This window comes from Manihot esculenta, chromosome 11 (genome assembly GCF_001659605.2).
Source record: "Manihot esculenta cultivar AM560-2 chromosome 11, M.esculenta_v8, whole genome shotgun sequence".
Lineage (NCBI taxonomy): Eukaryota > Viridiplantae > Streptophyta > Magnoliopsida > Malpighiales > Euphorbiaceae > Manihot > Manihot esculenta.
In genome coordinates this window covers 8,895,071-9,012,638 of record NC_035171.2, presented here as the reverse complement: position 1 = coordinate 9,012,638, position 117,568 = coordinate 8,895,071, and the positions used below count along the sequence as shown (strand labels likewise).

At 29.6% G+C, this 117,568-nt stretch overlaps 12 protein-coding genes and 1 long non-coding RNA gene across 27 annotated transcripts; 6 read left to right on the top strand and 7 right to left on the bottom strand.

Moving 5' to 3' along the window:
* Positions 1 to 1,965: 1,965 nt before the first annotated feature.
* Positions 1,966 to 16,093, bottom strand: LOC110625571 (nuclear pore complex protein NUP93A). Of its 3 annotated transcripts, none has more exons than XM_043961783.1 (16): positions 15,887 to 16,093; positions 15,054 to 15,145; positions 14,720 to 14,786; positions 14,245 to 14,304; positions 13,033 to 13,122; positions 12,365 to 12,634; positions 10,798 to 10,893; positions 10,536 to 10,670; positions 10,274 to 10,327; positions 10,059 to 10,142; positions 6,590 to 6,676; positions 5,616 to 6,515; positions 4,945 to 5,126; positions 4,141 to 4,432; positions 2,484 to 2,562; positions 1,966 to 2,339 (listed from the first exon to the last, which is right to left on the bottom strand). In XM_043961783.1, the coding sequence occupies exons 1-15, from the start codon at positions 15,986 to 15,988 to the stop codon at positions 2,485 to 2,487; spliced, it is 2,589 nt and encodes an 862-aa protein (XP_043817718.1). In that variant the 5' UTR covers positions 15,989 to 16,093; the 3' UTR covers positions 1,966 to 2,339; position 2,484. The 3 variants fall into 3 exon arrangements, with proteins under 3 accessions (XP_043817718.1, XP_043817720.1, XP_043817721.1); XM_043961785.1 differs by having other exon boundaries at positions 1,966 to 2,232; XM_043961786.1 differs by having other exon boundaries at positions 1,966 to 2,211.
* Positions 16,094 to 17,450: 1,357 nt separating this feature from the next.
* LOC110625788 (60S ribosomal protein L7-1) lies at positions 17,451 to 20,194 on the bottom strand. The gene is made up of 6 exons (XM_021771437.2): positions 20,038 to 20,194; positions 19,586 to 19,792; positions 18,799 to 18,896; positions 18,568 to 18,705; positions 18,025 to 18,127; positions 17,451 to 17,941 (listed from the first exon to the last, which is right to left on the bottom strand). Exons 2-6 carry the CDS (start codon positions 19,772 to 19,774, stop codon positions 17,726 to 17,728), a joined length of 744 nt encoding a protein of 247 aa, XP_021627129.1. The 5' UTR covers positions 19,775 to 19,792; positions 20,038 to 20,194; the 3' UTR covers positions 17,451 to 17,725.
* A 3,933-nt stretch (positions 20,195 to 24,127) lies between these two features.
* On the top strand, positions 24,128 to 29,399 carry LOC110625752 (Golgi SNAP receptor complex member 1-1). Its single transcript, XM_021771375.2, has 5 exons — positions 24,128 to 24,454; positions 25,587 to 25,826; positions 26,913 to 27,080; positions 28,521 to 28,634; positions 28,938 to 29,399. The coding sequence occupies exons 1-5, from the start codon at positions 24,416 to 24,418 to the stop codon at positions 29,049 to 29,051; spliced, it is 675 nt and encodes a 224-aa protein (XP_021627067.1). The 5' UTR covers positions 24,128 to 24,415; the 3' UTR covers positions 29,052 to 29,399.
* Positions 29,400 to 48,677: 19,278 nt separating this feature from the next.
* Positions 48,678 to 49,832, top strand: LOC110626130 (zinc finger protein 1). The gene has a single exon (XM_021771888.2). It carries the CDS (start codon positions 48,735 to 48,737, stop codon positions 49,572 to 49,574), a length of 840 nt encoding a protein of 279 aa, XP_021627580.1. The 5' UTR covers positions 48,678 to 48,734; the 3' UTR covers positions 49,575 to 49,832.
* A 2,586-nt stretch (positions 49,833 to 52,418) lies between these two features.
* LOC110626046 (uncharacterized protein At2g39795, mitochondrial) lies at positions 52,419 to 55,052 on the bottom strand. Its single transcript, XM_021771780.2, has 3 exons — positions 54,678 to 55,052; positions 53,527 to 53,849; positions 52,419 to 53,215 (listed from the first exon to the last, which is right to left on the bottom strand). The coding sequence occupies exons 1-3, from the start codon at positions 54,915 to 54,917 to the stop codon at positions 53,053 to 53,055; spliced, it is 726 nt and encodes a 241-aa protein (XP_021627472.1). The 5' UTR covers positions 54,918 to 55,052; the 3' UTR covers positions 52,419 to 53,052.
* Positions 55,053 to 56,969: 1,917 nt separating this feature from the next.
* On the bottom strand, positions 56,970 to 61,053 carry LOC110625906. Its single transcript, XM_021771597.2, has 4 exons — positions 60,715 to 61,053; positions 58,559 to 58,608; positions 58,407 to 58,459; positions 56,970 to 57,476 (listed from the first exon to the last, which is right to left on the bottom strand). The coding sequence occupies exons 1-4, from the start codon at positions 60,945 to 60,947 to the stop codon at positions 57,048 to 57,050; spliced, it is 765 nt and encodes a 254-aa protein (XP_021627289.1). The 5' UTR covers positions 60,948 to 61,053; the 3' UTR covers positions 56,970 to 57,047.
* A 6,917-nt stretch (positions 61,054 to 67,970) lies between these two features.
* On the top strand, positions 67,971 to 69,835 carry LOC110625907 (deSI-like protein At4g17486). 2 transcript variants are annotated; one of them, XM_021771600.2, is made up of 3 exons: positions 67,971 to 68,402; positions 68,760 to 69,005; positions 69,129 to 69,835. In XM_021771600.2, exons 1-3 carry the CDS (start codon positions 68,264 to 68,266, stop codon positions 69,356 to 69,358), a joined length of 615 nt encoding a protein of 204 aa, XP_021627292.1. In that variant the 5' UTR covers positions 67,971 to 68,263; the 3' UTR covers positions 69,359 to 69,835. The 2 variants fall into 2 exon arrangements, with proteins under 2 accessions (XP_021627292.1, XP_021627290.1); XM_021771598.2 differs by having other exon boundaries at positions 67,988 to 68,402; positions 68,760 to 69,047.
* A 3,148-nt stretch (positions 69,836 to 72,983) lies between these two features.
* On the bottom strand, positions 72,984 to 79,584 carry LOC110625867 (DCN1-like protein 4). 3 transcript variants are annotated; one of them, XM_021771549.2, is made up of 11 exons: positions 79,437 to 79,562; positions 79,219 to 79,284; positions 78,249 to 78,377; positions 77,799 to 77,883; positions 75,229 to 75,303; positions 75,105 to 75,141; positions 74,475 to 74,558; positions 74,300 to 74,360; positions 74,042 to 74,148; positions 73,526 to 73,591; positions 72,984 to 73,314 (listed from the first exon to the last, which is right to left on the bottom strand). In XM_021771549.2, exons 4-11 carry the CDS (start codon positions 77,855 to 77,857, stop codon positions 73,219 to 73,221), a joined length of 585 nt encoding a protein of 194 aa, XP_021627241.1. In that variant the 5' UTR covers positions 77,858 to 77,883; positions 78,249 to 78,377; positions 79,219 to 79,284; positions 79,437 to 79,562; the 3' UTR covers positions 72,984 to 73,218. The 3 variants fall into 3 exon arrangements, with proteins under 3 accessions (XP_021627241.1, XP_021627239.1, XP_021627240.1); XM_021771547.2 differs by lacking the exon at positions 78,249 to 78,377 and having other exon boundaries at positions 79,219 to 79,300; positions 79,437 to 79,584; XM_021771548.2 differs by lacking the exon at positions 78,249 to 78,377 and having other exon boundaries at positions 79,437 to 79,561.
* Positions 79,585 to 81,557: 1,973 nt separating this feature from the next.
* On the top strand, positions 81,558 to 92,798 carry LOC110626496. 8 transcript variants are annotated; one of them, XR_006352483.1, is made up of 5 exons: positions 81,558 to 81,679; positions 81,762 to 81,825; positions 82,487 to 82,825; positions 83,755 to 84,305; positions 85,386 to 92,798. It is a non-coding gene; the product is annotated as an uncharacterized LOC110626496 (long non-coding RNA). The 8 variants fall into 8 exon arrangements; XR_006352484.1 differs by having other exon boundaries at positions 83,755 to 85,385; positions 92,288 to 92,798; XR_006352485.1 differs by having other exon boundaries at positions 83,755 to 85,474; positions 92,388 to 92,798.
* A 3,502-nt stretch (positions 92,799 to 96,300) lies between these two features.
* On the top strand, positions 96,301 to 97,519 carry LOC110626234 (ethylene-responsive transcription factor ERF003). The gene is made up of 2 exons (XM_021772022.2): positions 96,301 to 96,392; positions 96,651 to 97,519. Exons 1-2 carry the CDS (start codon positions 96,310 to 96,312, stop codon positions 97,102 to 97,104), a joined length of 537 nt encoding a protein of 178 aa, XP_021627714.1. The 5' UTR covers positions 96,301 to 96,309; the 3' UTR covers positions 97,105 to 97,519.
* A 3,496-nt stretch (positions 97,520 to 101,015) lies between these two features.
* On the top strand, positions 101,016 to 102,221 carry LOC110627045 (ethylene-responsive transcription factor ERF003). Its single transcript, XM_021773267.2, has 2 exons — positions 101,016 to 101,248; positions 101,474 to 102,221. Exons 1-2 carry the CDS (start codon positions 101,166 to 101,168, stop codon positions 101,925 to 101,927), a joined length of 537 nt encoding a protein of 178 aa, XP_021628959.1. The 5' UTR covers positions 101,016 to 101,165; the 3' UTR covers positions 101,928 to 102,221.
* Positions 102,222 to 106,692: 4,471 nt separating this feature from the next.
* On the bottom strand, positions 106,693 to 110,587 carry LOC110626060 (endoribonuclease Dicer homolog 4). Of its 3 annotated transcripts, none has more exons than XM_021771797.2 (4): positions 110,320 to 110,587; positions 109,928 to 110,243; positions 107,338 to 107,452; positions 106,693 to 107,001 (listed from the first exon to the last, which is right to left on the bottom strand). In XM_021771797.2, exons 1-4 carry the CDS (start codon positions 110,416 to 110,418, stop codon positions 106,809 to 106,811), a joined length of 723 nt encoding a protein of 240 aa, XP_021627489.1. In that variant the 5' UTR covers positions 110,419 to 110,587; the 3' UTR covers positions 106,693 to 106,808. The 3 variants fall into 3 exon arrangements, with proteins under 3 accessions (XP_021627489.1, XP_021627490.1, XP_021627491.1); XM_021771798.2 differs by having other exon boundaries at positions 106,693 to 107,006; positions 110,320 to 110,583; XM_021771799.2 differs by having other exon boundaries at positions 106,693 to 107,011; positions 110,320 to 110,581.
* Positions 110,588 to 112,760: 2,173 nt separating this feature from the next.
* On the bottom strand, positions 112,761 to 116,763 carry LOC110626006 (probable receptor-like protein kinase At1g80640). The gene is made up of 10 exons (XM_021771730.2): positions 116,241 to 116,763; positions 115,462 to 115,641; positions 115,091 to 115,341; positions 114,867 to 114,999; positions 114,718 to 114,781; positions 114,495 to 114,591; positions 114,290 to 114,389; positions 113,446 to 113,564; positions 113,256 to 113,345; positions 112,761 to 113,166 (listed from the first exon to the last, which is right to left on the bottom strand). Exons 1-10 carry the CDS (start codon positions 116,410 to 116,412, stop codon positions 113,008 to 113,010), a joined length of 1,365 nt encoding a protein of 454 aa, XP_021627422.1. The 5' UTR covers positions 116,413 to 116,763; the 3' UTR covers positions 112,761 to 113,007.
* Positions 116,764 to 117,568: the final 805 nt, after the last annotated feature.

The window sequence follows — 117,568 nt, the reverse complement described above, 5'->3', positions numbered from 1 at the left end:
ATATAGAAAGAAAGAATATGATAAAATTCAGCTTCATTGAAACTAGTGAGAATGGTGTCACCGAACGCATTAACACAATCCCGAGATATCGATATTGAAATCAATAAACCCTCTTTTAAGCAGAAATTAAAACATTTCAAAAACTCTTAAACCGCTGAAAATATAACAATAAATATAAATAAAAAATTTAAAATAAAATAAAATTATACATGACTAAACAGAATAAAGATATGAAAGCCGAAGTTTTCTTACCTCGTCGACTAAACAACTGTCGAGCTTCTTGCTTTCTCTGATCAATCCGATCCTTATAATTAAAATAAAGTGATACTATAACTTTTATAACTAAACTTAAATATACATAAATAAAACTAAACTTAAATACACATAAATAAAATTAAACGTAAATTTTTGATAAATAATTAATTCAAATATTTATTTATAATAATAAAAATTGATTATATTATAATAAAATAAATAAAAAATACACAAAAGCTTCAAGAGGGAATAAGTTTCTAAACATATTCTATAATAATTTATTTTCATATAAAAAATAAAAATAATCTGATTTTTTGAAATAAAAATGATTCCTTTTATTGTCAGATGAATAAGTTCTTTTTCTATATGAAAATAAAGTTTTTACGGAAAATAGAAAATAGAGTATTTTTTTTTATACATAAATATGTCCTAAACTTTTCAAGTATAATAACATTTATTATTTCATGGATCTTACATAGCTATTTTACTATAAGAGTAGGATATTACTGGTGTTACTGTTAGGGAAAATTATTCCTTTAAAAAATATTAATTTAGAATGTTATTGAACTTCACATATGTTTAGAACCTCTAAACAAATTAAATTTTTAGGCTATATTTTATATTATTTAAAAAAAAAATACATTGTAGTCTTCTAACCTCCCGTGCTAATTTAATAAATGAAATTATTAAAAAGCTAAGCATTAATTTATTCAAAAAATAGTTTTTTTTTCTAATTTAATTCAACAACAATAATAATAAAAAGGCATATAACTCACTTAACAAATTCATATTTCCATATTCTCAATTCAATACTCAAAAGAAAAAAAAATGTTCAAATTAAAGTAATAAATGATTTATTTACAAACACAAAGCAAACTTTATAAAAATTTTATATTTTGCTTTTAAATTTTTGTAATCTTTTTTAACAAATTTATCATATTATAGAAAACATATGATAATAAAGAAAAATAATAATATTTTAAAACAATACATAAACAATAATTATTGTAAATTTTTTTAAAAAATAAAATTTGTTACTCCAAATGCATAGCAATCTTAGAAGTTCTAAGGCACCCGTTGATCAGTAAAGTAATTTTTGTATAATTATTGGAAGTGTGTTAGTATCAATGGAGTTGTAATTTGCAAAGCAACAAATGTTGAAGCCTAAAATTAATCCTTAAACTAGATCAATTTCATAGTAAGGTTTATAAAAATGGATTGATTAAAGCTGGCAGTGAATTGTTTAGATCTGTTAGCAAAAAATTATTGATTTAAGGTCAAAAGCCTAAAACCGATTTTTCCCAAAATCATTGGAATACAACCAATCAGCTGCACAAGTAGCCTTCTTCTTTCTCACTGAAACTCAGAATTTTCTCACCATAATATAAATATCTTAGTAATTGATGAAATTCAAACTCGAGATGAACTCAACTCGAAATCACTCAAACTTGAAATCTCAAATATCTTAGTAATTGATGAACTCGAAATCTCACACAGTATTTCGTACACCTCAAAGATGTTCAGGGTACCTCCAAATTGACAAAAAACACATCATTTTAGATATTTAAGAAAGCAGTTTCATTATTTTTATATTATTGTGACTAAATCGTATAAAAGTAATTTTAAATTAAATTTTTACACTTTTAATTAATATATTTAAAAGTGTTTTTCTCTAAATCTTAACTCATAATAATGACAAACAGACCGATAAGGGAGGAGGAACAGAAAATAATTTACGGGGTTAGGGTTATTTCTTTTTGCATATTACACAAGTTCTTGGAAAAAGAATGACAACAGGGGGAGAAACTATAAGATTACAAAGCTGTCATCAGACAAATTATGATTGCCATTGTATAACCAACGACCTTGAGCTCCTCAGCATCTTGAAGGAACTGAGCACTTGAACCATAAACCTCTCAGTCCCAATAATCAACACCCTGGATAGCCACCGCAGCACTGTGAAAATAAGCATTGCAGCTGCCATTTCAGAAAAGGGAGGAGGAGGGAAGCTTTACTATTGACAGGACTTTGAAAGTTGGAGGAACAAGCTAGAAAATATTCATTCCAAACCCAAGAGTTTTTTGCTGAACAAGAAATCAGTCGTCATGTTTCAGTTGAATATTTTGGATTCCCTTTACATAGTTAGAGGTATGATAATCTCAACTAAGACGTCTATAAAATTTGCTCCGCCACCAGAGAGGGATCTCAAACCCCCATAGCGTATTTACCTCACAAACTTCGAGCAACCTTTTCATACAAATCGCGAGGCCAATTTCTACTCATGTTGTTGGCGAGGAACTGTGCAATCTGCAAAAAGATTGAAAGAACAAATATCAAGAATCTAGACCCAACAGTAAATCACTAAAATAAACTCTATCAGTTCAATAAGAAATTATTTATAGCCACGACTACAGAAAGCCCATCGATGAAAAAGAAATGTGGACTATAGCCATCAAGTAAAAATATCCTATAAGAGGTAAAAAGCTGTAAATTTCATGTTAACCTTGTACATAAGTTTTGAGTAATGCAACGATGCATGAATGTATAAGTGATGGAATATATCAAAATGTTGGGAGTTCAATTAATACCTGGTATATAAATTGAGGAAAAAACAAAATTGTGAGGGGATTCTATCACCCTCACAAAAAAAAAACTTCATGATCAGCCAACAAAATATTAAGAAAAAAAAAAGATAAATACACCCCAATCCAAAGTGTAGAGGGTGACCATTACTATGCTAGAGAAGACAAGCTTCTCCTACCCAAAATAGACTGAGGAAACCCGATAGAGGCACTAAAAAATTCAAAGAAATACAAGACTAAATGATAAAAACATGGAGAAAAATCTCTCACTAAAAGCTAGAGAGAGACTAATTGATAATTAGTACTTGAAATCAATTTGTTTATCATTGCATCTAAATATAGATATATAGTCACAACCGCATTAATAAATTTCTTTTTTGATAGACCGTTTAAATAAAAAAAAAAAAATTCATTATTAGAATTAAAAATTTACCACACAATTGTTATATATACAAATATTTTTATTATAGCTATTATAATCGTGACGAGTTTTATATCAACCCATCATGATTAGTACTTAAACATAAGTATTATACATATAATAATTATATTTAATTTTTTTTTTTTCAAATTCAAGATATCTTATACATGAGAACATATTATAATATTACAAGAAAAGTAAAAAATAATAATAAAATTTATTGATTAAATTATAAATAAAATAATTATTAAAATAAATTATCAACGGTTTATCAATCATATAAAATACCAATCATTAAATTATTTATCTATAAAATTTTTTAATTATTTTTTTAATTTCTCGTAGTGTAATTAGGATATAATTAACTCTTACTATTTTTAGAGTAGTACTTCTTATACTTTAACAAGGGATTAATTGACAATGGAAGTCCTAAAACACATCATCTTCCAAACCTATGATGTATAGATAGGTTTATCCCTTTACCAGGTATCTATATCTAGGATGCATGAAACAATGGTGCAACCCAAGGTCATTATAGAGATAGCAGCAATCCGTCCATTATCATTGATAGTCATAAAATTCCAACTTTTTATGTTTCCTAACTACTTGGGGTCCCTCTTATCATTGAAGGATCCTTTTACGTCAGTTTTTTGACCTGATGCTTTGGTCAACTCTCTCTCTCCTTCTTATTGAGAGGAAAATTTGCAGAGTTTGTGTTTGGATATATGCAGGGGCGTTCATCTATCCTTACTAAGTCATGGAATGATGGACATGAAATAACTTTCAACTTTTGAGCAGCACTGTTAAAGGGTGAGCATTTGCAAAGGAGAAATAATATCAAACAGCAGAAACATGAAACTATAGGCAATACTTCTGACATACCTTTGCTCTCATGGCACGAAGTGATCCATCAGAATCTGTCACATTGTCGAGACAAGTGAGAGCAACCTTCAGAAGGTCTGGCACACAAACTTGAACATGAGGTGACAAATTCTGAAATGCGTCCACTGTGACATCTGGCACTCGAGGATCTAATGGAAGAAAGGGAAGTTTAGCCACCTCCCTTAGAGCATCAAGATAATGACCAAGTCTTGCCAGTTTGTGAACAGACAAAATTGCTTCAAGTTGTCTTAACACAGTTTCTTGCTCTAAAACATGCTCTCTCTCTTGAAGACTGGACATCATAGCAACATGTCATTTCAAGGTCAGAAAAATGTATACTTATTTTCAAAAGTACACATGCACACACACATGCAGACATAAATATGATAATAAGTTGTTTAAGATATGAAAGAAATTAGTTGATAATTTAAAAGAACAATGGTTTGGTTCATTAAGTTATCCCTAATATTGCTTCAGTTAGGTCTAGAATCTTAAGTCATACGGTTTTTTGCTTTCAAATTTGGTTTGGTCAGTTTGGAACAAAACCTGAATGCTCTCCCCTAGCCCAAAGGAGGAAAAATAATTGTAAACAGGCTTCTCCTTGAAATAGGCTTGGATCACAATTAGGACTCAGGCTTCAGATATGGGCAACAGGCAAAAATATGTAGATTATTCATTTCTTCATTAAGTTTTCTCCTTTAAGCATCACTTGGAAGCCAGTAAAAAATACATGAACAGAAAAATAGCCCAAACTTTCTTAAAATTATCAAGCTACAGAATACAAGGCCTTTGGGAATGAACTACCTGACTTCAGGATAGTACTTGTATGTCTCCAAAATCTCATTGCCAGAATGAATGAGACCAGAAGTCCGACTCTCACCATCCAATTTACCACGTGACAGGGCAGAGATTGCTTCAGACAGGCACTTATTAATTGTATCTAGAGCCATAGAGAATGCTCCAACCCTCTTCTGAATTTCTATAGACTGAAGGCAAAACAAAAGCAATATATATATATAACATAGTAAAATTAGTATAACAGAAAACAAAATAAAAGTAGAAGCAACATATCTGCAAAAAGAAAGATGAACATCTCAAGCCAGAAAATAAACATAACTATTTGGAGTGAGTGAGTGTCCATGTGTATATCGAGAGCAAAAACAAGAAAAGTATTGACATAGTAGTCCAAAAGTTTCCTCAAGCAATAAGTAATGCCACCACGTCTCCACCCCCCCCCCCCCCCCAAAATATATATATATATATACAATAACAATAATAATAATGTCATCTTTCGCAGCATGAACATTATATTAATCATCTACAAAGTGAAGAATTTGAAGAGAACAGATAACTATGGCAGATGGCTTTGAACAAGGGTAGATAACATGTGTGGTGGAACAGGAAACAAATATAAAAGGCTCCCACCAAAACCAAGAATTCACAAACAGAGTCAAAGCGAAGGAAAGAAAATTTACTTTGTCATATAGTCCAGTTTCCTGACACTGGCGAGCAGCTTCAAGCAGAAATTGCTGCCTTGCTTTGAAATCATTCAAAAACCGTACCAATTCACCTTCTTCTCCAGCACCACGTGGACCAAGTAAAAGGTAAATACCACCATCTCGTAACAATAGCTCAGTAAGGAGTTGCTTCAGCATTAAACTTCTCTGTCTCCTCTGATCCATGTTGCCTCTCCCAGTCCATGACAACTCCCCACCCCCTACTGCAGCAGCAGCTTGCGCATAGTATTCCAATGTCACAGGGAGATTGCCATGGCGTAGGTATGCAGAACCATACTGCCTAATAATACTAGAGATTTCAGCATAAGCATCCATGACCCCTAATTTTTGTCCAGCCCCAGCATCAGAAAGAACCCCATGGTCTGCTAGCACAATTGACATGTGGACAGCATCAATATCATATCCTTCATTTGCAACTTCCTTAGACAAATGTAAGACAGCTTTTAGTAACTGGATGCTTAAAAGCAACACATACGGGTAAACCAGAGGGTCCTTCCCATTTTTGGTATAATATGATGGCTCAAATTTATTAAGATAAGCCTGTAAATCTTCCAAACTATATGGTATTGAACCTTCATTCAGGACCACAGATGATGTTTCGCCATGGAAATCTCGTACAGCTGATAACTTGAACCACAAAAAATCTTCTATGGTATTGAAAAGTGTTGGTAGATCTCTCAGTAGGCGGTCAATTTGCCTCCTAGAACCAGATACTATAGCATAGAGTAACAACTTTTTCTTGTCATAGGTAGCTCGACCCACCCGATCAACCATTCTTAACATTTTTTCACATTCTTCTGAAGCAACAGCTGCAATTTCCATAGGCACCATTCCTCCAGTGTTGATCCACTCTGTAAGCTGTTAAAGGAAAAGGTTAATGACTAGGGTTATTATAAAAGTGATATGTATCTCAAGCAGAGAAATAGCACTACCAAAGGAGCAAATTGCTGTGAAGCACGGGATGTGAGGGCCACATTTCTTGCTTCATCATAGTATCCAGTTCTCAAGCAAAAGTAGATCTGGCAGTTGCAGAAAATAGGCTTTGTTATGAAACGCATTTATAAAAAGCATATGATAAGATTGACATAATGAAATAAATATTTAATGTTATCTAGAACAGCCAATAAACACACACAAGATCGAGATAATTTGCGGTCCATACTCCATAGTCTTCCTTAAATAATGCTGCTCTGATGCATAATTTTACAAGCAATTAGAGTATGCAAATATATTAAAGCTCCAGGTAACCAAGCTACATAGTACTCAAGTCGAGATTCAAATCGAAATCTTCATTATGTGATTGAAGATTAAGAATCCAAACAAATAGTAAGATTTGAATTAGTCCTTCCATCCCATAATTTTTGTTCACTTTGTTTTTTTACACATATTAAAAAAGAAATTTTTTTTATTAATTCTTCAATTATACCCATCTTAAAAACATTAAATTTTACTAAATGGTAAGAGATGTTTTGGGAGGTTTTTTAAGAATAAGATAAAATTAAATAAGGTTATAATAGTCAATTTATATATTATTATAATGTAAAAAAGGGAAATGGACAATAATTTTGGAACAACCAAAAAAGAAAAATGGACAAAAATTACGGGACAGAGAAAGTATTATTTAGCTATGAGAATGATGCTTTATAATAAAAGAAAAATGCATTCTTATTAACATCATGTGGTTTTATGTTATTAATTATGAATTTTTAAACTGTGGACAAATGAATATCATTGTGTACGTACTGAAAATCCCGATTTAAATTTAATTAAATAATAAAAAGGATAGTGACTTAAATTAGAATTTCAAAATATATCAAAATATAAAATGTTACGATTTCACAACTACAATTAGAAAAGTAAATTGAGAAAACCAAGGGGGAAAAGAAAAAGAAAAAAGTGGGAGAGAAAAAAAGAATGGCTAGTAAAAAAAGGCTAAGTGAAGATTTTATCTGCACTTTTCAGATAATTCATATTGAATTGCAAGATTTAGTCACAATTCAAGTGCATTGCCTTAAAATATATTTTCATATTAACTCATAAGAATTCAACAAAACTAAGATTCTTACTAGGAATTTACTTTTTCTATCTAATACATCAAACAGTATTATAGTTTTATTAATTTTATAGTATAATTATTATAAATTAAAGGCTATATTAATTTTTCTTTTACATGTTTTCTTATTAATTTAATTTTATATTTTTAAAAAATAGAATTTAATACAATAAATCAGGATAAACAATTCGCTAGCATATTTCAAAAATATTTTTTGCATGTATAGAATTAAAATTTTGTTGTATTATACAGTAATTCACTTAAAATTCAGCAGCAAAGCACAACAATATTAGAGTTCTATTAGTATTATAATATAATTATTAAAAATTAAAGGTCACTTTTTTTTCTTTTTACGTATTTTATATAACATGTTGACTTGATCTTCCAGTAAAGAAAATTAGAATGTTTTATTTTGAAACAAAATTAGAATTTAATCTAAAAAAATGATAACATTTTCTAGGAACCTTTTTTCCTTGTATAAAAATTAAGAGATTTATTTTATTGGTCAACAATTAACTTAAAACTTACCAACTATTTTGTTTCAAGCATGTTATTTATATTATAAAGAAAAATATAATAGCATTAGAATTTTATCAGTATTAACTAAAAAAAAAAGCAATTTAAGTTTTTTTCATACTATTTTTTGTCGAGTTAATTTAATATTTTAGTGTAAAATTAAGAATTTAATATAATAAAAAAAATCAATTAAACTTATCTTAAGAATATATTCTACATGTATAAAAACTAAAAAATTCATTTATTGTACTATACATCAACTGGTGTAAAATTAATTAACTTTATATATTGAATGTCTTGATAATATTATGAAGCAAGAGTTCTATAACTAGAAGATTTTAGTTTTTCAAATATACCAAATAGTTTATGAAATTTATTAGTATTAGAACATTACTAAAATCATTTTAAGTTAAATGCAACATATTTTAATAATAAACTTTTAAGTTAAATACCAAATAGACTTATTTGAAATCCTATTTAAATAGAAACTTTTAAAGTATTTTTATATTATTAGGTATGTAAGAATAAAATTACATAAAGAGAAGCCTCAATTTTTCTCCTTTCATTTCAAATATAATTAATAATATATAGTTTTCAGTTAACCATTTTCTTATGGTAGTAAAATTTTCAATATTAAATCTAACCAATAATTTTTTTAAAAAAAAAATTAAATAGAACCCCTACATTATTTTTTTAGATAATCAAATAGAAGGCAATATGTCATTACTAAATTTAGCCATGCCCATTTTTTCTTCCCCTTCCCCTAAACTACAATTTATATTAAGTGAAACCTACACATTAATTCTCTATTTTTAAAAGCCAGCTATTTAGTCTTATGATTTTAAAAACCAATAAATTAGTCTTCATTGTGAAAAAAATACACCTAGAATTTCTTTATTTCATTCACACTTTAGTCCCTAAAATTTCATTCATTTTAACAACTGAGTCCTTGTAGTTTAAATATATACAGCAAGAAAGCACTTAAATAAGCAATACAATAGTAGTGAAGTAAGTGTATTTTCATAGCAGTGACTAATTTATTAGTTTTGTAAAGATACAATAAAAGTACTTTTAGAAATAAAAAGTTTCATGATAAACTATTTCCAAACACTACTCGTTAATTCAATGTCTAAAGTTTTGTAGTAATTAATAATAATAGATAAATATTTTTTAATGAATTAATAATGCTTATATAGAGTTGTCAAAAGTTTAAATTAGGAAGTATAAGAAAAATTTCAATATAAACATATTATTATATTTTAATTTTAAAGTAATTATAATAAAAATTGAATTTATTTACAAATCAGTTTTTGTATAAGCTCTTGTTGCTAAAACTTAGTTTTACTAGCAACCAATTACTTGTAGCTATACATTGTTAGTGACGAATTACCAATGGATTAAAATTTATTAGTGATCAATTAGTATGGATTAGTGATAAATAGTTATATTATCGATTACAAATTCGTATGTTTGTCACTAAAGATATTGTTCCTGTTCTTTTTAGCTTAGACAATAATTCTAATAGAATACAATTTAAATGGAAGACCAATTTAAACCATCAAACTAAAAATTATTAAATCATAATAAATTTCTTTAACTTATTAGCAATTTGGATTAAAATAGAAAATCAATCTAACCAGTAACCAGTTAAACTAAAGATTCTTTGAATAATAATAAATTTCAAAACTAATTTTTAGCCAATCAAAATAAAGGGCAATTTATAATTGTCATATTTAATCATGGATGTTTTCGTTAATCCCATTATTTCCTCCTCCCTCTTCCTGCTTTTATATAATTATTATATTATAGATATGTATGAAATTATCCATGACCTGTTGCCAAGTGGTATCAACCGGCGGCTGCCTGCGTGCATCTCCTGAATCAAAATCTAGAACTCCATAATCCCTTAAGCGTATCTGTGCAGAAGAATGAAAAGTATAAGTGCATCTCAAAATCCAATAATTATGAAACAAGTCACAGCTTGCTATTTTTTTTTTTTTTTTTCAGAGGCTTGCTAGTTAATTCAAATGGCATTAGTCAGACAAACCCGAAGAAATGCACGAACTCTTTGTAAATTCCCAACAGCTCCACCAAGGGCAGCCTAAAATGAGATGGAAAAAAAAATTAAATTAAGAAAACTTCATACCTCGCTTTCATGTAATAAAAGATGGAGCAACCATTAAGCATGAGAAAGAAAAGTAGCAACAGCAACCAAACAAAAAGGTTAGATGAATATGGTAATGTATTCAGCTCGGAAAAAAAATTTCTTTTACCATAAGATGCATTTGCTACTCAAAAGATTACTTTACCTGTGCTGGATGACTTTGTATTGTATCCATAATATACTTTTCATGTCCCCATTCTAGATGGCGCCTTGCACCAATGACTAATGACATTTTCCTTGAAAGATTCTGATGAATGGTTGAATTCTCACCCATCAACGTCTGTAAAATTATTGAACTTGTCAGTATCAACAGTTGTTCAAATGACAGAAAGAAGCATAAGAAATGCAATCAAAGTTTTAAAGAAGACTATTTTAATTCAAACTAGGCAAGCAATTAAGAACTGCACCTGAACAAGATGCCATATCTTCTGCATGTTAACTGATCTTCCACCGGAAGCTTCAATACCCAAACTCTCATAAGCACTCCTGAAGGCTGTTGCCGGCTACAAAATAATAATGATAATAATGATGTAGACATGAAAACCTTTTAAAATGAATGAAAGCATAGTGGTCATTTGCGACTTCCTTTGATTGGATGTGGGATTCAGATGACAGCTTAAAGAAACTATTAATTAACTATTAGGCAAACGGCTGCTTACACAGTAGTCTTTTTGGTTGTTCATAAATTTACCATCAAGAAACTTATTTGAGTATGAGGTGTGTGCCCGTGAGCTTTCTGTGATCTAGGTGCTTGCAAGTCACCATCTTCAATAACTTGGCTATGAAAAACTTCATTTCATTGAAAGTAATGAACTTAAAAGAGCCAATAAGTAGAGGGTATCATGTTTATTCTAAAGAGAGGAATTGGAGGGAAGAAAATGTGGTCAGATTCATGTCCATCAAAATTCAAATGTGATATACATAATACAGCTCCTGTAAGGCAAAACACCTAAGCGTACTAGTGTTTTTATTCTTACCAAGCCTAAGAATACAGGATGCCGGTTTACTTGCTATCCTTTGCAAGCCATTTTCTTCTGTTTATTCTCATGTTTGAGATAGCTATCTTAGAAATACAACACCCTACTCTTATCCTCCCACTCCTAAATTAACTGTTCAGCTACCTATCTCATCTGCTTCTTAAGTTTGGACAAACCAAAATCTACAGCAACAATTTGGGCCAGTATTATGCCATCTCAGATCAGAACTTCAGAAGAATGCATTACTGCAGAACAAGATGCAACTATTTTAAAAGGGTGATGGAAAAAATATCATTCAGCACCAGCATGCACCTCTGGTCCAACACATAGCTGTGCTGCCAGCTTGAGACTTGAGCATTTCAAGATGACAGCAAAGATGTCTTTCAAACAGAACTAGTTAGTGAAAAATTGTGGTAATTTATACTATCCATCCCTCAACTTTGGATGTTGTTATGCTTCACGGCCTTATCTTTAATTTGTTATCGTAAAATACCTCATCTCTGAAAACGATAAAAAAAATCCGCAAGTTATTTATTGTTCATTTGTCCAGCAGAACTGATAGGTGGAAGTGCCATGTAAAGAATAAAAGAATAAAACAAAATGTCACATAAGATATTCACAGCATCGTATCACCTTACACACCGAGAGAGAGAGAGAGAGAGATAGTGTGTGAGCAGAATATTAGTAATATTTAAGTGAAACTTCTGATTTTTAAATTATTACCTTTTACCCTGTGGCATTATCACACATTAGTTCTATTGAATAAATGCATGGAAAATGGCATGAGAGATTTCTATGAACATTTTTAAAGATGAGAGATTTTGTGGTAACAAATTAAGATGAGATATTGAAGTGTAACAACCTAAAAATTCAAGGGATGACGAGTACAAATTACCTGTGAAAATTGGTAAACATTTACAAGACTGCTCATAGGAGTAAAGTGTCCCATCAACATTATAGAGAAAAATGATTTTACAAGAAAGCAACAATACCATACTTTAAATTGCAAGCCACGTTCTCTTGCATTGTTCAGATTTTTCACAACTTCGGCATAGGCTGAAGCTTTTCTCTCCAGAATCGACTTGTTAGCTAAAGGCACAAGCTCCACGCCAGATGGGCCAGAAGAAACCTGAGGGCTGGAAACAATAGATGCTTTTTGACCTGAAAGAATGGTTCCAGTACTTGTATCAACTGCATTAGTCCTGGGTAATGTTGAAATACGGCTCAAGCTCTGAAGAAAGTCACGTTTCTCTTTTTGCCAGTCTTCCTGAAATATATTAAGTTTTATCAACCAAATAAATAAATCCTACACGCATCTATAAAAGACAAGAAACAAATAAACATGACAAAAAATATACTTAACATAAATGTGCGCGCACACACACACAACACATGCATGTGTAATGTAAAGAACACACTAGAATAAAAGGAAAGGAAGACATTGAACATGATTCATTATCAACTATCAGGGACCATTGAACTCAGTAGATCTTGCCTAGGCAATGCACAGGCTATTACAAGATTTAACTACAAAATTTCTTGCAAAATGTAGAGAAAGAAAATCTCAAAAGTAGAGTGCTGAAATAGGATTACTAAACTGTTTATATTCAAGAAGTATCTTTATAAAAAAAACTAAATTCCATGTACATTCTGTATTTCTCTAACCTCCAAAACTTTCATCATGTAATCATTAAAGCTTCTTAGGTTATCCTTCTGTGCTTCCTGTATGGCCGACACCATTGCCATTTCATGAACCTAAACCAAAAAATTGCAGGACCGTAAAAAAATCAGATAAAGACAATAATACCTTGTGAAGGAGAAAAAAAAATAAAAAAGAGAGCATCTTACTCATTAGAAACACCCTAATTAAAACATAGCAGTGTCGCACAATCAACTAAGAAATTGAGCACAAAATCTACATGCAGCATTTGAACAGAACAACACAAGCTATTGCATAAATAGTCACCATCCATCTATGCATTTACATGAGCAACTCAAGAAAGAACGTAAAACATTACTAATGTTATTGAAGTTTCATGAGAACTGTGAGAAAGTGAAAAAACTAGATACTAAAAACAAAACCAAGCATTGTCAGAAATTCAGAATTTCACATGAGATTGAGTAGGTAAATACAGATATTAAAGTTGAGAGAAGTGCCAAATTGAGATCATTGAAGTTCTGCAATTTTTCCACATAAAAGAAACCAAACACAAGTTTGGTTGCAGGAGTATGTTTTTTCTGACATATCACTTATCCTGGTTTTGTTACCATAAAAACCATATAACAATTCTTTCTCCTGGTTTTGATTCATGCTTCACTCTGCTCTCCCTTTTTTACTTTTGTTTATCTCATTCATGCTCTCTCTTTCTCTCTCTCCTCTCACACCCTCGCTATTCAATCAATACCTTTCTCAATTCTCATGCTACTTTCCCTCAGTCTCAACCTCAATTTTTCTTCTTGGGTTTTATGACTAGCAAATTTCACTATATTTCTTCACACAATTCACAGTGCTAAAATTTCAAATAGATTTGATCAAACTTGATTTCAAAACCAATAATTTCTTTTGACATGTTCCTTCACCTAAAGTTACATGATCCTTTTAATTTCAACGTAGAGCATTCTGTCTCTCAAGCAATGAACATCCTAACAATCTTAAACCTTGTAATTTTTGTAGGTACTAGTTCTGTTGTAAAAAAAAATGAAAAGGATAACAATGTGGAAATATTCTCTGAAATGATGAAAAGTAATCCAAGATTTAAATAATTAAAAAACTAGAGAAATAATTAGAAATGTTTGTTTCTTTTTTTTTGTAGTAGTAGTAGTAGTGATTATGATATACTGAATCCATAGTTTAGTTCACAACATAAGGCACGCTACCTGTTGCAAATATTCTTCAACGCTTGTAGCCTCAGCAGGGAACACATCTTCAAATGTTGTCTTCAAAAGAAATGGAAAAAAAAAAGTGAATAATAGCAATAGACAGTATCAATGTTTAACATTCAAACATAAAAATGAAGAAAAGAAACAGAAAGAAACATCAAAACAAAAGAAGTGGGGCCTGAATGCAACAAATTAATCTGTTACCCAAGACATGTGAATCAAAATGGTAATCACAGAACATTAAACAAGAGTGCAGAGAGAGTGTATGGCATAATTAATAGACAATAAACTTTCTTCATTCAACAAAATAAAAGAGACTAAGAAAATATGTACCTTTTGATTTCACATTTCCACTATCTATCATGGTAAGTTAAGATTAAGTGAAGCACATTAAAGGGGAACAGAGTCATGAATGTTTAGTACAGCTTACAAGCTGAAGCTAATGGAAGGTCATATGCAAAAGCAGTTTTACCTTCAATTCAAAAGATTTAAGATCTCGTGCAAGCTGCTCAGCATTTATTCCTTCTCGTGCAAGAAGCCTATGAGTGCACCAAGACAAATGACAAGTTGAGAGTTAAACACTATAATTTTGTTTATGACAAGTTAGTAAACAAGATAAGAAATATATAAAATGAAAATTTAAATATTCTAAATAGCTACCTAGACATCATAATTACCATAAGGATCCAATTTTTTTTTACTAATTTTGCTTCAATTCCTCGGCAAATGAGCAGCAAAATGAAGTTGACCTTAAATTAAGCAGTCATAAGTCAACAAAAGAATTAGAAACAAAATCACTAAGGCACCTTGTTGCAGCAATAGATTGAGAAGGGGCTTCAGTTCTTAAGGATTTTGCCTTGAGCTTCTTTGATAATGCTTCTAACTGATCTAAGTTCCTCTGAAACATTCACAGTATAAACTCAACCAAAAGAATAGCCAATTTGATCATTGGTAAAGAGAATTAGCCATCAGCATTAAATAAGACATATAAATCCTAGAAAATGCTATTGTTTCTTCACTTTCTCATAATTTTCAGAAAGTCATGGTTAAACAAGCATCACTAAGAAAATGTATTCCCCAATCCCAGTTCCCAAGCAAGAAGACATAACATATTAACTTCCATATTTTGCTGTTGACTTCTCTCGGCAACTTAAAGAGCATATGTTAAAGCAAACCCAAAGTGAAGCTACTTGTCATTTTTTTCTCCTTACATAATGAAAAATATAGCAGTTAGCCTTTTAAAATTTCTTTTACATTTCCAAATTTGCCAGATTAAAATGCTAGTTAATTAAAAAAAAAAAAAAACCTAGTATCGAAAGTTTTAGTACAATTCTTCTGCTTATCCTCAACCTTTTCCTTCCCATATGAGCATAAACTTTGAGGAAATTTTGCACTAAATTTGTGTGACACAGAGAAAAGCATAATATCGGATCTCTCCTACTGAAAATCTAAAGACAAACAGACTTCAATTCCTTTAAACTCCTTTACATTGAGTCTCAACGTAACAGAGCTAAGCAGAAGTGAGAAAATGTTTTATCTATGGAACTGGTCATGCTTAAAACCTTAATTCTACTTCATTGTCCCTGACATTTTCTCGGAAAACAAACGGATGAGAAAGAAAAGGAGGACAGAGGTGGACCTGTAGAGGAGGGAACTGAGCAGAAGGAGCAGCTTGTTCGAGAAGCTTGGAGGAGGAGTGGAGGAGATCGGTCCAGCTACCCATGTCTTGGTCATTAGCCATTAGTGTTTGCTCTAAACTGCGAAATGACTCTGCAATCTCTCTTTCTCTGGTTGTTTTCCGCTGTGTGAGAGGGAAAGGTTTTAGGGTTTTACACTCCGTTTGGCTCCTATTGGAGGGAGAAAAGAAAATAAAAAATAATAAAAAAATTATTATTTTTCCTTCAGATAAGAAAAAAATATATAATTGCGAGGTTAAATTTAATTTAATATATCATAATTTATACATAATTAATTATATTTATATTATATAAAAAAATAAATCCACAAACTTAAAATACTATTTTTAACTTCTCATTTTTTTTTGGTATAAATGGTTTAATTGAAATTTGAATTCAAATCTTAAAAACAACTTTGGTAAGCTATAACCTATTAGTAGTTTCTCATATATATTCTATACAATTTCAGAATAAAATTTTTATATTAATGTAATTGAAAACTTTCCCTTGCTTTTTATAAATATTACCAATTAAATGTATTAATAGAATAATTAACTTGTATTAATAACTATATAAATTATTTCTGTTTATTTTTATTTTCAAATATAATTTATAACTGTCGGATTTATTTGGGATGAGACCGAATTTAAAAGAAAAATGCTGGTTCAAAACCCATCAAGTCCTTTTTGGGTAGACTGATCCAGTGTCTCGAATCCTGATTTAGACACACGGAACAGGTTAGGCCTATCGTAGACTAGGGTCCAACAAAAAATAATTTAGTTGAATGATATGACGTGAAAAAGAAAAGTTGGTCCAGTCATTTCGCAATCTTATCTACACACGTATCGAAAAAATTAAAAGTCTAAACAAACTTTATTTTCTATATTTTAGAACATGGTAATTAACATAGTTAAAATAATAAATTACATTATAAATGTATAATAAAAATTTAAAAAAACATATTATTAAACTATTTTTAAAATTAATAAAAAATATTTTTAATAAAAATTAAATATGGAACTATTAATAACTAATGAATAAATTATCATCTAAAAAATTAAAGTGGTTTTTAACATGAAACAAATTAAGCAAATAAAAAAGTCCAACGACATAGAAATCCTTTAAGATTTATTTTTGATATATATCTTAAAAAATACTAGCAAATTTTTAATTAATAATGCCTTCTACATTGAGATTAAAAAATAATTTTCTTAAAGAATCATTTTAATTAAAAAAAAAATAGGTGTTTACTAGTTCTAAATTTCAACCGAGAAACGTATGAGGTTGAGCTCCAAAATCATTTTATTAATCACTAATCAAAATCATAAAGCCGAACAAACCCTTATTCAAGAAAGAAATTCCACAGTTTATCCGTCCAATATGATTAATCAAATATGCGAATATAACCAACAATCTATCATCAACATGGCCTCTTCAACAACTGATTCAAATTCCCAAGACAGAAAAATGAGAAAAAGTGAAAAACATTCAAGGGAAAAAAAACAAAAAAGATGAAGAAGACAGATGTGATGGGAATGAAGGATAAATCTCTCTCTCTATGTATAATTTTTCTGTTCTTCTGAGACTTACTGTGCTCATGCAGCACATTTAGATGAGAATCATCAAGGGCCACCTTAGCAAAATCGGAAGATATTATCCAGAGAATTGAACTAAACGAAATGAACTACAATAACAGTACTTCTAGCTACAAAATCCAACTCAAAGTAACTTTAAACTGTGATACATGCTTCTAGATAATCTTAGGTGAAGTACAATTTGTATCAAGACCAATTTTCTTCATCTCAATTCATTTTCTCAATTAAATCATTTATTTCATCTTCTCGATTTCCAGTGTCTCCTCCATCTTTGTAAGGTGCTTTCTTCCCCTGCAATCCTCCCTTTGGCTTGCTGAGTGCAAATGGCCCCAAAAATGTAGTTATCTCTTTAAAATGTGGACCAACTTTAGTAATTTCATGTACGATATCTTCTAAACAAAGGATACCATACTTCCCTAATGCCTGCCAAGCAAACAAATGGAATAAATCTAATAACCATTATAAAACCATATGCAGCACGGAGTTTAGAAGGATGTATTAAGTACCTGTTCAATTATAGTGTTATCAATCAGAGGAACTCTCTGCTTGTTTAGTTTTCCATAACCCTTCTTGTAAATTAGCTCAGTCACGTTCTTTGGATTTGGATATCTAGAGAAAACAACAAAAATCACAAGGACAATGAATTAGTTAACAATTACAACGATAACCAGACAAACAAGTGGATCTCATGCTGAATGATGGGACGATGATGAACTTCAAATATCAAATGGGATCATGCTGAAAGAGACACCCAATTTCAATATAATAAATCCATGCCCTGTAAAGCTGTTAATATCATCATGTTGAGCTACATCTTAACCTTCTAAAGCACTTTTGCATCAGTGGACAGGTGGTACTTGATAAATGTCAGTCTCAAAACAAAAGAAAGATTATCCAAGCCAACTTGAGTTCGAGCAACAAAGAATACATATACTAGAGAAGATCATGAACTTGTATAAAAAATTCCAGCTCAATTTCCATATCATCACCAACTAACATGGATACTATATTTGACAAATAGTATAAGAATACGGGTTTGAGCATCCTACCCAAATGTAACATAAGGCTCCACCGTTTGTAGCATTTCCAATACGCCAGCAGTTGCCTTCATGAAAACACCATGAAATATTCTCCTTAGTTTCAGTTTGTATAAAGTCTTCCTTGTTCTTGGGTGCATATCATTTTTGCTGATTGATGGACAAAGAATTCATAACTGTAAGAACAGCCACAAGATGAAATTGAAGGGGATTATTGCAATAAAAAGAAAAAGAAAATTCTACCCTTGTATGCGAATGACAAACAGAAGATTTGACTTTGGAGTTAGTGATGTTGATTTGGGCCTCTTTGCTCTCTGTTTCATCCGGATTAGGTCCAGTTCCTATTTATTACAAAATAAAAAGACTAATCAATTTTTGCACAGATAAGAGAATATTATATGAAGAGCAGACCAGAAAAGTGCGACATCTCGTGAAATATTAAGCAATACAAGTTCAAATTTTATTATTTAAGTAATGAAATTCACTGAGATTATATAAGTTCCAAAGGGCTTTTAATCATTCAACTCCAGGATAGAATGGGTCTAACTGACTTTAATCATTCAACCCCAAAATAGCTGTGTTGACAAGGGGGGATAATGCGTGCCCCAAACAACCAACCCTAAATTCCCCTGATCATCACGAGTATGGTTTCCAACTCCATAAACAAAAAGAATATGTACTTAGAAAATTTATTATCATCTATACTTGCAAACACATACACAAACACATATTAAAGTCAATAGAGATGTGAGAAGAATCCTACATATGAGCAAAATTTCCTTTCAAATGTAATAGAATAACCAATGAATGATCTAAATGGGAAGATATATCAATTTTATTTCTGCTCTCCATCTGTATTGTTTCTGAAAAATAAGTAAATTGCTGAAATGTGAGAGTATTTCAATCTTCACTTTCAATAGGCATTAAACAAAGAATTCCAAGAAAAACACAGGGAATGAGCACAAAATTCCATCAAAGGAACACTATACTCAATTGAAATCAAGCTAAACCAAACCATTTGAGAACTTACCTTGTCTCTGAATTCCTTGATAAAATGCTCAGGCCTTTTGATATCCTCTACCTTCTTCTTTTTCCCTCCATATTTGCCAAACTCCAACTGGGTTTTCCTTGTAAGTGCTAACGATTCTTCCTTGTGTTTTCTTTTCTTCAAAATAACCTCCGGAATATAAGACAACGCCTTTGTCTCCCCTTCCGCCATTATTATTCTCTTCCCTCCCTGTCCATCCAGAATGAAAATAAGCATTTCAGCTTTCCTCAAAGAAAAATTGCAACCCACATAACATAGCTCTAGTTTCATTCACTAATTTATTAAATTAAGCTCCGTTTGGCCAAGGAAGAGGCAAACAAGTAAATGTGGTGGAAAACTTCTTTTAGCTGTGATTTAAAGGGCAAGCAGACAAACAACAAACATCAAACATCCAACATCAAACATCTGAAAAAGCATAGCAGTTATATTTTTACCTGAAGGATGAAGGAGAGGTAAGATCGAGGAAGAAGCTGAGTTGCGGCGAGTCGCGAGATGTGCAGGAAGAAGGGTTTTGGTTAGTCTTTGTAAAATTGCTTGGGGCAAAACCCTCCCATATTATGCGAGGTGGCAACCGGCTACCGCAAAAAAACAGTGAACGAAACCTCATGACCATCATTTCAAAACGACATCATTTTATCCAAGAATACCGTTCTAGCACAAATATCTTTGGGCCTTCAAACTTTTTTCTTTTATTGATGGGCTTTTATGACTAGAACTCAAACTAAATTAAAAAAGAAAATTAATAAATTTTGTGTTGGAACAAATAATTTATATTTAAAAATACTTTTTGTAAAAAATATATATATTTTTTATTTTTTATATAAAATATTTTTAATAAAAATAATTTATTTTTTGTTATTTAATTTTAATTTAAAAAATAAATTTTATTAATAAATTTATATATAAAAGTCTGAAAATTATTTTTTTTTATTAAGAAAGAGCTATTTTTTAAAAAATAATTTAAGTTATATTTATTTGTGGAAAATAAATTATATTTAAAAAATATTTTATGTAAATGAGATAATTTATTTTTTTATTTAATTTTATTTTAAAAAATAAAATTTATTAATAAATTTATATATAAATGTTAATAAAAATATTCTTTTCAAAAAATAAGTCATTTTTATTAAATAATTTATTTTTTTATTTGTATATGAAAATATTTTTTATTAACTATTTTTTTTTAGTATTTCAAACATCGATAAATATAGAAAATATTTTTTATAAAATAAATGGAGTTTTATTTTTTTAATAAAAAAATATTTTTTATTAATTAAAATTTTTTTATTTATTCAATTTAACTCGATTTTAAATCAAATCAAATATTACTTTTATCTAGAGCGGTATTTATGTGTAAGCAACGATTGGTTTTATTAGATAATTTTTATATAAATAATAATAATATAAAATGGAATGAAAAATAAAAAAATATTTGTTTATAAATTCAAATATTAATTTATTTATTAGCTTTATATATATTTTTATTTAACATGCAATGAAAAAATATAATTTATTAGTTTCAATATTAATTATGTGGTATAATATAAAATTTATTACTTTTAATTATAATAATTTTTTAAATAATATTAATTAACTAATTTTTTTAAAACATGTTGACTTACCCACAATTGTCTATAAGATAGCTAAGTTGCCCATAGTCCTAGTTGGATTGTTTGATTTTTCTATTATATTTAACTGATAAGGGTTGTTAATCGCAGGTAATGAATTACAGCTAATAATTATATATTAGATATTTGATAAATTATATATAATTATTAATATCCACATGATTATTAAAAATATATATTATTTTTTTAGCAAATATATATGTAATATTATTAATTTATTATATATGATAATTAAAATATAATTTTGAAGATGTATGTAAGAATATAAATGTTATTTATCCTATTAGATGAATGTTATGATTAATTTAATTATTGTTTATAATATTTTTGTATTTATCTAGTATATTTTAAATAAGTTTTTAATGAAAAATTTTAATTAAAAAATATTTATAATTAATAAAAAAATTTAAAAAATAATATAATATAAATAAATCAAATCAAATGATAAGGAAGAGTGCTAAAGAATGCTAATTATGAAGCAGATAATTCTATTAGTTTGTATTATTCTAAAGATTTATCAAATACTTAATTCGAATTCTTTGTATATTTATCAACTAACAGTATCCAACATTAGGGGTTAGCATTCAGTCGGTTCGGTTCAAAATTGAACCGAACTAAATAAACCGAAAATCGAAATTTTAATATTTATGAAAATCGAATCAAATCGATTTTGGTCAGAAATTGAATCGAACCGACCCAGTCTGATTCAGTTCGGTTTGATCAATTTCGATTTTTAATAATTTTTTATTTTTTACACTTTATTTTTAATATTTTAAAATTTAATTAAAATATTTTAATTTTAATATAATTTAATTTCTCTATATTATTAAGAATAATATATTATTATCACTAATCGATTTGATTCGATTTTTTTGATTTTTTCTGATCAAAACTAAATTGAACTGAAATAACTGAAATTTTTAAAATTAAAAATCAAATCAAACCGAAGCGAATTAAATAAAAAACCAAACTAAATTTTAAAATTAATTCGGTTCCATCGATTTTTTCGATTTGAACCGAATACTGGTCAGCCCTATCCAACATATCAATCAAATACCAGTAAATCCTTGAATTAAATCTCCCTTCATTTCTTACTTGGAAGTTAAACTCCTAGGGATATTTTATAAACAAAATTAAAACTAAAATTCAACTATATGAAACTTTAAAAATTAAATACTTAAACGGCTAATTCTCAAAAAAACTCACATACTTTACAGTTTTTTATTTTTTATTTTATTATGTACTTTAAAATAATTAATTTAAATCTGTATTTTTATATTTTTAAAAATTACATTTAACCATTACTTTTTCTATTAATTCACTAATAAAAATATCACATAATTATTATATTATTATGTCATCATAATATAAAATAAAATAATTATTAAAAAATCATAAATTTTATAATTATTTACAATTATACTATATATTTTAAAAATAACCAATTTAATCATATACATTTAAAACTTTCATAATCACACCAAAATTATTAAAATAATCATTAATTTACTAATATAGATACGCATCTTTTTATTCAAAAATAATACGACGATAAAATATTATCATATTATCGTCATATCATTATAATATAATATAAAATATTTATAGATATAGTGTTTATGTTTATAAAATAATTATTAAAATTGATAAATATCTAATCGGTAATTTTATATGGTAAAGAAGTCAAATTTACCTCTAAAATTTATAACAGATTAAAAATATTAAATTTTATTTTTCAGTTCAAATAAATAATAATTTTATTTGATATTTTAATAATAATTTAAAAATAAATTTATACTGAATGATGAAATTTAATATTTTAATTTTGTTATATAATTTGAGGATATTTTTTATATTTTAGCCAATTTTATAGTATATGATTACATGATATTTTTATTAAAATATAATAGAAAATTAGTGATTTTTTAAGAGTTTGATATTATTAATGAAAATTTTAAAAATATAAAATTAAATTAGATATTTTTATAATATAGAATATAATTATTTGATAATCGTATAGTATAAGATTTTTTTTATAATTATTTTATATTATATTGTGATGATGTGGTATAACTTAGTGATGATGTGGCTGCAATGTGGCGATGACACGATAATAATAATAATATAATATTTTTTTAATGGGTTAACCATAATTTTAACGTTTAAATATATTTTTTTTAAAAATAAAAATTTAAATTTAAATAAGTTATTTTTAAAGTTCAGGTAAAATTATAATAAAAATATAAAATATATATATATTTTTATAATTAGCTCGATACTTAATAATAAGAATTTTAAATTTATGATAATAAAAATTACTATTTAATTTATCTAATTTTTCCTATATTTTAGAAACACGTTAAATTTTTAAGTTATTTTAAACGGTTAACAATTTAGTCTATTCTATAAATTGTGTAAGCTAAATAGTTATGATTTTGAAATAGTAAAAATTGAATAATTATAATTTCAAAATTAGAAAAACTCATTAATTATATTTTAAAATTATAAAAAATTAATAAAAAATAAAAATATTTTCATAATTTTTATTTTCTTTATTTTTTGTATATATTAAAAAGTTAATTTTTTAATTAAATTTTCAATTATATCCATCTTAAATATATTAAATTTTATTAAATATTAAAAAATATTTTAAATATACTAAAAAATAATAATTAAATGAGGGATTATTTTGAAAAAAATTAAATATATTATAATAATTAATTTACATGCAAAAAAGTTAATAATAATTTTAGAATATAAAAAAAAAGGAAAAATGAACAAATTTTACGGAAGAGTAGAGAGGTCAATTAGTAATTTCATTAAACTACAAGACTAAAGAGTAATTATGTAAAAAAGTCAAACAAAAGGTGAAGGCTAGAGCAATGGAGGATAAGTGATAAATAAGAACGGCAGCACATGAAATCGGTCTCCACTTGAATTTGCCATTACGCAATCCTCCGCCCCACAATTGCCGTTGAGGGAGCGGATCATCTGTCTCCGTCCGCAAACAAACCACCCTCTCTTCCTCTCTTCTTCTTTTCATCCATCAGATCTCAGATACCAATACCTCCATTTACACACGAAAAGGTTCATTTTAAAATTTCTTTTCGAGAATTTCACATTTCTTTTCTTTATTTTTTCATTCTTTGAAGAGGAAGAGGGAGAAGAAGAGGACGGATTCCAAATGGATGTGCCAAGCTCATGGGACGCTTTACGCAAACAGGTTCGAATATATTCTTCCTTTTTCTTTTGCGTTCAATTGAATTGAATTGAAATTTCAATCGGTTTCTGTTTGGCTTCTGGGCTTGCGAGGGGTTTCAGATCACAATTTATAATTTTTAGAATATTTTTTCTGTTGCCTCGTAGTTGGTAGATTTGTCAATTTCTATTATTCAAGGATGGTATATCTTTGGGAGGATAGGTTCTTTATTGATTAACTCGACTGGAAGTGAAATTCTAGGCACGAAAGCTTTTGTTAATTATGGAGTTTGGTTTCCTGAAGCAAGTGTAGAAGCATGGTGGTTTATTGCAAATGCAATTCGGAAAGAGTAGCTGAGCAGTGATTCCGACTAGGGTTTAAAAAATCTGAGGGTGGAGTTATTGAATTGGGCTTGCAATTGAACGTTGGATGGATTTAAACTAGCAGTACGTAATGCATTGCTTGGATGTTGTTACTTGGACTAAACTTGCTCCTCAATCGCTTGATCCTCGCTTAAACTTATCTGCTTGAATGGTTGAAGTACCATGATTACATTGATACCTACAGTACAGAATGCATCTACCTAGAACTTCTAGAATCCCAGGGATGTCTATGAATGATGCCTGGGGTTGGTCGTCTTAAGTTTCTGGAACCTAGAAGATCCATCTGTTGGGAAAGTTTAACCTCTTCTTAAAGATTGATTTACGTGCAAGATGATTTAATAAGGATTGTGAACACTACTGGGTTGGACTAGTTCTACTGCTTTAAAAAAAGAGGGGAAAGAATGTATTGCTGAAGGGAAACTACTTTGTTAAGCAATTTAAAAGTTCTGTTTTTGAAAATATTATTCCCAATTGATTTCCTATTTCTTGATAAATCTCTGTTCATCTCAAATATGTGAATTGCACATACATATTTTCTCATGTGGCAAAACCAATTCTCTTATTCAATCTCTGTATTGTTACTAATTGATATCTTTCCATGTCTTGAAGCATGGAATTGTCAAGGTAGGTTTTCAGATTGTTTCTAGATGATCTGTTTGTTTAAGATAATTAGAAGTCTCGCTCCTAGAAGACCGCCTTTCCATCCTTTGTTTTTTAATATAATTTTTTGTTAAAACCAGCTTCTAGCAATTAATTCTAAGCTATGCTTCCAGGCAAGAAAACTCGAAGCTCAGCTGGATGAGCAGATGAATTCATACCGTAAGCTGGTTTCGGCAAAGGCTTCTGCAAAATTTGATGCTGTTGATAATGATCTTGAAGCTGGTATAGATAGACTATTGAAGCAACTCCAACATGTGAATTCACAGATGCAAGCTTGGGTGTCATCTGGAGGATCAGAAATGGTTTCTCATACCCTGACTCGGCATCAAGAAATTCTTCAAGATCTTACTCAGGTATTATGGTGTTATCTAATATTTTGGAGCATACTTTACCCTTTATTGCATACATGACCTTACACGTAAAACATTTTATGTGTAGTCTTCAAAGATACTTTGGGTTGGTGAAGAGGTGTGAATGTGTGACTTATGCATCTAATGAAGTGACACATGTGGTATTTTTTTTATGGCTATTATTCTTTAAAACCTTGTCTACTAAGAAGACACCATACTGACAGATTTCTTTTTGTTTCTTCTGCCCTCATATCTAGCCAGTTCTTTTTTTTTTCCTTAATAAAATATATTTTCCTTATTTTTTTCTGAAGTTATTGGATTTTTTTTTATTTAGCGAAGAATAAAAGGCTGGCTTTACATCTCATCTTTTGGGGACAAAAATTACCTGTAGAAATAGGATTTATAACCCCTATCCTAAACATTGAAAAGTGAAAATCTGGTAGTTATTTATTAGTTGTGTTGGCCTTATCATGCCATGTTAATACACCGACACTTTTGACACAGGTCATATGCATTTAGTCAGTTATGCTGGATTTGTTATTGTCTCGCTAGTTCACTTTTCCCTTTCCTCTTTCATTTTGCTCATACATTAGTTCACATAAGCATGTAAAATTATTAATTTTCACATTTATGCATTATTTACTTTATAATTGATTTTACTTTTTTGACATGTCACTGGATTTTTCTTTGTCTTTACTTTTTACCGCCTCAGGCCTGAGCCTCTCCTGTGGCCCAAAATGACAAAGAGAGAAGATTGACTTTATTTTTGTGGTGAATTTCGTGGGATCATACATTAGTTTACAGAAGCATGTAAAATTATTAATTTTTCACATTTATGCATTATCTACTTTATACGCAATTTTACTTTTTTGACATGTCACTGGATTTTCTTTCTTTACTTTTACCTTTGAGGCCTGAGCCCCTTATGTGCCCCAAAACAACAAAGAGAGAGGAGTGACTTTATTTTTGCTGTGAATTTTGTGGGATTGGTTTCATGATATTGACTTGATAAAGTGTTCATTAGCAATGCAATAAATCATATCACCCTAAAGATCTCTAATTTTGGTGTTCCCCACAATTGAAGTGCAGGAGTTTCATCGTCTCCGTTCCAGCCTCAGAGCTAAGCAAGAACATGCTTCACTCCTTGAGGATTTTAGGGAGTTTGATCGAACTAGATTAGATTTGGAAGATGGTGTAGGTTCTACAGAGCAAGCTCTTCTGAGAGAGCATGCATCCATTAGCCGAAGTACAGGACAGGTATGCCGTATAGAATGAGTGGTAAATTTTTTTTCTATGTTTCAACAACATGTGCGCATGTCAGTTCGCATCCATATCTTATTCTGTTAGATTGGATCTCTTTCCCTCACTCTCTCATTCTCTCTTTCTATCTCATCCATTCCATCAATTAATATTATAAATCCCAAATTGCGAAATGTAAAATTATCATATGCATATCAAGAATTCAAGTTTGATAGCACTGTGGGTTCCTTGAACCTGAGACTTTTTGGACGTCTAAATTCAAACGTCTGATCTTGCCTCTTAGTCATCCTTCCATGCTTGAGTTACTGGTATACTTTGATGTCAATGTTGCAGATAATTCTATCACATCCTTGGTTCTAATAGTATTCCTCTTCTGCTGAATGTGTTTTAGCTTTAATTTTTTGGTGATCACAAATGGTCGGTTAAAACTAACTTGTAGCCCTATGATTTAGTTTTGGTAATTTCTCATCTATTTTCTCCATGTGAATATTCATATGCATGTGCTATGGATAGAGGAATTATGAAAGAGAAATGGAGGGATGTATTGACAATTTTCTCACAGAATATAGATCTAGGAAAACTACAAGTCTGCATAGGGTGCGTCTGTTGTTAGACCTATATAGGCTGTTGGAGATAATGGTAATATGAGAAAATTTGATTCATCTTTAATATTTTACTAGCAGTCCCTTTGAAAATTGAAAATAGTGCTATGATTTAGGAGGGTGAAACAATTGCATTCCCATGCATGTAAAGTTCCTTAGTTTGGTTGTTTTTTTGACATTGACTTTTTTTCATTATATGCTGTGCAACATGGTCTCCATTTGTTAACTCTCTAGTCTCTAGGGAAAAAAAAATTCCTTGGTGGGTTCCTTAGTGTTAATAATAGTGTGCTGTGCATCTATGCATCACATTTTTGTCCTGGGAATGTTTTTGATGTAGACAAATATGGTAATGGAACTGTATTATCCTTTTATTGCATGCAATAATTATGTAACAATCTGGCACAAACTGATCCAAATAACTTTTTGGATCCTATTTTTCAGGGGCCTAAAATGCTTAGTCCAAGTTATTTAGTAGTTTTGAGCCGGCTATTATATATTACCTTTAATTTCCCTTAAACAATCAATGTGGGATGCTACAAATTATTCTGTGCCATGCATGTGTGATGTGCTTCCTTTTAACTGGCTATTAAATATCTCATTTCTTTTGACAATTCCCTGTGAAACTTGTTTGCATTGATGCCACATGATGCTCCTTCTTTCTAATCCAAGTTATAATGATGCACATTCACTGTTATGTCTGTTACACATGGTAAATCATTATAAATTCGGTTGATAAAATAACTTCTAGAAAAAATTAAGCAAATAATTAAGAATTGCCATGAATCTGTACATGCACTTTTTATTGATGTTCTTTGCTTGTGTTCTGGTGCTGCAGATGGATAATGTGATTTCACAGGCTCAATCAACTCTTGGTGCGCTTGTTCTTCAACGTTCAACTTTTGGAGGAATCAATTCAAAGCTCAGCAATGTGACCAGCCGCCTTCCAACGGTATAGAAATCTGGCTTATATAGTTGGTGATGTTTTTAAATTTTCTCCATTACTGGTCCTTGTCCTAGATATGATCCATCAAGAAGGAATAGTTTGTTTCTGTCATTTCTAGTTCATGAACTATTAAAATGCATTTAAATGCTTGATGATCAATGATGACGCCATAGATTATAGTGAATGGCTAGTAAGTAAATAGGAACATTGACTTGGACAGTAATGGCGAGGGATTTGATTTGCAATGCCATAACAAATAAAATGGTTGTTACGCTCTTATTGATGTACTACTTTGATATAATGTTGCAGGTAAATCACATTCTCACTGCCATAAAGAGGAAAAAGTCTATGGATACCATAATACTTTCCCTGGTTGCATCAGTGTGCACTTTTCTTATCTTTATTTATTGGTTGACCAAGTAAGAATATCATGTTGTGCACCTAGAGGATGCTGGTGGTGAACCAACCCCATCCTTGACCTTTGATGCTCTCTTTGAATAAGGAGGGCTGTGGTTTTTTGAGGTCTTTGGAGATATATTGTTGGTGGATAATTCGTTGTATTTTCATCTTTGTAAGAGTAATGATACGTCTTGTAAATGTCGATACAAAATTTGTTTAGACAAGATGGTTAATCGGGGGCTGGAACTGAGACGTCCAAGGGGTTACTCTTGAACTGTCTGTGGCCTTGGAATAACCAGGGTATATCAAATAAGCTGCAATTTGTGATGCATTGTTATTCATGAAATGTGCTATGATTCAAATTCATTCCAACATTTGGATTTTGGACACGGATGGTAATTGCATTTGATAATTCCAGAAAAATAAAAGGAAATAGAGCAGTGTCTGGATGATATGAGGTGCTTTATCTAATGTCTCAAATTCCTCGGGAATATTATAGACCAGGAATGCCTCCGAAATGTTAGATTCTAATTTGTTGGAGGATATAGAAGAGAGAAGGAAAGTACACAATATGACCTAACTATGCAGTTCATCTTATATCTAAGTACATATAAGTCAATTAAGTTTGTACTTTTGAAATTTTTGTTGATAGAAAATAAGCAATTTAATCTGGTGTCTTCCAATGCATCATACACTCTACAGCTTTCATGGGCTGGGTGAATTTGCGCAAACCTAGCCCTCAAGCAGCTCTGTGCCCCTTTCCAAACAAAAATTGCCCCCAATTTCATATTTATTCAAATTATGGAAAAATTTAACCATTGTAACTAGAGTGTGATGTTTACTTGCTTTCACATGAATTAAATTAGTCTATAATTAAAAGTAAAAAGGTGGTATGATAAACAACTCAAAAATTGAAGGTGTGAACAGAATAAAAATAAAAATTGAGAAGTAAAATGATGTTTTTGAAAAGAAGACGAGGCAAATTATGCATCGTGACCTACATATTCAGAGCCATATTCATGACGCATGATAAGCAAATGTTGTTTAGTCAACTGATGATTGTAGAATTTTTAACACAGGAAGTGATGCAAGCATGGAATAAATCAGTCTCAAATGATTCCTATTGATATTTACTGGCAATTAAGAAAGGAGGTGAGTTTGTGGCCATAGAGTGTCTTCTTCCTTAGTAGATGCTCTAGAAGAAGATGGACATATGACCTTTCTTGTGGTTTTTCTTGCAACAACCTGCTTACTAGAAGCACAATTTATTATATTTTTCAAACTTTCATGACTTAATAGTTTTGAAATGGAAAAAGATTCAGAGATAAATATTCAATTAGCGCAAAGAGCAAATTGTTTGGAGTTGATAATACATCCCTAACAATGTTTTTTTTTTTTAAAGTCATACTTTTCATTTGGTATGATTTCTTGCAAAATTATATAATTTTTATTTTTAAAAATTAAAATTTTTTAAATTAAAAAATATTGAACTTTTTTATTTTAAATATGTAAATTATTTAAAAAATAATTATAATTAAATTTTTCAAAAATTATTGATTCGAAATAGAAAGATATTGGTTTTACCGTCAGAAATAGGAGAGAGAGAGAATGGGAATGAGAGGGACATGTAAAAGTGGGGAGAAGTTGTGATCTTCAAGTAGGAATCGATAAGGTTAGATATATGAATGTGGGTTAGAAAGTGATGAAAAAGTTGATGACTTTGTATTCAGACTGCTTCCAAAGTAGCATTGATACATTACAAGATAATGAGACAGAGAAATCTTAATTCAGATTTATGGGTCCAATTTGATTAGACCAAGCAACCCAAACCCTACAACACACTTATCATATTTTTTGTTTTTCTTATCCCATACCAAATTCAAAAAGCAACTGCACTCATACCCAATTGCTATCCCCTTCTTTTCGCCAAATTTATAATTTTCTTAATATTTATATAAAAAAAGTCAATTACTATTCTTACATTTTTCTTTTCAAATCAAATTTGATCGTATCCAATTGCCTTTTTTTTATTACCAAATTTATAATTTGATATTAATATTTATGTAAGAAAAATCAATTAACACTATAATATTTTTTATTTCAAAATTAAATTTGAAAGTAGTCAAATATATAATGGATAGAGTACTTAAGAGGGTAAAATTTACGCAAAGAAACTAGTTTTGAATTGTACGGTATATTTGAACCGAATCTAATTTTTATTATTTACGTTCGATGGAGACCGATGATAGTTTTTAAAAATGAGAATTTCGAGACTTATAATTTTTAAAAGTATGACGAAAATCGTAGACTTATTATAAAATTTGAAACGAAAATTTTTTCGTTCAGAAAATAATTTTATATTTTAATTATTTTTAAATATTTTTATAATTTTATGTATTAATTTTTTTTCTATTATAAATACTATTTCTTATTTATTTGGAACTCCCTTTCTAATTTTTGAAAAATTTCTGTATTCCCACCTATTTATATAAAAAATAGAGATCAAATTATATTATTTTCCACTCTATTACACCCATCCATCAATTTCTTTTGTCTTTTTGATAAAAAAATGTCAAAGATGGAGATTATCAAAACAAGAAGTCATCATTTTACACTTAATATAATAATTAAAAAAATAAAAAATTTATATATATGTACAGTGTGGTTACAGGACAGCACTTTGGGTTGATGTAGGTGTCGGCCACTGGTGGTGAAGAGTCCCCATGGATTTCACAGCCAACAAAAGAAACCACAAAGCTTAAGCCTGCATCTCTTGCTTGCTTACTTACATGTGGGATTGTCCCACTGCCTTTGCTCTTTGCGTAGACCTTTTACCCATTTCCTGCAAATGATATGGGACTATGCTCAGTCCCCACGGTTCGATTCTGATCTGGTTTTCAATTTTGAATGTAACGCCCCGGAAATCCGGACCGCTACCGGCGCTAGGATCCAGATCGGCATAAGGCCGCCGGGACCCGTAGCAAGCCTAACATGTACCTGTAAACCTGTTTAATCCCATACATAATCAACATCATACATAAAAATTAAAACTTCTTCTTGCATACATGCTATCAATCACCAACTCAACCTGTGCATACTCTGAACATTTACATAAATAAAGTCCCTCTGTGGGATCTCAACAAGCCTCAAAGGGCTATACAACATATGGTGAGTTGGTTTACATAAACATAGAGATCATGTAAAGATACAAATGGGATTAACAACATACTATGGTCAAGCACAACTCTAACCTCAATAACATTAATACATAAAGGGACTATTCAAAAATACATCATTTTACAAATTTGTCATGTCCACAACTCTAACTATCTATTACATCAACCTGACTTTATTCTTCCTGCCTTCTCTATCTATCCCGTACCTGCAAACCTGGGGGTTAGGGGAGAGGGGTGAGCTAGATGCCCAGTGAGTAGAACTATAAAAAGAATATTTAAAACATGCTATCATGAAATGCGTCACTGCACAAACAAATCACACCACGGATGGACTGATTCAAAAATCCCTCAACTCCATGCCCGGCCCTATTATGGGCACCACAGGACTTCGTATTGCCCGGCCCTATTATGGGCACCACAGGACTTCGTACAAAGGGCTAGTGAGTCGTGCAATGTCCATCCCCCATCAACAACAAATAATAATGCAATGCAACATAGTTCGTGATTCTAATGCAAACAACCTATAATATAATCATGATGCATGAAGCATGATAAAAGCATTTAATTTCTTAATTTAAAAGGTTAAGTATAGTTCCACTCACCTCTGGCTGACTCTGACAACTCTGTAGCAGCTGGCTCACTGCTGGGGTCCTTGGTTCCTCGGGTCCGAACCTACACAGGTGGACTCCAATGAGGGACCAAACATATATAAACATGACTCTAATATATACCCCAAAACCCCCCTAAAACATCATTAAAACATCACAGAAAATATGCATGAAATGGCTGAACAGGGCACTTTCGGCGGCACCTTCGGCGGCCGAAAGTGCCAGACAGAGACGAAACTCAGCTAGGTTCGGCGGCACCTTCGGCGGCCGAAAGTGCCAGACAGAGACGAAAGTCTCTTTTCGGGGGCAACTTCGGCAGCCGAAAGGCCTGCCTCCCCAGCCATGTTCGGCGGCCGAAAGTGCCTTCGGCTGCCGAACCTGGTTTCTGCCAAAGGGCAGAAACTTGGCTCCCTTTTGCCCATTTCGCCTCCAAACTTACCAATCATGCATATTTTTCAACCAAAGCATGCATACAAGTTCCTAGGGGCCTCAAACAAGCATATACCCCATCTACAACACTCCACAATCACACAAACAAGCTACATTGTTCATCAAACATCAAAAACCTAACATTTTCTCAAATATACATATATCCCTAAACATGGCATTCTACCCCTTTAAAACTTTGTAAAACTTGTTTAAAACACATAATAAGGGTGGATCCGAGCTTACCTCTTGAAGACACGAGAGGAAACGACCTTAGCTCGGAGATGGGGGAGATTTGAGTTCTTGAACTTCAAACCTCCAAAACTTGCTTTAAACTTGTGAGTCTTCAAAATAGAAGTTATAAACTTGTTAAAACCATGAAAAATCTAAGGAAAACACTCAAGATTGAGGGAGGAGCGGCGGAGACTCACCTTGGCCGACGAAGGGGGAAAAAGCTCGCCCGTGCGGACCAAGGGGACCCTTTTATAGTGGCTGGCCAGGCCACGTTCGGGGGCCGAATGTGCCTCCGCATCCATGCAATGTTCGGCGGCCGAACATGAGGTTCGGCGGCCGAACCTGCACTTCCCTCACTCATGCTTTCGGGGGCCTAACGTGCCTCCAAAACGCATGCATGTTCGGCGGCCGAACCTGACTTTCGGCGGCCGAACCTGGGTTTTCCTCCAATGCTATTTTCTTGTAAAACTCATGTAAAACCATACTTAAAATCATTAAAAACATGAAAACATTTTATAAAAACATGCTTTTACCCTTCTAGAGGTTTCCGACATCCAAATTCCACCGGACGGTAGGAATTCCGATACCGGAGTCTAGCCGGGTATTACATTGAAATTGTTGCTTCGTTTCAATTTTGGTTTTATTTTCAATTTATCATCCAATTATAGAGTGAATACAAAAAATACACATCTTTATTTAAAATTATCTCAAAATTATTATTAAAAAATTAAATATGTTGAATCCAATATTGATGGCGAAAATGGTAATGTGACCTTATATGGGTTATAAACACTCCTCTCTTGAGTTAATTTTTAAGGTGAGTTAGATCTCACCCAAATTTAACATGGTATCAGAGCACATGTGATTTATGACTCCAATATCAAGAATCCAGGTAACATCAGTATTTAATTGAGCATAACAATTTTCAGAGGTATTAAACTTACCAGCGAAATCCATGAAATGAGATTCAGATTCAATTAAGGTGTTTGGAGTTGCAACTGTTTTCCCTTTCACCAGATGATTAACTTCTTCCTTTAATGAACTCAACATTGATGTCAGTTCATTAATTCTAGTTGAGATGTCAAAGTGATCTAGGGGGTTGTTCTCTACAGGCTTAGTTTCCCTAACTGTGGCCACCAATCTGGTGCCTTTAGAACCCCTAACTAGATGAGTGCTCCAATTTGGGTACCCAATCAATTTGAAACATCATTCTCGAGTGTGCCCATCCATATTGCAGTGGGTGCAGTGAGCCTTCTTAGTGTCTAATTTTCATTTTATTTAAAAGCACTAAGGATTTTGAGTTATCATTTATGTCCAGAACGTCCCTTTGTGATTCAAATTTAACAACCATGGAATATGCTTTATTTATAATTGGCAAAGGGTCCATTCCCAGGATTTGACCTCATTCAGGCCCATTAAAAATTACGATTAGTTATCAGCTCTGGACATCCCATATGTACAAGTAGAGAGAGTTTCCATCGAGCCAAGCTCGTCCTAGAGCCTCTTTAGCTTAGTAAAGTAGACCGAGACAGAAGTTCTCTTGAGCTATAAGAGATATTTTTCTATGCAACTCATATACCATAGGTCCGTTGCATTCTCCAAACCTCTCACAAATCTTTAGCTAGAAATCTCTGGCTACGACAGTGTATATAAATCCATTCACCAATTCTTTGGAGATGGAATTCAAGATCCAATATGTGACCATGAAATCACATCTCTTCCACTGTTCATAATTCTCAGATTCCTTACTAGGTATTGAAACTGTTCCTTCAACAAACCCTAACTTCATCTTGGCACTCAGGACTATTCTAATAGTCCTATTCCAAGATCGGAAGTTAGATTCTACCAGAGGTGTAGAGACTAAGGTCATACTTGGATGATCGGATGATTGAAGGTGTAACAGCCCGCTTACCGGACCATCACCGGCACTAGGATCCAGATCGACTTAAGGCCGCCGGGACCCGTAGTAAGCCTACTGTCAACTCTAAGTACCTGATTACAGAAGGCTCAAAGGATTTCCCATTCCCTGGCTTTGTCCATTTTCCAACGTTGTACTCTACTTTTGCTCTTTGCCACTGTTTTTTCGTTTCGTCATCACTAGATCTATCGAGGACACTCAGTATAATTTTCATGTAAGATACAATGCGTTGCTGTGAGCTAACCCTAGCTTTGATATTGAGGTTGAAGGTTAGAAAAATACTTTTAAGAAAAAGCACTATCTTAGATATAGTTGAGAAAAAGCATATTGAGAAAAACTATTTTGACATTTTAATGTTTTTATAATTAAATTATATCAAAAATAATATTAAGTTATTTTTTAAATATTTTTTAAATAATATTTAAAAAAAAGTGTTTTTCTCCGCATGATAATACCAAACAGACCCAAGTAAAATGCAATTTACCTTCTAAATTCTGAATAAATAATAGCTTTTATTTGAATTTTTAATAATAATTTGAAGCAAATTTGAATCAAAAGATAAGTTTAGTATTTTTAGACTCTCTGTATAGTTTAGAGACAAATTAAATCTTTTAGCCTTTTTAATTTTTGATTGAAAGTTTTGATTTCAATTTAGAAATTAAGCCAAATTAATTATCAAATTGATATTTTAATTTTAATCTAACTTATAATTAAATAAAACGAGGCCGGCATATCTTGAACTTTCACTAACCGATTAAATTTACACAAAAATTTTTTCTTTCGCTCATATTTTTATTAAAATGTCATAATATTTTATGATATAAGTTTTACGTTAGTATAAAATTTAAAAAATATCGTTGTTTGTAAATAATTTTGGAAAATTATTTAGATATAAAATTAAACTATATATCTTAAATTAAATTATATACACTGAAATAAATAACTGATAAAGGTATAAGATTTTTTATATGTTAAAAAAAATTATAAGATTTTTTTATATTTTTTATTAATATAACAGTTATAAATTCCATGATTATATTTATATTTATATTTATAGAATTTATATATAATTAAAGGATATAATAAGATTGTTACGAAAAAATGGAAAAAAGAAATGAATTGTGGTTGGTTAATTAGCCTACCATTGTTTTCCATGTTTCTTTTATTTTAGTTTTTAAATGAAGATATGATTAGGAAGGAAAATCCAATCAAATATGTTTACATCGAAGTTTGGAATTTTTAAGATAAATTAATATTTATTTTATATTAAAATTAGATATTTAATTAATAAATTAAAAGAGAATTACTATCATATTTTTAAAATTTTAAAAATTTATTAATTTATTCGTATTTTATAATATTCAATTAAAATATTTTTATATTTAATAAAAATCAACTCTATAGTTTTTAAATAAAAAATTATTAGTTAATTTATTTTTATATTAATTAAATAGACTAAATAATATAAATATTCAAAATTACAACAACTACATAATAAATATAATTAAAATCATAAGAATTAACCAATATAATTATTTAAAGCAATTAATTTTTTTAATAAAAATTTTATAAAATATAAAAATATTTTAATTTAATAATTTTAAAGGAAGTGCAAATTTTAATTAATTTTTTAAAAACTCAGACATTTTCCATTAATTTATCCTTAAATTAATAATCAAAAGAGAATATTTTAACTTTTTTATGTTGAATTTCAGTATTAAAAAAATAATAAAGCATAGGATAACAAATTATATAATATTGATCATTATTAATATATGAATCTCACATAAAATATTATTATATAATATTAATTCATATGCTTCAAATCATATTGTATAACATTTAAATATTAAAAACATATTAGACCGCGACACTTAAAAATAAATTATGATTCGTCGCTATATAATGAAGCCTTATAATAATATTTTGATAAATAGATAACACAATCCTATTTGAGAAAAAAAAAATTCAAACACCTTAACATCTGTCGGTTCATCATCAAGATTTACTCTCTCCTGAATAAGATGAATTTAAATTATCGTTAGCAAACATAATTTAGTGAGCTCCGTTACGTCTATAATCACAAAATCTCTAACCAGTAATTCGGCGGAATCTCTTATTAGATTAGCTAACCATATCATTTTAAATAAACTTGAAATGTTGTATTTAATTTTATTTTTTTACGGTATAAAAGGAAAATGATCTTAGAGATAAATGTATACAATTCTTATACAATACACTTGAATTTTAAGGGATTCTTTATACTCGTTTTATTATTCGGTTTACTGATTTGAGCGTTAAATTAGGTATTGTAGACACCCACTATCTCACATTCAAATTTAACTAATCACAATACAGATCAACCTTAAGCTACATCAACAAAATATATATTTAATTATTAACTAAGAAAACCTTAATTTCTTTTTCCAAGTTTAACTAATCACAATACATCAACCTTCAGCTACATCAATAAAATATATATTTAATTATTAACTAAGAAAACCTTAATTTCTTTTTCCCATATTTGATGACAAAAGTAATTAAATCATGGTTTAATTAATTCTCCCAATTGTAATTTATCCTGTCATTTAATTTCTTCTAATACAAGATATGAGTTCTCCTTCTCAATGAAATTTGTATAATGTATATTTAATAAAAATTATTTATTTTCATTATTGAAATTATTTTTTTTATCATTTTATGGGCAATGTGAAGCATTAAAATTATTTATTTTTCATTATATTAATTATATTTTATAACATTTGAAACCCTTAAGTCTATTGTATTATTTTTTTTTTGATATACAATATTAGTATATATATTAATTATATTTTATTAAAATTTTTGGGGTTTAGAAAAAAAAAACACATTGAACATTTAAATTGCATAATTTATTGAACTCCTAGAACTATAATGAGGAAATAATTGATTTAACATTTAAATTAAAAATCATAATTTATTGAATTTCTTAAAAATTTACAAAAGTATAATGATTTAGGCATAAATTACTCATAATATAGATGATTTATTAAAATAATTGAAAATGGTTCCACTTATTACTTTATTATAAAATAAAATTTATTTATTGTATTTTTAATTTTATAAAATGATAAAGCTACTTTAATTTCATAAAAATTTAAGATATGATATTAGTTAAATTTAAAATACACTGTATTTATTTTTAATTATAATAATTTTATAAATCTAAGTCTTCAATAATTTTTTATTAAGGTAATTAATTTTTTTTTATATTTTTGATTTTATTACAATTATATTGTATTTTTTTTTGCCAATTAAAACATAATCTTTTAAAATTATTTCAATTGTACCTATAGTTGCTTATGTCGTTAAAAATTAATGAACTTGCCGCATCTTCAATCTACGTTAATAAATTTTAGAAAAAAATTGATAATAATTTAAAAGTTTAGAATAAAATTACAATAAACTAAAAATATAGAATTTTTTCAACAAATTATTTATTTTATTATTATTTTTTTAAATTTATTCTAAATATTAATATAATTTAAAAAAATTATAAATTAGTATTATATTTGAGAATTAAAAGAATAATTAAAAAAATATCCTAAAAAATTATTTTATTATTTTTAATATTTTTAAACTGAATCATATTAAATATTATTTTAAATTATTTTTTAATACTTCATAACTAATGTATTTAATAAGATTATTTTCTTAACTATAATTTTAAAAGTAATGCTAAATAGTAAGTATATTAGACATATTTAAGAAAAATCGATTGATAATAATTTTAATCAAAATAATATACAGATAAATTATTATTGTTATAAAATTATTGATAAAAATTAAAAAAAAATTGAATAATAATAATAGTAATTTTTAAATATACTTAATAGTGAAAAAGAGTAACATAAGCATCCGACTATATAAGTGGTAGGATGTATTTGGTCATATATTAAAATAATAGAATTTAATTGTAAAAAATATAAATATAAATTGAAATTGCAATAAAAATAAACGATAAATTTTACTGATGTAGCGCAGTGATATGATATTCACGTCGAAAGTTTAATTTTTTAACAATACAAATAATGGTATGATACAATTGAATCAATTTTAAAAAATTAAATTTTAATTAAAAAAAATATAAGTATATTTAGCGGTTAACTATTTTTATCCGTTGAGATATTGAATGAATTAAATTCAAAAATTACGAATGTTTAAAAATATTTTTAATGTTAAAATATTTTCTAATTCCGTCTAATCTAGTATTGAAAAAATTATTAATCATTTCTTATAATATTAAAAAATTTACTAATTAAATTTTTAATTTTAAAAAATACATTAAAATATCAGTATAGTCATTTCCTATAATATGAAAAAAAATTTTAATTAATTTTTTAATTTTAAAAAATATATTAAAACGTTAGCGTGGTATTTTAAGAAGTTTGTTAATTCAACCTTTTATTATTTAGCTTTTATAATTTTAAAAAATTTATTAGTTAATTTTTTAAATTTTTAAAAAAGTTTATAAATTAGTCTTTTCGTATATTATGTGGAATTTAATCTTTTTTATAATATTTAACGGTTAAAACTAATGAACCGACTAATTAATAAATTTTTTAAAATTTTAGAGATGTTTTAATATTTTTTTAAAATTAAAAATCAAATAATAATTTTCTTCGTACTATAAAAATTAAATAATAATTTCTCTATCGAAAAATTATTCAAATATTGTAGACTCAAAAAAAAAAGGAAAATGATGGAAAGCGGAGTGATTATATTAGCAACTTTTGATGTAATAATAATAATAATAATATGTTATAATGAGTATGTATTAAATGTAATTAATGTTGCTTAATATTCACATCAAATATTTGAAGATTATTGATGCCAACTACATACGCAATTATTCTAACTCATCATCAACTTAATATTCGGTGTTTTATACATTATAAATATATAATATAATGTTTTTTTATATATAGTAATTAATTTTTAATGAAGTAATAAAAAATTTATAAAACAAGACCAAAATAAATTGACTAATTATTTTTTTGATAAAAAATTTATAAAATATATTTACGTCTCCCTAAATTATTTACAACTTGAGAGTGATTTTGAAGTTAAACAAGTTTGTTTTTTTATTAAGAAAAAAAAATAAAATTTGTAATATATAAAGATTTAAAAAAATTAATTTTAGAATTTAAAAGAAAAAAAAAAATAAAGAACCTAGGACACCATAAAGTGCAAAACAGCATGCTGCTCTTAGTCTTGATCATTAGTATTCAGTATATCAATAACTCTTCAATCTTGTCTTCTTCTGCTTATGGAATAATTTTGAATCGATCTGAATTAAATAAATCAAAAATTGAAAATTTTACTATTTATAAAAATCAAATCAAATTGATTTTGATTAAAATCGAATCAATTTGATTCAGTTCGACTCTATTTGATTTTTTTTAATTTTTAATAAATTTTTTATTTTTTATATTTTATTTTTAATATTTTAAAATTTAATTAAAATATTTTAATTTTAATATAATCTAATTTCTCTATATTATTGAAAATAACATATTATTATCACTAATCGATCCGGTTTGATTTTTTTTTTCTGATTAAAACTCAACCGAACTGAAATAAATAAAAAATCAAACTGAATTTTTAAATTAATTTAATTCGATCAATTTTTAAATTTTAACCGAATATTACTCACTCAATATCATCTCATCCTCAAACAAAAAATATTTTGAACAATATATATATATATATATATATATATATTTTATGTATTACTCAAATTTATATAAAAAATAAAGGATATTTTGAGAAAATGATATTTTTAATTAAAATAAATAATTATTTCTATTTAATTAAGCTGGATTTGAACTTAAATCAAGTACTTATTGAGTGGTAATTCCTTTGGATATATGATGAGATACCCATATTGATGAAACATGAAATATGAAATGTGTCAGTAAAGTGAAGTGGCCATAATCATTATCATCATAATTCAATGGGAAAATTTTTTCATAATGTTGCTGCTCATACTAAAACTTCCCAATTTCAATTTTATCTCTCTATATATAAATGATTCTATAAATTATTGACTCTATATTTTCATTTATTTCATAAAAAATATTTTTTATATTTTCTAATATTTGAAATATTTAAAAATTTTAATTAATAACAAATAATTTTAAATTAAAAAATAAATCATTCTCTTTTAAAAATAAAAAATTTTATCTGAAATAAAAAGAATCTACATATTAATTAAAAAATTTAATGATTTTTTTCCTCTATCATAGATTTTGGCACTACATATAAGTTTCCAAACAAAAGCTTCTCAATGCATAATTATTAATAGGATATTTACGGTATAGTCCATCAAATTTAGTAAAATTTTCAATTTAATTTTTACTTATTTAATAATAAATAATTTAGTCTGTAAATTTTTATTTTATTAATAAAATAATCTTTTTGTTAAATTTACTGTTCATGAATAATTAAATAAAAAATCAACTCAAATTAAAAGAATTAAATTAACATAAATATTAAAACTATAAAAATTAAATTATTATAAATTATTAAATTCAACTATTAAAAAAATAAAATTTGAATAATTAGATCATTATAATTTAACAGTAAATTTTAATACAAGATTTATTTTATTACCATAATAAAATCTTTAGAATTAAATTATTTATTATTATAATAGAGACTAAATTATAAAATATTTTAAATTTCAGAATTATATTATAAATTACCTTTATTAATATTATCTTAAAGAGTTATAGCCTAGAATAAAGCAAACTTCAATTAATAGGTTTTGTCTGTTTTAAGTGATTCGATGTGTTTCTTTGTATGTCTTCTAATTTCAATTAATCAAGTAATGAATATGGATCGAGTAAACATTTTGTCGGTTTATATTATAATTAAAAATTAAAATTTTATTATTTATAAAAATTAAATCGAATTAATTTTGAATAAAAAATAATGTGAAATGAATTAATTTTTAATTAAATTTTGATTATAATTTAATTTTTTTATATTATCAAAAATAATATATTATTATTATTAATTAATTTAGCTCAATTTTACCGATTTTTTTTTTATCAAACTTTGGTAGTGCTGTGTGTTTTTTCATGGATATTTTTTTGTCAACATGGATATTTGGTAATGCAAACTTATTGACACGTGATAATTGTGTCTCATTTCATAAAATGTGAACCGATAATTATTTCTTGTTTGAGTTTGCATTTCAGCCCACAATTTTCGTTAATGCAGTATGAATCCAGATATGTTTTCTCATTCATCCATGTTGATACAAATTCTTTTGAAGCTAAAAAGGAGAAAACTTGAAAGACAATATGTCAGAATTTTTTTTTTTCTTCCTAATTGAAAATGAAGCCTCTATTATTTGAAATTTTATTTTTTCTTTTATTAATTATCTATTTCATCTTTTATGTACTTATTTTACGTTATTTATAAATAAAAATATTAATATTCACTTAATAAATTAGTTTCGTTATATAATAATTCTGCATTTTAAAATTTATGATGAACTGAACGGATAAAAAAATTTAAAATAATGGAATCAGTAATTAAAGTTGTAGGTAGATGTAATTAGGGATGAATATTTAGTCAGTTAGGTTTAAAATCAAACCGAATCGAATAAATTAAAAATTGAAATTATGGTATTTATGAAAATCGAACCGAATTAATTATAGTCATAAACTAAATCGAACTGAATTGATATAATTCGATTTGATTCAGTTTAGTTTGATCAGTTTAAATTTTTAATAAATTTTTTATCTTTTACACTTTATTTTCAGTATTTTAAAATTTAATTATAATATTTTAACTTTAATATAGTCTAATCTCTCAATATTATTAAAAATAATATATTATTATTAATAAGTTCCGTTCAATTATTTTAATTTTTTCTAATTAAAATTGAATCGAATTAAAATAATTAAAATTTTTAAAATTAAAAATTGAATCAAATTAAAATTAATAAAAAATTAAACTAAAATTTTAAATTAATTGAGTTGAATTAATTTTTTCAATTTAAATCAAATAATTATGTATGGATTACACTTCACTTACCAATTTCCTTTCTCATCAACAAAGAATTTGTTTTTAGAAAAAAAAAAAGCACAAGCAAAAGAGATAGGAAGATAGTTCTCACGTACCCATCAAATGTCAAATAATTATTTTCTAGGGAAAATGAATGAATTAATTAATTAATGAAGCCTAAACAAAAATTAAAAACAGGGAGACATATTTGATATATCCCTAACTATCATTTCAGCTATTGTTTTTGCATGATTAGATAGGTAGATTTTACATGTTCAAAACTTAAAAGAAAAAAAACAAATTTTTAGTGTTAATTTTGATAAGTCTTCTTCATACGTGTATCAAATTTCTTAGATTAATTTTTCATTATTTCCCATTTCTATTTTATATTTAAAATAAATAATTATAGAATATTATTCAGAAAAATCAAACTTTTAAAAGGGTTTGTAAATTAAATTTGGAGAGATACCCTAATAAAATAAAAAATAAAATTTAATCTTTAATATATTAGATTAATTATATTAAATAGTTTAAATTTATTTTGATGTTAATATATTGTAAAATAAAAAAGATTTTTAAAGTGAATTGTACAGGAAAAAGTAAAATTGATTGTCCCCCAGTCTCTGCTTTTATTGAAAGTGTGGAAGGTGACCTAACATCTAAAATGACCTAATTTCAACTATATGTCACCCAAATCAAGTGATAACCATCTATAATACTATTAGCTAATAGTCTAATCTTGAAGACTATGTGTTATGGTTTTTTATTCTAGAATGATGGGAAATTGAAAATCTTACAAAATGTCACTGCCCTCATAATCTATATTTCACTGTAGAGCATTTCATTTTGTAATATGTGAAGTAATCGGAAAATAAAATTATACAGTAATTGGTTAAATCTGAAAAAAATACGGTGGTTATGGATGTCATGTCCATAACGGCCATTAACGGCCATTCTGACACTCAAGTCAATATATTAAAAAATGGAGTGAATGTAATGAATTGTTTAAAATTTTAATAGTATGAGACTTTTATCTCTTTTTTTAATACATTAAAAAGGTAAAGATAAATAAAACATTTTCTGATAATCCGGCGATAATGTAGCCGTATGCTTAATATAAGATATCACCAACTAATAGTTTGGTGATCCCGTGATTATAAATATAATGAAAATATACTATTCTATGCTTGATAACTATAATTTTATACCAAGATTTATTCTACCTATGGGAGGATGAATTTTAATGATAAGTCAGGTGTTTGAGGTGTCCGAATTTTTTTTTTTTCAGGTGAGACTGCATTTTTCACTTGTCATTCTTGCCACATGATTATTTTGTATTGATAACTCATAATTTATTTTAAACGATTATTATATAGATCAATATGGATGATAAATTATTTAATTTCTTTGATTTTGATTATAAATCCATCAATTTTTCGATTTTTTCTATTTAAATCGATTTTGATTTTAAAAGTAAAATTCAAAATAATTATGGTATGATCTCTATCCAATTTGGACTCAAAATTTATTAAAATGACAAAAACTAAACACTCTATCCATCACAAGACATAAATTTATAAAAAAATAAATTTATAATATATTATTTACTTAGTTTCCCATTAAAAAAAATAAAAAAATTAAACTAATCACAACACTTTTTAAAAGAAAAAAAATACCGAATGAAATCAGTTCTGATTCAAAACTGACATATTAAACTAATCCATTGCAATCTAGTTTAATGGGAAGAATCCAAAATCGGCCTTCGATTAGGTTATTATGATACGATTTATGAATAAAACTATATTATCAATCTAATTCTAAATTCAACTTCGAATAAATTCAACTTTTAATAAATTATTATGATACGTTCAAAATTGATATTATTAAGAGATAGAGAAAATAAATTTTTTTTCATCTTGAAATAAAACTGAAAATATTCGAGTAATTTCCTGTATGTCTTGCCATCCCCAACTAATGAATGGGAATGGCAGGCATAATGAAATGGATTAAAAAAAGAAGAAATGAATTGATTATATTAGTATATTCTATACGTGGAAAGATTAATCACAGGTTTTGAAGTGCATTAAAAGAAACCCTAAAAAAGTACATGCTATGTTTACTCAACATTAAAAAAAAAATTTTTTATTTATTTCTTTGAAGCTAAAAGTTTTATTGGAGAAATCCCAAGAGTAAGAATTAAGGCAAAAAGAAAAATATAGTTATTAATTAATAAATTACTATATATTATTAATATTCGTTAGGAGGATTGTTCATTTTGAAAGCATACACTATATGTAAGTAAACTTGTTAAGAGTTATCATGTCAATTTCAGTTAGTATAGTTTGATGTTTTTCCGAGACTTAGCCTGGTGGAAAGTGCATTCTTGTAGCATTGAGAGGTCTAAGGTTCGACTCCCACAACCCCTATTTCAAAAAAAAAAAAAATAGAAATATTAAAAAGTTATTTAAAAAAATATTATTTAATTTTTATAATATTAAAAAATTTACTAATTCATCTTTTAATTTTGAAAAATTATCAAAATATAAATTATTAAATTAATTTTTAATTTTATAAATTATTTTAAATTTTACGCTAATATTATGACTTACAAATAGATTTTAGGTTTACTAAATTCAAATAAATTTTACAAATCAAATCAAACTTTACCACCGTTATTGATAGATTCATTCAAATATCATGACTGGATAAAAAACATTTAATACATTGGATTTATAATAAAATCTTTTTCTTTTGGGTCTATTTATAGAAATTCTTTAATGTATATTAGGTCGATAATTATTATATATACAATAATTATATTTTGATGGTTGATAATTATAAAATTAATTAAAATATTTATAATAATATTTAATCTGAAACTGATTTTAAATTTTATGGTAAATTTAAATTAAATCTAATTTTTATTGTCGACATTTAATGAAGACTCATGATAACTTTTCGGTAAAAAAATTTCGAGACGCACAACTTTTAAAAGTGTGATTAGAGCTGCAGACCTATCACAAAGTTGGAGGTGAAAATTCCAACGGTTAGAGGCTAATTTTACATTTTAATTATTTTTTTAGATATTTTTATAATTTTATATATTAGAATTTTTTAGATATTTTTTTAATTTTACGTATTAAAATTTTTTTATTATAAATAGCTTTTTCTTAATTATTTAAAACTCACTTTTAATTTTTTAAAATTTTTTTCTTTTATATTGTTTGAATCAAACGATATTAGTTAAAATTTTTGATGAAATTTCTTTATTAATTAATTGGTCCTTAATAAATATTATGTAAAATTAATTATGCACCATAAAAAATTAGTATTTATATTAATATTCACATATTTAAATACAATGAATGCAATTCTAAATTTAGAAATTTAATTTTGTTTTCTTTTCCCTTTCCTTAACAAAAAAGGCAAAAAAAAAAGAAGTAAATAGTAATAGGTAATAATTCATCTAGAAAATTTATAAATTAAGATAAGAGATTTTGTGTGAGATTATTGAAATCTAATAATGAAAATAATGCATGAATGTATTGCTCAATAACTTGACTATGTAAAGATCCTTTGATTTCCAATCCACAAGTCAACATAATTCATGATTATAACCATTAATAAGATTGTCAACAACTTCCCTTCATCACCATTTTCCAAATGCTCCCTATATTACAACTTTTTTAAATTCAAAGGACAGAGGTAAACTCCATTGATGTTTTCTAACTTATTGATGTAGGATACTTGACACCCTGCCAAATGACTAGGGATGAGTATTCGGTCGGTTCAGTTAAGCATTTGGTCAATTTGGTTCAAAATCGAACTGAACCGAATAAATTGAAAATTGAAATTTTAGTATTTATGAAAATCGAATCGAATTGATTTTGATCAGAAATCAAATCGAACTGAATCGATCTGATTCAATTCGATTTGATTCGGTTTGATCGATTTAAATTTTTAATAATTTTTTTTTACACTATATTTTTAATATTTTAAAATTTAATTAGAATATTTTAACTTTAATATAATCTAATTTTTTATATTATTGAAAATAATATACTATTATCACTAATCGGTTCGGTTTGATTTTTTTATCAAAATCGAACTGAACCAAAATAATTGAAATTTTTAAAATTAAAAATCAAATCGAACCGAAATGAATAAAAAATCAAACTAAAATTTCAAATTAATTCGATTCGGTTAATTTTTTCGGTTTGAACTGGGAACCCTACAAATAATCATAACATTTCACATCCTCTAAACAAGCTGTTTTTTTTTTTTCCCTAATAGATTACCTTTCAAATCGCTCTTCTTAATCATTTTATGCACATATGTACATACAATGAAATACAAATAGTGATCATTATACAAATAAATCATTACTTCTATTTTTTTTTTAAAAAATTAATCTTATTTGATAAATTTTCTCTCATACCCTTTAAAAAGCAAAAGAAACAAAAGAAAATGAAGTTAATGCCTCCCAATAAACATATACATAGAGAAGGCAATTCTAGGGAGCAAATTTGGACAAGCCATTGTTTGTATGATGGGTGTAAGATAGTATGCAAGACAATGACACAAGTATTTCCTTGAAGATTTAGCAAATCCTTCATATAGGGTTTAAAAACTCTAGGATGAGTCCATTCTACTTTTATATAATTCAGGAATCCAAAAGAGAAAAAGACTTAGTTTTTTTATCTAAGATTTTATATGTACATGTCACCAAGTCATAACCCATGAACTTATCCATCAAGAAAAGGTGTAAAACACAAAAACAAGCAATATAAAGAGACAAGAAAGTGAAGACAAAGAAAAGGTAGAAAGAAAGAAAAAACATCAAATGGGTATGTATGTAAGGAAACAGAAGGTACATGGTGTTCCTCATGAGATGTAATCAAAAGCTTCATGACACAGGAAATTGTGTGAAAAGTCTTAGTCCTCAATTGTCTTGTAACTGTAAAAAACTTGTATACATTCTTCCATAGACAAAGCTCAACATTTATTACCACATCAATTAACAGTTTATCTTCTTTTTACTATTAAAATTCATTTTTTCCGTCATTTAATTAGATTTTTTCACTTTTAAAGTGTACAAAGTGTTTGAGATTTTAAGTTCATGTTTCTCTAATTACTAAAATATTCACTTTCACCGTAAGAAAAGAGAAGACTACTAAGTTGTATTCGGTATTTATCCCTCCTTCGTATTAAAAAGAAAAAAGAAAAAAACCCACCTTCCTCCTTGCTTCATATATAAAGAGGGAATCCTCCCTTCATAATTCATCACATGGAGCCTCCAAGATCAGAGGTATGTCTTTCTGAAACTTCAAGCATCATCTCAGTTTCAAATGCTCCTTCAAACCCATCACTCAAATCCTCCATGGACTGTAAAAAAGAGGTGAAACAGTTAGCAGAAGGAGAAGAAGAATTGGAAGAAGAAGATGATGATGAACAAGACCAAGATCTTGTTTTGGATCTAAGTCTTACTAGCAAAGATTCAAAGCCAGAACTCAATCTCATCGATTCTTTTGATATGGAGTCTTCCCAGAAATCGTCCTTAGATACTCCTCAAGGTAATGAAACTGAGCCTCGAATATTCTCATGCAACTATTGTCAAAGAAAATTCTATAGCTCACAGGCACTTGGAGGTCACCAAAATGCACACAAGAGAGAAAGAACACTGGCTAAACGTGGACAAAGAATCAGTACTGGTGGCCCTTTTGGTCTTGGTCATCGCCATAACTCACACCTAAATCGATACTCTAGCATGGCTTCTCTTCCTTTGCATGGCTCTTTGAGTAGATCACTTGGAATCCAGGTGCACTCCATGATCCACAAGCCAACTTTAGTACCATCTTCCACTTTTGGTTCTTCAAATATTTATGGGCAAAATGGCTGGTCTAGAAAACCTATTGATCAGCAACCGGCAGTTGGGAGGCTAGCGCCGGAGAGCTTTTATATGGAAACTAATATGGGATCATCTAATGGGGTTGCAAGATTTGAATCTGCAAGAAAATTTTCTCCAGCTAGGGAAGGAATTGAGGGATATTGGTGGGATGCTGGTGTTAACCATTTGAAGAGTAAACGAGATGATTTGCAAAAACTTGACTTGTCACTCAAGCTCTGATATAAAAGTAGCGGCTCTTTATTTTTTACAGTTCAATTTCCTTCTTCTCTTCTTCTTCTTTGACTTTCATTATGTTCTTGGCTACTGTAGAATTTTTCATCTGTCTTCTTTAGCTGGACTTTTTGTAAATCTTTTCTTGGCTACAGAATAGTGTATGCTCCATGAAAGATTAGTTTCTTTCAGTTCTTGAATTAGAAGATTACCAAATTCTGTATGTTTGGTGTTGAGACATTGAATATTGAAGGTGCTTTTGTGCTAGCCAATTCTAAATTTAGACATTCTTAGTTGAGAAGCAACTACTCTCCTGATGGGGATCTTTTCAATGCTTTAAAAAAAAAAAAAATTTAAAAAGCTTTCATATTGATGGAAATCAAGCACGGGTTTGCATGATTTCAGAATTAAAATTTGAATCACAACAGCAACATAACTAGGAATTAATATCTTAATTATATGTAGATTTATTACAGAGAAAGAGAAAGATGGTTTAGGATATTTTATAAATTCATATACCCAGAAATCAACCTTGGATCATTCATTGATGAGTTTTCTATCCGTTGAATTTTTGTGTAGGATGATTTGGACGGTAGTGATTGTCATTTCATTTTTTTGTAGTTATATTATGTACAAGATGGTCCACTACATGTATAAAAGTTGGGACTAAAGGTTTGCTAAATGTATACAAAATGGATGGCTGTGATTGTCTAAATTTCTCCCATCTTTGACCCACCAGCAGTTGAAAAAATTGACCACCTTCTTTATTGAGAAGGTATGGATCAAAATTTTTTTTTTCATTAGGGATTTCGAATTTCAATTTTGAATTTTATTTTTATTTTTTTGGTATAAATTTTAATTGATCTGAATCAGTTGATCGAATTTGAATATCGAAAGAATATATATATATATATATATATATATATATATATATATATATATTTAGCGCTAGCTAGCCATGTGAAAGTAAGGGCACATGATGGCCCCACAGCTATGCTATCCACATCATTGTTTCTTATTAAAAATACTGTGGTTAAGTAATCTTGATTCTTACCTAAGAGATCTAAGAAATAGGGTCCACTCAAATAGTGGGTCCAAATCAAGTTGATGTATTACAATAAGATCATGTTAATCATCACATTACAATCTTAATCTTTCCAAGAAGCAATACCAAAACCCTCATTGTTATGACAGTTAATCCCCACAGAAATCTAGCAATTAACAAAGAAAGTGATAGAGTAACAAAGAGTATCACACAAGTCTTCAACTGTGAGCATGGGACATTTGGTGGGTCTTTGACACGTGTCAAAATCAGGTGGGTTGTCTATTTCTTTAGTGTTAGACTGGCTTTATCTCTTCTATATAATTTTGGGAATTAAACAAATGGGCAACCTATAATTTTGCCTCTCACTTAAGAAACATTTTGAAGAAAGAAATGGAAAGGGAAACATGTTATGATTTTGTTGAGTTTAGGTGAAAAAAAAATTGAAGCAAGAATTAGTCTTCCCTCTTAAGATCTTATAATTATTAAAGAAGAAGAAGGGATTGCTTGTCCATATTTAGATTTAATTATTAAGATTTCAATCTTTTTAAGATCATAGTTAGACCACTTATTTGTCATATTTCATCAACAAAAATCCAAATAATAAACCAGAAATATGAAGCTATCATTCTATTGTGGATTTGGAGAAGATGGAAAATTAAAGCAAGAAATGGTCTTCACTCCTAAGATTTTATGATAATCAAGACCAGATTTATCATCTTTATTTTATTTGAAGAAATAATAAAGAATTAAAAAAATATCTCCTATTAATTTTGACTTGAAGGAGGAATAGATTTAACCTTTTATATATATATATATCCCTAATTTTAAACGAAAATTCATTGTATTTGTGGTTTTTTGAAATCTAGAAAAAAATAGAATTTCTGTGCGTGTAAGAAAAAAATTAGTTTCAATGGTTCATGTCTTTTTCTTTATTATTATTTTTTTATTGTCTTCTAGTGACACATAACTGTAGCCCTAACCCTACTATAGTGCCAACTGTTACTGTCACACAGTACCGTAGTACGGACGTACTTGCCTTCTCGTTATTGTCAAATAGTCATTTAATTTTTTTTCTCGTTATTGTCAGATGGTCATTTAATTTTCTTTCAACGCTTGTGTGCTGATAAGATCGCAGCATAGTTGGGCTTATTCTTCTACCTCCCGTCAAAGATTCGATCTCAGTCTGAATACCAATAATCCTGAATTCAATCTCTCTAAGTACCAGTGATTATAGATTCAATCTCAGTCTGAGCACCAGTGATTCTGAATTCGATTTCAGTCTAATTACTAGTGATCCTGTTTAGGATTCGATCTCAATCTAGGTTTTTGGCTATTAAAAAGTTCCTAAGTAATTTGGTACCAACCTTTTTTGTTTGGGGATAAGAGCATAGATTAATCATAATCTATAACTAAAATTAGAGAAATTATTATATATACTAATATATGTATTATAGGTATTGGATAAGAGCATTGATTAATCATAACCATAACTAAAATTAGAGAAATTATTATATATACTAATATATGTATTATAGCTATTGATTTTGACCATTTCATGAGAATTCTATTATTATTAATATTCAAAATCTATTCATTACACAAATAATGATTGTATCAAAACAATGGATATGTATCAAAAATTAAATAAAAAGGATGCATCATACGCTTTCCAAATTTACTACAAGGTTTGGTAGTATGTTTTCCAATTAAGATCAAATTATTTTATATAAACTCATAATGTCCATATAAAATTTTCATATTTTTACACTACAGATTTACCGTTTATGTAGATTCAATCTGGACAAAGATTACCCTTAGAACACAGCACAACCATCAATTACGCATTCTAGATTAATTAATTAATCCTTACTTTAGAAACAAGAAAAACCTATCTACAGCTGTATTTAAAGCAAATAAATCTTTTGCTTTAGAACGAAAGGTTATCAGTTCATTTGTAAGTCGCCTTAGCACTCTGCTTGGCACCTGTCTTCAACTACATTCATACCTACACGAAATAAATCTCAAAAAGGCCTATTTGCTTGCAGAAATGATTACCTGTGATTTGGACAATTGGCCCTGTCAACCCAAGAGTTGGATGTCTGCTTCCCACCCCATCAGTTTTAACTCCATACGAGGCAAAATAACAAGCTTCTGCTTCACTTGTAATACATACTTCATCAGGTTGAAGAATAGGTTACAATCCAACATTTAGTCATTGTTTCAGCCCAGATAAGTAGAGAATATAACTTCAGCGGCACAAAACTGGATGCTCCAAACAACTTTTAAACTCAGAAGCCCTTCAATTATTCTCACTGTGGAGATCCCCTATTCAACTGCTAGTCAAATTTGTATAAGTGGCCAAAATTGAAATCCTTGTTTAAAGTTCCATTAACTAATACACAGAAGTTAAATGGATGTATAATCACAGTAAGAAAACAATCTCTACTTCTTCTCAATGTAAGACTTGACAGTACCCATCCACTTAATGTACTCAGTTCTATCTTTGTTCTTCATGTATTCATGCAAGAAAGCTGCCAATTCATCATTTATACCCCTTGCCTCCAAGAATTCATACAGTGAATCTTGCAGCTCATCATCCAATTCCCTGAAAATAATTAACAATCAGAGAGGCAGGGAAAATTACACAAAAAGAAAAGAAGAACAAGAACAAGAACAAACAGAAACAGGAAAACATCGCATGTTATGAAAAAGAAAATCACATCACACAATAGAACAAAATTTTTTATCCAATTTGTTGAAATGAGAAAGTTATTGATGATCAACTGATCAACTCAGTCATGCCGCATTCATCTAGTATCTTTTCCTACGGGATTCATGCAGATAATATCACAATTTTCCTTCAGTTGTTCAGCAAATTAAATGGGGTGTGGAAAATAAATAAGTTAACTATCATACTTGAAATCAGGACCCACATAAGCTTGAGCCGGCATCTTGTCACTTGGGCGTATGAAAAGCTTTGTAATTTCAATGGTATCCGGCCAAGCTGAGCACATGACCTCCAAGGCATTTCCATCACCCTTGGAGATATTAACAACCAAAGTAATGTGAAGCTGCACGTTGTTATTGGTAATATCACCAGGTTTTCCAATGGGAACAGCTCCATCAAACATGGTTGCTTCTAACTTAATATCCTCATTTCTTGCAAATTTCCTTTTCAATGTAACCCATTGCTCCCCTGGCCTGTCATCAATTGTGAAGGAACCAAACTTGGTAACAGGCTGCAAATTAAATGTTTATTGCATTAAGCAAAAATTAGGAGAAAAAAAGGCTTGAAAGGAAAAGGAAAGAGGATACTAAAATTCAAAATTTGGCTCAAAGCAGGAATGCTATTCAATTGACACCTCTGACCTTCATTTCTATTTCATCCCCATTCCCAAGTCAAGAAAAACAAGAATCAAGAACTACTAATTCTTTCTCTAACTTGAGTTGTTTTTTTTTAAAATACATCTGGATATAGGAAATTCACTAAGAAAATAATAGTAAAAAATTAATGTAGTTTTCGTGTTTAATTTCTTGCGTCAACTAAGCCCATCAAGTCTTCATCAGAGAGCTCATTTTCTGCGATTTTCACTTTATACAGCTTTTAAATCAAGAATTTTATAGGAATTCAATTCAATTCAATTATTTTCTTGCAAAATTCTTGTTTGGAATAAAAACATTCAAACTTTTTTAACTTGAAAATTTTTCATTATGTATATTCATAAAATAATGAATAATTTTGCAAGAATTCATTTAAATTCTTTTCTTACAAAACCATTCATCCCAAATGAGAGGTTAAAGTTTCCTTCTGATTCCAACTAATATTATCATTCATAAGTTATATTACAAACCCCATAAGCCAATTTTAGAACTCAACAACAACAATAGCCATACCCATCCGCATCCCAGTTTTCAAAACCCAAAAAATTGAAATTCTCTAGGATTTTCAAATTTCAACCATTAATTTCATTTTTTTTCTTGTTATCATCAATCAAATAAAAAAAATAGAAAAATTCAACATAAGCAGAAATTGAAGATATTTAAATAAACACCGTATGAAATGTTACCTGCTTGGGAGGGGCACGTTCTAACTCATACTGGATCTCGTTACGAAGGAGCCTGAGGACATTATCTTGAAAGGCGGATTTGCGCATTTCTGATATGTAATTTCTGGCAATAGTTGTTTGCACTAATCCCAATTTGTCACGGATTGAAATGGGGTTTTGGTGGGATTGTTTTAGCTGAGGAAATAGAGTTTTAGGATGCTGGAGAAGGGTTCTTCTTAGAGGACGGATTAAGCGTGCCATTTTTTTACAGGTGAAGAAGAAGAAAGGAAGTGTTTTTTGAACACCGAAAGGGTTCAGGTGATTTCAGTAGGGTTTTAGGATGTCGGGTTGTGGCGCCCGGGTTGATATCCACGGGCTTGTTGGGGTTGAACCATCGTATATCCACCTTACTGAATGAGCTCAAACGATCAGTCGTTTTTAGCGAAGGTAAACCGCAGAAGCCATTCATGAACTCATAGAAGCTGAAATTAGAGCGCGTCTCGGTTCAAATTGAAAAATTAAATCAAATTGATTGATTTTAGCTCAGTGATGATTAATTAAAATATTTAATTTAATTTAATTAATATTTTTTAAATTATTTAATTTTTTATTTAATCTAATTTAAATGTATTAAATAACTAACGAATCGAACAGACCGATTTTTCTATGTACTATTATACTAATTTTTATTCAATTCAGTTCGCAGTCTAAGTAAAATCTTTTTTCCCTCTCTTATCCAACTCAGCCAGCAGTTCAAGCTCAAACGTGTTAAATTTATAAATTTCAATTTTAATATAATCAAATCGAATTGATTTTTATCCGTTTAATTCAATTTGATTATATTTTAATAATCAGTTTGGTTCAATTTTTAATATTTTTAAAATTCATTGTACAGCTCTAAATTAGATAGTGCCTGTTTGGACTTTTTGGTACATTGATAATTAATACTTATTTTCCCCTCTGCCATAAAATTATTCTATATAACAGTTATTTATATAATAGCTATGTGTTAACCATTGATTATGGTGAAATCTACATGAGACTCATTATAATTAATGATTATAATATAACCATTACACATGCAACAATTGTATGATAAAATTTATATTAGTTTTAAATTCTTTTACCTTATTTCTAAAAGCTCCCTCCTCCCCCAAATATAGCACCAAGAGATCATGTAGAAATATGAAAATTCTACAAAACAGAGAGAAGATAAAATCAACAAGGCTAACCAGCAAAAACTGGAGACCAGACTAGAGGTAAAACTCCACTTTCCACGTACATTAGAACAGAGAATACTTTTGATTGTAACAAATATATAAAAAATATATAACACCCTTGTGTGCATAAGCCAAGCATAGCCCAAGACTAGGTTGTTATATAGATTGAAACTGTGCAACATGAGTACCCCTTCTTTCCAATTTGCCTATCGCCTAAGAAAGGCTGTTCAAATTGGGTAAACAAAAATGCTATGCAGTGAATCACTGTGGTGAATAATATCATAATGGGTGTAAAAAAAGAATGAAATATATACAAAATTATATAACTCAAAATGAACTCAAAAGTGCATAATAAAATATAAAAACTGAATGAATCATATTCATTTATATTCTAACTATTCTGTCGTAGTGTCACTAAACAACTTTATGGAATTGCAAAGTTCGCAATTAAGCCTTACCCTTAACATGTGATATGTTAGTTCAGAGGTTCCTCCAAGAAAGAAATAGACGAACGGCTAAACACTTGAAGTGAAAGATTGGAAATAAGGGCTTAAGCAACTTTAAGCATCCAATATCTACAAAACATTGTCAATAATCACAACTAAGAAAAGAAAAATGGAATCTGGCCAAAACTCCAATTGGAGCAAACAAATACAAACCCAAGAAGAAAAATAATTCAGTCCGTCCAGCAAACAGCCCTTTTTTTCTTAAATACCTGCACGTGGAACTCTGAGAGATAAGCAATGTCCAGCAAACATTCCTTTTTTTCTTAAATACTTGCACGTGGAACTCTAGAGATAAGCAATTTAGAAATGTTAAGCATTGCGTCTATATGATCTATTTCAACCAAAAAAGGGCAAGACACTCGCACATTCTTAGGCAAAACAGCCTAAAAATCAGATACGTGCTATGTTAAAAATGAACTCTTTCCATTCTACAGAATTTATAGCTAGGCTTGATAATTCATTTTGTAAGAAAAGAATTCAAATAAATTTTACATAATCATGCATATTTTACATTTCTTTTAAAATGAAAACTATTGAAGTAGAGAAGAATTTTAATTTTTTTTTCTTCATTCTAAACAAGAGAATTGAAAAAAGGAAATCAATCAAATTTGAATCCTTGCAAAATTATTGATTCCAAACAAAGGGTTTACAAATTAGGTGTTTCTTCATTTCTTAGTTTCTTTAGAAGTTCCTACAGTTTGGGTCTTTCCATTTTGATCTTGCAGGGAAGCACCAGGTGTTGGTGCTAATCCAGTTACCTTCCCTTTATCTTGTACTGGTTCTCTAGATTTCTGTTTGCCAAGAAGGTCTTTATCCAAGGATTTGCTTGGTTCCGATGTGCTCTGGGCTTCAGCAGATTCAGTTGGTGCAATGTGTTTTACATTACCAATGTCTTCCTGGTTTTTTGTTGCATAGTCAGTTGATTGTTTCTTTGAATCTACCACAATTTCCTTGATAGCTTCCTCTAGCTTATCCAGTCTCACTTTCACCTCTAAAAGCTCTGGATCAGATCTAGCTTCTTTTTCTTTAATCGCTTTTAATTCCATCTCTTTTGCTTTTTCCTCTTCCTCTTTCTTCTTTTTCAGCTCAAGTTCCTGTGCTGATCAATATGGTATTCAGTTATCTAACAAGGTACTTTAAAGAATAGGTGGGAGAACAGCTAACCTTCACAGCATCACTGGGAAAAAAAGCAGGAAATTTTACTTGTACAGTATTGGATAACATCCATTAAAATAAACTGCTTAGTTCCCATTCTTGTGATATTTTAAGGTATCAAACTATCCTTCAGAATGGCTAATGAAAACCAATGACAGCAGTCACTGCCAGAAGATTGACATCAATGAATTGTAGGGGGCCTCCAGAGCATTTAAAAGCTTCTTATAGAAAATTGACAATAAGGAATTTAAGAAAAAAAAAAAGAAAAGAAAAGAAAGAAAGAGAGAGGAAAATGATTTTCTAAGAAATTTGGTTTGAAGATATCATTAGAGAAACCCAAAGAGAAAAGAAAAAGGGAATGAAAAGGAAAGAGGCTTAAAAACCAATAAGTTGAAATAAGCTTCACCTTGAATAGGTTTCGTGAACATGTATCAAAATGACTAGAAAACTTCAGGTTTCAGTTGCATTTCAATGAATAGACTAGATCATGTAGTTCGTAAGTATTCATAGCATGAAATTAATGTTTGTCAGCCTAATGCAGGCATATATGAGGTTGAAGGCTTTTTTGGCCACAACATATATAGGACACTTTTTGGATAATAGTTAAAAGTCTATTATATGGGAATACTTCTTTTCAAGGCAGGAAGAATAGGTAAGTAATTTCAACCGTCACATTTGGACCCAAAAAAATAAAGAGAAAAATAAAAAGCTGCACAAGTATCCTTTTGACGCTGTAAATCACATGCAAAGATATATTTTAAGAAAACAAAAGGAGAATATTCCATGAATACAAAGAGATAAGAGTCAAATGTATATATTGATCCAAAAGAAAATACTCAACATCTTGCAGTACTAGACAATGAAGTTACCTCATCCATTTTTCTCATTTCATGGCGTGCATATTGAGCCACCAAATATACAGCTGCACAGAAAATGCCCTCTTTTAAATAGAAGCACCAAACCAAGAGATATTTCAAAAGTTTCAAATATGGTAACATGCTAAACTTGTAGGTTTAAATACCTAATGAAGGCAGGCAGGCAAAGAAGAGTTGTACCAGATGAAAATCGAGCCTGAACATAAAATGGATACGTGCAAGTAGAAGTCATTAAAAAATGAAATAGAAAAGTCAGGAAGCTAAACAGGAATCATCGACCAGCACGTTTAGATTAGGGAGACAGTTCAACACTCCATAACCACACTTGAAAAGTTAGGCCTCCCTATTGGATCTCCAGGAGTTGCCAGAAATTGATCTTAGAAATTATTTTTAATGCATTACACTTTAAAGTAACATCTTGATCCTTGTAGTATGTTTACAGTCTCACAAGACGAATAAAATGGATTTAGAAAAAAAAAAAAGGAAAGAAAGGACTTGCTAGAGAAAAAAAAGTCTAGAAAAAGGAAATTGGTCATCTACACCATTCTTTCAAGCAATTTCAAACCTCAGCTATAAATGGGAGAAGGTGGTGGAGAAGGGTAGAGATAATATTTATGATTGAGTGCCTACTGATATCAAGTGGTGTGGATGCATTCTGGAAGATCCTGTTTTGCCTTTCAAATCGCTGTATTCACACCAAGAACTCTGCTAAGCAGCAAAGCAGAAATGAAATTTTCCTTGGGATCTATTTCTTATCTAGATGGTTTGATAAAATAATTAAAGAACTGAGATAATCAGAAGAATTCTTCTTAAGAAACCAATATATTGACTTTACATTTTTTCTTCTCTTTTGAAGTGAAAAACCAAAAATAAATGTAAGGTAAATAAAATTACCACTACAGGGTGAATAGTTTCTATCAATAAGTTCATCCTTGCCCTGTTTTGACTGATAATTACTCTAAGCATGAGGCATTTTCTGTATCTGAGCTCAACATTGCAGACACAGTATCATGCGGGAATTCATATCTCATGCTTCTTCAGAGCACTAGGGTATCCTTTGCCAGTAAATCGTCAAGACATTTAATTTTTATCCTTGGTAATAATATATAGAAAAATAAACAAAGTTTCAAAAAAAAAAAAAAGAAGAAGAAGAAAGCAATTATGCATAAACTGACTGAAAAAGTGGAGAACAGAAAATGCGAGAACAGCAAGCATTTCCATAATTTTAAAATAAAACATCTAACTGAAATTATCCTTGAGGTAAAAGCTTCTACAACATGACCCCTTCATAATTTGGTAATTATTGCTACTGTAGTGCAGTGGGTGATGGTTCATTGTACACTAGTGATGGAACACATGCTGAATCAGCTCAAGACTATTTGCTACTTTGATGCACCACTGGGATACAAAGCACAGTATCAGACTCAAGTTCATTCATCCTGCCTAAGTTTATTTGAAACTAACAACATAAAACCTTGAATAGAACAACGCAATAATTTGAAACTCAAATGCAGCATCTTTGTCTGACAAGCTTCGATCACTGAGATGCTTCCATGCATGTGAAAAAATAGGAAGAAGGTTAGGGAGGATAGAAGCAGCATCAGTGGCTTTTACCCAACCATGACTATATGTTAAGTTCACTAGATTGTAGATTCTATATTTGTTTTAAACTGAACTTTATTGATTGAAGCCCCTTTTATCCTTCAGATTATGGTACTACGTAATGGATGTTGCAAATTGACTTTTCTCAATTTGTTTCCTTTATATAAATAATGTAGAAAATGCACAACCACATTTGAAGTTGAAAAAGATATCAAATTTGCACATGACAAGTCGCTTCTCAAGTAAAATCATAGGTCTTCTGGGAACTTTGAATAAGCTACTGAACCACATGTGTCAAGTTATGGATGGCAAGTAAGCTATCTTAAAGAAAGATGTTGCAAAAGCATCAAAGTAAAATAACGGTGGCTCAGTTGTTGCCCATCCATCCCTTCCGACTCTACCCACCGATTTCCAGTTCCAAAACGACAAACTATAGTCACACGGCGGAGGGGAACCCTTACCGCTGCAACTAAACCTTCCATCTCACGTGAGAGATTGCTCAACATATATACAAGCATTAAATGATTAATACAGATAATGGCACTACATACAGTTTCGGAGCTTAGCATCCATAAACCAAACGTATACTATAGCATGTTCGACAAAATGTCTAAGAGAAACCCCAGAAGGAATCCGCATTAATTCTGTATCCTCTTAACAAATTGAAAGGCCCAAACTAAAAGGGAATTGAAGGCAATACCCGAACTTCTTTTTCTTGGGGGGTTCAGTGAAGAGGATCTTGGCGGAAGTCATGAAGTCGAGCTTGTCCAATTGACGATAGACCTCCTCGTATTTACCAACATTTGATTCGATCATGTCCCTGCTGCTGCTGCTGCTGCTGTTACTATTGTTGATATTGTTAGTGGGTTTAGTGCAAAAATGCCTAACGGGAAAGAGATTGAATCGGGCAAATGAGGGTCTGGCGCGAAACATTGTTTTTCAATTTTGTATAGAGACCAGCATGGGCGAAAAACAAATGCGCATCCTACAGAGCGTCTCCAAGAACTGGTTGGGCGCAGCGTTGAATGTCGTACTTTGGGTGATCTACAATACGTTTCGAAACTTATTAAACGTCTTTAAATTTTAATTTCGCAGACTTTAACTCTTTTATTTTTAGCATTTAAAAAAATAAGTGAATTAGTTAAATGAAAAATTAAATTATTTTAAGAAAAATAATTTTATTTTTTAAAAGAAAAAAATTACTTTGAAAATTTTATTAAAGTCTCCCAATATAAATTTATTAATATATTTTATTTTTAAATTAAAATTAAATAATAAAAATAAATTATTTATTAAAAAATATTTTATGTGAAATACAAATTATTTTTACAAATGAATGGAACTTTAATTTTTAAATTTTATTATTTTTAACAATCTTACCTATTTTTAAAAAATATATTAAAATATTTTTTTTTATAAAAATATTTTAATTTTTTCTTAACTATTAATAGCTAAATGAACATACAAAAGAAAATGTTTAGTAAAATTATAACATAAAAAAGTTTTAATTAGTTTATGATAACGTGTGAGAATTGAATTGTTAATAATCACATTATGTAAAGATATTTTTGTATTGTATATATTTAAAAATTAGTGATTTTAGCACTCAAAGTCTTAATTTGGTGGTAAGTGCATCCGAGTAAATTTGAGAGATCTCAGGTTTAATCCCCACTCTCCATTTAAAAAAAAAAATTAGTGATTTTAGTTAAAGTAATAAATTTTATTTAATTTTTTAAATATATATTTTATTTATGTTAGTCAATTAAAAATTAAACGACTCGTATTACTAAATTAATATATTTTTCTTTGTTAATATAGATTATCTAGAAAAATGAATTTATGAAACGGATGAATTACGTAAATTTACATTAGCAACATCCTACACCACCGTATTTTTTATTTTAATAATTAATAATCAAATGAATTATCAAGTTTATTTCACTATTTAATTAGAAAAGAAAAATCATTTTTAAATTTTTTATTGGTTTTTCCTATAATTTAAATTTTAATGTGACACCAATTCATTTTTAGTGCAATTGTAAAACACTAGTACTTTGATGAATCAATCTCCTAATTTGTCCTAAACCTTTAAATATTATGTGCATGGTGATGAAAGCCGAGCTCTGGACGCACGAGCATCACTGAAGTTCAAGTTAAAAAGACTGGGTCTGTGTTTTAGGAGGGCTTAATATGCTGTTTATGCTTTATGCGAGCTCAAGGTCTCTTCAGGCGAAGCAGACTAGATTCAAACCTGTCTGAAAGGGATCTAACTTCAATATTCGTTAACCTCCGTGAAACAATAAATCCCGTAATGTCCGGAATCGTGTCTAAATGGCACCGAATGAAATTAAATTGCTGCATGACGAAAGAAAAGAAAGCAATATATTTATACATACAACAAGCGTGAATATAATAGGGAGGTACGAGTACAGAATGACAATTACACATCACTAAAACACAAAAGAAAAATAAAAGAATACATAAGAAAAATAGAAATTAAACTTACAAAAATATATTCTGATCTTTATCTGTTATTGAATTTCAAATTATCAATTGGTATCGTCTGTTGGAACTAAGGAAATCTTATGGTCACCGAAATTTTCATTCTCATACACCCACTGAGATTCACATGACCAATTACTGTGAAAACCATACAGAAATTACCTTAAACGACCTGAGCTCGACTCAAGAAGGCCCACAGTTATCGTTCTCTAGCTCAACCGCCCCAGTAAATTAGCCACCTATGTTACTTAACCCTTCACCAAGCTCAATCCGGACCTTGCCTCGAACCTCCCTATCTGATCAAGAACTGTAAAGTATGACTCGCCAGTTATAAAACATTGCCTACTAGCTAGACTAGATGTTACGGCAGAGAGGACTCAGTACCCCGTTGAACAGACCACCTGTAGCCGAAGGGCTCAATATCAATTAACCCTAATACACATTGAACTATCAAATCCCCCAACAGAGCAGTAGGAGGACAGAAAATGGAGACGGGAAAGCAAGCAGAGGAAATGAGCCAATAGCCCGAACTAGAGGCAGTATAGCAAGAGAGCTCATTGAGAATGATGAGACTGAGAGCTACTCTTCTAAGTTCTCAGAAAAGTGGGAGAGTGAAGAGCTTGAAAGAAGCTACCGCTTGGAGAAAAGGCCCAAAAGGAAAGATGCAGACATAGATCAAAAGTTAAAAAGATTAAAAAAGCAACTATTGACAAAGTTGGGAGCATAGGACAACAATAGTCCTCTATTACCAATATCATTGCCGTTTGTAAAATGGATTCAGCAGGAAACAATATCAAAGAAGTTTATGATGCCAACTTTAACAGTTTATAATGGGACAGAAAACTCTCGAAAGCATGTCTTAAACTACAAGACGTTCATTGAGTTGTAGACTTATTCGGATTTTCTAATGTGTAAGGTCTTTCAAACTACCTTAACATGTAATATCCAGCTAAGTTCCAGTGTCAGAATTCTAATCTTCCGATAGAATCTCCATTAGAGACCGTAATATCGAAGCTAGAATCTCCTTAAAAAGGGTAAAATAAGGTTTTTATAAAAAGAATTTGAAGATTTTAAAATGAGGGGCCTAAAAATTTTCTTACTTTTAAATATGGAACCACATTATAAATTAAATTTTTTTTCAAAACAATATTTAATTAATTATAACCATGTGATCTAAATTTTAAAAAAAAAATAATATTTTCATTTTCATCACCCACCAATAAACAAATTTACAGTTTTTTATAATTATGATAAAGTACTAAATTAAAACATAATTATAAAATTTCAAAATTAGCTCATAAACCAACCAGAATCTGGAAGCTAATTTCACATTTTTCTAGGAATTTTGACTCTTTTGTAACCTATGCTTCCATATCATCATCGTCATGCTTTCGCTATGAGGTGCTGGGTTCACCATTTGATTTAGTTTGATTTTATAAAACCATCATGTGATGGATTTGATTTAAAATTAAATTAAATTAAATAAAATAAAAATTAAACTTTTAATATTTATAAAAATTAAATTAATTTGATTTTAAATAAAAATTAATTAAAATTAAATTAATTTGATTAAGTTGATTCAATTTTATTGATTTTATTTTTCATAAACTTTTTATTTTTAATATTTTAAAATTTAATTCAAATATTTTAATTTTTAATTATGATTTTATTTTTCTATATTATTAAAAATAATATACTATTATTAAAAATAATATATTATGATCATTAATTAATTTAATTTTTTTATTAAAATTAAATTGAAATAAATAAAAAATTAAATTAAAATTTAAATTAATTTAATTCAATTAACTTTTTTAATTTAAACCGATACATCTATTTTAGAGAAAAAAAATGGAAAAGAAAGATTCTTTTTAATATTAATTATTTGTATTTTAAGATCTCTTAATTATGTTTGGCCAAATCAAGCTTTTAGTCGTTTTGTTAAAAAAAATTACCTCAAGTATTTTTAGTGTTTAACTTTTCTTTTTATAATTTTAAGTATGTGTATTATTCAGTTTATAGCAAAATTATTATTAAATTTATTTTTTAAATATAATTTTTATGTCAAATTAAATGATTTATTATTTGATTTTTTATTATGAAATCTAAAAAATTAGGATTTTTGAGTGTGTAAACTTAATCTGTACATCACATTTCATCTTTTATTCTCTTTTTTTTATCTTCTCATTACGCATAACCGTCACTTTTCTACGGTCTCACTTGTTTTTGTCATATAAAACTGTACAAATGGACATACTTGCTGTCCGTTTTTATTAGACGGTCATTTAATTATTTTTCAGCGCGTGTATTGATAGAGTCGTGATATAACTGTACCTACTCTTCTACTCTCTGTCATATTAAATGAGCTAAACTTACTTTAAACAGGTCTGAATCCCCGATCAATCCGGCTTACGCTAATCGCGGGTGGAATGCTGTGTTGATTGGTTGGTCTTATTGGTGAAATCTAATGGGCTTTTGAGTTTACAAATAATTAGAAAAAATCATGAGAACAAAATAGTTCATTTTTAAAAATTTTAAGAAACCTCACAGTACTTCACTCTTTTTTTTAATAATAAACTTTTATAAATCTTTCTGAATATTCAAATTTTTATTTAAAATTAGATAATATTCATAAGAAAGTTTGTCATTTATGTTATGAAAGTGGGCATATTATGGGCATGTCCATTTGGGAAGCAAAGCACATTTGCTTCAAAGTCGCAACTATTTCTCTTTTCTCCTTTATTTATTTATTTTAATTATTTTTTTTGGGGTCTATAATTGAAAAAGTATTGGAGAGACAGAGTTTCCACAATCCAAAAAAATCACATTGACATTTAAGAATGGGCACATGTCTCAAAAATTACCCTTTTCAGAACACAAGAAAATAGAATTGTCACTCTTGTTCCCATTCAAGTTTTGAAAGCCTTTTTCCTTTTCCTTCACAAATTCTTCCATTTTCTATTCTTCCTTCCTTGATAATCCACTCATCTCTCCCTCCTAGACAACAACCACACTTGCAATACATATCTTTCCTTCATTTCATGCAAAGTTACTTTTACATAATTTTCAAATATAATTAAAAATAATTAAATACTACATTTCTAAATATAATGAAATTTTTTTTACTATACAAAATCTCTTAAAATATCTCTTATTATTTAATAAAATTTAATATATTTAAGATGAATATAATTGAAAAGTTAATAAAAAATTATATTTTTTAATATATGTGAAAAAATAAAATAAATAAAAATTATGAGACTGAGAAAATATTAAAATAATGATTTTTAAATTTAGTGCAGTAGCCGTTGTAGTAATGAAGTATATATAGTAATTCATCTTCATAGCAACCTCCTAACAACTTTAATTAAGATTAATTACCAATTAAAAGGATGTTTCCCTAATAAAAATTTTAAATGTTTTAATATAATTTTTAAAACTAAATAATAATTAATGAGTTTTTTGCCACAAAATTAAATAATAATTTTAGGAAAGAAAATTAGGGTTTACACCTTTTGGGAAAATTTTTTTTTTTTAATGGAAACCTGCCCTTCAAATTGACATTTAACTACTACTTGATACTCTAGTCAAAATCATTCTTAACCTTATTGACTTTAACAGAACCATACAAAATATAATAATTTTTTTAATTAAAGAAAAGAGGAGAATAAATATATAATCCCTCATACCATTTGATTCGTGGGGTAATCTAGTTAATCATGATTATTAGTAAAATCACCACCATCCCAATTGGGACCCACATTAATTCTGTGCACCTAATCATATGATGATATTCCTTTGGCTTAAAAAAAGAAGACCCACACATACACTAATCTGTTATCATAATATAATAACAAAACCCCACTAAGTATCATTATGAGTAACGTTACTTTCTATAATATTTCAAATTTCTTAAAATAGGATCACTCACTCACACCTCACAAAATGTTTCCACTAACACTTTAAATTATTCTTTAAAAAAAAAATCACTATTTAATTTCTAAAAAAACTCACTAGCGAAGGTTTCGACTTAAAAAAAAAAATTAAAATCTCATTGATATATTAAAATCTCATTGATATTTTAAAATATTTAGAGTGAATCGGTTTAATTTAAAATCAAATCGAATCGAATAAATAAAAAATTAAAATTTTAGTATTTATAAAAATTGAACTAAATTAATTTTGATTAGAAATTAAATTGAATTAAATCGATCTGATTTGATTTGATTCATTTTGATTTAATCTATTTAAACTTTTAATTTTAATATTTTAAAATTTAATTGAAATATTTTAATCTTAATATGATCTAATCTCACTGTATTATTATCATTAATATGTTCGATTCCATTTTTTATATTTTTTTTATTAAAATTGAACCAAACTAAAATAATTAAAATTTTTAAAATTAAAAATCAAACCAAACCAAAATGAATAAAAAATCAAATTAAAATTTTAAATTAATTTAATTCGATCGATTTTTTTGATTTTAATTGAATACTGATTATCTCTAATAATATTTATTAGTTAATTTTTTTTATTAATTTTAACCATTAAATATTATAAAAAGATTTAAAATACCTGTTATCAAAAAATTAAATAATAAATTTTTAAAAAATATAAGAGATTAATTAATAAATTTTTTAAAATTATAAGACTAAATAATAAAATAATTAATAGTAAAATTAAGGAATGAGTTAATTATTAGATTTTTTAAATGTTAATATATTTTTAAAATTAAAAAATTAATTAATGAATTTTCTTAAATTAAATAATATATTTTTTTATTTTTTAATAGTGTTATCAAGTTTTCACACGAATTTAAAAAATAATAAATATATTAAATTTTAATAAAAATTAAAATAAAAAATTATATTATCCTTCAATTAAAATGACTATATAAATAATATAAATTTAATTAATACTTTATTTATTTTTTTTGAAATGGAATACTTTACTTATTAAAATAAAAATATTTAATAAAATATTAAAATCATAAAATGATACTTAAAACGACAATTAAAAAAAAAGGTATTAAACAGTCTTTCTAAGTTTAATTTATTAGTTGTCCGGTTGGTTTTTTCTTTTTTTTTTTTTTTTGAATCAACGGTTGGTTTTTATAATAGCCTTATTTTTGCTCTAATTTATTTAATTAATGCACCTATTAATATAAAAAATAATATAATTTTAAATAATAAATGTAAAATTTAAACGAATCCATTTCAAACAATTCATTTTATAGAAAATATTCAAACAACTCAAAAAATTAATTTTTTTTATTTTAAATAAGAAAATTAATGGCTTGCAAAATTGTTTGATTTAATATTTTTTAAATCTATGGTGAATCAAAATCCTTCTACAAATTTTTCATGGAAGCTATAATATAATTATATCAGCTAAAAACCATTTAAACAAATACAGAGCGGCGGCACTATCGGCCGCCGGAGTGGCGTTCCTAAATAGAAGATTCTCATACCCTTTAACCAAATTTCAAAAACAATAAAAAAAAGAAAAGAAAAGAAAAGAAAAGAAAAGAAAATACATAATTTAACAAGAAATCAAAACACACCCACTTTTTAATAATCTCTTATTTTACTTGCAGAGAGTGAGAGAGTGAGTGAGTTCATTTTGATAGCAGCTAAGCTAAGTTGAAAAACGACAGAGCTATCATCTCATCTATCATATAATGCATTTTCTTGAGTGAGGTTGGCTGAGTTTATACAAAAGAAAGAAAACAAAAATCAAAGAAAATGCTCTGCAGAAAGAAATTTATTTCTGATGAAGATTCAAGAGGATCTGTTCCTGTTTATCTTAATGTTTATGATCTCACACCCATGAATGGCTACGCTTATTGGCTTGGTCTTGGAGTCTATCATTCTGGGGTACAAGGTTATTTAATTTTCTTGTTTACTTTGTTTTTATGCTTGGATTTTTTTTTTGGGGTTGCAATGTCTGCTTGTTAGATCTGTTGTTTAGATCGCTTTCTGTTTGGTTAATGGGAATGTGCAAGAAAAACGTGGATGAGAGAAATTTTGGGTTTCAGATCTTTCCGTTTCTTTTTTCTCCTGTTCTGGGATTTATGGGAATGTTAGTTCATCCCTGGAAATTCAAAATCATTCAGGAATGCCTGTGAACTGTGTACTATACTGCTTCTCTTTTTTCATTTTTCTGGGAAAATCCCAGAAAGTTCAATATATTCCTGTGAGATAATGGTTTTTTGTTTTCCTTTTGGGTCTTGAATTGCAGTTCACGGAATTGAGTATGCGTTTGGGGCACACGAATACCCAACAACAGGAATTTTCGAAGGAGAACCAAAGCAGTGCGATGGATTTACATTTAGAAAAACAATTTTGATCGGAAAAACAGAAATAGGTCCTGCAGAAGTGAGGGCAGTAATGGAGGAACTTGCAGAGAAATACAGAGGAAATGCTTATAATTTGATCACTAAGAACTGCAACCATTTCTGCAATGATGCTTGCATTAGACTCACTGGTAATCCAATCCCTAGCTGGGTTAATCGACTTGCCAGAATTGGTAAGCAACCCATAAAAAAATTTTCAATTTTAAATTTGAAGGTGTTGTTGTTCATTGTTATTTATTTTTGTTCTTGGTCAGGATTTCTATGCAATTGTGTTCTTCCTGCAAATTTAAATTCAACAAAAGTTCAGCATCATAAAATAGAAGAGAAGGTTGATGAAACAGAGAAGAAAAAATTAACAAGTGAATCAAAAAGATTTTCATCTTCTTCTAATTCATCATCTCCTTCTGGAAATCAAATTCGAGGTAGGAGTAGAAGCAGAAGGGCTATTCCACCATCTTCTCCTTTGATTTCTTCATCCCCTTGATGATCATATTTGATTTTTTTTTCCCTTTTTAATTCTTGAAATTTTCCAAGGCAATGAAGAAAATTCTTATTTATAATTATTTTTTTTTGGGTTTCATTCTTTTGAGTTGGAGTTCTATGGTGCTAACATCTTCTTTGAGTTATTGTCTGTGCAATATTTATCAAAGTTGACCTCATTTGATTGTTTTCTTTTGCTATTGACAAGTTTGTATTGCCTGGAGAAATGAAATTCAGCATGAAATGTAAAAGCCCCACTACATTTCCTTTTAGCTTGTTTTACCTATTTCAAATAGAACAAGATATTCATATATTATAAAAAAATTACATTTTAATCCCTATACTTTGATGAAATGTAAAATTACATTTTTTTCCCAAAGAGAAAAAAAAAAGAGAATTTGCAAAGAATCTGACCAAAGATTGGATACCATTTCGGTGAAAGGACTGAAAATATTTATAAAGTGCTCAAGTGAGAGAAAGGGGGGAAAATGGGGAGAAGAGAGCAGGGTGAAGATGAAGAAAGCTTGGAGAGATGGAAATTGAAAAAGTGTTGAAAAATAAAAGGAGAAAGCAGAAAACTTTGTTTTTTTGCTTTTGCATGCAATGATCAGATTAGATTCTCACTCTGTAATGCTTCCATGGCATAAAGATGGGAATAGCTTGTCATATTCCATTAGAGGCTTATTTGCTTTTCTGATTGAATATTTTGCTTTCCTTCTAAGACTTGAAAATTGTATATATATATATAAAATAATGTCAAAAAGAGAAGCTGTTCATCAACTGCCACTGTTCCTTTCTTTTGAAACAGAAAGTTACCTGAATAGTCATTTTCTGTAGGATTACTATAAATAATTGGGTCGACCTTTTCCTTTTTTGCAGAGTAATAACTATATTATAAATGCATTGAATTTTAGTCTGCATGGTATGGTATGGTGAAATAGTAAAAATGAGATTTATAATAAGTCAGTTCCTACATTTTTAGAAATCTATTAAAATATTTTTATATTTTTTCTCCATCAACGAAATAGTTTATCTTTCTATTTTTACCATTAAAAATATAATAAAAAATTAAATTACCCTCTCTCTTCTCCTCCTCCTCCTCCTTCATTTTCTTATTTTTTCTTCTTCGATTCTTCTTCGATTTTTTTTTTTAATTTAAAGAGGGAGAGGAGAAGGAGGGGATTTTTCGCCGCCTTCTTCTTCATTATCATCTTCTTCTTCTCTTTCATCTTCTTTCTCTTTTTTTTTTTTTTTCTTCTTTTACGATTTTCTTCTCTTTATTCTCCTTTCTTTTTTTTTTTTTGTTGACGAGAGAAACAATAACAACATTTTAATAGATTTGAGAAAGATAAAAATGTTTTAATATCTTTTTCTCTTTCTTCTTCTTTCTCTTCCTTTTTTTTTTCTTTTTCTTCTTCTTTTACGATCTTCTTCTCTTTTTTTTTTATGATGAGAAGAAGGAGGAGGGACTATTTCGTTGACGGACAGAAACAATAAAGACATTTTAATAGATTTGAGAAAAAATAAAAATATTTTAATAAATTTAAAAAAGATAAAAACATTTTAATAGATTTTTAAAAATATAAGAACCGATTTGTTAACGATGGAAATACCAAAAATTTAATAAAAGATTTTATTTGAGGACAAAATTAAATTTTAAAAATTTTTTCTTTTATTTTTTATTTATTTTTAATAAAAAGGAGAAAAAAAAGTTATTTCATTTAACAAAAAATAAAATATTTTAATTAATTTTTAAAAATATAAAAATTAACTTATTAATAATAATAATATTAAAAAATTAATAATAAATCTCCAATAATAAAAACGCTTGCATTGCATGTATACCTTTTGAATTCCATCTTTTGAAATTGCACTTACTAACACTGACATAGAGACATGTAAAATACCTATGTTCCTATGTGTTAGTCAGACTGCCTATCCAAATATCTAGCCAGATCTTTCTAAACTGAAATTTACTTTCTGTCTGGTGGTCGGATTTTGTTAAATTGTTCATTATTAAAAAATATAAATATAGATTTATAAAAAAAAGTTTTTTTAAAAAAAATATATTTCTACTTGTTCCGTTAGTTGAGCTATTATTTTTTAATTGCGCATTATTAAGTAAAAAACTTTTATATCCATTTACATAATATATTTTAAAATAATAAAAATCTTTATACAATAAATTTCACTGCAGATAATTTGTATGTAAAAATTGCCCTCCAAAAAATTATTTAAAAAAATTAATTTTTATTGTTTAGTTAAAATCTTAAAAACATGACAAATTGTTTTTACAATTAGGCATAAACTAAAAATCTTAAATATTTTAATTTATAAATTTTACTATTTAACTATAAAATATGAGAATTATTTAAAGGCATTTTAACAGCCATCACTAATTCCACTCATTGTTGGTATTTGCGATCAAAGAATAACCAATCAACAAATGACGTGCGCATCTGTCACAAGGACATACACGAGAGTTATACTAATAAGATTCTTGAAAAATAGATCTTTAATTTATATAGTATAAAAAATTATTAATTATTTTTAAATTTTAAAAATATATTAAAAAATTTATTAATTAATCCCTTATAGATTTTAATAACTAAATATTATAAAACAACTAAAATACTCAAAACACAAAAAAATTAATAAATAAAACTTTTTTAAAAGAAATTAAAAATTGAGAGTATGATATAAAATCTCTAAGATTTACTCAGATATACTTTCCATCAGATTAAATCCGTAAATGTTAAATAAATATTTTTATAAATTAAAAGATTAATTAATTTACCTTTTCATATAATACTAACTAAAGAACAAAATGTTAGAATATTTAATGATTAAAACTAATATAAACACTAAATATTATTCATTTTATTTCATAATTTTTATTTATTTTATTTTTTCACACATTAAAAAATAATTTTTATTAACTTTTTGATTATATTATTTTAAAATAAAATTTATTAAATATTAAAAAATATTTTAAGAGATTTATTAAAAATAAAATAAAATAAAATAAAATAAAATTATAATAATCAATTTATATATTATTATGATATAAAAAAAGTGAATAAAAATTTTAGAATAACTAAAAAAATAACAAAAACTATAAATTATGAAGAATATATTTTTTAAAATTTTAAAAACACTTTAATATATTTTTTAAAATTAAAAAATCAATTAATAAATTTTCCCATAGTAAATTTTTCAAAATTATTTTTTTAAGAATTCATTGATTTAAAAAATCACATTTTTAATATTTAACACTAAAAAAATTGACTAATGAAAAATAATTTTTTGATAAAAAATAAATCAATTAAAAAATGACTTTCTTTTTTAAAGGTGAAAAAATATATATGCTTATGCTTTGGTGAGAGCTTTGCTCATTTCCTATCCAAATCATTTCCCTAGGCTGTATATAAGAATAATATAGCAAACTCTAAACAAGATCTTTGTCAAAAAAAAAATAATAATAAAATAATAATAACTCTAAGCAAAATCAATCCCAATTAACCTTTACCTATTTTACTTGGAAAGTAATTATAGAATCAATGCAATGACAAGGTTTGGCCTTGCTCTGGCATACCAATGACATGAAATCTGAGAAATTGGAGAAAGAATTAAAAGTTCGTAAAGGAGAAAAAAATAAACGAACATGGGAAAATTAAACATGCTGATGGATTTTAATGTGTAGTCCTGCAGGCAAATCAATCACATTTTTTATCTAACAACAAATTGCAGGTGAATCCCTAAAAATAATACAATTTCCAAATTGACCAAAAACATAAAATATTTCTTTAGTACCTACTTCAATATGGTTTACAGTAGGTTAAGGCAACCTAAGGACAATAGGTTTCAAGTCCTTTTCTCTTGCATCCATTCTACAAAATTATCCAGTATCAAGGGCCAAGCCAGTTCTGGATCATAATTACTGAGGTCTGAGAAGCTTATCTGTCAAAAAAGTGTGTTTACAAATCCATAGAAAGATCACCATGACAACCCAAGACTGGTATATGATGCAGCTAATCGTGCAAGAACAAAGGCACAAACAGCATATAATATAAGGTGAAAAGAAATTTTCATCTATTATACTGAAAAGAAATTCTGAAATTCTCCTCCGTACTCAAGAAATTTAAACTATAAAATAAGCAATGTAAAGTACCTCGGTGCAAAAATGGTAAAAGCCCATCCACTGATCCATGTTTATGACCTTGTAATCATTCTGAATCTGCAACCATGAGCAGACATGGCATAAGATTATCAATTTAATTTGAAGCAGGGTATCACAAACTAAGCACATGCATAATACAAATGGTAAGTTCAACCTCTGTTCGGATCCTAAAATTGTCTAGACCACAGTACATCAAACTACAGGACTGTAAAATCTCTAATACATTTTCCAGAGAAAGCAAAACCGTAACAGGTGAAGATTGGCCATAAGAAACATGGATGGCAGACACAGGGCTCATCGGCACAACAACAGTCTTACGCAGTAAGCTAATAGACCCGGGAAATAGAGAAATAGCCAAACACATGCACAGTACTAGAAACTAAAATAGATGGAGAAAAATTGAGAGGAGGTAGCATGGAATAAACAGTATCAACTACACACACACACAGAGGCTCACACAGAGCAGCAAACTTGCAAAGCATATGGCAACCAAGCTCAGCCACTCACCTTTAGGTACTCGATGAAATAATCAACTTGAGCACGGAAATGAGGTCCTAAAACAAGATCCAGTAACTGACAGATGCTTTCTATGTCTATGCTCTTTTGTTTCTCCTCTGAGTGAAAAACATAAATAGGTTCAATAAGAAAAAGGACATAAATAAGGGGACAAGAGACAGTTGGAAAGAAACTGTAAGCAGCAAAGATAAAGGTGGAAACACATCCTGACATTTTGTTTCTACATGCGTAATTCATAAATCATAATACCTGTTAAGCAATACCGGAATGAATATAAATAGAAATCCATAAAGTTCAATGGCCTCTTGACCTTGTGAATATAAAAGAAAACATCAGTCTTTATTGAACTTAATAGACGCATATAAAAGCCTGTCAAATAACTGAATTAGGCCTTCCAAAGGAAACAAAGAGAATCATATTATACCTCTTTCTCTAACTCTGGAAGGGCCTTCTTCAATTTATTTACAGTATCAGCCCTCAGCGCTTTAAGACCTCTTCGCCACTCCTCCTATCAAGAAGAAAATTTGAGAGACAGAAAGAAGGAGATATGCATGAGCTTTTTCTTTTACTTGCTATGCAGACAATGATGATGGTCTATTATGGAAGAACCAAATGAAGAATGAGAAAAAAAAGGAGGGAAAAACAGAAGAGAGCCTAGAGAAGAATAACTCATTTGATAGACTGCACATATTGTGTTTGTTGAACATATGCATACATATGTTGCCATCACTCGATGTAACTTGATAGTCACAATAAAAATTCATAGGACACTTAAGGAAAATTCCAAACTACCAGAACACATGCACCATGAGACGTTGGCATTAATACTATGGTAATTCATGCAATCCAGAATTGAATTAGTTAAATGGAAATTCTTTTTAAGAAAATTACATATTTTAAACATTTTAAATAAAAAAATATACAACAGCTCCATCAAGCAATAAGAGGTAAATTGAATCAAGAAATAAAAGATAAGCAGATAACATAAGTTATTGACTAAATCTATAAACAATCACTAATTGAAATTGAAGCAGGCATGAGTGATGTTACTTACCAGGGTAAAGTACCCCTGCTTTTCAGCTTTCATTTTCCTGATATGTAGTCAGTCCCATAAGTTATAGGACAAATGTTTCAAGCCAAAAGTTAACTACAGTATCTAATGTTTTGATCCAACTTACCATGCTAGCATCAAGATCCTCACATCGGTATGATCCACCTCCATATCCAAACACAAGTTTTCAATTCCTTCTGGGCTGTTTAAAGGATATTTTTACATCAGAATTCCATTCATAAACCTTATAAATAATTGGACAAATTTCCAACTACTTAACCTGTATATATATGCTTATACCTTAAAAAGCAAGACTGCAAATTGAATTCCTATTGAAAAACTATTTACGTCACATTTATTTTCTTTCCAGTGATATTATTCCTATAGATCCCCCAGTTAGTGGAACACCATCATATTGTCTGGAAAGATAGCAGCTCAACCCATAATGGCAAGCCAACCGGTCATCATTTATTTTTGGAGTTCACCAGTTAAAAATCATAAGGATAAGTTCATTTTTTTTGTGAAAGAAAGAAAAGGAAGAGCTTGTCTCGTGTAAGATGATGGAATTCTTGGCTTCTTCATACAAAAATTGCAGGAGAGAGTTCAAGAAAATCTTTCAACTATATTATTCTCAATTTATTCAGAATAACTGAGTTGAGTTTTCAATCAGTATTTCCATTCCTTTTGTAATCCAATAGTATCTCCTGTTTGATTCTAAATCCAATTGAAATATAGTTTTAATTAATAGTGAGATCAAATTAGGACCAGATAACAAGGATTATTAAAAGCCCTTCAATCAATATTCTCATAGCCACAAACTGCCTACTTAATTAGAAAATGCCCATTTACATGAAAAATCCAAAATTTTCGCTATTTTATAATTTAATCCAAAACTTTAAAAATTGATAAAATTGTCCAAAATTACAAACTTTATTGCAATTATATCCAAACATAAAATTTGAATTAGGGAGAGTGTGTCTTGACGATATGTCAAGATGACATAGATTATTTTATGATATTCATATGCCATATAAATAAATGCTATTGGTAAAAAATTCTAAAACTTATAACTATTTTGTAATTTAATTCAAAACTTTGAAAATTAATATAATTCAACTCAAAATCTCTAAATTTATTTTTCTTCATCCTCGACTGGCCTGATGTAAAAAACCACGATTTTAAATTCTTTCTATTAGCCACTTGTTCCAACAAAAATTACAACAGACCTCGTATTTATTAGTTTCTTACTTTCTAAATATCTTATTAGGTGTTCAACACAATAAATTTTACTATATTCATTATAGAAAACCATGTCAATATAATAAAGAATAGAAATTATAGTCTTACTGTTAACAATTGTACTATTAATCTTCTATTACTGCTTAATTATATAAGTCTGCTTGAATGCACAAGTACAAATATTGCATTAAGAGCAGACATTATTAAAACTCAAAAAAATTAAGAAAACCAAAACTAGAAAATAGAAAGAAATCCTATTATAGTTTCTTGTGCTAAACAGACGGGAGTGAAGTATAATAATAGGATCTTAGAAATTTAGTAGTGAAAGGGGATAAATTTAGGAATTTTGAGTTAAATTATATCAATTTTTAAAATTTTGGATTAAATAGCAAAATAGTTAAAAGTTTTGGATTTTTTGTCTCAATAGCATTTATCTATGTGGCATGAGTATAATAAAATAATCCACGTCATCTTATCACGTTAGCAAGATACACTATTCGCAATTCAAATTTTAAGTTTGAATATAAATACAACAAAATTTGCAAAATCATCACTTTGCAAAACATCATGCATAGATTACCATGGGCTTGGAAGCGGTCTAGCTCAGGTCTAAGGGCTCAGGACCAATATTATCAAGGCAAGAGGTGACACTAAGGCGATAGAGGTGAGAGGCAAGAGACGAGGCGACACCTTTTTGAATTGAGGCGCCATACTTATATATATACATATATGTATATATATGTAAGTGTATAGATATATATGTATACATATATGTATAGATATTATATTAATTGCTTCTTAATTAGTTTGCATAATTATAAGAATATATATTCTTAATTAGTTAGCTGAATTTTAGGCGCACTTATATATAAATATGTAATCTTTTTCATTGGAATATTATTAAATATTAGAAGTCAACTATGCAGATATTAAATTATTTCTTTCCTACTTAGTTAAGATGTATATATCCCTATAATTATGCTAACAAATTAGGAATATATCCCTAACTAGTTAGTGTAATTATAGGCATAAATATCTCTAATTAATTAGCTTGATTATAAATATAAATCCCTAAGTTATTAGTATAATTATGGGAATATATCCTTTAATTAGCACCTAAACTGCGCCTTTTAGCTCCTTTAATAATGCTACTCGGGACCCAAGACAAGACCAGGATTCACCTGGGTTCTGGTTCAATTCTGGTGGGTTCAAAATTTATTTTTTAAACATGCTTTCTCAGAACCAGTTTGAACCGGTTAGAATCGGCCAGTTGTTTTTGGCCCAATTCAAATGGTTCTAGTCAAATCTGGGTTTGACCATTCCGGCACCAACATGCCATTCCCTTAAATTTTAAAATGAATATGCAACAGAAGCATAATGTAATGCAGCAGAAATTTACAAAATATAATGCTATAAGGCATTCCAAAATTTAACTGCATGTTTCATAGAGAAACTTACTCAATCAAACCAGAAGAAATATTTGCATAGGAGTAAAATAGGTTATCAATTCGCTCCATTTCTTTTGAAGATGCTTTACTTGAGGCTGAAAAGATAAAGACTTAGTTACAAGAACCCTATATTGCATAGTAAATTCACTTGGAAAACGAGCGCGGAAAAGTAAAAGGCCACAACTTCCAAATGAAAATCTTCTTAACATCCAATGAAAATCCTGCTTTCAGCTAGCTCAAAGCATGCAAAGTAATAAAAAAAAATAAATAAAATCTAGACCATGAACATGCAGTCAGACACTATCTTCAAAATGGACCAAACACATGCAAAATGACATTTTACTGGACTAACAGGTTACTCATTTGCATGCTGGGACATCTATGCAGATATACAACATCATATTTCAGACATCACACCAAAATATAAGAAGCAGAAGAACAAAAAAGAGCTATACATTACCTTAACAAAAGGGACAGACTGAAAATTTTTATGTCAAAGGTGCAATCTGGATTGGCGCAATCAGATTTGAATAGTTCAACTTTTCAACAATTGCGTTGAGAACTTCTAAAGTTCAGAATTTGCACTCAACTTTATACAAGACCAAATGAAGTTGCAAAAACACTCTTTAGTGATTGAGCATGTGAAAACATTAGGGAGTGTTAACTATTTAACAAGCACTTAAGTAGGAAAAGCAAAGATCGCAGTCATAAATAATGTCTTCATGCTGTAATTGACTGTTCATTTTTCAATATTCATTGAGACACGAAAAAAAAAAATCTATTGAAGCAAACCATGAAAACCCTCACTACCAGTGGAGTCAAAATTTCTGATCCCCCCCAATGATTTCCTATTGAATATAGCACAAATTCTTCTCTCTTCCATTATTTTGTACCGATGACCATTCTGTTTTAACACTTCCAAGTTCCTAATAGCATTTTGAACATTACAACACAAACTTCGTTGTCAAGCAGATTGTGCTTTCATATTTGTAGATAACTTATCTCTACCACACTTGTGTTTTAGCTACAGCAGTAAAATAACTAGGATGGAGCTAGATTAAGCCCGAAATTCAATTGGGAAAACTCTAACCTTTTATTCTAAGAAATCAACTAAAAGAAAAAAGAAAAAGAAAGAGGGAAATCCACTTGAACTACAATAATCCCAATTAAAGCGAAAATTATGAATAATGATTAAATAATTCGCGTATCAAACAAGCAGAGTCTTTCACCCTCCATTTGGAATTTATGCAAGAATTTAATTAAATTGATTTCTTTTCTAATAATTGTATAGTTTAGGATGAAAGAATTCAATTTTTTTAATTTCATAATAAAAAAATTGAAATCTTACATAATTTAGGAGAAATTCATTCTTTTCTTTCAAACATCCCAAAGCTGAATTAATAAAAAAAGGAGCAAAGAAAGAGAAGTACCGGAGCGAAAAAGATCCGTAGCTGAAGTGATCGGAGCGACGGAATTGGATTGACCAGTTTTCCTGGCTGCAGAACGACGCATCTTCAACAACCAAAATAATAATTTAATTTGATATTCTTGAGAGAGAGAGCTATCTATCTATCTATCCATCTATCCATCTATGGGAGCATAAAGTGAAAAAGAAAGGTTTACAATAGAAATTAAGAGAGAGAAATACCTCAAGAGAGAGAGAAAGACAGCTAAAGGAAGCTTCGATGCTCTCTTCTGAAGCTGATGCGGAGCGCCAATTTCTAGAGAGAGAAATAGAAATGAATTAACTATGGAATTTTGATCCTTCTTCTTTTAATATATATATATTTATCTTTTTTGTGATTGGTGGGCATCTTGAGGCAGCCTCCCAGGTTTGCACCTGCATCAAGTTGTTTTTGTCGTAGGATGATATTAGCAAGTCGCAAATCAAGACTTGGAGCTGTGACAGACTAATGTCCAATCAAATCACTTCTTTCTTTGGGGGAAAAAAAAAACCTCTTCTTTTTGGCCCTTGTCTCTTTCTATTGGAAAAATTTTACCAACCCGTGTATCCATCCATTAAATTATCAGTCAGAATATTGGTATATTCAAAGTTGAGATTTTTTCTCTTGCGACTTTTGTATAATATTTCAACTGTTTCTGTTAGTTTATTGCTTCGAGATGTGTCGCAGAATTCTCTATGTTTTATTTGTGAATTGCAATTTGAGTCTTTAGAGTTGGTGTCCATATGTCCAAACTATTTGGCTAATTAGATTTCATAATTACACAATTAATTTTATAGATTTTTCTAATTTTACGTTGCGATAACTCTAATATTTATTTTAATTGCGTTCATTTTTTAATATATATAAAATAAAATAAATAAAAATATTTTAAAAATAATATAATTATGTCGCAAAAACACGTAAGGGTGTTTTTATCAATTAGAAAAAGTTTACAAGAGCAAGTTTACAACTGAAATGCTGAAGGGAGGGCTAAGGGAGGGCTGCGGGAAGTGGTGAATTAAACAGAGTGTCAAAGCAATTTAACTGGGCATTATTGGTGAATTAAACAGAGTCTCTATTGTTCCTTGTTGGAGGCTTGATAGTCTAGTAAGAAGGAAATTATCACGGCAATGCCACGTGAAGGACCACATAGATGGCCCAATGACATTGACATTGCCCGACATACATCATCAGCTGGGAAACAAATCCCTTGCCAACAACATGAAGATCATCGGAGGAGAAAACACCAATAGCTTCCAAAACTCCTCGCTGATGCCAGATCATATGGTGGTCAAGTGGATCGTCCGTTGATGAGAAGGCAATGACATGACAAAAACATGACAGCATGAGACAGTAGTCTCTATTAATATTTTAATAATAAAAATAATAAATATTTTAATTTTATTAAAAAAAATCATACTATTCATATCACGTGATACTCTAAAAATATTGAATAATTATTATATATTAATAAAAGGATAAGTAATAGAGGTGTGGAATTTAAAATCTAGAAAATTCAACTAAATGTATTTAGGGCTAAGTTAAATCGTGCGAGTGATTGGACTGAAGTATAAATTAAATAATGCCCAATTTTAACAAAATTCCTTATATTATATATTAATTTTTATTTAATTTTATTTTAAATTAAATTAAAAAAAATTATTTTTAAATATTTTTATTATTAATAACATTTTTAAAAATTTATTAAAATATTTTTATATTTTATTTTCATGAACAAAATAATTCCGCCTACTGTTAAAAAATCTTCTGAAAATGAAACCAATTAATTTTATTTAGATTTAATGTTAACTTTTTGTGATATTCAAACACACACGAGTGATTGAGCTGAAATATAAATTAAATCATGCTTAATTTTAACAAAATTCCTTAGATTATATATTAATTTTTAATAATTTTTATTTGATTTTATTTTAAATTAGATAAAAAAATTTTACTATTTAATTTTTAAATATTTTTATTAATAACAAGTCAATTTTTATATTTTAAAAACATATTTTTATTTTTTTTATTTGAAGAGAAGGATAATAATACTATTTTATTGATGAAAAGAAAAAAATAAAAATATTTTAATAGATTTAAAAAAGATTTAATAAATTTAAAAAAATAAAAAAAATTTAATAAATTTTAAAAAATATATAAACTATGTATTAATAATAATAATATTTAAAATTAAATAAAATTTTTATTTAAGAGTAAAATTGAGTTTTAAAATTTTTTAATTTATTTTTTATTTATTTTTAAGAAAAAAATGAAAAAGACTGTTTAAAAGATAACAGCATTCTAAAAGATTTTTACAAATACGGAAACTGACCTGTTCTTGGCCGTCCATATACTCCTTCCGTTCCGTTCTCTCGCTAAACTGGTGCTTTTGAACACATTCTCTCTTTCTCGTCTCTGTCACTAGTCTCTCCCTCCTTTTTTGCTGGTACATGTCATTCCATTATCAATCTACCATATCTATTCACTCTGCTGTATTTCATTTTTTCATTCTTTGTTTTCATTTTCAGGTCCTTATGGTTTTCAATCGTGTAATTTGGCAGCTTCTCCATTCCAAACCCTATATCAATTGAGGTACTCTTTTTTTTTTTTTATTTTACTATTTCTTTTGGGAATTTATGGCCGATTATTTTGATTTTCTTTTTTTAAATTCTTCAAGGATTATAGAGAATTGTGGAATGGAAATATTAGTTTCGTTTGAGTTATTAGGCCATGTTAAGTGAATGGAGATGTCGTTTGTTGTTCTGTGAGGCTCACTCTAATTTGGTAAGTATTTATTAACTGGAAATTAGGTTAACCTTCCGGCGACTTAGTTTCAGTCCTAAGGCCAACTTGTTGGTTGCTACCTCCTGGGCAACCGGGTTTGTTCGTTTTCTTTCTTAAATTCTTGCTTGTATGTACTTTTTTTATTGTCCTGCTCTTAAAGCTTAAAATTGTAGCTGAATTTTAATTTTTGAAGTTGTTTTCAGTTCCAATGTATTATATTTCATTTTTTACTTTCATTATTTATTTTGTAATATGAGCATTCATAAAAAAATTATTGCTTAAATAATTTGTTTGGTAAGATGTTGAAAATCATATGGAATGGAGCCACTTTAGGAAGTGTGCCCAAGGCATCATGCCAACTGTTGATGAATTGATGAAATGTTTATATATCTTCTTGTTATTTATGAATTTTTGATCAACAAGAAGTCTAAACCTTTTCTTATTTTCTTGTTCCATTGTTACTTTTAAGGTTTCATGCTCCTCTTGGAAGGATGATGAAACAACTGCCTTTTCTGGAGGGTTTGACAAACAATTGAAGATGTGGGTTCTGCCATCTGGACGTCAACTAGTAATTGTTGCAATGCATGATTCCCAATCAAATATGTTACATGGATTCCGCAAATGAACATGTTGGCTACAGGAGTATCAGGCAATATATGGTGCAGCCTTGCCTGATCAGCAAGGCTTCTTGGTGCGTGCTTGATAATGTTTCCCTTTTTTTTTTGAGACAGCTCTTATATTTAATACAAGAGAGTCACTTCTCCCCACAAGATGTGTTGCAGCCTTTTCTCATCAGCAAGGCTTCATGGTATGTGATTGATTATGTTTCCATTCTTGTGAGGCAGCTTTTACACACACTCACGCACACATACGGAAGATGTCTTTTCTAATAACTCAATTGGATGCTCTTTCTTTACTTGCTGGATTTCTTTCTTTACATATTTTACACATACAACAAAAACAGAAGAAATTTCAGTTTTACACCATGGTCATGATTTATATGTGAGGTGAGTGGTTAAGTTTTCTATATGCATTTTTTTTTTAAAAATGCTATTCCTGCAATGTGGTGCTAGCGAAAAACATCCTCAAAATTGGTGTTCAAACAGAACGTGTGGCGACTTACCAAATTCATAGATGACGATGAAGTATAAGCATTTAAAATTTTCAATAGAATTTGTTTGGTTTTGGCTACTCTTGACTTATGCATTTGTTCTGTGTTCAAACTATCTCTTTTATTATTATTCATGAATCCTCTTAATACTAGGGTTCTGTAATGTATGTGGCATAGGTTGGTCCAACAAATGGGAGGGTTAGTGTACATTATATTAAAAAAAACACTGAATAATTGCATTTCTTTGTTAACTTAGATATTTCCTTTTTTATTTTTTTTCTTTTTTGGATAAGAGGACACGGTAATGTCGAGAATGTGGTTTGAGGATGATTTATTCATCATGTTTTTTATTATGTCTATCACCAAACTCACGACACTTAGCCAGACACTTTTGTTCAATTTTTTTAATTCCTGTTATTTTTATTTATTTTTATTTCTCCTTATCAGTTTTCTTCCTTGATCATCTGAACTAATACATTCCTTTTTGCAATTTTTATTTTTGCTGGATTGAGCTCTTCTTTCATAGTTTGATAAAGGAATTAATGAGGGGTTATTTATTTATTTATTCCTATATTTTTTTCTTTTTACTACTCACATTTACATAACCCTAAACACTCTTCTCTCAGCAATCGATTCCCCATGGCTCCGATACGTCGCTTAACAGCCTCATCCTCCACCACCAACGATCGACGAGCAAGGACATTCACTAAACCCCTCACGCCATGAATCTCCACCAGCAGCCCCTAGCAGCCATGACGCAATAACACCAAATCGGGACATCATCTCGTTGCTAGCCCATCGCACGACGTCAACAACACCACTCCCTCGCCATCGCCGCCACATATAGCTGCTCCGGCTCCATGCCAGGATGACTACCTACCCACAAGAGCCGCGTGACATCATTGTCGTCGCAAACAGCGACCTCGCGACAACACCATAGTAATTGTTGTCTCTCCACTTTGCGAAACACCACTGCCATGCCTCCATACAACCATCGATGGACATGGCCAGCCACCCATCAGCTCTCCTCAATCTAACTCTTCTTCTTCCACAAACACTAACTCTCTCAAATTTCCAAAGACTAACCCAACTATTGTCAATGTTTCTCTTGCAGGTACAAGATCCATAATTGGGAGAGGCAAACATCAATTACCCTTAGCCCATTCCCAATTACATGGTAACTTTAAATTTACAAGAAAAAAGAAAAATGAAAAGTATATCAAAGTCTCATATCTTCCTATTGTATAAGGTAAAACACTACATGTCCCTACCATTCAGGAACCTGATTTGAATGTGGATGAGTTGATTGCAAATATTGGATGGATTAATTTCTTTGCTATGAGTTGAGTTGTCCTATTTACTATGAATTAATTTGGGAATTTTATTTCACTTTTTCATCTATATTACTGACTGATTGTACATTGAACACAACTGAGGTCATGAAATTATTGTTGGGCTAAAAATTTGCACATTCAATTCATAGATTTTAATAAAACACTTGGATTAATTGATGATGAATATGCAAAATCTGAGGAGTATTTGAATTCCTACATTGACTATTGCAGTGAATTTGATCCTCAAACAGTGCATGAAACACTCACACTCCACCCACAGAGTCCTTTAATCTTAGAAAATCAAGTGACCGTACTTGAAGTGAATTTAATAAAGCACTTGGATTAATTGATGATGACTATGCAAAATCTGAGTAATATTTAAATTCCTACACTGACTATTTTAGTGAATTTGATCATCAAACAGTGCATGAAACACTCGCACTCCACCCACCAGAGTCTTTTAATCCTAGAAAATCAAGTGACTAGTACTTGAAGTCACCTGCTCTAGTATACCTTCACAGATTGATTATATACTCATTTTCAAGAAGGAAGGACGCACCAAGAATCATATCTAAAGCTGAATTATTTTTTCCTATGGTGCATGATTGAGAAAAAGAAAGTTAATTTGGGTTGTTGCATAGCATCGCAATTGCGCACTGCCATTGACTGCAACATACCATTAACTTTAGGGAACATAGTCATAAAAATAGTTTTGCTTGAAGGTCTTATTGATTTGGCACGTACAGAACTACACAAAGCTTATGAACTGTTACCCTTAGATCTCATGAGTCTTGGTGATACAGGGTTGCTGTGCAAGAATGGTTCTGTGTTTTCTATTTGACCTAGGTCCAATCATCCTTAGGCAACACTGCATATTCCAGCTTGTTGGTGATAACGACTGACGGTGTATTTTCTTCCCCAAGGTATGCATACTTGAGATGAGAAGATAATGGTTTCAATTCCAGCTTCAGAGCTTGCACAACAAATAGTAAAAGTTTAGCGTGGGCAGTAGGTAATTTTGAAGTAAAGATATTGTGTTTTACTTTATTGGCTTCAAGTTCATAGACTACGTCCCTCAACCCTTCTTTTAAAACCAGATTAGTATTTATGGCTACTAAACTAGCTCTACCCAAGTACTCACACATGATAGTATTTAATTCATCCTCACCTTGCAATTCAATTACTTGCTGGACCATAGGGTATAACGTCTGCACCACACACACTAGAAAGGTTATTTGGGTATTTCATGATGCTATACATATTAAATTTTATAATTTCTCCATCGACTTAAATGGTGTGTGTGCCATAAAAAATATCTATTTTAGTTCTAGCAGTTGTCAAGAAAGGTCTACCTAACAGGAGGTTAGATGTATTGAAAGGCCTATCATCATCCATATGAACTATGTAAAAGCTAGTAAAGAATATTAAATTATCAACTTGCACAAGCACATCCTCTAGAACTCCCTCAGAGTATATAACTGACTTGTCAGTCAATTGTATCACCACACCTTTTTCTTTCAAAGGTCCAACATTCAAAAACTTATAAATTGACAATGGCATTATATTTATGGATGCACCTAAGTCACACATTGTTTTCTTTAGTCCACATTGCCAATCTTTATAGGGGTAGTAAATATACCTTGGTTCTTGCATTCTGTAGGCATTTTACTTTGAAAACAATAGATACGTTTTCATCTATACAAACCTTTTGATATCCTACAAGTTTCTTTTTATTGGTGCATAATTCTTTTAAGAATTTCGCACAAGAGGTACTTATCTAATTACATCAAGAAACATTATATTGACCTCTACCTTACGAAATGTCTCAGGATCTTATTCTCTTCTTTCTTTTTTTAGAGTTGGTTAACCTTTCATAAAAAGGTTTAATGGAAAAAGTATCAGGTTCGGTTTGTACAGCTGTTAGAGCTTATTTGCTATCTGATTTAGATACTACAATTTCAATCTCCAAGTTTATATCTTGACCGTTGCCCATGGCAACTCTTTTCCACTCTGAGGGTAATGGTACTTACATTTTGTTTGAAATTCACTATAGTTTGAGAGAGCAACTTCCCTTGATTCTCCAATTTGCTCATTGATGTTGCTAATTGACTCATTTGTGTTTCCAAGTTGAGAATGCTTGTCCTTGTCTTCTGTTGAAATTGTTGAGTATCTTTAGAGACATATTTAAAATTTTGTTAAAATTTTGTTGTATATTAATGACATACAACGCATCTATAAGGTTGTGTCAGATATGGTTTACTTACAACAGAAATATCAGGATATGGCTAGTTACTTGGGTTAAGTAGAAATTTTGAAAGATGAATTTAATTCTCTTATGTCTTTTACTGATGATGTTGATGCACAAGAAGAACAACGTGATAAATTCTTTATGGTTTTGGCATAATTGGATTGCGATTTGACTTTTGCTCTATGAAAAATAAAATTTTGACTAGTTCAGTTATTTCAACTTTAGAAGATGTGTCAGCTAGGCTCTTACATATTTTCCTTAGTAAGAGTGACACTATAGGAATGGAATCCTCAGTTTTGGCTGTGCAGCAAGGGAATCAAGGACAAAGAGAAAATTGCAAAGGTCAAATGAAGAAATTTCGTTGCTCCTATTATGATAAGAAAGATCGCACATGGAATGCATGTTGGGCATTGCATGGCCGATCACCACGGCCAAATCAAACCAATAATACTGGCAAGTTAGCAGCTCATCTTGCCCAATCTAATGAAGAAAGCCTATTTCCACAACCTACTAATAAATCTCAGGAACTAGATTCAATCACTTTAACTGGAGAAGACTATAAATAATACTTGCAGTTCCAAACAGCTAAGTAACATCCTCCATTTTCTAGCATTGCTCACTCCATTAATTCCTTTGCTTGTCTAACTAAGTCTTCACCTGTTGGTCCATGGATTCTAGACTCTGGTGCTTCTGATCACATCTCTGGTAATCACAATCTTTTCTCTACTCTTGTTTCACCTTCCACACCATCTAAAGTCACCGTAGCTAATGGTTCATAAACTCAAGTTAAAGGAATAGAAAAAGTACAACTTCTTCCTTCTATTTCCTTAACTACTGTCTTGTTCACTCCTGAATGTCTATATAATTTAATTTCCATTAGCAAATTGGAACAGGATTTGAGTCACAAGGATTGTACCACCTCTCCACCTCTCCAGTTGCTTTTATTTCTACCACTTCTGCTGAGCTTATTCATAACCGTTTGTGACATCCTAGTCTTCTCAAATTGCAGAAAATCGTTCCTAGTTTTTCTTCTTTGCCTTCTTTAGCATGTGAGTCATGTCAACTTGGAAAACAAACTCGGACTTCATTTCCCAAGCGAGTCAATGACAGGGGCACCTTGATGTTTGACATTATTCATTTAGACATTTGGGATTCAAGTCGTGTCAATATTTGTTACTTTTATTGAAGATTATTCTCGTTGCACTTGACTTTTTTTAATGAAGAATCGCTCTGAGTTATTCTCCATTTTTCAAAAATTTTGTACTGAAATACATAATCAATTTGGTGTTCGCATTAAGGTTTTCCGTGGTGATAATGCACGAGAATATCTTTCCTCCTCTTTTTCTCACTTTTTGTCTACTCAGGGTATTACTCACCAGACTTCTTGGGCCTATACTCAACAAAATAGTGTTGCCGAGCGAAAAAATCGCAGTTTGATTGAAATCGCTTGCACCTTACTCATACATCATAATGTTCCGCTGCGTTTTTGGGGCGAGGCAGTCCTTACTACCTGCTACTTGATCAAGCATATGCCTTCCTCCGTTTTGCAGCATCAGAGTCCTCATTCAGTTCTCTTTCCTAACCAGACCTCCAACCAGCTGTCTCTGTGAGTTTTTGGATGTATATGTTTTGTTTATGATCATACTTCTGGTAAAGATAAACTCCGGCCCAAATCAGTTAAATGTCTTTTTCGGTTATTCTCGGCTTCAAAAAGGTTACAAATGCTATGATCCCACTGCTAACAGATATTGTCTCTGCATATATCACCTTTTTTGAAACCTTTTATTTTTCTTCTAGCCCAACGCACAAAACCTTTGTTTCTAGAGCTTTGCCTATACCTGCAACTCTTATCTCTTTGGCCTCACGTCAGTCCATCTCCCACTCCTACACCACCTCTTCAAGTCTATACACGTCGGCCTCACCCATCTGCTACTAACAATGATACTTATCTTCTTGATGCAGGTACTTCTAATGACTCACCTCCAGTTCCATCATCACCTACTTTGGTTATGCCTTCAGTAGCAACAGCCGCTCCTCTTGCTCTCCGAAAATGTATTCGCTCTTCTCGAAATCCTCATCCCATTTGTAATTTTGTGAGTTACCATTGTTTGTCTCCTTATTATATTTTTGTTTCCACCATGTCTGCTGGTTCTATACCCAAGACAGTTAGAGAAGCATTGGATTATCCTGGTTGGTGTAATACAATGGTTGAGGAGATGACTGCTCTTCATAATAATGGAACTTTGAAACTGGTCTCTTTACCACCTGGCAAGTCTACTGTTGGTTGTCAATGGGTTTACACAATTAAGGTGGGACCTGATGGCAAAATTGATCACCTTAAAGCTCGCCTTGTAGCTAAAGGTTACACACAGATTTTTGGACTTGATTACAGTGATACTTTCTCTTCAGTAGTCAAAATAGCTTTTGTTCGCCTCCTTATCTCACTGGCTGCAATTAATCACTGGACCCTTCATCAACTGGACATTAAAAATGCCTTTCTTCATGGTGAGCTCGCCGAAGAAGTCTATATGGAGCAACCTCTAGGGTTTGTTGTTCAGGGGGAGTCAGGCTTAGTATGTTGTCTTTGACGCTTTTTGTATAGTCTAAAACAGTCTCCAAGAGTATGGTTTGGACAATTCAGCACTGTAGTTCAATAGTTTGTAATGTTTCGAAGTAATTCTGATCATTTCGTATTTTTTCGTAATAATGGCGATAGATGTATCTACTTAGTGGTCTATGTTGATAATATTGTCATTACAGGAAATGATCATGATGGAATCTCTCAGCTTAAGCAATATTTGTTCAGTCATTTCCAAACTAAAGACCTGAGAAAATTGAAGTACTTTTTGGGGATTGAATTAGCACAATCTAAAACAGGTATTGCAATTTCTCAACGAAAATATGCTTTAGATATATTGGAAGAAACATACATGTTAGACTGTAGACATGTGGACACCCCATGGATCCAAATGTCAAATTGGTTTCTGAATAGGGGGAGCCACTTAAAGATCCTGCTAGATACAGAAGATTAGTTGGCAAACTCAATTATCTCACTGTCACTCAACTAGATATTTCCTTTGCTGTAAATGTGGTTAGTCAATTTCTTCAAACTCCATACAGTAATCACTGGGATGATGCAGTCATTCGCATTCTTAGATATATCAAAGGACCTCCAGGACAGGGACTACTCTATGAGGACAAGAGTCACTCACAAATTGTTGGCTATTCTGATACAGATTGGGCAGGTTCCCCTTCAGATAGACAATCTACTTTAGGATATTTTATTATGATTGGAGGGAATCTTATATCCTGGAAAAGTAAAAAACAGGGTGTAGTTGCAAGATTAAGTGCAGAAACAGAATATCGAGCTATGACTTTAGCAACATGCAAACTCATTTGGTTGAAACAACTCCTTCAGGAATTGAAATATAGCGATACTGGCCAAATGAAGTTGATTTGTGAGACAACCCTAGAAGGCTGTCCGCTGTAATTACCTCTATACTGTTGAGTTTCTATCGAATCAAAATTTCTGTAATTAAAATTCCAATTAAACTATTGTTGAGGCTGCCATTCAACATGTTCTTCCGCTCTTTGTGCCATCTCAATGACATCTGCCAAAGTGAAAATCGCAGTTACTCTCATAATACATCAAATTTCACCCGCAACCTCAAAAACTCCTCTGTATATTCATCTACCCTTTGACTTCCTTTAATACAGTCATGATACCGGTTATACAAAACATGGGCGTGATAACTACATAAAATCGTTGTTCAATCATCTGCTTCATCAACAGCCAGTTTCGCATAGGTTTTGGCCTTCTGCGATAGCGTTCATTTTGAACAGAATTCTACTATACTGCTGCACCACCCTTTAATTTGTAAGCCATAATCGGAACCTTTCGGTCCTCTTCCACGTTCATAATTTCGAAAAACCAATCAACCTTCACTAACTAATCAAAAATAGATTTTACATCCAACAAACCAGAAAAGTTCTGAAAATCTATTTTTATTTTGTAACCTTTGTGATGATTCTGTTGGGGATTTGCGACCACAGGATTTGGTACGGGCTATGGGCATTTGGCTATGGCGGGTTGGTTATTACCCTGTTGTAGGGCTAGCTTTAGCCTTCTGCGATAGCGTTCATTTTGAATAGAATTCTACCATACTGCTACACCACTCTTTAATTTGTAAGCTATAATCGGAACCTTTCGGTCCTCTTCCACGTTCATAATTTTGAAAAACCAATCAACCTTCGCTAACTAATCAAAAATAGATTTTACATCCAACGAACCAAAAAAGTTTTGAAAATCTATTTTTATTTTGTAACCTTCGTGATGATTATGTTGGGGATTTGCGACCACAGGATTTGGTACGGGCTGTGGGCATTTAGCTACGGCGGGTTGGTTATTACCCTGTTGTAGGGCTGGCTGTCCGATCATCTCCCTCAATTCTGCCAAGGATGTTTCAATTGCAGCGAGTTGCGCCTCTTGATTGTCGACCATGGATAAACTTCACACTGATACCAACTGAAATAGGATTGATTAGACTTCGTCAGGAGTTTTAACCAATAACGTTTAGCTAAGACGAAATTTAGAAAATGAAAAGTTAGAAGTCGAGATTTCTTATTAAATTCTCGAAAATTAAAAAGTGTTTCAAACAATCAAAAAAGGCTATTTATAATAGCAAAAACCCTAATATGAAAAATTATGAAAAAATTAAAATACAAATTTGACCTCTTAAACAATGGAATTTTCGCTTTGAACTTTGTGATAGGCTTGCGGCCTTCGTCACATTTTTTAAAGTCGTGCGTTTTAAAATTTTCTTTCCGAAAAACTATTATGGGCCTCCAACAGACGTTGACAGCAGAAATTAAGTTCGATCTAAATCTACTGTAAAATTCAAGGTTAATTGTTCTGTATCAAAAACACTAGCAAGAAGATAAAGGAAGCCTTGATACAAACCACAACAGCAAGCAAACCTTAGTGAAAGAGGCTGAAACCTATATTCTCATCAGATTCTCTTTCTCCTCGGCCTTCTCTTCCTTATTGGCCTCAGCAGCAGGAGTTGCAGCACCACCTCCACCGGCAGTAGCAGCAGCCAGGGCAACAACAATCACCACAAGGCACTGAAGCCAATTTCTCCCAACCAGCAGCAATCAACTCAGTAACATCCTTTCCTTCAACTTTACTTGTTCAGTAATGTATAGCATTCAACTTTCGTTATCTGTGGCCACTGGCCAGTGAGTCAGTGACTGCTCCTCCCTCCTTGAGTGCCTCAAAACACACTCAATGGGTGAAATTAATGAATTGTTGTCAATTACAAGATGAGCGAAGGCACTCTATGTTCACACTTAAAATTACCTAGTCTATGTAGGGGGGTCCTTTTCACGTTAATGTTATCATGTTTAAATGGATGTATATCATCATAGAAAAATGAATATTTCCCAAATGTTTTTCCTAATTGTTGCTGTCTTTGGCTTATCTTGAACTAATAATAATTAGTGCAACAATTTGACCAGCAAATCTTGCTCGAGAAAATCCATACGAAATTCTTAGATTCATTTTCTATATCTTTGTAGGACGTATAACAGAGCCAAGACCTACATCTATATGCGTTTGCCACAGGTAATTTAATAGATATTTTGAGTTGTATGGTCTGTCATGTCATGTTCCTTGCAGGATCTGAGGTCAAAGGCAAAACCACGAGTTGGAACTAGTGTTAGAAAGTAAAGCTGCATATCATTAGAGGAACATAGCCTTTTCTTCCCCTGGAACATCAGGCACAACGGACCACATTTGCTCCTTCCCTCGTCCATTGTAAATGCAAGGGTTTTGACTTGTGTGGCTTTGTATGTACGGATGTCTTCTATAGTGAGAGAGTTCGTATAGATGTAGGTGCCTAGATTTGGATCATGATGGTGATCTATGGTCTAGTGTGGCATAAAAGTTTGTAAGTCGGCATGATCTAAATTAGTCGTGCGTTAGGGTTCACCTATCCTTTGCAATGTTAAGCTTTGGTATGAATTGTTCTTCCCAACTCCCTTGTCAAGAAAAAAAAATCCCTGCAATGGTCGAATCATACCAAAAGCGCATCTCTCTCTCTCCTTTTTTTTTTTTTGGGTTGAAATTTAAAATCGAGGTGATATTACAAGTTTAAAGATGATTTTAGTACTATTGATTGATAACTTCTATTGTCATGGATGTTTGATGATTGCGTTGTCCTTTAAACAGATGAAAAACGAAAGCACAGGTTGTTTTCATTTGCCAATTGCAGAACAATAGAGTTGTATAAAAATTTAAATGGGTATGAGGGTAAATAATGTTCGCACTGAATCGGTCTATTAAAGTAAATATTTTTGGTGAGTATTTGTTCATGAGACTCGAAAAAATAAAAAATATTGAATTACCCCATTCAAGTTATTTATTTCAACTGGTTTTTTAAAATATATTTAATACATAATTAATATAGAGAATTATATATTTAATGATAGTGGATTTTCTATTAGTATAAGAAATGATATTGTCATTAAAATTTTAAATTTTACATTAGTAAGATAGTAGTAAATAAATTTCAATAAATGACAAAGATAATCTTAAATAAATCTTAGTAAGTGCATGAAATATCAAAATAGCATAAAAAAACTATTCGAGGAAGCTCTTTATTGACTATGTAATACACCTTTTGTTCTACGAAGATGGCTCGATAATGGTTTTTTATTTATTTTTTGAGAGAATATAATTAATATAGTTAAAAAAATAAATTTTATTTTTTAAATAATATTATCTATTATTAAATTATTATTGGAATCAATAAATTCTACATTTTTTAAAATATACTAAATCGACATATTAGAGAATTAATAAATAAATGATTGATCTTAAAACAAATAAAAAGTAAGAATAATATATAAATATTTCCATGTTTCACAGTTTGTTGACTTTAATGTGGGTCGAAGAATGCTTCGCCTCACTTTATTTATTTAATTTTTTGAAATATCCTAATTTTTAAAATATGGAGCTTGCTTTTAAAAATAAAAAAGTGCGAAAATATTGGGAGACGCCAAGTAATTTTCTTGATTATATGAGCAGAAAATTTCATTTTATTTCTAAAAAAAATCATTTTAAAATCAGAAGAAATCATTTGAATTTTTTGTAATTATCCATTTTAGTAATTTCTTTCAAAAAATCAAACCAAGTTTTCACTTATGAAACTTTACAATTATACCTAATGTAAAAGTTTCTCTTTCTCTTCCACTTGCTCTAATCTCCACTACTTTAAGTAAATCCTCTCCAAAGAAAATATTTAGGTTTAAAAAGATTTTGGAGTTATGTATGATTATCACAGCACGCGTTATCTTCCTTTAACCTTTTTTTTCTAAGTCTTTTCAAGCTTTTGTAGCCTTCTAAAATTCTTCATCTTTCTGTAGACAATTAGACGTTGAAATTTTAATCAAAATTCCAATCCTTTTTTTCTCTTGCTTTATAGATTTTCATGTTGGATTGTTTTGTTTTGTTCCTAAAGTTTCCTACAAAAGGATGGCAACCATGCATGCTCAACGCTCATTTCTCAAGTATTGTTTTTATTTATTTTTATCAAAATCGAATCGATTTAAAATAATTAAAATTTTTAAAAATAAAAATTAAATCGAATCGAAAAAAATAAAAATTAAATTAAATTTTTGAATTAATTTGATTGAATTAATTTATTCGATTTGAACTGAATACTGCTCACTCTTATTTATATCTAGATAAATAATAATTTTATGTTATTTTATATTTAATGATGATGAGTATCAAAGATTAAACCCTAATTGAGTTGAGATAATCATAGTCGCTTGAAGAAGAAGCGATGCACATGTACTCTATAATTAATTTGTTGCCACACTGAAAGAAATGCTCATTACCCATCATCCCCACACGTAAAAAGAACTATTTTATGATCAAATCATACAATTCATTTGATTTTCTGATGAGAATGATATCTTTTTGCCAATACTAGTACATTTCATCTTTATTAATTACTATATAATTTTTTTTTAAAAAAAATCACTATTTTATGTATGGCAAAAATTACTAGTTGATTCTTTATTTTAAAAAATACATTAAAACGTTTTTAATATTTTAAAAAATTTATTAATTAGTTTCTTTATATTAAGATTATTTTAAATTTTTTATGATATTTAAGGGTTAAAATTAATAAAAGAATTATTTAATAGATTTTTTAAAAATTTAAATACATTTTAATATAATTTTAAAATAAAGAGGTTAATTAGTGAGTTTTGGCATAGTATAGGGACTAAATAGTTAATATTTTTAAAAAAAAAGGCAGTTGTAAGAAGGATAACATATAATATATTCTCTACCATGCTAGGTAATAGGTATAAATGATTGGAGCCAAACAAATTTTATCTTTATTTCACAAGTATGATTATACACTATGTTTTTTTTTTAATTAATGCACAAATAAATTCTCTTTCTTTCTAAATAATAATTATTGAGCAAATTTTGTTATCAAACAAGAAAATATTTTTTATTCAAATTTTTTAATTTTTGATTTGAATTGTATATATTATTTATAAAACCTAAAAAAAAAATATAAACTTAATATAATAATGAATAATAACCCTTATCTTCCTATAGTGAAAATAATATTAAAATGAGTATTTCTTAAAAAAATTATATTACACTCTTTATTTTTAAAATAAAATATTAATAAAAAGAAAAAAATTAAAATGAATTGAACAATGTTGGTCATTTAACTATAGAACTTTGGTAGCTAGCTTGGGGAAACCCTAGATCAACCCTGTGTTCTTCTTTAATTTGATTTGAATTCCCTTCTTAATTGTATTTTTTTATAATTGAATTTTTTTGAGAGAATGAATCATTTTTGCATAGTAATTGATATGTTTCAGATGTGTAGATAAAATAAAACTCTTAAAATTTAAATTTATACAATTATCGTGTTTCTACACTTTTCTATCGGTGACAGTCGATTTGAACAGTGATTTGCTAGCTCTTTATTTTCATCGCCCAAGAGAGCCTAAGCTTATGCAAAATCATTTATCATCAATCTTAGTGAAAAATTCTCAAGCATCAAGTATTCAATTTGATTCAAAAAATGCGTTTGGTAATAGGCATTTGTGGTAGCTTTGGCAATTTCTTGCAAAACTCATAATGGCAACATTGCATGTGGGTCTGACCTAACCATAGATCTTCTTCATGTCATTTTCAATTTTTTACATTTTGCAATCTTATAGCCTAATGCAACAAAAAATTTTGGTCAAATATAGCAGCAGCTAGCCTAAGTGACCAGGTGAGATTAAGAAAGGGCATGGGCTTGAAAATTACACCCACAAGCACCATAACTTCTCTCTTGCCCTAAACATATGACACATGGATAGGTTGAGCCACATTTTCCAACCTTACATTATTAATTTTTTTCAATTGACGGCCAAAAGGCCGCAAAAGACGCTTATATAAACCTCCACAATTCTGCCATTCCACACTCGCTCGCAGGCCTCATCTGCTTCTCTCAGAACATTTCACAAACACATTGATAGATAACCAAGGCACTACTTTTTGAAACGTTTCTTTCTCCATCATGGCTAGACAGCAACAGCGCTACCGCGGTGTCCGTCAAAGGCATTGGGGTTCTTGGGTGTCCGAAATCCGCCATCCTTTACTGTAATTTCACTGTCTTATGATTTGCTCCTACGGTGTTCTTGCACTTAGCTGCTAAGAAACGTTTCTTTTCTGTATAGGACTGTACATCAAGAAAAGTTTCTATATTTGTTTACCAGCAGGATCAGCAGCTACATTTTAATACATTGATCTCGTCAGCAACATCACACACTTGCACACTAAAAAGAAAGGTTTTAGTTGCAAAAATTGTTTGTTTCTTGTACTAAAAGAAACGTTTCATATTGTTTTTTGGGACTACAGGAAGACAAGAATATGGCTAGGCACATTCGAAACGGCTGAGGACGCGGCAAGAGCATACGACGAGGCAGCAAGACTAATGTGCGGGCCAAAGGCACGCACAAATTTTCCATGCAACCCAAATGAGCCACAATCATCTTCTTCAAAGCTTCTCTCAACAACTCTTGCAGCTAAGCTACATAAATGTCATGTGGCATCTCTTCAAGCGACCAAGAAAAATGCCACTAAACAAACACATGAACCAGAATATACCCCATTTGACTCTAGCAATGGCATTGCCGGAAAAAGTGTAGAATCCTGCTCTAGTTGGCCGGAGGGGAAATGGGTTGGTGAGGAAAATGAAGTTGGGAATAGCCAGCAGCAAGATAAGGAACTTGAAGATCATCATATAGAGCAAATGATAGAAGAGTTGCTTGATTATGGGTCCATGGAGTTCTGTTCTGTTGCTTCAACATAGATTATTACTCTTAATTAGAAAGACTAAAAATGTAGCACTCTCCACCTTCTCTTCAATTGCTAATGCAACTTAATTATATGCAAGAATTTATAACTACTTTGAATTATTACTTTCTGGGTAGATAAATCTAAATTATGCTAAATGTGAAATTGACATTCTGGATTCAAAATAGAGTGATGTGAAAGGAAGTGAATGAAAAAAGAAAATGCAACAATCCAAATTGCCTGATAATGATATACTTCCATTGTGGCACAGGAAAAGGAGAGGGTTCAAAGATGGAAAAAGAAGATGATGAGAAAGCCATATAGATTCCTTCTCTCTTTATTTTTAAACCTTTCATGAGTTTCATCTAGCTACGAAAAGAACCCAAATCCCAAAGTTGCAGAAGTGAGAGAGATTAGAAGTTTCAATTATATATATATATATATATATATATATATATATATATATATATAGACTGTTGGGGTTTGAAAGATTGTCGATTTTGCTTCCCAAAGAGGAAATGGATGAACTAAGGACCATGAAAAGAAGTGCTGACCCTGAAAAGAAGTGCTGAGAGGAGACTTATGAGTCATGTTCTGATTTGCAGTATACTATTGTATATAAGAATGGTATAAGCAATATACAAATCCCTGTCTAGAATCGAAGTCGATGTTTTTCTTTTGGCTAATTATATATGAATTAAAATGGAAAATGATAAAATCTTATGTATGGAAAAGTTTAGTTTCTTATTTTTATTTGTTGTTATTACGCACACAGAGCCGTACGCATAGATATATCTGTCAGTCCATTCTCGTTAGTCGGCCATTCTTTTTCAATATCCGTGCTGATAGGGTCGCGACAGACTTGCTCTTTTACTTTTCGTCACATCAAATGAGCTTGATTCCTCTTTGATTAATCCAGACCCCTACTTTGATAGCGGAGTGGATGATGCACTCATAGATCAGCTTGCATAGTGAGCTCTAATGAGTTTTAGATCTATATTCTTTTTTGGGACTCTACCTCAACTTGAATATCAAAGAATGAGCTGTTATCATAAACCTTCTCCTTATTTTCTCGCCACCGTTTATTTATTTATCTATTTTTCTTGGACAAGAGACTTCACAGCTTTGTTATCCTTACAGCTTAGATCCTTTGATTTCTCTCTAAAAACATTACTTTTGACCAAAACAAGCATTCTCACTTGTTCACATTTTCTTTATTTTTTTTAAAAAAACTTACATCTTTTAATTTATATTTGCGTGGAAAATTAAATAAATTATTAGTTTAATATGTACTGGATAATTAATCAATAAACAGCCTTTAGTAGTTCACAAAAAATTAAAATAATTATTTTATTAAAAAATTTAAAAAAAAATAGTGCCAAAATTTATCGATTAAAAAAAATAATAGATAATAAAATTATCCATAATTTATTTATTTCTATGTTAATTAATTAATTAATGAACAAATATTGGACAAAGCATAATTGTTGATTTGAAGTTTTTTTTTTTTTTTAAATTTCCTCCTAAAATTCTTTTAAAGAATAATTTTTCATCAAGTAAAGGATTTTCTTTTTGGAAAATAAACACTGAATAGGACATCACATATAATGGAATCACATTTTGTCTATTGCTTTTTAAGAATTAAATCATTCAACTTTATAATATGCAATGAGAATATAAATATATCAGAATAGACTCATGCTCCTCCAATACAAGTACAAGACAGCAACATGTTATTTTCTTTTTGATCAATTTCTCTAGGTTTTTTCATTTAATTAATATATATATTGCAAAACTTTGGGTTAATTGTCTGGATTTTATCTGATTAATTTTTTTTTACTTTTTAATCTCTATATTATAAAAAAACTTATTAATTAATCTCTCAATTTTGAAAAATATATTAAAAATTTTCTCACATTTTAAAAAATCTACTAGTTAATCATTCTATTAATTTTAACAGTTAAATATTTTAGTATTTAATCACTATAATTTAAAAACTTATTAGTTAATCACTCAATTTTATAAAATATTTTACTAATTAATCTCTCTATATTAAAAATATTTTAGACTTTTTTATAATATTTAATGGTTAAAATTAATGAATGAATGAATTAAACATCAGCTACATTTTATCTAATAAATTAGGGGATATCTATTGTTAAACCTAAATAAAAAAAAATCAAAATTATTAGCACCAAAATATAGATTTTAGAGTATTAATACGTTAGTTAGGTTTATTTTGTTATTGAGAACAAAATGCATTGACTATAATTTTTATTTTTATTTCCAATGAAATGCAAAATTTTCTAAACTAATTTTGAGATTTTACTTCAAAAAATGAGAAATATAATCCAAAATTATATATAGAATTTGAAAATAATTATAAATTAGGGAAATGTTTTTAATACTTTAATTCTGTGGAGTAGGCCTCTTCATTTATATCAATGGACATGTGAATATATTTGTGGATTTGCTAGCTAGTGTGAGTGTGCTGATGAACATGGTTGTGACAAAAATCATGACCTACTCAAAATATACTGCAGTTTCTTTCTCCACTCATGTATTCTTAATATTGAGTGATAGTGATGAGTTGATATTCAAAGAGAAAATAGGATTTTTGTGTATATGAAAAAGTTTTGTCTGGACGGTCACCTTCTCCTCTTTTATTTGTTTTTTTTTATCCTAGAATAACATATAACCGTTATCTTGCGTGTCATTTATCGTTGTCACACAGAACCGTACGAGTATACCTACCTACTCATTTTTGTCAGACGGCTATTTAATTTCTTTCAAGCGTCCGTGCTGATAGGGTTGCGACGTAACTGGTTTGCTCTCTTACTCTCTGTCACGTTAAATGAGTTAATCCTCTTTCTAGCTAGGCCCCCTTTCTAGTGAGTCCGATCCCTCGGTCAGTCCGGTATGTCTCAATTGCGAATTGAATGGTGTGTTGATGGTTGGCTTGCGTAGTGAGCCCTAATGAGTTTGGACTCTGTTTCATTTTTCAGAGCTCGACCTCGGTCTGAGCGTCAGGGACCCGGCGGTCATCAGATAATATTAAGAAAAATAACCGTTCAATTTCAGCACTTTCAAAAAAAATTTTATAATATAATTATTATATAAAAATTATAATTATAGATTATGATAAATTCTATATAAATCTCATTAAAATTAATAGTTTCATATTATTAACAAAATATAATTTTTTTTCGAACATCTTAGAGTTGCAGCGCAGGAAAAGACAAAATATTGCAGTATCATATTCACCAATGCATATACATGCCAATAAATTAGAGCTAAGAGTGTAAGGAAAGACAAAAGAAGTTTAAAAATGGCAGCAAAACTGCAAAGACAAGTGCTTTTTGGCTTCACTTTATGTAGAGCATGGCCTTTGATTAGCTTGTGGAATATTTTTGGTGGGGATCCATTCCTCTAATCTTAAATCTCCCATGCTTCATCATTTATCTTCTATTTGGGGTTTGATTTTGTCCCCCACAAACATTCACACCCCAACTTATTTGGCACCACTCTTCTTTACATGGATCTAAGCAATAATCCTTCTAAATTCTCAATCTTTTCCACCCATTCAAGTTTTCCCTCACCATTTGAAAACCCATTTTGTATATTAATAAGAAATTAAGAAAGGATTTGGTTATGGCATGCAATCTTTTTATCTTTATATCAAGGTTTGTGCTAAGTAATGATACAATGACAAAATCATTGCATGTAAGATTATTTTATTTCTTAATTTTCCTTGAAAAGTTATAAAAAAGATGCAGTCAAAAAATGATAATTGTGAGTGGGAAACAATCATCATATGGCATAGAGCCTGATGAAACCTTAATCATACCCATTATTTCAATCCCATGTTGGAACTTTGGATCTATTTATAATTGGACTTAGATACTTGGAATTGAGTGAGCAATGCAATGACCCACCAAAAATTGATTTGTTTTATAAATTAAGGTTTGTTAGGCAACTACTCGTAAAAGAGCAAACTCACCCGCAGGCTACCTTTGCTTCTCTTAGAACATTTCACAAACACATTGATTGATATCCAAGTCTACCGCCTTCTCCATCATGACTAGACAGCAACAGCGATACCGTGGTGTCCGTCAAAGACATTGGGGCTCTTGGGTGTCCGAAATCCGCCATCCTCTACTGTAATTCCTATCTTATGATTTGCTTCTGTGGTGTTCTTGCACTCTTCTAAGACACGTTTCTTTTTCACAGCAAGAAACGATTCTATATTTGTTCACCAGTAGAATCACTAGCTACATTTTAAGAACTTTATCTCGTCAGAAACATCAAACATCACAAAAGTTCTTTGTTACTTGTGCTAAAAGAAACGTTTCGTGTTGTTTTTTTTTTTTTTTTGGGAACTACAGGAAGACTAGAATATGGCTAGGCACATTCGAAACAGCTGAGGACGCGGCGAGGGCATACGACGAGGCAGCTAGACTAATGTGCGGACCAAAAGCACGCACAAATTTTCCATGCAACCCCAATGAGCCACAATCGTCTTCTTCAAAGCTTCTCTCAGCAGCCCTTGCTGCAAAGCTACATAAATGTCATATGGCATCTCTTCAAGCGACCAAGAAAACAGCCAATAAACAAACACATGAACCACAATATAACCCATTTCCCAGTAGCAATGACATTGCCGGAAAAAGTGTAGAACCCTGCTCTACTTGGCTGGAGGAGAAATGGGTTGGTGAGGAAAGTGAAGTTGGGAATAGCCAACAGCAAGATAAGGAACTTGAAGATCGTCATATAGAGCAAATGATAGAAGAGTTGCTTGATTATGGGTCCATGGAATTCTGTTCTGTTGCTTCAACATAGATTAGAGCATTCTTAATTAGAAAGATTTAAAATGTAGCACCAACTTAATGATATGTCAAGAACTTATGATTACTTCTCTTCAATTGTGTTTATGTTCTTGGTTAATAAATCTACACTAAAATTATATTCTAAATGTGAAGTTAGCATGCTGAATTCTAAATAATGTAGAAGGATGTGAGTGTAATATCATATTTTAGGGTTTAGGCGATGGTTCTTTGCAGCAGTTATAAAAAAATTATTATTATAATATTATTAAACAACCGTTTAATTAAAATTATTATAAAGAAAATTTATTTTTTTTACTACGTAAATAATAATATATTTTAATAAAAAACTTATTTTATATTTAATAAAATTATAATTTAACTGTACTCTTTTATTCGCCGTAAATGAATAATTAAATCGATACATATATTTTTTGATGTTCTGAGATTTAGAAAATATGATTTATAATAGTTGTGTAAGTTTCGATGGGGAGGAAAACGTTTCCCTTTTTTTTTTTTTTTTGTCCGCTTACAGTGTCACTTGTGTCTGTCACTCAGATCCGTATATATGAATGTGTCAGAACTTCTCTCCACACCAAGCAACCATTTAATTATCTCGATGCGCATGCGGACATGACTGCGAAGTGACCGGATTTACTCTTCTTCCTCTAGTCACATCACCCGGCTGAACTTCCTTCAAAATGGTCCACATATGAGATATGTCCAGTTTGATTTTCCGACTGGGCTGAAACGCGCAATTTTGGTTGATTCACTTCAAAAAGAGCCTGGTGAATTTAGACCTACCTTCTTCGTTAGGGTTTAGTCTTGCTCGCAAATATAAAAGATCCGGCGGTCATCACTTGACAACGAAGGCAAATATAATAGTTTTTAAATTGTTACTATTGACCAATAGTTATATGTAACAATTTATCACTGCTATTTTAGACTTATTTTTTGTATTACCGATAACGTTGAAATTATCAAACTATAATATAGTTTTAATGATGCATAAAAAAGATAATTTTTATTTAAATTTAATTTACTGTAAATTAAAATCAAATATATAATTTTTTATATAAAAATTATATAAAATTCACGCATTTATATTTTAGATTTATATTTAACCGAAATAAGTTTTTCCACAACAGGAAAAAGAAAAAAGGATGATGAAATAGTGATTGGCATCATATAGAAAATATAGATTCCTTCAAACTTTTTTTTGGTCACTTTCATGAGTTAATTTCATAGTGCTAGGAAAAGAACACAAATTAGAAAGTTGCAAAAGTGAGAGAGATTCTCCTTATTTTTCTCAAATCCATTAAAATGGGCAATGGAAAATAGACAAAATCGTGCACATATGTAAGACTTGATAGGCTTTATTTTCTTCCAGCCTAGATCCCTTGATTTCTTCAAAAGCATTCTCATTTGTTCACATTTAAAAAATAATAATAATAATAATAATAACTTATATATATTAAAATCTTTTAATTTCTCTGTACGTGCATAGAGAATTAAATCATTAATTAAATATTTTATCCAAAAATTTCTTCATTCTGCATGGCCTAATTCCAAAACATATGTTTATTTCTTCTTAATTACATATTTGAGTTGGACTTTTTTTTTTTCTTTTCTCCCATAATTTTTCTGAAGAATAATGTTTTCATCAAGTAAAGCATTTTCCTTTTGGAAAATCAATAATTAGCTACATCACACATCATGAAAACAAACATATCGCTACAAAAAAATAATTATGAAATTTTATTAATTTTCGGTTGGTTGATAAACGATTAATAATTTATTTTATCAACTATTTTTACTATAATTTCGTCAGTAAATGCTTTGTACCTTAATTTATAAGAGGTGTATTATACTATTGGGTCTCTTTGCAGTACTATTTTTCGTAATGCATATATTTTTTTTTTTGAAAAGACATATATGGCAATAAATTGGAGTTGTAGGGCAGGAAATGACAACAGAAGTTAAAAATGGCTGCACAACTGCAAAGGCAGCTTCTTTTTGCCTTCACTATATGTAGAGCATGCCCTTTGATTAGCTTGTGGAAATGGGGTGGGATCCACTCCCCTAATCTAACATCTCCCATGCTTCATCATTTATCTTCTATCTTGGTGTTTGATTTTGTCCCCCACAAACATTCACTACCAAAGTTATTTGTCACCGCTCTTCTTTATGTGAATTTTGTATAAATATTCTAAAGTTTTTCATAATTTTATTTATCTTCTTTTTCGATATAGACGACTTGTTTTTTATATCATAATTGTTGAATATGTGTATCTAAATTTGTACGTCTCTTTTAATATTTAATATCATATTTTTTCAATATCAAAACTTATATTCAATAATAATTAAAGTAAATACAATGATAAAATCATTGCATGTGAGATTTTTTTTTTTCCTTAAAAAGATTTTTGAGAAAAAAGCAGTAAAAAATTTATCATTGCAAGTGGAATCTCATGTCCAAATCATGGAGTGAAACAATCATCACAACGCATAGAGCCTGATAAAACCTTAATCATACCCATTATTTCAATCCCATGTTAGAACTTTGGATCTATTCCATAATTGGATTTAGATACTTTGAATTGAGTGAGCTATACAATGCAAAGATCCACTAAAAATTGCTTTATTTTATAATTAGGGTATTTTTTTCCCAAAGTACTCCTAAAAGGTTTCCATCCCATTTTCTAATTCAAAATTACTAATTCTAAATTTTTTTTTATAAACATTAGAGAGAAACGGTTCAAATTAAAAAATTAACTGAATTGACCGATTTTGATTTTCAGTTCAATATAGTTTAAATGTTTTAAATAATCGACTAATCGAATTAATTGATTTTACTATATATTATTATACTAACTCTTACCCAATCCAACCAACAGCTCAAACCTAAACGCATTAAATTTATAAATTTTAGTTTTGATATAATCGAATCAAATCAAACTGATTTTTATCAATTTAATTATATTTTAATAATCGATTTGATTTAATTTTTAATATTTTTAAAATTTAGTTTTCGATTTTTTCAGTTCGATTCTGAACTGACCGATTGAACAGATCTACGTTCGATATCCGAATAATTCGATTGATTTGAATTCACATCGGCTAAGTTCATTGAGAGACAAAACGCTCTCTCTCAAATTTTAAAAGTATTCTCTCTTAAGTTTTAAAAAAATGTTTTATAATCAGAGTTGGAACTCAAACTCGAGATTTTGGTTAAGAAATAACAAACTCCCACCGTCATATTTTACCTTTTAAAATAAAATTAGTAACAATTATTAATTCAATAGAATAAACACAAATGATTTTATGAATATATACACTAGAATTGCAAGACAAGGTCAAGAATAAAAAATCTCAATCTCTTTCTCTCTCCATATATATGTATAAGTGTATGTCTCTTCTTACTCATTTGCTCCTTCCCATCCCTTCACATGCAAAGCCATGTTACATGCAAATCCTCTGCCTTTTATTTGCATGTGCATGTTAGATTTGCAAATGGTTTTAGCAACACCTTCTTGTGATAGATCATGTTAAAACGACAATGATATATAACATTTATGGGATGATGATGATGATGAGCATTTGGATTTTTAAATTTTATTTCCTCCACCAATTGTTCACATGGGCAACCATGTTATTTCAATATTGTTTGTCTCAAAATCAAGCATGCACATGGTTTTTAACCTAACTTTGTCATATTATGAGGATTAGGAGGACATGGTTTCTTGTTTCCTTCTCTTGGAATTGGTGATTTGAATTGCACTACTCTTTTGTCACCTTAGCTAGTGTTTAGTGAATCAAAATACTAGTATTATTTCTCTTTGGGCTTTTCTCATGGACTGCCCCATTTAGATGATTTTGTAGCTTAGAGCTGTTTTTTTTTTTTATTTCATTTTGATATATAGATTTATTGATTTTCATAGCTTAATAGTTTAATTCCTAATTTTTAACTTAAGTTAACCTATGTTCGTATTTCAAAACAATATTTTTTCTAAATTTAATAAAATCAAACTAGATAAATCACATATATACACGTTAATTTTGATATAATCTAAAAAATTAATTAAAAATTTGAAGTTAAAATATATATATATTAATTAAAATATTTATTGATAAAAATTAAGAAATATATCATATAAAACCTCTCATTAGGATCTCTCATTAGAGAGGGCAGTATTCGGTTCAAATTAAAATATCTGATCGAATCGAATTAATTTGAAAATTCAGTTTTTTAATTTTAAAAATTTTGATTATTTCAGTTCGATTTTGATCAGAAAAAATCAAAAGAACCAAACCAAACCGATTAATGATAATAATATGTTATTTTTAATAATATAGAGAAATTAAATCATATTAAAATTAAAATATTTTAATTAAATTTTAAAATAGTAAAAATAAAATGTAAAAAATAAAAAATTTATTAAAAATCAAAATCAATCAAATTAAATTAAATCAAACCGAATCAGACCAATTAGTTCTATTCGATTTATGATCAAAATCGATTTGATTTGATTTTTATAAATATTAAAATTTTAATTTTTAATTTATTCGGTTTAATTTAATTTTGAACCGATCAAATGCTAACCCCTACCACTCATTATCTAATGTAAATAAACAAACTTAATTTCATGGATTTATTGGATTCATGACCTTAAAAAATATACAATATGGTAAAAAAAGGGGAGAAATCAAATCAACATGCAAGATAAGAAGCAATACATTAATATCTAAACAAAATCTCATGTACAAATCAATAAACAAGGTGAGAATTTATTTATTTTTTTTCATTATTCTTAATATGATTGAGGAAAATTACAATGATCCATTAGGTTAAGACATGAGTTAAAATGGGATTATTAAAAATATAATTACTATTTATTTATTTATTTATTTTTTTCCCTTTCTGTCCAACATTTTTTATTGGAAAATAGCCAAGATGCTTCAAGTACCATAAAGCTCCTTCAGCTGCATTCTCTGCTGCAGTCTTCTTTTTGGGCCTGGCTGCCCCATAACACTGCAATGTAGATGCTGTCCCTGCCCCTTCTATCTCCATTGAAACCTTAAAGGTGAAGCTGTGCTAATCTTGGATCAGCCCACACCCATCATTAGAATACAAATGTTTACATATGCCTTGATATATTTAAACTCAAAAGTAGATTTTCTGTGTCTAATTTTTCATTAGTTTTCTTACCAAAATACCCTTAAATATATACTATTTTAATCCTTAAATGATATCAAAATTAACACTTATATATATCACTTAGTTTATATATTTTAATTTTATAAAATTTTTTAAAAAAATCATAAAACCATATTTTTTTTAAAAAAATTGAGGGATATATATATTGATTTTGACATGTGTTAATAATGTAAAAGTAATTTTAAAAAATAAAAAAGTATGAACTTACAATCTTTGGTGGGAAGGTCCTTCCTCTTTGCAGCATTCAAATAAAGGAGGTTTCCAAGTGTTGGCTACACAAATCTCATGCAATTGTGATTTAGCTGATGTCTTTTTTGGTTCACCTAAAAATAAATCAATATTATTAATTAGAGGTTGATTTTCTGATATATATTTATATATAAATTGAGCTTAGCCTCTAAAATAAATTGAATTTAATTAAATTCATAATCTGTATGTATGTTTCACCTTAATGATTTATTATTTTCTCATCACATACAATTATAAATCCATGTTTTTATTTTAAGAATTTAAATAAAAATACATCTTGCTTTAAAGTTAATTTAATATTAATCAGAAATAATTCTAAATCATCCAATATTATTCATACACCATTATTTAATCTCAAATTTCCTTTATATTATTATTATTTTTATAATAATATAAAAATTATAATATTATTTTATTTAAAAAATAATCCTACTTATGCAAAAAAAAAATATTTTTATATCTTCCACCCTACAGAGCAATTTTTTTGTTTTTGTTTTCCACTCTCCTTAGCTTCTTCCTCTTCTTTTTTCTATTTTTTCTCTGTATTTCCTATCATTAAATTTTGATATTAAAATTTTTATATATAATTTAAATATCGAAGGGTATCATTAAATTTTAATACTAAAATTTCTATATCCAATATGAATATCGAAGAGTCTATCTCAATAACATTCTTGATAAAAAAAATTACTTCCCAAAAATAAATTTTATAAAAAGAAATTTAATTAAATTAGAATAAATAATTTTTAATTTTATAAAAAATAATTTAACTAGATTAGAATAAGTAATTTTATAAAAAGTGAACAGAGAAGAAAGTGACATGACTTTTCAGAAAGTCAATATATGGTGACAACCAGACAAACAAAATTTTAATATTTTCTAAAAATTTTATATTTTTTAATTAAGTTCCGAGAAAATTTTTCCATCATCATCACTATTATTATTATTATTAAATTTTAGCCCAAAGTCTCAATCAAAATCCATTGTATTGAAAAATAATTTTTAAATTTTAAGATAAGTTTCGTAAGGATGTTTTAAATGATCATTATCACTCAAACATAAAACTAATACTATAACCTATTGTATTTAGGAGACTAAGGTCCGATTATTTACAAAAGGAATATATAATTTGTATTTAAAGAATGATTTTTGTAAAAAATATTTTTCAATTTTTTATTATTTAATTATAATTAATTATTTTCAATATGCATTGCACATCATTTTTACTCATTATATTTACAATTTTCTATAAATATTTTTTTATAAAAATATTTTTTATTGTTTAGTTATAATGTTAAAATTTTAAGAATATTAATAAATTTAGTACAGAGTGATTTGCTTTATTGAAAAAAAATATATAAAAGTTCTTTAATTTTTTCTTTTATTAAAAGACATTTTCTATGACAATTTTTTAAATACTCTAAAATCAAAAAATACAAAAAATATTTTTCTAAGTATAGCCTTAACTTTATAAAGGTGTCTTTAACAAACTTTAAATTCTATGATTTAGCTTTAATTATATTTTTAAAATTTAATTATATTTGAATTTTTAAAATTTAATTATATTAGAATTTTTAAAATTTAATTATATTAGAATTTTTAAAATTTAAAAGCTCTATCTTTATAAATTTATTAATTTATAAATTAATTTATATATATACTTATTTAATTAAAATTGTATATCCATTTGCTAAATCAACCATAAGTCTCATGTGCTAAATCAACCATAAACCAAATAAATCAATACTCTATTTGAATTCTCGAGTTCAAAATGAGTGAAACTCAAATTTAGCTCGAACTCAAAAAAAATTTTAACGAATTAAAATTCAACTCGAAAAAATTTTAACGAATTAAAATTAAATTTTAATTCTTCAAAACTCGATTAAATTCATTTACACTCCTAATTTTTTCTTTTAAAAATAAAAATACTATTCTATCCCTCTCCATTTCCTTTCCCTTTTTTCTTACATTATTGCTTTATTCTAGTCAAATTAATTGATATTGTTTATTAATAAAATTATTTCATTTTGAATAAATACTATTTTATTAAAGAGATTCAAGGCAACATAATTTTTTAATAAAAAATATTATTAAAAAAGTATGGAAAACAATACTTTAATTACTAATATATGTTAAATATATATTTTTTATTTTTTAATGTTTGAAAAACTATTAAATAATAAATAAAAAATTCTATCAAAGAAAAAAATTAAGTATTTTCTTAAAAAGAAGCAAATCATTTCATGTGGCTTGCGAATTTTACTAATAAATAATAGTGGATATAATTTATTATTATTAAGTAATGAAAATAAATTATTTTATTAAAAAATAATTTTTTTAAATATAAATTCTTTTAAAAAAATTACTGAAAAAATTTATTAATTAATTTTTAAAAAATATTTAAATGATTAATTAATGAATTTTTAAAATTATAAAAATTAAATAATAAAATATTTATTAGCAAACAATTAGACATCAAGGAGTAAACAGAGGAACCCATAACCAGTGGAATAGTGCAAGGAAAATTCGCAATCCCAAATCAAAATTACCTGAATTGTTATTGAAGGCCCTATCATCCGTACAGTCCTTAGAATCCACCTGGCTTTGAGTTTGAGTTTGAGTTTGAGCTTGAGCTTTGGAGATGATATTATTGGAATCTATTAAGTGCTTTACGCAGCAATTAGAAGCATCATGATCATCTCTGGAACCATTCAATTTATGCACTAGATTTCTATCGGCCAACAAATCTGCCTCAGTGTTTGCCTCATGATCAAACAATTTCCCTGCCTTGGTTCCCTCTCCTTCGGGTCTTGGCTTGGCATATTTTGGAACATACCTCGCAACTGTACTCTTGATTTTCCTCACCTGCAAAAACTGAGAAGAATCAGCTCAAGATTCAGAAAGAGAGAGAGGGTTGTGGTTTCGTGATTTGCGACCGTACCTGGGAATCGGAGGTGGTGCGGGGATCTAGAGGAGGAAGATTTTTGAGATTGATATGTGTTTGGAATTGGTTTTGTGAGTATATCAATTTCTTCTCCATCTATGTTTTCATTTTTCTTCTTTTTTCTTTCCCACCTAACCTGTTCGAGAAAAGTTTTTTAAGAACTTATCTTCAACATTTTGGCCTTCACTTGGCCTTTACATATGCCAACTTTTCATGACATAATGACAAGCGGCGAAAAGGCATGCCCAACCTAACGGATGCCTATTTGCTTGTGCCAGCAAGAGAAGGTTTCCCATATTTTAAAAATATTTATTAAACAATAAATTTAAGCGTTTAATTTTAATGTATGATAATATTTTTTAGTCAATATATATGATAATATTAAATTTCTAAATTATTGTCACTATTTTATAATTTTTATTTATTTTAATTTTTTTATATGTATTAAAAAATATAATTTTTTTATTAACTTTTTAATTATAATTATTTTAAATATATTAAATTTTATTAAAATGAATATTTTCAACATATTCCAAACAATCCCATTTATGTCTATGCAGGCTTAGTGATCTCAGTCCATTTTAATGTCTCCATCAGGAACTTTGCTGCTAGTGATTTTCTTCTAAAAGAGCATTCTTATATATAATATTTTGCAGAATTAATAAATAATATTAGCAATTAGCTAGATTTTCTCAAGGAAATTAATTTCATAAACAGGTGATCAAATAGTGGCTGGAGCTAAATGTCTCAGTATTCTAATTCTAGCAGCAATTCCATGATTCCTAGCAATTTTCAGCTACAGTTCTTGGTTTTGTAAAATAATATATAATAAAGTTTTATTTATATAAACAGAAAATTTCTATGATGAAGCTGTTCTTTTGGGTTTTACACATTTTCAGTAATCTCATGAACAGTAAATAATTAATCAACCTGATATAAGATTGATATTGTGTAATTGCTTTATTCTTCCCTGATGCTCTCTAAAGCTGGTTGCCAATGATCATAAGGCATAAATGGTCTGTTTGGTGATCCTGTTGGCAAATCCTTCTTCCTCTTCCAGATCCCATATGAGCATGACCAGAAGCTACTGTTTGATAATGGTGCATCACCATTCATGGATTTTTTCCTGAACACATTAAACATGCATATGGTGCATTTATCATCAGACAAGCAACTTCCCCTCCTTATATCCTTTGTGTTCTTGTTCGGAGAAATCCCACAAGTCTTCTTCTCTTTGTTGTCAGCCTCACTGCTATTGCCGTCAGGAACAGGAGATCTGGACTTGAGCCGGTGGCTCTGAAGCTTCCGGACAGTGCTCATGGGTACGACGTAGAACTTCTGACCTGGTGTCAGAATGGTGTCTGGTTGAACAATAGCCCATGGATTCTTGAAAATATGTGGGTATGCAACGATGCATTTTGGGTTCTCTCGCATGATGCCTGATGCAAGAACAGGCTTGTCATGGAGCTCTCTGTGTCCTCCAGGATGAACAATCTTGACGAACATGTTATTGATGGTTTTAGTGCAGAGCCACTTTGATATGGCCATGGTCTCTTCTGATCATAATAGAGAGATTTTGTTGCAGGAAGATGAAGCAGGGGAAGTAAGATGAAGTTGGCATTTTAAGGGTATAATCTTGGGATTATTTGATAATATCATGGCTAGTATGTGAAATTTATTAGGCATTAAAATAATGAGTTTTAGCTGGTGCACAACTGTGAGTCAGGTTTTGGCATGACAGACACTTGTAAATTGTCAGTCACAAATGGTCGGTGACAGAAGGTTTTTATGAATGATGTATTATGATATCCAATTGAGTAGAGAATATAATCAGAATAGTAAATTTTTTATCAAGAATTTCTAACTAGAAGGAAACTTGCTAATAAGGTAATGGTAACCGATTCTGCTTTCCTAGCAATTTACCGAAAAACAATACTAAGCTAACTTATAGGAACTTTAACATCCTAGATAAAGCTAGAAATATAAATAAATATTTAGTTTCACTTTTTTTTAAAAAAAATTATTAAATAAATGAGAAATTATAAAATAAAAATAAATTATATTGAATTTCTAAATTAAATCGATTCAGTCAATGTCAACATCAATAAATTAAATTTCACAAGATTGCCGTTGAGGAATTAAATTGATCTATTCTTTCGGTGAGAGGACCACATGATTTCGCACTACCAGGAAAAGGAGATACTTCAATTTTGTCATTAAACTTATGAACTACCTAATGAAAAGATGGATCAGTTCACAAAATCATGCCATTACCATTTCAAGTTTCACTTCTGTTAAAAGAAAATGTGATCACCCTGCCCGAACAAGCGTCGAGCTATATATTTTTCCAGAGGACCTCCCTTAATCGACCAACCCCATGAATCCTTACGTTGTAGATATAAAAACGTAAGAACCCGACGAACCCCACACTTAAAAGATTAATCTAACTTCAAGTTTCCTCCCATTTTTGCCTCTAAAGCTGACATCTTACTCAAGTTCTTGGAAATGCACCATTACAAAAAACTGAATATGAACACATCACATTTGATTCAATTAATTTACAACTGTGATGACAAGGGAAAAACAATTCCTGTAATGATCAGAATGCATTCAAATCTACTAAGGAAATAGTCGTGTGAAAAAAAATGATCATGAAGAACATAAACGTATCTGCATATTCCAACATCATTTCTGAGAATGCAATGAAGAAGGCAGAGGTTCTGTTAGTCTTAATGATCCTCCGTGCTCGACTGGTACAAGAGGAATAAGCGAATGCAGAACATCCGTTATCAGCGGCCTATAACTCGGTTCTTGTTGTACACATAGTACTGCCACTGCAGCTACCTGTTCAATGGAAATAGATAATCCAACTTGTCAAGTACAACCACGAAGAAAAAAATTTATAAGCACATGTTCTGACATAATGTATGTACCTGGTATAAGTGCTTTAAATCCATAGTATCCTTAAGAACAGGGTCCACAATATTTGGAAGCTTTGATCTGTCAGTAAGCTGAGGCATGGCCTACATTGCAAAAATGGGAGTACATTAAGTTCCACAAGCTTGGAATTCTAATAGGGATTATTTCATAGATTACAGCTGCATAGTGTTAAAAGGAAGTTACCCATGTAACTATAGACTGACATTGATCTTCTGAAATCATTTCCACTGGTCGTCTTCCCATGAGTAGCTCCAGAAGAACTACTCCGAAGGCATAGACATCGCTTTTATCAGTTAATTTACCTGAACAACTCCAAAAGGATATATGTTAAGTCTCACCTTTCACCAAAGAAAAAAAAAACCATAAAAAGTGCCAGAGATGTTTCTCTTCCAATCATATGGATGTGTTTGTAAAGGAAATAGGCCAGTCGTGACACCCTTGAATTCATTTTCAACATTCAAACAAACAGGAGAATCACTGCAATACATGCCTCATACAACAGTTCTCACTTGATTCTTTAGGACTTGGTTAATTTCAGTGCAAAACAAGCCTAAAGGACAAAATTCTAATCGATTTTACAAGCTTTCTTGATCCCAGAATGAATTGGATAGGCATTCTCAATGAATTTTGGATATCATTCTGACTGCAGAAACACATGTTAGCTTCATTAAGATATTGATGATGAATGATGACAACAAATTAATGCCATTCTATGTCAAAGGATTAAAAATAGACATGAGGAGTCGTATTTGATTCAGCTAGATAAGCAAAGCACTAACTTTGAGGAAATGGAAAATTTTAGCTGCAAGTTATTAACCTTACTGAGCTAAGAGATCATGCAAAGAAAAAAAAAGCAAGAATATTCACTTTTTAATCCTTTAAAAGTAGGAACTGGGAAGAATATCATGCCAATTCACAAAGATTTCCATTAGACGTGATCTATTTCATGTGATGGAACTGAAAATAGCATAAGCAATGAAACATAATAAACTTTCTACCATCAGCATTGTAGACAATTTTAGCATACCTTCCAAAAGGTATTCTGGGGCGACATAACCTAAAGTTCCTGAAAGCTTTATGTTCTTGTTTTCGATCCCAGAAGTTACAGCAAGGCCAAAGTCTGAAAGCTGAACAAGAACTCATTGAAGGAAGTAATTCCAGTTGGCATCATAAAGAGCAATTGACAAGAACAGGTGAGGATTAAATGTTAAGCTGCTATTTATATTTTTTACCTTGGCATTGAAGTGGGAATCTAGAAGAATGTTTGATGACTTTATATCTCTATGGACGACAGGCGGATTACAATGCTCATGGAGGTATTCTAGTCCTCTGGTCAACATCAAGTCATTAATCGCAGTGACCACAAGTTAGCACAAGAAAGAAAGTTTCTTTGGAAAAGAAAAAGAAAAAGAAAGAGAATAAAGTATAAAAAGCAAAAATGAGCATTGCACATGCCTTGCAACATTAACAGCAATTTTCATCCGGAGATGCCAAGTTAAAGCTGATCCATGTGTTGGTCCTAAAATGTCCATCAACAACATCAATAAGCAAAAGGATTCATAACATTCACATCTTTCATTCCATTTTCTTCTAAGGAAGTATACCATGCAATTGACTTTCCAAAGACCCATTTTGCATCATTTCATACACAAGGAGCTTTGCTTCACCATGAATGCAGTATCCCAAAAGAGAAATTATGTTCTGATGCTGAATTTTTGTCAACCACTTCATCTCATTCTGCACTTGCAATTGACATTGGAAGGGAGAAACTAATGAGAATTCATACACCCAGCAATGGATATTCAAAGCAATTTCAGCATGATGTTACCTCAAATTCTCTTTGTACATCCTGTCCTATGCCCTCCAGTTTTTTCACTGCTGCATGGAATTTGTCATTGAAATGAGCTTTGTAGACACGTCCATGACCACCTTCACCCAGTAAATTATTTTCCTGGAAATTGTTTGTTGCTGCTTCTAACAACTGATATTCCATCAAAGCAATGGAACCCTTCTTACCAGCCATCTTCAAGGAATTAAATTTATCCAGAATTGGACTCAGGGAATGCCCATTTCCAGCATCTTAATATTGAATTACACAAATAAACAGAAAAATTTGGACATATAAGCATAACTGCAGTTAATTGTAGGCAGGAAAAAGCTGTAAATCACTGGAATGTGACTTCAGGACAAAGAACATACCAAATTTTTCGTTACATTTGGAGCTAGAGTTCTTTGAGTTTTTCATTCTAAGGATCCAGAAACATGACAGAAACATCAAGATTCCTCCAAGGAGAGAAGAAGCAACAATTAGTGCTATGAGGATTCTCTTGTTCAAATCTTGATGGTGCACTATTTTTACCATAGGAACCGTAGACAGTCCTGGGTAAGCAGGAAAATAGCATACCAAATATATTATATATTGGAACAAATTCCAAAAAAAAAAAAGGGAGAGCTCAAAAGCATCAGGACAAGAAAAAAAAGGTACAAGGAGAGAAAAAGGAGAAAAAATCATGATCTTTGCAGCAAATTGTGAAAACTGAATAAAATATTAATCTCAAATATTTCCAGGAAACAATATAGAAATTGATTCAGCAAATCAATACTTCGTACTTAACCTACAGAATCAACCAACAAAAAGCAGTTCCTCTACCACCTGCTGAGGCACTGAGGAGAAGCAAAGGGAAGAAAGAAAATAAGACACAATCTCATGGTGCAGTTTGCATTCTATTGGCTCCATATTGAAGGATTTTTTTCCTTCTCCACATTTACCCAGTAACCAAAATTGCAGAGATAGAGACGAAATCTACACTAAATCAAATTATTGCTCTCAGTTTTCAGAGTTTGAATACAAAAGCAAAACAAAATTTATATATGACATCAAATGAAGCATATATTTAAGACAAAAGAACATAGTTCAATAATCAAAACCCATAATGTGAATCCCTAAGAAAAAACACAAAGTGACCTAGTCGACGTACCTGGAGATTGAGCTTCCATTTTTACAGAGAAGAGCGAAATGGGTTCTCTCTTAGCAAGAAGAGAAGGCCCAGAAATGGAAGAGAATGTAGACTCAGGTCTGGCATCAAGCAAGAAAAACAAAAATGTGCTACACAATGCCCAGATGGGCAGAAACAGAGCAAGAAGGTTCATATCCCGTTTCTGTAGAAAAAGATTTAAGCACTCAAAGTTCTTCTGTGCTTTTTTTAAACTTTGAATCAAACTTAAACTTTGATTTTGCCTGGCTATATTTTCATGATTGCAATAAGAGACAAAAGACTGTTGCAGAGAAACCAAGAAAGCAGAAAGCACTTCCTTTTTCCTCTTTTTTTTCCTTTAGAACTTTAACCAATTGTTTATCCAGCAGTGGAGTTATGGAAGAGAGCAAGTGGGCATGAAATCATGTGGCAGTTATTCAATTTGAATGCATCAAAGTTTAAAATTGCCATTGGAATGGAGGGTAGACAAGTGTACATTACAGGGATGTGGGGGTGTCTCTGCTTTTTTGCTTGCAGTAGCAGTACTCTTGTAAGAAAAAACAAAAAAATCTGAAGAGATATGCTTTGTTAATCACTTTCTTTTTTTTTTTCTCAGGGTTTTACTGATTGATATATTTTCATGAATAATTGAAAATCAAATTTTTCTCAAAGTATTTATTCAAAAGTATAAAATTTTAAATATATAAGAAAATATTTATTTCTTATTATTTCATTCACATATGTCAAATGAAGTTTGTCAACAGCTGGATTGACATGCAGGCAACTCAAGGAAAATGTGATTGCCTGCATTTTGGATTGCCTTTTTCATGTCTTTATGATTATGATAAAAGAAAAACTAATTAGTAAATTTTTTAATGATAAAATTAATAAAAAAAGTTAATTAGTAGAGTTTTTAAAATGTTAGAGATATTTTAATATATTTTTTAAAATATTAATATTTTAATATATTTTTTCAAATTGAAAGACTAGATAGTAAATTTTGTTATACTATAGAAACTGAATAATAATTTTTTTTTATTATTATTGATAAGAATATTTTTAAAATTATATTTATTTTATTTTTTTTAACCGGTGAAAATCATTGATTTAATAAAATATATAGATTTTGATGAAATTAAATCTAAAAATGAAAGTATTGATTCTAAAAATAAAGATATAAATGTATTAATTATGTTATACGATGAGTAAAAAATAATTATTTTTAATTAATATTATATGATAGTATAGAAAATTAGAGCATTGAATACAAGGGACTGAAACTGAAAGGAGTTGAGAGATGTAATGAATTGATTAGTCATTTTCAGAGTATT

What these genes read in the sequence shown, in the direction of transcription:
- LOC110627045 (XM_021773267.2), top strand. Translation starts at nt 101,166, where the DNA reads ATGACTAGACAGCAACAGCGATACCGTGGTGTCCGTCAAAGACATTGG. An exon ending in GAAATCCGCCATCCTCTACT is followed by an intron (nt 101,249 to 101,473) that starts GTAATTCCTATC and finishes TGGGAACTACAG; the next exon opens with GAAGACTAGAATATGGCTAG.
- LOC110626046 (XM_021771780.2), bottom strand. Translation starts at nt 54,917, where the DNA reads ATGGCACGCTTAATCCGTCCTCTAAGAAGAACCCTTCTCCAGCATCCT. An exon ending in AACGTGCCCCTCCCAAGCAG is followed by an intron (nt 53,850 to 54,677) that starts GTAACATTTCAT and finishes TTTAATTTGCAG; the next exon opens with CCTGTTACCAAGTTTGGTTC. An exon ending in TATGTGGGTCCTGATTTCAA is followed by an intron (nt 53,216 to 53,526) that starts GTATGATAGTTA and finishes AATTATTTTCAG; the next exon opens with GGAATTGGATGATGAGCTGC.
- LOC110626006 (XM_021771730.2), bottom strand. Translation starts at nt 116,412, where the DNA reads ATGAACCTTCTTGCTCTGTTTCTGCCCATCTGGGCATTGTGTAGCACA. An exon ending in ATTCCCACTTCAATGCCAAG is followed by an intron (nt 114,390 to 114,494) that starts GTAAAAAATATA and finishes GTTCTTGTTCAG; the next exon opens with CTTTCAGACTTTGGCCTTGC. An exon ending in GTCAGTCTATAGTTACATGG is followed by an intron (nt 113,346 to 113,445) that starts GTAACTTCCTTT and finishes TTTGCAATGTAG; the next exon opens with GCCATGCCTCAGCTTACTGA.
- LOC110625752 (XM_021771375.2), top strand. Translation starts at nt 24,416, where the DNA reads ATGGATGTGCCAAGCTCATGGGACGCTTTACGCAAACAG. An exon ending in GGGACGCTTTACGCAAACAG is followed by an intron (nt 24,455 to 25,586) that starts GTTCGAATATAT and finishes CTATGCTTCCAG; the next exon opens with GCAAGAAAACTCGAAGCTCA. An exon ending in TTCTTCAAGATCTTACTCAG is followed by an intron (nt 25,827 to 26,912) that starts GTATTATGGTGT and finishes ATTGAAGTGCAG; the next exon opens with GAGTTTCATCGTCTCCGTTC.
- LOC110625867 (XM_021771547.2), bottom strand. Translation starts at nt 79,300, where the DNA reads ATGCGTCGTTCTGCAGCCAGGAAAACTGGTCAATCCAATTCCGTCGCT. An exon ending in ATTTCTTCTGGTTTGATTGA is followed by an intron (nt 75,304 to 77,798) that starts GTAAGTTTCTCT and finishes TCCTTTAAACAG; the next exon opens with CCCAGAAGGAATTGAAAACT. An exon ending in AGCAGGGGTACTTTACCCTG is followed by an intron (nt 74,559 to 75,104) that starts GTAAGTAACATC and finishes TCTTCTTGATAG; the next exon opens with GAGGAGTGGCGAAGAGGTCT.
- LOC110626234 (XM_021772022.2), top strand. Translation starts at nt 96,310, where the DNA reads ATGGCTAGACAGCAACAGCGCTACCGCGGTGTCCGTCAAAGGCATTGG. An exon ending in GAAATCCGCCATCCTTTACT is followed by an intron (nt 96,393 to 96,650) that starts GTAATTTCACTG and finishes TTGGGACTACAG; the next exon opens with GAAGACAAGAATATGGCTAG.
- LOC110625907 (XM_021771598.2), top strand. Translation starts at nt 68,264, where the DNA reads ATGCTCTGCAGAAAGAAATTTATTTCTGATGAAGATTCAAGAGGATCT. An exon ending in CTATCATTCTGGGGTACAAG is followed by an intron (nt 68,403 to 68,759) that starts GTTATTTAATTT and finishes CTTGAATTGCAG; the next exon opens with TTCACGGAATTGAGTATGCG. An exon ending in TAATCGACTTGCCAGAATTG is followed by an intron (nt 69,048 to 69,128) that starts GTAAGCAACCCA and finishes GTTCTTGGTCAG; the next exon opens with GATTTCTATGCAATTGTGTT.
- LOC110625788 (XM_021771437.2), bottom strand. Translation starts at nt 19,774, where the DNA reads ATGGCGGAAGGGGAGACAAAGGCGTTGTCTTATATTCCGGAGGTTATT. An exon ending in TCAAGGAATTCAGAGACAAG is followed by an intron (nt 18,897 to 19,585) that starts GTAAGTTCTCAA and finishes TGTAATAAATAG; the next exon opens with GAACTGGACCTAATCCGGAT. An exon ending in GAGCCTTATGTTACATTTGG is followed by an intron (nt 18,128 to 18,567) that starts GTAGGATGCTCA and finishes TGTTTTCTCTAG; the next exon opens with ATATCCAAATCCAAAGAACG.
- LOC110625906 (XM_021771597.2), bottom strand. Translation starts at nt 60,947, where the DNA reads ATGTTTCGCGCCAGACCCTCATTTGCCCGATTCAATCTCTTTCCCGTT. An exon ending in CCCAAGAAAAAGAAGTTCGG is followed by an intron (nt 58,609 to 60,714) that starts GTATTGCCTTCA and finishes TTTTATGTTCAG; the next exon opens with GCTCGATTTTCATCTGGTAC. An exon ending in AAATGAGAAAAATGGATGAG is followed by an intron (nt 57,477 to 58,406) that starts GTAACTTCATTG and finishes TGATCAGCACAG; the next exon opens with GAACTTGAGCTGAAAAAGAA.
- LOC110625571 (XM_043961783.1), bottom strand. Translation starts at nt 15,988, where the DNA reads ATGGCTAATGACCAAGACATGGGTAGCTGGACCGATCTCCTCCACTCC. An exon ending in AACGTGGCTTGCAATTTAAA is followed by an intron (nt 10,894 to 12,364) that starts GTATGGTATTGT and finishes ATTATTTTGTAG; the next exon opens with CCGGCAACAGCCTTCAGGAG. An exon ending in CACAGCAATTTGCTCCTTTG is followed by an intron (nt 6,516 to 6,589) that starts GTAGTGCTATTT and finishes TTCCTTTAACAG; the next exon opens with CTTACAGAGTGGATCAACAC.
- LOC110626060 (XM_021771797.2), bottom strand. Translation starts at nt 110,418, where the DNA reads ATGGAGAAGAAATTGATATACTCACAAAACCAATTCCAAACACATATC. An exon ending in GCACCACCTCCGATTCCCAG is followed by an intron (nt 110,244 to 110,319) that starts GTACGGTCGCAA and finishes CAGTTTTTGCAG; the next exon opens with GTGAGGAAAATCAAGAGTAC. An exon ending in GGCCTTCAATAACAATTCAG is followed by an intron (nt 107,453 to 109,927) that starts GTAATTTTGATT and finishes ATTTATTTTTAG; the next exon opens with GTGAACCAAAAAAGACATCA.
- LOC110626130 (XM_021771888.2), top strand. Translation starts at nt 48,735, where the DNA reads ATGGAGCCTCCAAGATCAGAGGTATGTCTTTCTGAAACTTCAAGCATC.